This window comes from Amphiprion ocellaris, chromosome 11 (genome assembly GCF_022539595.1).
Source record: "Amphiprion ocellaris isolate individual 3 ecotype Okinawa chromosome 11, ASM2253959v1, whole genome shotgun sequence".
NCBI lineage: Eukaryota > Metazoa > Chordata > Actinopteri > Pomacentridae > Amphiprion > Amphiprion ocellaris.
Genome location: NC_072776.1, coordinates 5,982,705 through 6,098,218, shown reverse-complemented (window position 1 = coordinate 6,098,218; position 115,514 = coordinate 5,982,705). Strand labels below are relative to the sequence as shown.

General features: G+C 41.7%; 1 protein-coding gene across 5 annotated transcripts; it reads left to right on the top strand.

Moving 5' to 3' along the window:
* Positions 1 to 532: 532 nt before the first annotated feature.
* myo16 (myosin XVI) lies at positions 533 to 113,139 on the top strand. 5 transcript variants are annotated; one of them, XR_002746001.3, is made up of 36 exons: positions 23,217 to 23,699; positions 29,644 to 29,913; positions 41,160 to 41,230; positions 41,536 to 41,679; positions 47,649 to 47,757; positions 50,481 to 50,605; positions 50,736 to 50,861; positions 54,030 to 54,105; positions 56,746 to 56,896; positions 57,044 to 57,194; positions 57,739 to 57,849; positions 61,261 to 61,326; positions 63,585 to 63,712; positions 65,210 to 65,315; positions 66,480 to 66,597; positions 67,207 to 67,354; positions 68,154 to 68,271; positions 70,239 to 70,356; positions 71,127 to 71,198; positions 72,079 to 72,220; positions 72,909 to 72,981; positions 78,806 to 78,958; positions 79,233 to 79,433; positions 80,307 to 80,382; positions 81,674 to 81,870; positions 82,848 to 82,928; positions 84,650 to 84,855; positions 93,571 to 93,673; positions 94,365 to 94,461; positions 94,544 to 94,817; positions 96,882 to 97,261; positions 97,388 to 98,650; positions 100,914 to 101,066; positions 102,776 to 102,861; positions 105,407 to 105,509; positions 109,786 to 109,926. XR_002746001.3 is itself a non-coding variant. In XM_023267289.3 (35 exons), exons 2-35 carry the CDS (start codon positions 29,679 to 29,681, stop codon positions 109,954 to 109,956), a joined length of 5,829 nt encoding a protein of 1,942 aa, XP_023123057.2. In that variant the 5' UTR covers positions 533 to 719; positions 29,644 to 29,678; the 3' UTR covers positions 109,957 to 113,139. The 5 variants fall into 5 exon arrangements, 4 of the variants coding, with proteins under 4 accessions (XP_023123057.2, XP_023123058.2, XP_023123056.2 ...); XM_023267289.3 differs by lacking the exons at positions 23,217 to 23,699; positions 105,407 to 105,509 and adding an exon at positions 533 to 719 and having other exon boundaries at positions 109,786 to 113,139; XM_023267290.3 differs by lacking the exons at positions 23,217 to 23,699; positions 105,407 to 105,509 and adding an exon at positions 9,495 to 9,684 and having other exon boundaries at positions 109,786 to 113,139.
* Positions 113,140 to 115,514: the final 2,375 nt, after the last annotated feature.

Here is a 115,514-nt window from a genome sequence, read left to right as displayed (position 1 = left end):
CTGATGTGGAAGAGCCCCAACAGGGAAGGATAAACTGAGATAGGTAGGGCAAAGAAAAAAGCCGGGAAGATGAAAGTGACAGAGAAGGCTCGTAGTAGGAGCTGCACTCCTGTTTGCCACATCTGCTCCATATGCTGCTGCCTTTTGTCCTCCTGTTTTTACTATATGGTTTCACTTTCACTCCATTGTTTGAGTGTTTGGTTCTCCTCCTCTACTACGCTGAAACACACAGCACGCACACACACACACACACACACACACACACGCAGGCATAGAGTATAGTGTGTATAAAGTCCTGTGTCACACATTCCCACCATCTGCTTATGGGCTTGTGACAAGCAGTAGTAATTAGAGATTTAAACTCCTGTCTCCATCGCTTTCTGTTTATCTCACACACACTCTCACAGACTCCTCCATCTCTCACTCTCTCACTGACTCTTGCTCTCTCTCCCTTTCAACTACTCCCCTTTATTCACCCAACTGGCACACTCCCTCCTCTCTCTCTCTCTCTGCCTTTAACTCTCTCTCTGATGGGATGTCAGTGGAGGGTTTTAGGCTATTGGTGTAGATGTAGAGGGAAGCTGGGAGTTGATTTCTCTCTGGCTTTCTCCTCTCTCAGTGTTTCAGATCTCTGCAGCTGAGACCAGATTGTCTCTGGATTTTTTATTTCCCAGCTGGAAAGGAAGCACCAAGAACAGCGGGGGGAATGCAACAGTGAGGTATGGTGCTAATTGTCTCCTGCTTGTTTGTGTGTGTTGTTCAGCTGCGTGTAAATGTGTGAGAGTTTCTGTTGGTCACACAAGGCCTGATGCCTCACTGTTGGACCACTGGCAAAGGCTTTGGATGAAGCATTCAAAGCTATGATTTTGAATGATTTATCCTTTGCATGAATGTGTTTCCATAACTGAACAAACACCTCGCGAAGAGTCAAGATGTCAGCATCCGTCTGCATAAATTCAGGTTGATATGTTTTCCCATTTCTTCTGCCTACGTTGTGTTTGCTCACTGTCTGCAGACTGGCCTTTGTTTCTGTTCAGTTTTTTTTCATTCTTGTGCGTCGTCGTTTGCCCTGAGATGTTCCATGTGTGCTGACTGGCAGCGCAGAAAAAGGGAAACAGGTTTGTTGGCTTGATCACTGCGCACACAAACACACACCCCTCTAACAAAAACCTTTGGGGTGCTGAACGTCAGTTGGGAATCGTCCCAGTTTCAGAGGACCTTGGGCAACTTTCACTTAAACACCGTGTGGTTGTGTAGAATGTGTGTCTGTGTGTAGACAAAGTGAGGGAAAAAAAATGTGGGCAAGAAAAAACAAGAGGGAAATAGAGACATGAAAGCTAACCGTAGTAGTGGGCAGACGGAGAAAAAACTGTGAAGACGCGGAGTGGAGAAGAGATTTTTACGGTCTGTAGCTTTTTCTTGGTGTGACAGAACATAGCTGAGTATCAGACATAACTCTGGCTGTGTCTCACCCCCCCAAAAAAACTCTGCTTTTGTTTCACAGGAGCTCACAGATGGCCTCATTCAGACTGAGAGTCTACACAAGCCAGCGTATGTGTGTGTGAGTGAGAGAGAGTGTGCACATGGTTTGAACTTGTTGGTGTTAAACCCTCGGGATGATATGATACAGAGTCTGTTAAACACTGTGTAAAAATCAATCATGGTGTACAAGGAGGATCAGCCATTTCAGTCACAGCATTTTATTTGAGACGGTGTGCACGTGTGTGTGTGCGTGTGTGTGTGTTGTGTTTGTGTGCAACTGCTACACCCATCTGTCCTCTTGTTTAGCCAGATTGTGGGCCTCCATGTCTCGCGGCATTATATGGAGGTATCATTCTCTTTTTAAACTGAAAGGATTATCTCCACCACACCACTTCAACAGCACCATTGTCCAACAGCTGCATCCCAAGTCTTTTTCTCTTAGCTTTTCTTTTCTGGAGTATGACTCTTTGGGTGTAGCTGGCGAGAAGCTCATGTCTGAACTCTATAGTCTGCTGGGCTGTCAGGAGGCACAGTCCCCTGCACTGTAGTCAGCTGTTGAGCCACATGGCCTCAAGACTTAGTCACCACACTCCCTCATAATTATGGGTTGATTTATGAGCCTGATAGGACGGTGACGAGAAGAAGGACGAGGAGGGGAGAATGGGAGGCCGTGCGAAGACTTTAACTTGCAAGAGAGGTTTTTTGATGGATCTTCTGCTGTCAGAACTCCAGAGGTATCCAAAGAAATTACAGGCACCCAACTGTTTCACTCATGTAAAGCAGCCCACCGGCTGTGTGGCGACGCTGAAGCCCCGTGGCTTTGACAGGATTTAAATGACACCTTTCTTGCATGATTAAGAAGGGGAGATGCTTATTCGCAGAGGTCCGTGAGACACTGCTGAGGAGTTGCGAAAGTCAAGTCAAGGCATAAAACTGAGAAAGGTAAAACAAGAAGCTAATGCCACCACCTGTTACCTTGAATATTTTGCTCTGCTGTTTGATCAGTTAACTGGACAGAAATTCCTGGTTTGTAACACCTCAAACTCAGGGGCCTCCAGTCGGCGAAAGCCTTTGTCTACATTTTTCTGTGTCTAACCTTTGGTCTCTTCACCAGCTGATCTATTTTTAGGTGGGACTGGATGGTTACCACGCTTACTGGATTTCCTTTGCAGCTCCTCTAACACACAGCCTCCCAATAAGCCCTTCAGAAAAAGAGGCACACGCACACACACACACACACACACACACACACACACACACACACACACACACACACACACACACACACACACACACACTCTGAGTAGATAGATGCATTTCATGTGCCTGACGTCAGACGACAGACAGCTGACTGAGCAGACAAAAGAGGGGGTAGGATTGGATTAAGGGGGTTACTGTTCATCTGGGGAAGCCACAGATTTATCTCACCCTCAAATCTGATTAGTGCAAACTGTAATCCACACCAATATGTGCTATTTATTATTCTTGAACTGTGACTTGAGACAGATGTCTATGATTTTTTTTAGTGGAATCCTGTGTTTTAATTGGAGCCAAGAGTGTTGTGTTTAAGACTGTAGGTGATTATTCCTAATATTCACTGACCCCATGAATTATTTTATAGACTGAAGTGTTAATATTCCTGAGACACAGGAGGTACTTTTCTCTTTTAAAAAAAAAAAAAAAAAAAAAAATATATATATATATATATATATATATATATATATATATAAACAGTTCAATAAATTTTTAATTTAATTAACTGATTTAGTATTGCATTGCCTCAGAAACAGAGATATTGTCATTTTTTATTCCACACAGTCTTCTTCTTTGTCAAAACCTTGTGCCTACATTACCCACAATGCAACACTGACAGTTTTGGAGATTTGGGTGTAGCAGCTAATGCGGCCTCAGGCTTTTAGGCCCAAGGAGAAATGAGGCGCTAGCTGCAGAGGCCTGGTAAGCTCATTTCTTTCAACTCCACATCCCTGATTTTTCTTCATTTCCAGTCCTCAGCCCCCACCAAAGCTGAATCAACTGAAATCACTTGCAGTTTATCAAATTTTTTGCAGCTTCCTCTGGAGTCACAAAAGGCTTTATACAACTTTCTTCACATATCCAGTAGTGCTACCCTTCCTTTGCACAGAAACTAAGAAGAAATTGTTTGGTTTGTATTAAATCACTTAAATAATAATATTAAAGCATCACTGTGTAGGTTAATCCTCTGTTGATGGATTTATTTTACTATTGGCTTTAATAGTTACAGTTCAGTGATCATGTCCAATGCTGCAAATTACAGATAAGCCTTAAAGGACTCCTAAAAATGTGATAAGTGGACTTTACATAAACAGGGGATGTCAGCCATAACCTTTCTACATTTTTCCCTCTCCATATATATCTCAAGTGTGTGCACAAGTAGACAACAGATCTGTAGAATGGGATGAAATCCCAGACTGTTCTTGTGTGTTAGGCCCATGGGATTGGACAGTTTGTTGACTCAAACAGCAGCTAAAGCTAATGACAGGTGGTGGGAAGCACTGCTGGCAGCAGCAGCAACAACATGTTATTTGCGAGTGCAACACTTCCAGCAGGTTAAGATTAAATCCAAACCTTTGGTCTGAGATTTTCCTCCCCGTCTGATGAAACAATATCATCAAAGCGGGGCTGCATGCATCTTAAACAGGTGGAGCAGCTGACACAAAGGTTGACCGAGCCTTATATGATACTCATCTTTGTCAGAGGAGAGGGAGGCTATTCCTCGTGTGGCCTCATTTTTTTTTTTTTTTTTATAGAAGACTTCCTCTCATTAAAGCAAGCATGCCGCTGCTGGCATGTGGCAGGCGGCCTTGCAGACTTTGTTTCCCTTCCAAGGCTATCATTGGACACTGTGTCAGTAAGAGACATGGGTGTCAGGGTCAATGTCTGGGCTTGCCAGAACTTGCATTTCCTATATTTGTGTGTGTGAGAGCATGTATAGCCTATCCCTTGTTTACCCTGAGGAACAATGCCAGAGCTGTATTTCCTGTGAAAACTGAGTGAACCGTGCTGCTTGTGAAGAGCCCTCTGTAAGTACAGGTACTTGATGTTATGAAGGTAATTCAGTGTGTAGGAGTGGGAGCTGGAATCACTGGATGCTGCGACATGGAGAGGATGGTGCAAAGGGAGGAGGGGAATTGCATTTCTCAGCAAGAAGAAAGAGGCTGGACTGATAGAGAGCTAGAAAACAGCAGCTGGTTCTCTCCCCTTTCTGGAATGCGTACGAGGGCAGGTGCATGAAATGTAGCCGCTTCACTGCTCCCATCACTGTTCGGGCTCCAACACACACAAACACACATGCACATCCACACATGGACCCTCCCCCTTGCACACCACACACTTGTCCACCTACCAGGTTCTTTTGCCCATAACCAGACAGCAAACACGAGTGCAGAGTGTGAGCTCAGGTGCAGGGCCGTGCTAATGATTGGAACAGGATCGGTTAAGCATTCCCTTTAAAACAAAAAAACACACACTAGCTTTGATCTATTCCAGAAGCCGCAGGGGGAGTTAATGTTGAGATGAAAGATAACGTCTGGCTGTGATGTTTGTATGCCTGATTTCAAACATGTCATCTCTCACATCTAACCCTAATCAAATTAGACTAATACTCAATGGGCTGTGACACCCGCTGTGACAATGCTGCGATGCACGCCCACCTTACTATCATTATTATCTAATCCTCGTCAAAACCGGCGTCCGCAGAGAGAGATATGTGGGTGAAACAGTGAGGCAAGAGTGTGTGAGTCAGATTTTTTAAGAAACTGACATTATAGCTGGATTGATGGTGGGACATGAGGTGAAGGATAATGTGAGTGGGGAGGTGAGGGGGTGATGAAGGACTGAAATGTTGGGCTTGTTGTGTTCTCTGTTCCTTCCTGTGAGAGCAGATAAGAGTTCTGAAGTGAAGGATAATGTCTAGGTAAAGCAGAATCTGAGGCCATACTGTGGAGGGAATTGCTTCAGCTTTGGATTACTGGGTCCCTCTTCTGGTGTGTGTGTGTGTGTGTGTGCGTGCGTGCGTGCGTGCGTGCGTGCGTGCGTGCGTGCGTGCGTGCGTGCGTGCGTGTGCATTCGACTAGTGTGGTAATTTCATGCCCCTGATGGACCTCAATTCCAAGATTTAATACACACTCACCCCTGAACCTTTCCCACCTTCCCTCTGTGTTCTTACCTCCATCTTTTCCCTCCATTCATCCCTCTTAGATTTGCCAATTGACCTTATAGCAGAGTGGAAGGAATTTAGCTCACCTGGAGCTGTGAACACACACACACACACACACACACACTCACACACTTGTGACAGAAGGCAGTAAGTGCAATTAAAAGTTGTTAGGTCAAAGTGAGGTTAGTTCTGAGTGTGTATTCGCTGTTAGAGATTAACATTATGACACTGGAATATTAGCAGTGACATCATCTCAGACTGACAGATGAGAGGAACATTTTGCTGCTAGTAAAATTAACCAGTTCTAACAGTGTGTGTCCAACAGTGGACGATGCAAAAACAGTGGTGGGATCAAATCCCTGCAAGTAAGAACACAATCTATCACACATAGTGTGTGCATTCAAATGCGTTTAGTTTTAAATAATAGGCAATTAAAACAAAAACTATGCAAATTATTGAAAATTCTGCATTTCTCTTTGACCCTCTGAGTCATAATCCGCTCACATGCCAACTTCACAGTGAGCTTAAGTCCACCAGGAGACGGGCGCCATAGTAGCAAGGACAAGAAGCAGCGACGGAGGAAAGTCTGGCCCTGAGGGATCAACCCACTGCAATTTAAGAAAACACCAACGCAAACATTTTCAGCAATTTGACAACAAACATACCAGTGTTTAGGCAAAAATCTGGACGTTGAGATAACACTACCAAACACTGAAAAAAACTGCAAATCCAGAAAGCAAAACCAAATCCATAAATTCTGCAAGCAGAACAAACTGCAAGGTTTCCTGAGGACGCTAAAAAGCAGCGAATACTGTGCAGCATTCATTACTGCTATGGTGACCCATGCAGATAATGGGGTTCTCTGTGAGTGGTGTTTGAAAATGAGCTAAAATATAAAAACACTGTTTTGTTTGTTGTTTAAACCATCTGATTGCACTGTTTAGATAATATCCAGTCATGTGCTGTTATCATTGCAGCTGGAATCTTTATTTAATTGTTTTTTTTTTGTATTTGTAACATGTTTCAGCATGTGCTTTAAATGAGTTTTGGTCAGTCTTGCTTCTTTTCTATGTTGAAATAGAATGATATATGTAATGTATGATGGTTTTCTTACTGATCTGATAGAAGTGGAAAGTTTCTCTGAGTTCTCCTGGAAAGCGTGTAGCTGGGATCAGGATTTGTGATATTCCAGTTGGTCCAGTAGGTAACTGACACATGCTGGATGTGGAAACTTAAAGGTGCATTTTGACCAGTTATAGCAGGAAAAGCACTGATTCAGCTGATCAAATTCCAGCCTTCCAGTATCGTGTGCTGGTTCACTGCTGTGGCATACTGGGACACTTGATGGCAAAATTTGCTATGCCAAGTCAAAATGTCCACTGTGAAAAAAAAGCTCAAACACTAAGAATAAAGTTTTTCACACTGTAGTCAAACTTTTCAGTTAAAAATATTTGAACATTTATATGCATTCAGGAACTTTCAACTGGGTTCTTTAAGTAGTATTGTTTTCTTTATTTTATTATTCATCATTAATTAGGTTTTCAAAGCAGAGGATATTTATATATATCCCCAACGGGAGGCCATTTTTAATTTGCAGATCTGCAGTGCCTTGAGCTTTCAGAGCCACCGTATAATTGCATGCAATAACTGGAAGAAGTTAGCAGGTGTGGTCAGTCACAACAAAGTTTCACTTTTCAACAAATTAAGACAACTGCACCACTTAAGAGAGACCACGATAATGCAAACACTAAAGCCAGCCAGACTCAAGTTCATTTACAAAAAGGCTTTTTACAATAAAAGGCTGAATTAGAAGGAAACCACAGGACAATAACAAGGGTAGACAACAATTTTACTTTGTATTTGTTTTTTAAAAAAAAATACTTTTATTGATACTGCATTGGCTTATTTTTCCAACCTGAGCAGCTGTTCCTCCGGTATTCCAAAGCAGTGTATAAAAATACTGAATTTCATCGTTGGTTTCATCATAGTGGGCAAATTTTTCCAGATGATCAACAGCTAATGACAGCTGGATAACTGTGGTGTTGCGTGGCGTGTTTGGGTCATAATTAGGGTGTAGAAATTATCAGCTTCATCAGAGAGTGAAGCCTCTCATTGCCAACTGTGGAGGGAGAAAGATGGTATGTGTATGTAATCCATTGCAAAATGGTTTTCTTATCCCGAATGTGATTTTTTTTCATAATGTAGAAACATTGCAAACTTTCAACTATCTTTCGACAGTCACTCCCTGTAATCATAGGGGTAGATTTCAGGGGAATGCAGTCGATTTGTCTCCCACAATATTATTACATGAGCGTTTGTTCCCCTCAGTAAAACCATAAAAGAAGCAGAAGGCTTTTGTTCTATTACTCATAGACACAACAATGCCAACGCATGCAGAGGAGGCACAAATTGGTGCATCAAAATTCACGTTTGAACTAAAAATTTTCAGGAGAAGGATCGCCCAAATCTTGACGCCTGTAATGTTGTCAGAACACAACAACTGACAACGTTATTAAATTGTGACTATACTTGCTGCATATAGAAATGAAGCCTGAGAAGTGAAAACTTTTTTTTTGGTGTTCGGGTGAGAACTCCCATTAATTATGTGAGAAGCAGCCGAGAGATTAAGAGTGACAGGCTGGGACTGATACAGACAGATGGAGAGATTTTCCAGGAGGAAAGCACAGGAAACTAATTAAAAAACAGATGATGTCTTTAGATATGCAACAAAGAGGAGATCCCTTTTTCTCGGAGGTCCCCATATTTCTCTCTGTCCCCGTTTAGCACTCTTTCCTTTCTTTATTACTTCCCTCTCTCTCCGTGCCTTTTGTCTCACTCAGTCTATAGTTTCTTCAGTGACTCTATAAAATGTAGATAGAGATGTGATCATTTTATTACCTCATGTCTTCCTGTCCTAAATTTGTTTATCTGTTCCTCTTCATATATGCTGTTGAATACCATTCAATGACTCTTTCATTCCTGCAAGTGAAGATGAAAGAAGATAGGAGAGGAGATGCAAAAGAGAGATTTAAAATTTCAAAACAGCAGGGTGGGAAATGGAAGGAGTAAAGAGTGAGATCGTTGAAGTAGGTCAGTGGAGTTTGTGCAGAGAGTGAAATGTGGACCAGGCATGAAATTGGCTTGTAATTAAATAAAGGTGGTGATTATGTGTGTAAGTATGCATCTTTATTTGATTGAACAGGTTTCCCTCCTGCGTTCCCAAGGTCAATATGGAGATTATTAGCAGTGAAGCACTGTAGTAATGATGGCGGTTGTCATTAACTATTTATCACCTCACTCTGCACTACAGAGCCAAGTGTTTGGGCTTATGTGTGTGAGTGCATTAAGGAGTTACATTGAAATCCACCTGTATATGAGCATTTAACCTCCATTACAGGCTCAGTTTTTCTATAAGCAGGCGTGCAGCTTATGTCTAAACAAGACATTTCCAGGTGAACTTACTCAGGCTCTCTCTTGTCTACTCTTTGTCTACCATTTCTGTCTTCATGTGACAAACTATCCCTGTTTGACCTGGAACTCATCGGGGCATGTACACAACATGAGGTGAACCCGGGCACCTCCCCTCTTGTTCCCTCCTACTCATCTTTTTGCAGAAGCTTTTCGCCGTGATAGTGGAAGAGGAGGAAGAAGAAGTGGGGGTGGATGCTTATGAGGCAAGGGGCTGTAACTGCACCCCTCAGATGGAGTAAGTGGGCCGGGCTCGCTGGGGTCTGGAGAGGGGGGGAGGGACGCAAAGACAGAGCGAGAGAGAGAGAGAGAGAGAATAAGACAGATGTAAAAGAATAAACAGCTCCAAGCGGCAGAGTTGCCATGGCTACGAGGAAGGGGATGAATGAATGACATCACAGTGGCGGGGAGGTGAGGGAGTGTGAAATTGATTTGGTGGCGGCGCACGGGGAGGCGTCTCTCGTTGGGTTTTCGTCAGGCAGACACATTTCTCTCTCCTCCGTACCCTGGTGTCTCCTGTGGACGGGCTCTCACCGGTAAGGCTCTGCTTTCTCTCTTTTCCACCCTCAGTGAAGGTTGAGTGTAAGTGTGACTATTATTTTTTGCTCTCACGACTGTCCTCAGGTCTTTCCAGCCTGTGAGACGAACACACAGACAGGACATGTGCACGCTAATGTGCACGAATGTCATGTGCTGCTCCCGGTGTGTCACTGGCAATGAAAGGAAAGGCAGATGTGCCGTGCAGTTGTCACGGGGGCTAAATATACCACGAGATGCTTAGCATAGAGGAATGTGTGTGTTTCTGTCTGGGAATGAACAGCTGATTGTGCAAGAAAGATGTCAGTGTACCCTAAGATATCTACGCTGTGTAGACTGGCACACTTTGGAGCTGTAGTTTAACAAAGATGTACTGTGATTGTGTCCTAAAGAGAGGAATGTTATCCTGTTGAGGTGTGTTTTCAATTCTCAAGCAATCTTTTTCTTTTTTGATTCCTGAGGGAAATTGTGACTTTTTCACAGGCAGATCAGATCAGCTACGGAACAGCACCCTTGCAGCTGATAACGTCTTGCTAAAAAAAGCACTCAACTAGAGGAGCTGATTCTCAAGCACTGGAGTGTGAACTTGGCTCTTCTGATTTAAGCATGGTCTTCCCTTCCCTATACAGCGAGTTCATTGGCAACGCTAGTGCCGTTCAGTTGGCTCTGTGATTAATGAGGAAGTTGACCCTCATTGACCCCTGAGGAGACAAACAGCCAGAGTTGAAGGGCATTGCAGCAAAGTCAATCAAAAATCCTCAGTTTCTCATCCAGACTGGAGACAGGGGATGTAACAGATTACCTTAGCGATCAAAGGATCATTATTTAGGCGATTTGGCAGAATCCATCACTAGAATTATCAGTTGGTTTACAGATCTGTTGATATACACCCTGTTCCTGCTGTAGGGGTGAAGCCGGTTTGTTTCACATCCTTTCACTGGTTTCATATATGATCTGCTCTTTCTATTTTTGTCCTGGGGCTGAATATGCAAAGAGATACCTTTACCAGTAAATTTGCATGAAGAAACTTAGCTGCGATACGAACCAGATTATCCTGTTTTGCTCAGAACCTGAGCACAGATTGCAAGAGCGGCAATAACAGAAAGTGCAAAAAGAGGAATGTTTAGTTAAAAATACAGCAGTAGAAATATTAATCCCAGAATGCTCATCGTGTCCAGCATCAGCAGCATTGGTAGGCTCAGGACATCAATTATGAATGGGGAGGGAATGAATATACATGAGGCTATTTTAGACAGTTTAATTTGAAACTGAAGAAAAATGTCACTGGCAGTTGCAGGAAATTGTACTGCAGGTGTGGGTCACTGAATGTGTTGGTGTGTATACATTCAGATCAGGAGAAACCTCTTGGCTCGTTGTATGTATTGTGAGGAGAAACCAGTGTGGATATAAAGGGGCTCCAGTGCAGACAATATAAACCCGTGCTGGCATGTCTTTTGAGTCAGTTTATGAGCTCAGCTGAGTGAATGAATGTGAGTGTGCCAGCTTTTTGGGCAGCATGGTTGGGGGCACAAGTAGGTCAGGAGCGAAAAGCCACACAAGATCTACAATACCTCCATCTCTTTACTCTGAGAACAAAACTGCCCTGCAGCCAAACAAAACCCAACATACTGTTTTTTTTTAAAAGTAAATATTCTCAAGTTACATCTAGGCCATTCCACTTTGGACCTCGCATGCTGCATCCTTTCTTGTGTGCCTCAGTTACACAGCGAGTGAGTTTTATTCTATATCTTGCGCTTCACTTTGTGCCTCTCGTTATGTGTCCATGACCACTGGAGAGGAGAAAGCATTTCAAGGAGGTTGCTTAGCGACATGATGAGTTTTGCCTCTGCTGAAGTCAGCTTGCGAGTGTGCACGCTTTTGTGTGTAATCACTCCCACCTCCTTTTGGTGCAGGATTAGTTTTGTGACCCAAGTTCATTTTTAGCTTTAGTCTTTTGACAAAAAAGTATTAGTGTTATTTTTGTTCAGATTTTCATTTTTCTTAGCCTAGTTTTCATCGACAAAAACTAAGGAGATTTTAGTCTATTTTTCATCAGTGACACTTTAGGTGTCAATAATTTTTATGCCTTCTAAGCATTTTGAGGCAGAGCCCACATTACTGCAGTATCCTGTCATCTCCACCGCAGAGAAAGGAGGAATTAAGATACACATGCATTGTGGGTTTAACTTAATCTTTTTTTTAATCTAGATGAGTGATTGCTGACATTAATCCGAGGACTTACTCACTCCTTTTAATAGCAACATGAAAGTGAACTGAGTAACTTTACATCTTCAGCCCGGTATCACTGTTACTTTAGCTTACATTACATTAGCTCTTTATAAATGGAAACATGCTACCTGTATGTCTTCATAGGTTATGTCCTTTTCAGATAGCATTATTGACTTACTGGATAAAAGATGCTTCTTTTCTTCATTTTAATGATCACACAGAAAAGAAGGTGGAATCAGATTCTGGTACCGTTTACTTGTGGACAAGGTCAAGTGGTTGAATTATCTTCAGAACTACTGAAGCTCCAACGATTTTATTCTGGGCCGTAAAGGAGACTGTTTAACTCATCAGGAGTTGTGTGTGTGTGTGACAAGAACTATGGCAATTTGTCATTCAAATGTTACTTTTTGTTTAGTTTTAGTCATTTGATCATTAAAACATATATACCAATTTGTTTCACACTCTTTTGGATGGGATATATTAGGCAGTAAATAAGCAGTCCGTTCTTGACGTTGATGTGTTGGAAGCAGGAAAAATTGGCAAGTGTGAGGATCTGAGTGATTTTAACATGTGCTAAACTGCGATATCTAAATAACTGGGTCAGAGCATCTCCAAAAAAGCAGCTCTTGGAGGGTGTTCCCAGTATGTAGTGGTTAGTACCAACCGTAAGTGGTCCAAATAAGAACAACCAGTAAACCAGCAACAGGGTCACCTCTAGGAGTGAATGCCAGTCTTACAGAAGCTACTGTAATACAGTTTTTGTGAACCTTAATGCAAGCTATGATAGAAAGGTGTTTGAACACACAGTGGATCACATTTTGCTGCGTATGACTTGGCTACAGACCCATCAGAGTGCCAGTGCTGACCCCTTTATACTGCCGAAAGCACCTACAGTGTGCATGTTAACCTGGGGAAGAGTTGGCAGCAGGATGCACTATGGGTAGAAGGCAAGTTGTTGGAGACTGTGTGATGGGCTGAACACTGTTCTGCTGGGACACCTTGAATTCTAGCATTGATGTGGATGTTGTCTAACGTTGTTGCACACCATGTATACATCTTCATGGCAACAGTTTTCCTGATGGCAGTGGACTTTTAGCAAGATGAGGCACCTTGCCAAACTGCAAATGCTGTTCAGGATTTGTTGAGGAACGTGACACAAGATGATGCCTGCTAATTCCCCCCGATCTTAGTCCAATCGAGCATCTGCAGGATGTGCCTTAAAAACAACTGTGATCCATGGATACCTTTAGAGATCTTGTGGAGTCCATGCCTCAGTGAGTCAGAGCTGTTCTGTTGGCACACGGGGGATCTGCACAATAGTAATGCTATTATTTTAATGTTGTGGTTGTTTTAATGCAGAAAAAATGCTAAACAGCCTTCTGTGGCCTTTCTATCTTGTTTAATCTGTCTTTTTATTTCTGCTCACTAGCTGACTAACATTAGTTCAGACATCATGCAGTCATGCAACATTAAATTATGAAGAAATGACTCAAACTGGAATGCGGAACACTTTGCTTTCGACAGTTGTTCTGTTGCTGTGCCTGCCTTAAGATCTGTTTATTTAGCCAAAGCCAGATGGGAGAACTTAGAAATTGTCGGGATTACATTAAGTTAGGTTTTTTTTTGTTTTGCAGATGGATCTTGTCACATTTGCAGCAAATCTAGCTACAAACTAGACCATTTTACTAGAGGAAACATGATAGTAATGTCTAATCCTTCTTCAGCACTCGTAGCTGATCAGTGTCTGCGTATAGCTCAACATTAATATAATGTAGAATCTCCTCAGTGCTTCAAAATACACATTTTGCACTTGAAGTCTTCAAATCATTCTGACTTATGTTATTTAATTCTCTTCCTTCTCTCTCTTTTATCCCCATCTACCAGTTTGTGCCACTCCATATCGTTGCTTTGGCAAGTATCTCAGCCTTGCCAAAAACAGCTGGTTGGGTGTAATCATACATCTTTAGGAGCATGTGCCCAGTACAGCATGTGTGTGTCTGTGCACAGCAGGCGTCTTAGGGAACACTGGTACTTGAATTTGAGCTCTTCCGAGTTTAGCATAATAACAAACACTAAGCCGAATGTTGATGTGGGTTTGCGGTAGGAGCCAACTGTGCATGAGTCTGTTAGCTTACTGTGAGTCACTAATGCAGTGTGTGTCGGCTGGTGGTCACTGGATTCAGTCACAATCAGCCGGGAACAGAACAAGGTAAGAGCAGGTCTGTTTACTGAGTGCTGTTTGACTTAGAGCTGTTCTCATGCTGGCTTGTGCTCTTCTTCTATTTGTCTGGTTATTTGCCTGTCACTGAAGCTTGCATGCGTCCCTTGTGTTCCTGCGTTGTCCGTTGTGCCAGCTGTTTGGAGCTGAGCGAGAGGGAAGTAAGGGATAGACAAAGGCGGAGTGAGAGCCGGACTCTTCCAGTTTGAAGGATTGTGAAGTGGATGAGAGGAGGGGACGGGAGGTGATTTGGAGAGGGATTTCTAATTATACACAGAAAGTGAGGCACAGGAGGAGAGAAACTGGCTCCTAAGTTATTAGTCGTTAGAGCTCTCCTTTGTCTCTCCTGCCTTTGCTATATACTAATTCACTTCATTTGTGTCTCCAATTCCCCTGACTCTGACAGCTTTTCTCCTCTCTCTCATGATTCCTTCTTGTCCTGTGTTTCTTCTCCTGGCCAGCAGTAATAATGAGTTGAATCAGTTGGCCAGTCCTCCAGTAATCTAAGGGCTGGATGCTGCTGCAGATGTCAAATCTCAGTCCTTCCCTCACCCTCTTCTTAACAGCTGTTGACTCTTGAATTGAACTGTGGAATTAAAGAAATTCATGTTCATCTTGCTGCTGCAAAGTGTAGCCAGTTGATGCCACAATCTAGCTGGTGTGTTTCCTTACTAGTCTGTCATTTTGATTAACCAGTCAAAATGAGTCTGCTTTTCATCTTAAAAGTCAGTTTGAATGACTTCTAAGGTGAGAGAATTAAATTTAAAGATGAGGAGCTTCTTTGAATGTGTATTGGGTTGACTGATCTGTCCAAAAGCAAGTGTTTGTTGTTCCTCTACTGTAAGTGCATACATTTATGACATGACTATAGCTGAACAGCAGACTAATGGGCTGGGCATACATGATGATCAGTAGCTCCATAACAGATTGCCTGTCCTGTCACAGCTGGTGGATGACTGTTTCCCCCGAAACAAAGAAATCCTCATTCGAAGGGAAGGGATATTACAGAGATTTTATTTTAATGGTCCCTCTCATTTCACTCAAGCAGGCTGTCCTGGTTCCAAAAATGTGTCAGAGAAAGGTGTAATTGTTAATATAAAAACAAATTTCTATACTTTGCTTTTAGAAAAATGCTTCAAAATAGCTTTTTGTTCCAAATATATGTAAAACGTTGTCTACACTCAAACACCCATTAAATAGCTTCATGGAAAATAGATGGTCAAAGAAAGAGTGAAAAAGAGTAAAAATCTGAAAAGCTTTGATCAGATATTTCAAACCAGATTTTTGTATTCAAAAGTTTTGATCTTCACGCATTTTCTACGACATCAAAAAAGCACAAAAGCTTGCAACTCAGCCCTTGAAACTATTGGATATTGATGTTTTATCCATGCTTTGTTTTGGTTGGCAATGACTCAGTAGTGAGCTGTTTCTCCAATTAACCATCAATATAAAAGCTGCTGATGAGTCATTCTGAGGCGAATGTTTGTTGTTTTCCATTGTATGCCTCTGTATTCATGGAAAATGTACCAGCACAAAATCCCACGAATACAACGCATATTGTGGGCTCATATTCAACAACTGAACTCATGGCTAATATTTGTTGTGAAGCTGTAAGAGAATGGGGCAAAGGTGACGCCGCCTGCCATGTGACAAGCCCGTAAATCAGAGTTATAAGAGAGAAAGCTGTAATTCTGCAGTCATGACTGTTGAGTCAGTGACTGTGAGCTGCTGAAACCAACACTGGCCTTGTGAACACCTGTCAGTCTGAGTCACACTGGCAGAACTACAGCCTGTGCAGATGGACAGTGTGGACTGGTCTTTGTATGGATGGTGCTCTTAACTTTATCTTTGTAACTGTTGTCCACTATCATGTGTCTCCACTAGTATATTCAATGTGTTTTCCATGAATAGCAGTGATTCTACACTGTGGCGAGCTGAGCTGTGTATCTGGTATTGCCACAGACTGTATATAAAAGATGGACAGACTGTTGCATGATACACCAATTCTAAAAAGGAACTGCACTTCCCTCTTGTTGAAAATGATACTATACTCACTTCTATTAGTACAGACACTTTAAGAATGACAGTGCTTCAATAGAAGCTGTATCGAGTTGCCTCTACGTGTGACAGCAGGTCAGTGTGTGTTTGCAGCGCTCTGCTTCAACTCCCTGCAGGCAGGTTTTCATGGTGACAAAATGAGAAGCACGGCTGCAAATACAAGCACTATTGCCAACTATCCACTGACATCACAAAGCCTCTCTGTAAAAGATGTTTTACCTACACAGACCAGAGTCAATGCATCCAACTTGGCAGAGCATCTCCCCGACAGACACAGTGACGAGATGGCACATATCCTACCTTCAAAGTGTGATTTATTTTGTGACGAGTGAACTTTTAAAGAATTTCATGAGGCTATTCAAGGGGAGTGATATCTGTTTATGTTTGACTTCATCTTTCTTGTTAATAATATGATGAACATCTCTGTACGCAAACTCAGCTTTTGTACAATAATCTTTCCATAGCTTGCAAGATGCTAAACAGAGAATGCAGATGAAGCAATCAACTGATTAAAATGTTCGCTGAAGTACGGCCTGCTCTCATCTCCACAAGGATTTAACCTTTTATAAGCAGCAGCAGGACATGTGGAGGTGGAGAGACATGAAGTTCTGGTTGGATATTACACTGTGTGAACACACTATGGTACAAATAATATAATTTACTGCTGTTGTTTTATGGCTTCTTTTCACATCCTCTACTGCCTTGCATTGACTGTTGTTTGAAATTGTTGCTGTGAAATTGTGCTCCATACGGTAGTGCCTGGTCAAATACAAGGTGGCCCTGTCCTTAAAACATGCCCTACTTTGCACTATGCTTTATACTTGAAACTTGAAGCTACCAGTAAAGACTAGGACTGTCATAATGTAAGATTTTCATGACAAAATTATTGTGGACAAAAGAATTTATGATAAGGATATTATTTTGATATCTATGGATTTTTTTTAAAAACTGGGGTGTAGGTTATATTAGTTTTCAACATTGTATATTTTTTCTCTTTTTTGGCAAATGAATTACACTCAAAAATGAGTGTAGGGAAGTGGAGAGAAAGTCTGTTACAAGAGCAGTACTGTATGTTGTTCCACTGTATGTTGGAGACAACCAGATAGATTCAAGAGGTTTATTGTCATATGCACAGAAAACTAGACAGTAACACTATACAGTGGAATTCTTTCTTTGCTGATCCTTAACCAAATGTACAGAATGTAGAAAAAAATAAAGCAATTCCAAATAAATAAGCACATTTAAACTGACAACGGCAATGGTCGTAAAGTGCACTGTGCATTTGTAAACTCTGGTTTAAATAAAGGGACTATGGCAGTGGTAAAGGGCTTATAAAGAGCATTACTGGACTGAGGTAAACAGTTATACAGTATATGTGTGTATAGATAATAAATGATGCTGGATTATTTACAATAATTATCATATATGTATTATTTGTTATGTCCTAACATGATATCAGTATTTAATTATTTTAAATATCAAGCTTATCAACAGTACCAACATATTGTGAAACCCCTAAGTGAAACCGTACACTCATGAGGAAAATGTTTTCAGAGGTAATCAATCAAATGAGAGCTAGTTATTTTCTCATAGACTTTCACACAATCTTCTTTGTGCAACAGACTTGTTTTTTCAACCGGAGGAGTCGCCCCCTCCTGGCCATTAGAAAGAATGCATGTTTTAAAGCATCTTCTCATTTGCTTCGCTTTTCAGACCAGAAAGCTCTGTCCATCTTGAACTATACATAAATGCCATTGAAAGCTAATCCTCTCACATGTTCCTAGTGCAACAGAAAAATCTGTGGCCATCATTTTGAAAAGTGAGAAGTACAAAGAAGAGCTGCATTCAGTGATATTGTGGGCATACGTCTTACATTTGAAAGGTTTGCTTTTGTTGCAGTACTATTACTCAGAATTAACAACCCACTCTGCAATTTTTCAGCTTTCAGGTACTTTGATTAATACTTGCTTATCTTTTTCTGCATTTATAAACAGTCAGTTTCTCTGCGCTGTGCAGAGAAATGCTTAAATCCTCCCCTAGCAGGCCATGATCTACTCTGGAACTGACCGATATTGCTGCTGGGCTATTAACTAGCATTAAGAATATTAGATACTAATGCCTGCTGCTCAGCTTAAACCTTGACTGAGCTGCTAATTTGGCATAAGAAATGATTGGATTACACCATAATTCAGTCCACAGAGTGATAAAAACAGATTCCACACCCGCTGTCTGTAGACAGCAAACTGTATCTGTAGTTATTTTTATGTAATTCATCAATCATTCATTAATTTGGTCTAAAAATGTTTGACAAACATCCAAGTGAATTCAGGCATTGCAAATTCCTCTCTGCTGTTTACAGTCTTTGCAAGAAAAACAGGCGAGAATATTAATTGGAAAAGTATCATTTAATTGCAACAGATAAGTCTTACACAGATGTCTTCTTCATGGCTAATCTTTGTTCTCTCTGGGCTTTGTTTTTTAATATTCTTGCACACTCTGGACCTTGTAAGATGCTGTCTGAGAGCAGAAGGGGAAACGAGCACTAAACTGACCTTCTAATCTTGTGTAACAACCAGGTGTGACAACAGCAGGTGTAAATTACATCACTACATGACTCCCATAACCTCAATAGCATGTGAAGAATACCAGCATCTACACTGTACAGCAGTCACAGGGCCAATTTGTTGTAACCACAGAGACATTAGATGAAATACTCTTGAACAGTTAAATGGGACACATGTAAATGAACCATCTAGATGTTGTTTGTGTCTCCAAAGAATATTTATTCAGTATATTCAACTACTATTTAGTTCAATTTAGTCACAAATTTTACCTCACTACTATTCATTGGCGCAAACTTTATTGTACAGAGCATCAGCACCCTTATTATTGCATGGTTTTGTTGCTGTGAAACCTAGTTATTACATATTCTAACATTTGTTTTAGCTAAACTACAAAAATATCAACAAACTGGCAAAAAAAAATTATGAAATACATGTAGACAGTACTGTGTGGGTAAGTTAACAAAAGTCTCAAATTAGGCACCTCAGATGACATGATTTGCAAAATCCACTTTGACTTGATGAATTATGGCAGTTTTATAATCAATACATGATTAAATATACTGCCATTAAACTGTATTCCAATCTATTAAAACCTAACACACTGTATATAGGAATTATTAATGAAATCTCACCTTTTCACATCAAAAAGTAAACAATTTCACTATTTTTAATGAACATGACAATGAAAACAAGAGCAGTGATCAGAAACAAAACAATAAAACACAATGTAGTGACACAGAGCTGTGGTTGTTAAACTGGAAAGCCACTTTTACTTCAGTTTAACAGTGACAGCACTGTATTGCCACACAATTTATACAGTACACATAGTAGATTACAGATTCTGTGTGTTTAATTGACAACCTTATGTGGAACAACTTGATACAATATACTATATTATTGTAAGTTTCATTGCAGCTGGAACTTCCCTGCTATGCAGGAATAGAAGAGAAGGGTTAAGATGTAGACAGAAGGAGGCGATATCATAATCAATAAAAGAGCAGTGGATTATCCTCACTGGTTTTGTGTTTGTGGCTGTACTTGTCCAGCTATCTTTGTGAGGACCAGTTTGACTTTCAGAGAGACGACATGTTCCAAAAGGAAGGCCTTTTTACTGATCTTCACTTTTTCACACCTCTTCAAAGGGCTTTTTGAGGGTTAAGGCTTGGTATTAGGGTTAAGATAAGAATTGGTTGGATTAAGGATAGTCGACCTCTGGAGTTTAAAAATCCCAACAGATTTTGAAATTGGGTTGCATCACATGCATAAGTAGAAACTTGACATATATCCTTCTCCCTAATCTTAGGCATGCGCTGCACTGCAAGATTCGAAGATAATTTCAGATCACATACTACAGGATATTGTTATGATGCCATAGAGAGCAGTCAGGGGGCAGTGTACCATCTCATGGGGAAGCAGATGCAAACAAAATGGAGAATAATGATACACTGCAGTGACAAAATAACACAAGCAGAAGGCTAAACAAGTCTAGATGGCAAAATGTGGTCAGCATGGGTTGTTTATTCTTTAGCAGGAACTGGAGGTGAGATTTTAATTATTAGTTTTAATATTTAATGCTAACGTTAGCCTCAAGGGTTAAAATGTTTGGCAGGGACTGGCAAAAGCGTCCGCTGCTCTGGGTGTCGATAGTAACTGTATACTGTAATCGTAATCATCCTGACTTTAACATGTAAATATTAAACATGTTTGCTCTTTAGATCTCCCCAAAATGTCAGGAGAAGTGAAATGTGGATAAATCAGCCCAAACATCCTTTAATGTCAGCGCAGTTCAAGGGATGTTGTTAAACAAATTGTTTAAGGTTAGGATAAGGAGTAAGGAATGCATTATACCAATGACATTTCCTCACAAAAATAGCCATGCAGATGTGTGTGTGGATGTGTGTAAGAGACTGTAATCACAAAGTCCAGACAGTAAACAAACTCTTTATCTGCGTCACAACATTAAACAATCCATAATTCATTCAAATAATATTAAAAATTTAAAATTTGCCAGCTAAAAACATAAATAAATATTTATTTGTGTAAACATATCACACTTGATGAATAATTAATTCAGAGAGGTCTCCTTTCATATATAATGCATCATGCCCAAACACTCCAAGTGCCTTTGGCTTTGCCGTAATTGGGAACATTTTCTTTCATCGGGCATCCTGCACCGTAAAGCGAATCGCATGCAAGCACGCACATGCATACACACCAGGGTGTCAACCGCAGGAATCGTGCTGGTAACACGGTCGCAGTATTGACGGACACCTGAGGGTGATGATGACAGAGTGACAGCTACGTCCAAGAGAATGAAATTTGTCATCTCCTCTGGGTCAAAAGCTGCAATAGTGAGAATCTGTCACTGCTGTAGGGAAGCAGAGAGGAACAATCTCAGCCTGGTACTACATGTGTGGTGATTTGAGCTATCATTCATTACATTTACTCTGACAGAGATGACACATCTAGACAATGAAAAGAACCCACTGAGGATGGCTGTTAATTCTTTGTACAAAGACTCTCTCTCCCCATGTACAGTACTATCATAAAAACTGTTTCCCCATTTATTGCTGCAGTTTTTTTTTCTTTCAGCAGAGAATTAAATAACTTGCGTGTATGTTCTTCACCCTCTACTGTCTTTATTGTCTTCATTCCATCCCTGCTCTCTGTCTAACTCACTGCTTAGGTGCTTGACCTAGTTGTAGCTGTAGAGGAGGAAATTGTTAGACGCCAAACCCATTATCCTGTCGCCGTTCTACCACAGCTGAGTTGGCGTGCCTTCTAGTGGCATGTCTCACACTGAGACCTTATATTACCTTGTGTCCCAATGTTCCAGCAGCTCACCGCTTCCAGAAACAGCATCTTAAATATCTTTCACTGCGGGCACGGATAACAAAATGTCCCATTAGTCATTAAATTTAATGACATTTAGAGAGATAAACATGTCTTTTTCTTGTCAGATTTGCTGCTTTTACGTCTGGATATCACAAGTAGAGTATTAATAGTGTAGTCTTGTATAATCCTTGACCAAAACCACTACACAATGTAAATGTATTTAGCAGAATAAATTATTAAGCACTAGTTTTTGCACGATCTTTGCAAACACTCGGACACATGCATACATTGATGCACACACGCATGAACCTGTCAGCCTGGTGGATGTTGGAGTAGTTGTCCTTAGCAGTGTTTTGCAGAAGATGCAGTGAGTAGTTTCTTTGACCTGATTTCCTATGACAGGAATTACTCGAGCATCCACACACACACACACACACACACACACACAATCCATCTCCCAGTCTGCTTTTCCCTCGTTCTCTTTCAAGCTCGCTCTGTTGCTCCTCTGCCTTCACTACCATCTCAGAGTGAACCTCACCTGCTTCTCCTGTTTCTTTTATCTCATCTCCACATTCCCACGTTTTGACAGCCACGGTGAAATAATAGCTCCCAATCTCCCACAGAAGATTCTTGCGTGCTATATTACCCGTGGATGTGCGAACACCCTGGCACAGATTTCCAAAATGTCTGTAACAATCTTTGCCTCAGTCTCACACTGCACACCCTGTTAAACTCTTGTATAGTCATCCATTTCTTTTTAATCTTGTTTTTTCCCTCCTTCTCTCTCTCACATCTCCATCCTTTTTCATCCGCTCACTCTTTCTCCTTCACCCTCACATTCTCTCCCTTCTTGTGCAAATCCGCTTGTTAATGCAAAGCATAGTTATTCATATATGCAAATCAGCCTTAAAGCACAAAGTCATAGAGATTGCCCTACAGACACACTAACACTGCAAGCACATAGTTCATATTGCATCACGCTGTATGTGTGTGTGTGTGTTGCCATGATAAGTGCATCCTGGAGTGTGTGTGTGCTAATGTAATGGTCTCAAGCCTTGCCATTGTAGTAAACTATAATTATCTGCTGTAAATTTGCAGCCAGTTTAAACCCGCTGATGAACACTTAACCTGTCACAGCACCAAAAGCCGCACTGCAGCAGCTTCGCCTCTCTTTCTTTTTTCTCTCTCTCCCTCTTTAGCAGTCCTTCTATCAAATTTAACACTCCCCCTCTCTCCCTGTCTCCAGCTATCTCTTGCTTATTTCTCTTTCTCTTGCTCCCCCTGCTGCTGTATCTGCATTCACATTTTCCTTTTTTTATTTATCTCCATCCCTCAGTTTTCTCAAGTGACACCCCCCCCTCTGTTAAAATACAGGGAAGCACGATGAACCTCCACCCACCACCTCTTTTCTTTTTTTTTATTTCCCCCTGAGAAGACAGAGGATAGTCCAAAGAAATGTGCATGTGTATGAGTCACTGCGTATGCGTGTGCATTTGTGGTGAAAGGAGTCTGGGAGGGGTGTGTGGAAGGAGGCGAAGAGCATTGCGTCATTGGGGGTGTGTTGAGCTGGGGGCGGGCTGATCCAGCTGTCAGTCAGTGACGCCAGTGGAGCACGTGCGTCGACTATGGCTTGGAAGACGTTGTGCAGCGGTTATCTGACTGTAGGCGAGAAGAGCTAGAAACAGCCGCAGCTCCCCGTTGCTGACGGGTTGACTGAGGGAGTGCATGTCTATGTGTGTCTGTGTGTGTGTGTGTGTGTGTGTGAGAGGGAGTGTGTGTGTGAGTGAGAGAGAGAGTCTGGGACTGAGTGCATGTGCTGCATGGGCTGCAACCGGAGCTGCTGCTGCTGGTGAATAATGCAGACAGAGGGAACGGAGTTTGGATGGCATGCAGGGAGACAGATTAATAATGCATCGTGCCGGTTACAAGCTCCGCATTAGTTAGTTTTTCTGGAACCTGTAGCTGCCTACTATTTGCCTGCCTGCCTGCCTGACTAACTGACTCCCCACCTACCCTTCCTTCCTTCCTGCCTGCCTGCCAGACTTTCTACCTGACTGGCGGACTGTCTGATTTACTCAGAAAATGTCTCACTACCATTTCATCAAATGTTGTAAGTAGCCGTTTCAGCAGCTCTTTATTTGTGCATGCAAGTGTGTGTGCCTCAGTCATGGGTGTGTGCCTGTTGTATTAGCACTTACTGTATATATATTGATATACATGCAGGTTGTCTTACTGTATGAGTCCACATGCTTAAGAATTCTGCTCATTTGCTGCAGACATAGCAGCAGAGTGTAAACTTCAAATGGGAATTTGTGTCCCCCTGTGCATGTGTGTGTGTGTGTGTGTGTGTGTGCAGTAAGTGGGTGTGTGAGCTTGCTGCAGAGAGCTGCTGCTGCAGATGTGTGAAGTTGACCGGTGAATGCGGCAGGTAGCCGCAAAAGGGAAAGAAAGATGAAACGGAGCCACAAAGATGCAGATCCCACGGTGGCGTTTGGCGTTGTTCATATAACACAGTGACAGACTGACAGGGAGAGAAAGTCACTGCAGAGAGACGAGGACAGATGGAGGGAAACTGAGGGTGATTTAGAGGAGCATTGGAGAGAAGGAGGGAATGGCAGGATGGAAAAATGGAAAGGAGGTGAGGATGGGATGAGTGACATATCAAGAATGCGGCCAAGTGTTGCAAAGAGTGACGAGCAGACTCGGAGAGGAATGCTGGAGAGAAAGATGTTGATATTGGAGTGGTAGTTGCACGGAAGAAGGGAAAGAGGGAGGATAAAAGAGGACAGATAAGTGAGGTCTATGGTATAGAGGATGCAGGCTGTCAGTCTCTCCTTGACTCTCCCCATCTTACCCCTTAATCCATCCCCATCCCTCTCATTGTGTATCCTGCATATTTATAGTGTCTGCGGTTTCCATCCTGTGTGTGCGTGTGTGTGTGTGTTTGTGTACAGGTGTGTGTGTGTGTGTGTGTGTGTGTGCGCTATTTTCTAATTCACAAGCTCCTGCAGTGCTGTCAGTGTTATTAGCTGGAGCCTGCATGGGATGTTCTACGTTCAATCAATAACTGATTGCCTGGAGATGGCATGGCAGCAGAGGAAAGCTCCTGCTTTCTATCCTTGTCTCTCCCTCTTTCTCTCTCCCTCCCTCTCCACTCACTCCATCTCTCTCAGATTCATTCAGCCCTGTTTCCCATCAGACCTGCTGTCCTTTCCCACTCTCATTCACATTCCATCAATTTGTTCACAGCCATTCATCATACAGTAGCAATTGCCAGTGTTATTCTTGTATGGCATTTTAGTGCAGACATTAGGCCTTCTTGTAATTTTTCCATCCAAGCCTTGAGTAAATTGTGTGCAAACATTTGAATGATTGAAGGATTTTCATCAACCAGTCTGATGTGAATTTGCATCGTATATGTGTGTGAATTATTGAATTTGTTGTGTCAAGGTTATTTGTAATTCTTACTTATTGATCGTTAGTGTTTCTATTCAAAACACAAGACAAAGGAGAACAGGCTTCTGGGAATGTTCTGATAAAGCAATCGATATTTTGTTATCAGCACGTCATGCAGTCAAAATGCAATGAGCAGGTTACGACAAATCATGACAGATGGATCTTTTTAGTCACAACATCTAAAGCCACATGTAAATTACTGTGCAGTTACTTACAGATATGGATTTATATGACTTTATGTAAATATCTTTACTGTAGGTTCCCTTGATATAGCCTACCACATACTGTATGCACTTCTTGTGTGTGAGTAACGTCTGCACCAGTACGTCATCTTACATGATGTCTTCCATGTGCTGGGCGTTTATGGGTTTACGTGACTGTAACCTTGAATGTATGTTTGATAGATGATGTATGAGGGTGACAAAGGGTGTGAAGGATATAAAGGGACAAACCGAGGAGCAGATAATAGCCACAGTGAGGGCAGAGTTGGAGACGGCGCTCATCACACTGTCATGTGAGTGACAGAGCTGCCGTGCTTCATCGCTGCTACTTACAGTTTCTTAGTCTGGCAAATTTGTCACTCATCTTCACACTCTCACAGTTTACCGCTACACCTTCAGTGAAGACAAACAACACGTCAGTTTCTTGTCCTCTTGCTTGCATCCCTGTCAGTGCCGGTTTTAGCCCTGTGAAGGTTCTTTTGAAAATAATTAGTCGGGCGAAATAAAAATGAGAAAATCAACAGCTATTTTCATCTATTAAAAGCTTGAGTTATTTAACAGAAATCAAAGTATGACTGGTTTCAAATCATCATTTCTGACCAATTGCTGCATTTCTTTGTCCCATGTAGAGGAGGATGATTGATAGTTTAATCAAGAAAATAGCTCTTCTGAAATATTGACTATATATCACCAGAGAGCTCTGTACTCACAGTCGTCTGAGGTGTGTGCACGTGCGTGTGCACGCAGATACATTTTACTTGATGCACCAAAACTGGTAATAAATTCTGCCCTTGATGCACTGATTTAGCCTTGCAGTAATCTGTATGTCAGTGTGCAGTGGATCAGGCCAACTTCTATCAGCACCCACTTCAGATACTGACGGAACACACAGCAGAACTGCTACTGTAACTAACATTGTAACTAACATATCAGAGAGGACCGAAGAGAAGGTGGGAGGTAGAAATATGGGAGTTGAAGCAAAAGTGAGGGAGACTCAGGATGCAGGACAGCGGAGAAACAGAGGGGGTATGAAATTAGAAAACGCAGCAGTTTGAGTGTGTTTTTGTATTTACATGTGTGTGTCTGCTCAAGCGACAGCCAAGTTCCTAAAATAAAATACAGTTGAAGCACCTGGCACGAACAGGTGCTTCGTGCCGCCCCCACCCTCTCTTCTCTGGAACCCGAATACAAAAGAACATTTTTTTTTTTAACGTCTAACCAGAGCAGATGGCACCGATGTATTGTGCAGGAGGTGTGTGTGTGTGTGTGTGGCAAACCGGGGTGGAGGGGGCAGGTGTTTGAATGAATGTGTAAATGTACTGTATATCAAACAGTAAAAAAAAAACAACACATTGAAACACAGCCGCACCTTTTGTGTGCCTGGATGTCTTTGTCTCTGTCTGATAAAAATCTAGTCCAAACACACCTAAGCCCCTACAGATGGGAAACTGCTGTATAAAGTAGCATCAGTACACTTCTGTGCGTTGAGGAACTGTTGAGGACATCTTTTGTTGTTTTGTTGCATCTCACTCTTGAATGTTAACATTGTTCAAAGCTAAAATTTCACACTAGCGCCAGCAAGTCTCTCAGACGTGAGCACCAGCGCCAGACTTGGCAGCACTGCTTCTATTATGTAGACAAAAGAGAGGGTATTGTCCTAGAGATGTCTTTGATTCCTTTACCATCGGATAAATCTATGATAAATTTAAGGGAGAGAGAAACTTATGTGAGATAAAGTGCGGAGAATTGTGCAAAACTGAGATCATAGACAGATGGCCAAGAACGGACAGGAAAAGGCAAATTTAAAAAGTAACAGTTTATCAGTTGCCGACCTTCCAGAGAATATTTTGTGATTTGAATTCAGTAAAAGGCATCCCTTCTTTTAAGATGTGGTATGCCTCAGCTTTCTCACTCGCCAGGCTAGTTCCTTAACATTGACAGCTTGTGGGAAGAGAAGCTGCTTTTCATGCAATGCAATAGTGCAGCGTGCAGTTTTAAAGTTTGTCAGGGCTTTTCCAAACCCTCCTGTGAGTCTCGCGCTTTCTCTGCATCGCCTTGTGGCTCACCAGAGTTAGGTACGAAACATTTAGATGTGCCAGACTCAGTCGTATGTTTCATCACAGACCATGTTACCAAATGTTACCAGTAGTCTTACAATACTAGCTGCTATTACTAATGTGTGCTGCTATTAGAGTGTTACAGAGATGCAGATGGTTGATTAAACATTTGATGCATAAGTGGGTCAAAAAAGTGAGGTTGTTTTCTTGCAATACCTTTTGTAATGAGCTATTCCTCTAAAAACATGTTTTTGATACCATCCATTTAAAATTTTAAGCTACCTTTTATACTTTTAAAGAAATTGTAATACTAGTATTAATACCCCAACCTCTTTATCACTAATGTTATCATACAAGAGGTGATGAAGTGCACAAATAAAAGGGACAGAGAGCAGCAACAGTTAGAGGAAATGAGCGTAAAAATGTCAACAAAATGGAGGTTGACAATCTTCTATTGCTGTTCTGTGTAATATTCTTCTTATTCGATTGTCAAAATGTTCAAAATCGAAGTGAAAAACAAACATATTTCAAACATGAAATCATTCTTGTATGGACAAAAATGCAATACAAACAATAATATAAACTATTATTCTTAACCAAAATGACAAAAATGGCTTAAAAGCACATTGTTTCTTATGTGGATCATTTTTGCATCTAAGGGTTAAAGGAAAAACCTGAACCATTGACTTCTACAGTGAGGGGATCCAGTTTTTGAGTCCACTTTTATCTTTAAAGAGACTTACAGAATGGTTTGATGAAAATAAAAATAATGTGAGTCATATATTGTTGCCTTCACGGTCACCTGATCCTAACCCAGTTGAGCACCGATGGTAGATTCTGTATTGGACTGTCCACCACCATCACCAAAACAAATAAGGGATAATAATGCTCCAACCTGTCCAGTAGAGCTCCAGAGAATTGTAGCATCAATGCTAAGGTCCACTGTTGGAACATGTAGGTTTTTCCTTTAATCTGTCACCCATCTGCAGTTTGCACATAATTCACCCATATTGTTATAACTCTGTGCCTATGTCTCTGACTACCATCTCCTCAGTGAAAAGTCAGTCCACGGATGTGATGTTCTTTTCTGAACACCTGTTTATTCTCACACAAAAACGCACTTTAACTGAATTGGTGGCTAAACCTGATCAATCAGTCACCGTCTGGAGCGCTGCGATAACAACTGCATATAAGGTTTATTTTAAGATACGATGAAGTAATGAGAAAGAGACAGACAACACGTAGTGCTTCAAAGGCATCCCTCTGACAATACCTCTCACCTGATGAGCAGACTGATGTGTGCTTATTCACACTAAAAAAGAAAGAAAGAGATGCTGAGATAAAGAGTACAACATTCAAGCAGATCATTGAGCAGAAAAAGAATGCTCCAAGCAGGGGAGAATAAAAACTAAATGGGCACAAAAGGGACAAGAGCAACAAAAGAAACAGCAGAAGTTGAGTTTGATAAAAGAAGGAATGAGATATAGAGACAGCAGGTCTAAAGAGACAGGACTTGGTAAGAGAAACACAACATGCACTGCGTCTGCAAAGGCATCCTCGTCTTCGTATTTTGCTTGTCCTCTGGGCTGGCGATGACCTGAATTTGTCAGATTATCAGTGCTATCAATGCCAGATTCAGAGTCCCTCCTTCCTACAGTACTTCATGCCATATTTCTTCTCAATAGTGTGCATCTCTCTTGCTTTCTGCATGAGCTGGCTTCTCATTGGAGGCCCACCTGCTGCACAATCACTGTACACCCTAATCATCCAAGCAGACCCTAATAGGTTCAGCAGCTGCCTTGTGATGAGATCTGTTTGGCTACGTTCCACCGAGAGGCAGAGAGATTATGCACAGTCAGGAGGATTGCTGCACTCTGTCGGGACAGGAGAAACAACACATAAAATGCTGTGAAGCTGCACTCAACACACCCCAGGGCTAAACAGACAGCAGATATCCTTTACAGTAAATATGCTAAACGGTTGCCCACACGGAACTGGGCAAACTGCTGACAGAGACATGCTCCGCATACATGCGCAAAACAATAGCAAAAACACACAGTTGTGCCTGGAGATTAACCTGACAGTGTTTTATCCTATAATCCGTGTCTCATTAGCTCAGTATTACACTATAGAGTAAAAATTAGGTACATTTGCCCTGATTGGCCAGATTGTCTTCCTCACTCCTAGTACGGACAGCTCGCCATCAGAGCTTGAATGAAAACAAATAATGTGTATGTACATTAAATTTGCATTCAGCGTTACGCAGCTCTGCCACTTTTTCTGCCACTAAATATCATTATCTCTCTCTCTTTCTCACTAGGTTGTTTCCAGCTATGTAACGTCTTTCGTCAGAACATGGAGATAGACCAGTGTCTGCTGGAGTCGCTTCCCATTGGCCAGCGTCAGCGGCTGGTCAGGAGGATGCGCTGCGACCAAATTAGGGCGTACTACGAGAGGGAAAAGGCCCTTCAGCGGCAGCAAGGTGGAATCAAGGTTCGAGCCCCGCCCAGCCACCGCAAGAAGCACCGGGTCCGCTTCGGCCTCGCCGATGTTATGCAAGATGCCATCATTCACCATGACGACAAAGAAGGTGTGTACGTGGGCGTGACTGTTTATGTGGTGTAATGAAGAGGTTGTAGTGTATGTGAATGTACATACAGTATGATACAGTGTTTAACCAATTTATTAGATCGCCACCCAGTGTGAAGTGTTAGGAACTGCTGCCTGAAATTGACAGTATTACTGGTTACCAAAATATTTCTTTGTGTTTTCTGTAATGGTTAATCCACTAGTATGTGCAAGCTCCTAATCAAAATGATATCGTAAAATATAATTATTTTTGTTATCCATGAGTTTTCAAATTTACTGTGCTTTACTGTTAAAAACAGTAAAGCACATTATTATTTTTTTGATTGATATGCCAAATTACAGTTATTTGCTTACATTCCTGAACAGAAAAATTTGTTTTAGTGGTTATATTATTCTTGATTAAATTCTGACTTCTCAGAGAACTCAATTGTGCTGGCTCAAATTTGGGTATAAAAATGTGAATTCAGTTTGAAATTCCTCACTCCTGTTCAAAATGGTGAAGCGTAGGGAACTCACAAAGAAAGACAGAGTCCGAATTAAAGCACTTCATGATGCTGGATGGTCTTTGAGACAAATAGGACAAGACAAAGTGTTCTCACTGTGTGGCCAAGTAAACCTTGGACTCGATTGCAGAGACTGGTAGTTAATAAATCGGCATGGGCAAATCAGTTAAAATCATTGGTATCATGAACAAGAAGGTCTAGCACAACATCTTGGTGCATCATGGAATCCCTTCTGGATTTAACCTGATTGGTCATGGGTTCTTATACCAAGAAGACAATGACTCCAAGCAGACTTCAAAGCTGTGCAGAGACTACCTGACCAAGAAAAGGGAATCTGGAGTACTGAAACTGATGGACTGGACAAGTCAATTTCCAGACTTGAATCCTATTGAACAGATCTGGAATTTTTTTTAATTCAAAAATAGATTGCACAAAAGTTTCATCCAAAGCAAATCTCTACGAACGGCTAGAAACTATTTGGAAGTCAATAGCCAAAGAGACTGCTGGAAGGTACATGGCAACAATGCCAGGTAGAATACAAGCTGTTATCAGGGCCAAGGGAGGTTGTAGGAAAATATTATGATTTTTGGTTAATACATGTGAATAACTACTATTTAGTTTGCCAAATAAATAACAATGCAATTTTTAGTTAGAAACCATTTTTTTTTAACAGATTTTTAAAATATTTGTGTTTTCTTGTTTTTATGACAAGTGGTCTAATAAATTGTTCAGAACTGTATATGTGGACGGCAACTGGTTACTAGGTTTGCGGCATTTTCCCACTTATATTGAAGGGTCACACACTTGCAGCAGCAGTGGACTAAATCAGTGCTGCTCACTGCAGGTCACACAATTTGTTCTGCTGGAAGCTGCCCACTTGACTGAGAGGAACACACTGAGGCTTTTATCCTCATACAAACACTTTTCAAGGACAAAAAATACCTCAGCAGAGATAATAATTTCTGTTGCTGAGAGGAGAGCAAACCGCAATTCCACCAGACTGGAAATCACTTTTTCTCGAACTCGAGGGGAAAAAACAAGCCCATTTGCTTTTGTTTTCTGCCACCTTTCTGCGTTCAGTGGCATTGACAGGGCGGCTCGAAATGTTCTTCAAAGCGAAACGAATGCTAAAAATAGCGAGACAATATATGATCCGGCAGCTTGTTTGGCTTGCTAGACCTGGCTGACACATCCGTGAATAGTTGCGGGTTTTGTAGGATTAATATTGCATTGTTTACGGTTTCATGTGTGCTCATATTTGCAACACAAACACAAGTGATGCAAAAAAACATGAATACTGGGCATTGTTTCAGCCTTTCAATCTTTTGTTTCAAACAGCTGGTAGCTCGCCAACGCTAAATGTACTCCAATGATCTGTGTTGTCGATAAATACGGACGACCTTGAGGATGATGAGCAGTCATAATAGACGCAGCAAAGTGTTAAAAAATGGTTTAAAGAAGCCCTTTCTTCCTGCTTCAGTTTGTGTGTGTTTTTCTGTGTTTGTGTTTTAAAACGCTTCTTTGTTCCTGGCACTGTCTGTGTGAAGTGCACATTTGTTAATTTTTTTCCTCTGTCAGTCAGAGTTAGAGGACTTCGCAAGCTTTCCTCTGCCCTCAGGCCTTGGGTTTAAGCAGGATCTCACCCTGTGAAAACACTCTCAGATACTCAGCTTGTGTGATATCATTTAGTCAATAAACTCATGAGATTTAGAGGGACTTCACGCCTGACACTAAAAGGCATTGATTTTCATCCAACCTCACTGTCTTTCTGTTTGTTCATGACACTCATTTGCCAGTCATTTACCCAGCTGCCCGGACGAGTCTGTGCCAGTCCCTACCAGCAGCCTTTGCAGGTCAGTGTGTTAATCTGTGCTCCCTGGCTGCGAGCGAGATTCATCTGGGGTCTGTGGGAGCAGCTGGTGCACCATTGCAACAGCCAGACTAAAAACAGGGCTCCTTGGCTATGCATGAATCAGACGCTTCCCTGCCTAATCACTCCACCGTGGCACCGACCTGGTACCAGGCTACCACTTGTTTTGCTATGTGAAGGCCTTTCCGACCTTTTGGTGGCGTGCAAGGCAAGAACTGGATGTAGATTAAACAAAGTCGAGGCTCGTGCGCAGAAGTCACGGCATGAGCGGCAGATTTACTTCTAACAGACCCTGCCAGTCAAAGGACTGCTGGAGAGCTTTAGTGTCTATTCATGACAGACTTACTCCTGCATCTGTTTCTTTGTGAAGACTTGTGGGTCTGTTCAAACCACTTGGAGGTAATACCAGGTTTGGCTGGATCAGCACTACAACTTGACAATGGTTCTTAAGTAGTTCTCAGTGGTGCTGGTACTCTGGGTGATAACAGGTTTTTTCTCAACTTTGCTGCCACTACAGAAGCATTTTAAGAGAAAAAAGAACATGTCCCAACATATGTTGCATTGAGAGCTTTTAGAGATGAAACTAGTGGATGGGGGTAATTCATGGATACCTAGTTTTGCCTAGAAAGCGTTCTGCTGCTGAAATGTTAAGCAAGAATGCAGTCTGTGATGGCTGATTTCCTGATGATTGGATGCTTTTTTGATTCAAGCAATTTCATCATATCTAATTAAACACGAGGATCAGAAGAATGTGTCAGTTCCTTGATTATTTTATGCTTCCGCTATTACCATTAAAGCTTCATCTTCTCATAGAACCCTTCAAGGGTGAAGTGTGAGATGTAACTGATAGACTGTGTCTAAACAGCTTAGGCTAACAGAAATAAACACCTTGTAGCTGATTAGTAGATCAATTAGATCTGCAACATTGCTGTTATCTTGAACAAACTGTGCAAGGCTACAGAAATACAGTCATATAGATATATATGTATACATCCACACATACACAAACAAGCACAGCTACAAAAGGATTTCTTTTCTTATCATTTGTCTTGTACAGGATGTAAGATGAAGGAAAATGAGATAAAGAGCTAGCAGGGAAGAGTGAACACTGAGAAAATGAAAAATTGGAAAGCGAAAGAAATTGAATAGCAGCAGGAGAGAGGCATCGGGTTAGGGAGGATATTGTAGGGTTACGGTAAAAAAAATACCAATAACACACAGTCCTATGGTTAGATAGGAGCATATACTACGCCTCATCTCCCTTCTCCATTCCTGTCTGTCGTATGCAAACATCTGGCTTGGTTGCATTTTGACATTTGGGGAAATTGCTTTTTCCCCAAACAATCTCTTAACTTCATCAAAGTGAGGCACATGTGGAAGAGTAGCAGCTGTAACCATGAAACATACAATCATTTTTTTTTTATTTTGTCTTCCTTTTTCGATAGGTTATACATAAAATTGTATTTTGTATCTGTGGCTCTAACTTAGACTGCTGACAAAACACAATGTGAAACATTCTGAGCGACATAACTAGTTCTGGAGTTTTAAGAAAGGTTTGCGTCAGTTCAGGTACATTAGTAGAACAGGATTTCTGAGTCATCTAGTGTTGATGTAACATCTGCTAACCACAGTCTCAACTCAGTGCTTACTGAATTACTCTGTTTCAAAAAGACATCTTGTAACAGCTCCAGCTCTTGTGTTATAGTTTTAGTTTGCACTGTGTTTTCTCTGGTGCTATCCCATGTAGATGAACATAATTATTTAGTTTCAGTATTATAAAGGCTTTCGTGCTTGTATGTGGTTTGCATGTTTGCTTTTTGTTGTTGACAAACCCATGCTTGCAGCTCCAGAATGGTCTATCAGTCCAACACTTGGGCCCAGAGGAAAAAAAGAAAAATCTCAACAACCATTGGATGAGTCTCCATGAAAAACATTAATGATCCCCAGAGAATGAACCTCATATCTGTGTTGCTTCACTGACTTCTTTTCATCTCACACAGTCCTCTAGTCAAACCTCAAAGTTTTCCCCATTGGCAGCACTACTACACAACCATAAGTATTGGTATTCTCTTCAGTGGGGACACAAGTATTATTGGTGGTCTGTGCTCGTGGTGTGTGTCTGTTCAGTGTGCACTTTATGGAAGTGTAATTACTGTTTGAAGTGTGTCTGAAAAGCCACCCTTCATTATTGATCAGTGTGTATAGATCCATCCTGCAGGCGCAGCACAGGGACTCATACTCCAATCACTTTACCACAGTGTGGAAATGAAGCAAGTTAGAGGCAATAGTCATGGCATTCAGTCTGTTGTGGTGTTTTGGAGCATTGCTTTAGAAACATAAGAACACCATGAACTCAGTGATGTGCAGTGTTATATTTTGTAATGTGTGTTGAGCCAGATGAGTGCAGCAGCAAAGCCTCTATACAAAGTTTGAACAGTGCTGTTGACTCTGAACCCTAAATACCTGTGAAAGGTGGAACTGCTGCAGTCAGCAGTGAAACCAGATAAATATTTTAATGCTCATTCAGTAAATTAGTATATAGTGTGAAGCAACATTAAAGAATATGCTCAGAAATACCAAGAAACTGTATCTTCCTTGTGATGTTACACGCTGTGTGCTTTTGAATTTCTCTGAAGCCAAAAGTCCGGATTGATGCTGTGTACTTTAGTGTAAACCTCTGTTCTTGAAGTTTTCGGTTAGCCTTCCATCCAAGTGTAATCTCCCGAGATGATAAAACTCAAACCAGAGAGGGAAGAAGGAAGAGAGAGGAATAAGTGAATATGGATGTTAGGGGAATACATTGATATTTCTCTGCAAGACAGCATGCTGGGATTAAAGGCATGTCAGACTCTTGTCATGTTCCTGACAGAACAGGGCCTAGACCCACAGAGGTGCGAAAGAATGATATCTCAATCTTTATGCATTTATTTATTTATTTAGATTGTCTTATTTCTTTTTTTGGCATCAGGTTGGTTTTCCTCTATCTAAATAGTGCAGTGTAGAGAAAGAGAGCAGAGAAATGACATGCAGTAAATGTTTTACCGTTTGTCAGTCAAACCGGGGACTCACTGCTGGCGGCATTTGCACCCATGTGCCCTAACCACTTGACTTTTGGGTCGCATGGATGTCATAATATCCTCTACTTCAACTGCATTTAAAAGCTTATGAGTCTCCCTAAATGTCAACTTCGTCACCCAGCAGTGCACTGAAACTTTTCTGCAGCTCTGGTGTTTATCTGAGCTTCTAATATTAAACTTTGGGTTCATTTGATGACTCATCGCTGTTCCTTTAGAGGTTTGGCCGCACAGGTTAATATGAGAGGGAACAAAAGGGATGAAAGAGAGTGGAAAAATAAAAGTGCTTTGTGAACTCATTTTCTCGCATAGGTCTGCAGTGTTCAGTTTGAAGTTGAAATTCAATTTAGATGTTTCCTTCTATGTTTGAGCATTTTAATTAACGAAGAAGGAGAAGTATATAATAACACTTTTCCCCCAAATACAGCTGGCCCTGAAAACTGATTAAAACACGTTCACTTTGCAGTCCTAGTTTCTTTTTACTGCTCACAAATAAGCAATTACATTTTCTGGTTATGGACTGCAGGGTTTTATGAGGAGACTTAAAGTACATAATAGAAAAACAGACAGAGCAATAAAATATCCACCAACTTAGTACTTGCTGGTCTGAAAGGAACACTGCAGCTACAGTACTGCAATATCATGTACACTATGCAACATACCGGACAGGCCAGAATAATATGTAATAAGTTTTTTTTTTTTTTTTTTTTTTTTTAGAGAGAATTGTTTCCCTCATCCAGGAGGCTGTATTTACAAAGTTGTGATTTTACATGTATTGACTTGTTTTTTTTCCTTCAAAGACTTTGCCCATGCACTTTGTCACATACATGGGCAAAAATGCATTACCATGCTGTGGTTGGAATGTGTTGGAATGCACGACATGCTGCAGAGACTGAAATCCATAAAATCACCTACCAAGACGAGAGCTCAGGAGAAGCCTGTTTCATCTTACCAAACTCATTATTGAGATAATCTGCATTCAGACTTAAGCACTATTGGAAAACTGTACTGTACATTATTTTTTCTTCAGGATTGAAACAAAAGAATAATGGTCAAAGCTCATTTCAGAAACATGGGCCAGTGAGGTGAGACAATCTCTCTTGTGACTATGACTGTGTGATAAGGACCGAAGAGACATAAGCATTTATAAGGGCCAGGGATTTGAGCAGAACCTCATATGGGGGTTACCAGAGGATGATGGAGAGAATATGTGTGGCCGCTATATGAAAAAAATTGGCAATACTGCTGTAAGAGGCATATTACGAGGCAAGCATTATTGGTATTTGATCAAATTCATAGAATATCATGGTCCAGTAAGATAAGGAAGGGCCGAGGAATTGAAAAGAGGGGTGTAAGAAAAGTATGTTTAATCCTGTGCTGTGTCTGCTTCGGCATGTGCACCATATCTGCTCCCAGAAGTTCAAGGAAGAATAATATTATCACTTCCATGGCTCGCTGTAGAGGTCAGTCATAGTATTTAACATTAGCACATCTAAATGGACTTCCTCCTGAGGAGAGATGTGCTGTTTATTTAACTGGAAAGTGCACTTATTGTGTAATTTTCTGTGCAGGCGAGCAAGAGATGCTAAAGAGCTTCATTCAGGTGTTAAACACAAATACAGATTAATGGCAGCATAGATTTCTAGGTGAGCAGGTAAATCTGAAAGCAGCAAATTAAGTTTTTGTACATGGTTGTAGCTGTGGTTTGGCTGTAGGGTCAGGCTATTTGGGATATTTTATTAAGCAGTGTAGATGTGATGAGCTCATTTCATTAGACAGGAGGCCTGATTAGGTCGTAAAAGTTGTACTTTTAAGAATCTGGATGTAGGGCATCGAGACAGTAATTCCCGATTCACGTCCTTCTGTCAATCTTTACCTAATTTAGGTTTCCCTCTCATCCTCACTTGGTCTTTCTCCCTTTTCCACTCTACCAGTTCCTATCTGGTTGCCATGGAAACTCCATATATGTCTCGAACAGCTGTTTTGCAATTTGCCACAAAATGACAGCCGACTTCACTTTGTGCCCACTCTCCATTTCCCTGTCAACACTCTCCTGATGGAGGAGTAACACACACTCTGAAGAGCAGAGCCTGAGATCAGCATGTAATCAAGCAGCGACTGATATATGTAAAGGTTTAACACAGGGAGAAAATGACTGCTGCTGCTGTGGGACGAGCATCCAGCTGTTTTACTGTACCTGCGCAAATCATTCAGTGGATATAAATCGCTAGGATTTACACCCAAGGTTCCTTTTTCCCTTTCGCTTCCATTACATCAGAGATAAACACTGTCATTCATCACTATAAACCTGCATCACCTTGTAACATCCGATAGTGTTACTTTTTTTGTTCAGCATTGAAGAAAATGAAACCTTACAACATAATAACGTATGTTTTAACTGTAGAAATGTCTAGTATTTATCAGCACTGCTCAAATTCACCTTAAGCTTATCAGACTGGTAGACATTTCCAAGAGCGTTAGAGATTTAAGACAAGAAAGGCATTTTATCCATTCTGGTATTGACCTGGCTTTCTCTCTTTGTGGTTAAAACCTGCTTGCTGGAATTATGGAATTATTGAGAACTAAGTTGTGCTGCCAAGCCAGGCTTTCAAAGATAAGCTCTTGTTGTTTCATCTTCCATCAGTCATGTTTGCTTGCTGCAATCATACAGACCCTTGCTAAGGTGCTTCCATTGGGAGAGGTGAAGGACAAAATCGGCAGTCCTCGCTTTGTGAAAAATTACATTGTATTTCAAGGTTTTTCTGTGAGGTTATGAAATACCCACTTTGTGTTAGTGGCATTGGAAGGGAATGTCTCACTGAAAACACTAACCATGGAGGACATCTGCTTGATTTGTCCTTGTCAGACTGCTGAAGTTTTATTCAGGATTTGTTTAAACTTGAGAATGCATTGATGTACAGATCAAGGTCAATGGATGCTGTCCCTCATCATTGGAAGCACATTAGGAAGGGATCTTTTAATGGCCAATATGAACAAGAGTAATGACCACACCATCAAAACCTGCATCAGTGTTCACATAGACATCTGACACTTTAAAGTCACTGCATGGCCTTTAAGTTAAATTAAACATATAGCTTATACAGCTGGGACCTTCACTACTAATGCAAATACTAAACACACCTGGTCGTTGGTCCAACAAATCTGCCAATGGTACAACTGTACTATTGATTCCTAATGGCGATATTGCCCCACAAACAGTTTGCTGTTCTTCCTTTACTGCCTGAGGGTCAATATCTACCTCTTGACCCTCGACCTCTCTTTAGACAGATTCAATAATGTGCCATAAAACTCAGACAGGTTCCTCTATCAAAGCCTCACACTAAATAACTCTGACAGATGGTATATTTTACACAGCAGAGATTCCCCCGACCAAGGGAAGTGCGGCAAACTTCAGATCATAGCGTATCTGTATTTGGATGCAAGTCAGATACCTTGCATATTTAAAAATTGCAGCTCGATGTTCACAAATGAGCTGCGATGTACAGTACTGTTTGATAGACAGGAAAGCAAGAGCAGTATCTATTCCCCAGTAACTACTTTAGCAGTAAATGAGCCTTAATTGGTCCTTTACAGTCCTGAGCCTCGACAGTATGCTGAGAAATGACGAGATAATTATTCTGATTGGCTCCAAGGTTGGTCAGTTTGTTTCTCATCAACCATTTAAAGGCCATTAAGCACTGAAAGCCATTAGAGGATGGGAGTAATGTATTTGTGTTGTATGTGCTTGGCTTGTGTGCATGTGCAAAGCTTCTAAAATGACATGTCAATTAAGCGATTAGTAAACCGACAGAAGATAAACCATAATATTAATGTTTAATAAATGTCAAAATAATTAGTAATTAAAACCAACATTTGCTAGCTTTAGCTTCTTGTATGTGGAATCTGATGCTTTCTTATATTCAGCTATGTTTTTAATTTAATACTTTCAATTAATTGGTTGAAGATGATAGCGGCAGCAAATTAATTACTATAAGTTTAGTCCAAAAAAAATTTCCCCACAAATTCCCAGAGCTGATGAAACTGCAATTGCTTTTCACAAATATTTAAGTATTTTTCTAATCAGGTATTTTTAAATGTATAATTAATGAGTAAAATAGTTAAAGATTTTTTTCCCCCATCAGTAATTTGTAATAAATATTTTAGCTCTAAACATAAACTTACGGTAGGCCATAACATGCAGTGCCTATAAAATGTATTCATGCCCTTGATCAATTTTACACTTTTATTGCTTTTCAACATTGAATCATGATCAATTTAGACTGGCTTTTTTGACAAGAATGTAGACAAAAAAACTTTTTCATGTCAAAATGAAAACAGATTTCGACCAAATATTGTCAATTCACAAAAAAAATAGAATATGGAAAATGAGTGAAGTCATAGGTGTCTTGGTGGCCTCTCTCACTACTCTCTTTCTTGCATAGTCACTCAGTTTTTGAAAATAGCCTGCAGATATGAGGCCATTTTTAGACAGATTTACATGTGCAATATTCTTTGTTTTTCAAATGATGGATTCAACTGTACTCCACAGTATATCTGGTGACCTGCAACGTTTCTTATATTCATCCCCTGGCTTCTACCCCTATCTGGGGTTCAAAATATATACACGTTGTGCAAGTGAACCTATACTTGTATGCACACACATGCAAGTATAGTATGTACATGGTATGTAGCTATACTGTCGTCAAACAGTACTATGTTCTTGTGTTTGTCTTTGCAACAGTAATTAATCATTTTGAGGGATCAGTCACAAGCAAAGTTTGACATTTGATCTGTGGTAGCAGTGAAACAGCTGTTGCTTGTTAATCAAAGTTAATGAGTCACAAATAGAGAGGCACGTTCACTTGTTATTGTTACTGTGTTGAGTGTTGATTTAATAATATGCCCGCTTAGTCATAGTGTGATTGTTTTCTTTATTTTTATTGCATTGCGTACTATTATAATGTGCTGTAATTTCTGTACTGTCTCCTATACAGAATACTGGATGGTTTTCCAGTTTATGTTCTTATCAGTAATTGTAGTATGCTTTGTAAAGTGGCTATATGAGGTTATTTCAGCATTTCTCTCTAAGTGAAATGACCTCATGAGGGTCATCAGCAGGGCTCATTATGTAGAATTGATGTGGTCGCTGTCTTCAGAGCCATTGGTTTTGCTTAAAGACTCGTGTGTGTGTGTGTGTGTGCGTGCGTGCGTGCGTGCGTGCGTGCGTGCGTGCGTGCGTGCGTGCGTGCGTGCGTGCGTGCGTGCGTGCAGCTGGATTCGGTGACAGCTGTGGCTTTTCCAGACCGCACTTCTCCACATTCACTCTCTCCTTTTTTGTCCATCTCTCTCTATTTATCTGTCACACAATCCAGTACGCTGTCCCTCTCAATGCTGTATTCGATTTAAAAAAAAAAAAAGTATCAACCGTATAGTAAAATCTGTGACCTTGTTTAGCCTGTTACTGTCTGCTCATCTGTCTATGGCTGACGGCGTGAACTTGCTTGCGTTTCCTTCAGTAGATCTGTGTCAGTGTGTTAGTGTGTTGTGCGTCTCGCTGGAGCTTATAGCATGTGATGGGAGTGCGTGGAAGCTTTCTGACCTGCAGCTGGAGGAGGCAGACACCAGGCACGCACAAACAGACCTAATGCTGATCCACGCTGACGCATCAAGGACAGTCAGAGGACACTTATTGGTGTTGATAGTGAGTGGCGCAGATCGGTGTGTCTGCTGTAGATGCCTGGAGCGCTGCCTGTCCACACATACAGCAGGTGCTAACGTATGTGTGTCTACTGTGTTGCAGTGTTGCGACTCCTGAAGGAGGGAGCAGACCCCAACACTCCCATTTCCTCCGGAGGATCCCTGCTGCACCTGGTAAGAAATACCCAAATGTTTTGTTTTTAAACAGTAATCCAACTTTAATTCTATCATTCAGAATTCAACCTTAACTCACAGCATGGTGTTTCTTTGCAGTGGTGCTGCCCTAGTAACCGTTCTCTATCCCTTTATCATTAGCATTTTGCAAACTCCCCTGTGGCAATTCGAGAATATAATTAATACCTTAATTATTATACCATGTGCGCTAAACCACTTCCTGTTTATAGTTAGCAAGGCTTCTGGAAATATGCTTTATTCTGCAAAATGACAAGAAGTTAATTCAGTGTCTCTGCATTCTGCAGTGTGCTCGCCATGACAATGTGTTCGCCGCAGAGCTTCTGATTGAGCGAGGCCTGAACGTCAACCTTCAGGACGAGGACCTGTGGACAGCCCTGCATGTAGCGTGTGTGTGTGACCATGCAGACGTGGTGCTGCTGCTGCTGGTGGTGAGGAAAATACACCCAAACATAAACATGCAGTAGTGTTGGAAGGGATGGATATTGCAGCAGCACACATGGACATGAAAGGACACACCTGCAAGAGGGGGGTAGTTCTAATTTTCTATTGATCCTTGCAATTCCAAGTGTGCCAGCTACAAATTAGATCATTGTTTCGGAATTGGGAGGCGTCCAAGCTCCATTTTGAATTCACTTTAAACTACCGGCTCTATTCACATTAGTCATCAAGAATTTTCCGTCCAAGTGGAGCATTTTCTCCATTGATGAGGTGCTTTTGTATTACTGACGGCCTGAAACGCAGCTTTCCATTGTTTCACAAACCCAGCTGAATCTCTGAAAAGGAGAATATTTTGAAGTTCTGCATTAGCATGATATCAAAGAGAGGGGCCTGTTCTGTGGAGGATGTCTTGACAAGAGCTGTGGTTGTACTGATTAGGTCCATAATGAAAGGCGCGCCAGCTGCAGGGGGAGGGCATGCACATCCAGCCCAGTCACTCCGGGCCCGGTCTGCTCTGATTAGACCCAGGGAGGCCCGGCTGAGCTTAGCAGAATCCTGCACAGCCTGGTTCTGCTGATTGGGTCCTGAGTGATTGCTGTTGCCTGTCTGTGGGGCAGGACAGACATGTTCCTGTGAGGAATGGATACGTTTGAAGAGCTCCCAGGCAAAGCGGGTGCAGAATAAATATGTCAGCCAGCGCATGACTGCTGGGTTCATGTATGTGTTGGGTGTTTGTGTATTTGCATGCATCTATTTTTCCCTCCAAGCAAAAATTCACACTGACTGCTTAGTCTGCAGAGGGGGGTGGGATGTAGATATGCCAAATGCAATTTAATGCAGTGAGTTATGTTTTCATGATGGGCAGCACCATGAGAAGCAGGGAGAGATTTAATACCACACCCCTGGGAGACAGTAACTAAATGTCTCCCATTTACTACCAAGACAGAGCTATTTCCTAATAAATTAGGCCTTATTGACACAGAACTGAACTCTGCAGGAGGAGTGCAAGGGGTGAAGAAATAAAGAGGAAGAACATTTCTAAGAAGTTCAAAAATCTGCTTCAACACTGTCAAAAGATCAAACATGTTTTTACAACTTACTCTACCAACAAACACCAAGACACTTTGAGCTTTCACATCTTGAGTGTTCTTTGGTACTAAAGGTTTATTTACTTGATTCTGCTTCTGCTTATATGTGAGCGTGCCCCGGTGCATGCTTGTGCGATTGTGGCAGCATTTGCATGAGGGGAGACAAGCCAAGTAAGGCAACATTTCAAATGCTCCGGATTCCAAAGTAGTGCAAATTTGCTTTGGGTGCATTTTTTTTTCTCTTTAGGCTAAGTTAAACGTTTGAGTTTCTTGTCCTGGTAGAATCAGCAAGGGAAGATGATTTCTAAAACATTAGCCCAAGGCGCTCTTCCTGTCTAGCGTGGTAAAAATAGCTTCTGTCAAGCCATATTTCCGATAGAGATGTAATATCCCTTTTCTTCTATTTATTCATTTTGACACATATCTCCTTCACCACAGACCCTGCCAATAACCACGTCTTTCTGCTCCGTTTTCCAGCTACTGCCTCATCAGTGCTATAAGTGGGAGATCTTTCCTCAGAATGGTTTGAATTTTAATGGGAAAATGGAACAATGGTCTTGATAACGGAGCTTGACTGGCGTCCTTATCTTTGTTTGGCACAGGAAGGAATCGTGCCGCTAATATGTACTAATCTATTGTGTCCTACTCCACCATCTCTTTCTGCATTTCCCCTCCCCTTGTCCTCTGCTTCTCCGTCCTTGATTTCCTCTCTCTGTTTTCTACGGAGGAACAGAGTGGTTTTTGCTGACAGAGATGTTACCAAGCTTGTCTTGTGGGAGAAACAGGGGGGAGGGAGGGAGGGAGGATGGGCAGTGCTGAGAAGTCTGAGTGAATTGTTGCTCTGCATCCGGATTGGCGCTAATGTTAATTCTCTTATCTCGTGCCTCCAAACAGCAGGAGAGTTAGCCATTTCTAAACTCTATCATTCCCAACCCATTTCCAAACCCATTCCTAACCTATATAGCTTCAGCTCTGGTTAATGTTTGTTATTGAGACCCTGGTGGGATTAACTAGCAGTTCATGGGTGCAGTGGATTCCTACTTAGCAAATGAAAAACATGACAGGGTGTGTAGTCTTTATAAAAGCTTCCACCAAAACATCCGTCTATTAGTGGAATATATCTGGTGAAAACAGTCCGATTATCAAACAAAACCGGACCAAGCTTTCTGCCTTGACGTACTGATTTCAATGTCCAGGTCTTTATTACACTCTGCTCATGTACATCCAGTGCATCAGGATGAATTAGCACAGGTTCTTGATCTCCCTGTGTTACATCTTGGCTGACCTTCTCATAAAAACCGCAAGATACAAATCAAATTTCTTCTAGTGGCTTAATTATGACTTTCTTATTTCATCTCTTATAAAACCTCAGAAAAAAAGATGTGGGAAGTGATAAATGTTAATTGCAGGCTTGTCTAACTCTGCTTTGGAGCCTGTCTCCATTTTGGACTACATGGACTACTGGAGAATATGTAAAGAGAATTCTGCTGTCTTAAACCACCAACACACTTCTGTTTTCTTCCTTTTCTTTACCTTTTCTTTTCTGTCAAGTCATAGTTCTGATGATTAACTGGCTTTTAATCATTAAAACTGTGCACAAACAGATTGTAATTATGCGATCCCCAGGAAACAGGTTCTTTTCCAAAATGTTTTTCCCCTTTCTTACAGTTAAAAACCCAGCGGGGGTACAGTTGTGGAACTGACCCACTTTCCATGCTTGTCAACGATGAATTTAAAACTCCTGAACTCTGAAGTGCTTTGAAGTCAAATGATTTGCTGCAAGCCTCTGGCTGCACTGAACTCAACTTCACATTAGTTGAAATGTTTTCTGGTTTTCCTGTTAATAATGTAGTCGTCCCTCCTCCAAACATGACAGTGGCGCATCAAGCAATCATTGCAACTCCTGTAGCGTTTGACCTGCTTTTGGTTTTCTGGAGAAAAGTGTTGAAATAATATCTGGGGATGTAATTTCATAAGTTGATGAACAAACTTGATCATCCATATGTGAATATATATGTGTTTTGCGGCTTGTTTGTGACTCTGCATTCTAATCTTTGTGTCAGTATCTGTCTGTGGTTCATGTGCAACAACAACAGCAGCGTAAGACAGGAGAAAACTGTTTTATGTTGATTTAGGAATTGCGTCATCCAGAATAAATTACCCGTCGGGCTATGTTGTTGACATTACATTACAACACGATGATTACAACAGTGCAATCACTTGAGAGTAATATGTGTGTTTCTCTTTCTAAAACATGCTGCCTCCAGTACATTTCTTTGTTGCTTAATAAACCTGTAGTTGAGCAATGCACTTTTTCATGTGTATATAACTCCCATTACAGGCCAGCCGGATGTATAGACAGCTGCATTGATCTGATTGTTCCATCAGATGTGCGACTCGGTGTATATGGTTGGTTAGATTTCTGCTGTGAAGGTGTCCAGCTCAGCAGCGACTGCCCCAGGGACAGCTTTCAGTGCATATCTACTAGTTTTTTATTGATTTTCTAGCAGTCACTGTGTTTAACAGCTGCCATTAGTATGAAGCACAGGGAGCAGGGTATTAACAGATTTCCATCACCGGAGCGTCCTGGGTGGATCCATCATACTGCGGCTGTGTCGCGCCGGGTTCAGAAGTCAAGTTGTTAACCCCTTGTAGCGTGCGTTAATGCTAAAGGCACCAAGCTCATTTATATCTGTCGGCACTTATCATGCGAACCGAGACATTTGATTTATGTCTGTGAAAGAATGGCCCACACATCATTCTTTCTTCACTTTAATCTGTGTCTGGTGGCTTTGTGCGCCATAATAGAACTTAAGAGTCATTATTTCTTTAGTGACAGTTTTCTGTTGTTGTCAGATTGTGTACGACTAAGCTCAAAGTGTTTGCAGTAGATTTTTCTATGTGTGACTGTTACTGAGAAAAGCTCCAGAATAAGAGCCATCTTACAACACTGTCTGTTGCAGGGCTGTGTTCCACTGCAGAATGTAAAACTTGTCTATGAATATTTCACATTCGTAGCAAGCACCAGATACACTTCAAGGACTATCTGACTGATTTTTGTGCAGCTGTAAGCGAAGGATGTCAGCGGTGAGTGTGGCCTCATGACCAGAGTAAGATATATTTGTCTGTCAGCTGATTACTTCATCCAGCCAGACTCCTATTGACTTTTACCGGACCTTGAAGTGAATGGTCCAGGTTAAAACAGCCCTTCAGAACCCACAATGCAATACACACATGCGTGCATGCACACGTACGTTATAACGGAGGCACGCTGAGAGGAGCTGTCAGGTTTATGAGGAAGTTCTGCAGATTACTGCTTGGAGGCAAAGCACACATCTAAAGGAGTATAGATGGAGCAGTCCAAATATGACATCGGAAGGGTAAGAGGAGGGATGTGGAGGTGGGATGTGTTTGTGCCTGTATGTGTGGTGCTAGGGGTGGGCAGAGAGGGCATAATAATATTGCTCACATAATATGCTCTCCCTCCGACGCACTCATCGTCTCATCTCTTGCTCTTCAAACCGAGCTTCACGGTGTCATAAGGTTTCTTGTTTTTTTTTTCCTTCTATGAATAGTCATGAAGCAGCAGCTGATAGTTGTTAATGTTAATTAATTCCCTTTGTTTAACCCCTAACTAACCCTCATAAGTGAGCAAAAATAGCTCCCACTAGATAACACAGATGGGCGCACAATGAAACTGTAAATCTCGCTGGAACAGATTATCGAACCGAAAGCATTGTTCTCACTTTATCGCACTGTAATTTCTTCATTTTCTGACTGGAAAATGCTTCCTCCGTGCAGCTGCAAAACAGATTTAGAAGCTGGGAAAAAAATAACAAAATCAGTTGCTTAAATAATAAATCAGTAGACGAGCTGTAGGTTGCTTTGCGGTTTTAGGGCTTCTTGGTTTTGCTGATTGCTTTCCAGAGCAGTAAGGTTAACGGTTTTTCGTGTTGCTCTGTCAGCTGGCTCTCTCCTTGCATTTTTAGCCCTTTTATTCCCATTTTTTTTAACTTTCCCCACCCCTTCCCTCTCTGTCTGCCTAAGAACTCGGTCATAAATCTCTTTGCCGCACTGCAACTGGGTCGTTAGAATTCTATTAGCTGTAAATATTAAACAGGGGCCCTCACTTAGAGTCCCCCATCCCTGTTATCAGGCCTCATCCAGCTATGGTCGTTACACTGGCTTGTCCTTATGGTTTAGTCAAACACAGGAAACCATTTATGGCTGGCTGCTGACAATTGCCACTTGTATGTTACTTGTAGTACCTAAACCCAAAGAGGGAATTATAAAAATGGAGAAAAAAAACAGCAAGAAATCCCTGTCAGTGTAGCTAGTTGTACATATTGCATAGCTTGCACACCTTTCTAGCTTTACTGCATCATTTTTACAAATAATGAGCACAGTGGAGTTCCCCCAAAGAGAAACAATCTATCATAACCGTATTGTGATCAACGACTGTGCTGTCGTCAGAGTAACAGTCGTTAAAGGAGCCCGAGGGAAGGCCTCTTGTGTTATCTCATGCTGTGACAGAACACTGCTCTGGCAGGGTCCTTGTTGAGTAAATACACATTAATCTTGTCACACACACTAACCCTGGCAATCCCAGGTAACGGTAACCAATGCCCTCACTCTTCATGGCCCCACCCCCCAGGCGGTTATTTAATGAGTTCTTTAAGTCGCTGTATTGTCTGTTAACATCTCCATGGTTCTCTTCAGGTATACGCCTCTGGGAAGTCAAGATAATTAGTCCCACTTTATCATCGATTCAAGTCTGATGAATGGCCCAAGCTAAAATACAGTTTGTTTGTGTCTCCTCTGCCGTTTTTTTTTTTTTTTTGTTTTTGTTTTTTGTGCCCTGTGTCTGGAAGGCGGGAGTGAACATTCTGCTGCAGGACATCAATGGAAACATTCCGCTGGACTACGCCTTCGAGGGAACAGAGACCAGTTATATCCTCCGAAAATACCTGGAGGAAAATGGTAAAGCTCTGCACACCTCTTGTTTATTCTGTGTCACACAATGAGAGAAAGACAGGAAGGTAACTTTATAATTTAATATTTAATCCACTGAACCCCATGCATCATTTTTCACTTTTATGTATAGTCCTGCACCTCTGTGGAAACAGCACAACCATAGAACCACACAAGGTTTTCTGTGCAGTACAACAAAGTACTGATGCCATAAATCTAAAAAAACAAAACAAATGTTACATTTATTTAATTAGAATTTTGCACAAAAAAATTTAATTAAAATTGTTCGACATTTTTCCAAATACCCACATGTTCAAATGCTGGAGAAATTTGTACTGACTGACTACTTACATTTAAATTTGTTTCTCTTCTCTACACTCTGCACAGCCTGCAGTTCATCCCAGTTAAGCCAAAAAGACACTGAATTTTTATGAAATGATTGTTGGTTGCAGCTGAATCAATAAAGGCTTCTTGGTTGTGCCAAGCTGCACAGTATTTTTTGTTTTTTTACAGAATCTGGTTTAAGCAAAGGAATTATTTCTGGTAAATTTTTGAATGAGACATGTAGAGTGAAATGATTGTGGCGAATGTCATGATTTTAAGTTTAAATTTGGTTAAGTTTCCAGACTGAGCAGCAAGTAAAAGAAGAGTAGTTCAAGGACCATTGGAAAATTTCTTGATTCTGTCTGTTTTTACAGTTTGTGTCTCGACAGCATGCCTTTCAAACCTGCTCACAGAAGGTTTCAGGCATCCAGGTCATGGTAATTCTCTGTAAAAGGTAGAAGGAGCATTTTTTCTATGAAGTTCCTCTGAGGTTTGAAGGGTAATTTCCACATTAGCCCTTCTCAATCAAATTGGGTAGCTCCCTTTCATGTTACCACAGCCCTTTCAGGAAAAAAAAGATGAATTCAGCATAATTAGTAAATATTTCATTCTGTAAGAGTTAGAATGATGTAAATGGCTAATATGCATTACCTGCAGTTAAACATGAGATGCTCTGTGTGTGTGTGTGCATGAAGGTGAAGTACACCCACAGGCCTAATGATGGCAAATTGTGATTGGGGCATTTGCCTCCCACAGAGACGAGAGAAGGTCAACAGTGGAGCTGGGAATAGAAGCGATAAAGGCACAGGGAGAGGAAAGTGGTAGAGGCAGAGACATTAGAGTGACAGAGGGAGAAGCTGGGAAAAGTGCCAAAGAAATACAGAGAGACATGCAGTGAAAGAGGAACGGGAGTCATGCTGACAAAGCTAGACAGAAACAGATACAGACAATGATGGAGGGTTTTCCCTCATCCATCTGCCATTGGCCACACATGAGCATCACATGACAAATGCAAGCTTCAGACTGCAGACGGCCAACTCATCAAAGCTCAGACCACCCGACACACACACACACACACACACACACACACACACACACACACACACAGATAAAGACTAATTCAGTAACTCCCCAGGGGCTGAATTTTTTTGAATCTGCTTCTATCTGTCAGCCCCGGTGGTGATCTTTTCCCTCCTGCCTACCTGCTGCTCCTCTGGGTGGGTGGGTGGGTGGGGTATCAGATGGCTTTGCCACCATGAGACATACTCTTACTCACACAGGCTCTCTGTTGCTATAGCAACTTGGCTGGAAGTTCTCTATCCCCCTGAAGTTTATGTGGTTATGGGAAAGCACAGCTTGTCCATGTGTCTCTAGATTAGGAAGAAAATGGGTAAAAATTAAAAAGGTGTTTGTTTTTATTTTCAATTATGCCACAACATAAAATTCTTGCAGATTCTACTGTAATTCTACGATCCTGAGTGGCTTGTGTTTTATGTTTCCTACAAGTTCTGGCATTGTGGAGACAATAAATTCTCTTCTGTTGCCGTAATGCTTCTAAGAGAATGTGTCACATACCTTAAAAACCCTGAGGCTGCCATTTGTTTTGCGAAGACAAACTTATTGATTAACCGATTCAACTAGTCTATTTGGAAAAGTCCCATTAGTTTGTGCCCTGGAGCTTATCTGAGTGAAATATAGATTGATTGATAATCAATCTACGCTATTACAGCAACCAAAGTTGGTCACACTGTGTGTGTTTGTGTGTGCGGTGCATTGATCTTAATAGCTTGCGATACATGCCCTTGTAGACCTCTGTTTGTCTGTGTCGACCAAGTAACAATGGCCTTGAATCGTTCAGGTTGGTGTTTCAGTGTCATTGTTAGACATACGGCCAGCATCCTCCGAAAAATCATATGTTGTAGCTGTGCTGTGAATCAAAACTGTGACACTATACACCCAGTCGCAATCACATAACACCATGAAGAACTCTAAGAAAATATAGTTAAGCAGTTTTAACTCTTTTAACAAAAACCGGTCCCAGCTGGGCAAAACATGCCCTTGAATGTCAGGTATAAATATTTAAAAGCTTGTTTGACATTTAGGAATGTATACATTTTTGATTGATAACTAGGAAGTCACTGCTCCTGGCCAGTAAACAGTCATAACCTTTCATTTAAAATGCAATTTTTACATTTAGGTTGTCTAAAAATGAAATCACAGAGGTATAGTGTGCTGTTTTTTCTTTCCTTTGGACAGGCTACCTGTTAAATCCATTTCTAGTCGTAGTCCAACCCTCTGCTAATCATCATCTGGTCCCAGCTTTGTTTTAACTCACAGAAAATACTATTTGTTTTAGCATGACAACTGATTACTTACATTAACAGAAATCTTTGACTTGTGTTTTTAAGGTGTGGATGTGTCATCTATGCATGCCATGAAGACACAGAGGCCCAGCACCATGTTATCTGATGTCAGGCAGCTTGTAGCCACAGGGGGAAGCCTCAACCAGCCCAACGATGAGGGGGTTACTCTGGTAAGTAAGGTCACACGTGTGTCACTATCTGGGATTTGACATTTATAACCTTCCTTCAGTTGTCTTAACCAAACTTTGCAGTCTTACAACTCACCTTACAATTTCTTTTCCTCTCTCTCTGTCTCTGAAGCTCCACATTGCATGTGCCAGTGGTTACAGAGAGGTGGTGTCAGTGCTGCTGGACAATGGAGCAGACCCTCATCCTGCTGACAACAACTTCTGGACCCCTCTCCACCTGGCTGCTAAATACGGACAGGTAACTGACAGCTGCACAGACATGTCAGGATGTTTTCTATGTTAATTAAGCAGAAACACCAATTTCAACTCATCTAGCTGCATCGATTCCAGTGTGATTGCAGCCGTTAATGAAATAATGAGGAAATTATTGATGTATTGTTCCTCAGTGAAACTTGCCTCTAGTTACATTGTACACATCCTGATAAACTGCTCTTTTTGGGGCTTATTGATCAGAAAGAGTCAAACTGCTGGCACAGAGGAGAACTGTATATGCATTTGTTTCAGCCTTTTAGATTAGCAGTTTAATGATCTCTCTTAGAGGGGAGGAGATTGATTTCCAGATGGGCTCTTGGAACAGGATATGAATAGGATCTGGTGGTTTGGTGAGGGTCCAGCTATGAAGAGGGGGAAATGATCGCATTCAGATCCTGCTGACCCAAGTAGATATTTAATTATGTTTTGGGCTGTGTTCTTGGCTGCTGACAAAGAGAATTTTTTCATTTGGTATTTGGAGTCACTCGCTTTGGTTCATCTGTCCTCAAGCCATGTTTTTTCCTCACTAGAGTGGGTTTTTAAAAATGACTTCCTTCCTCTGGATTACCTCGCAGCCTGTTTCATTTATACAGATCTTCTCTTTTCATCTTCTCCTCTTACACAATCCCTTTCTGCAGTTCTTAGATGATCAGATGATAATTAATTAGCAGATCTCAATGCACACAGCCAGACTGCAATTTTATAGAATTGAATATTAACCTTTCATGTGGTCCTTTTTGTTTTTAGACTTTCTGCGTGCACAATTACACTATGTGTGTACGCGTGTGTGAGTGTGGAGTGTGATATGTAAGTGTATCTGACTTCAGAGTGGCAGTCCAGAGGATTGGAGAATCGATTAGGTTTCCCTTGCAGTGTTAAATCACCTCAGCCATCGGCTCCTCTATGGTGCCTTTGCTTTTCCTCCTGCATACAAACTACTTCCTGAGCCTTCTTAACATTTACCTTCTGTGACCTTCTTCTTATAGCTCCTCTGACAGTGACACAGGAGTAACACAGGACTATGTGAGGATTATGAGTCCCAGATATGTGTGTCTATCCAGCCAACTGAATCCCTAGTTCAACTAACAGGAAGGTCTCTGGTATGAAGCAGACACAAACTGTTGCTTGGAAACGCTCGCCGGCAACCGTAACACTAGCTGGTACATTAAACCCAAAGACCCCTGCTGCAGTGTGGCATGCGTTCTAGACTGACCCTTTAAGAAGATGTATGACCCTATTACTGCAGCTAATTAAGCTTCCCTCTCTTGGTCTTGTGATAAGTTAGACCTTGGCTCTCGGCTTCCCTGGTTTGAGTCAGGCCTTTTCAAGTTACGCTCTCTTGAGGAAGGAATTTTTAAATAGTTTTGGTTGGAATTTATAACAAAAAAATGACAGGGAGTGAAAATACAGCACTGCTGGGATTGGATTAACTGTTTCATAATGCCGGTACATGTGAAAGCTGTGGTAATATAGCAACGGCAAAAATTTATATGACAGTTTCATTTTCAGAGGCTTTTTATTCTTAATCTCATGATTATTTTTTATGTCAAATATCATCAGGACATCTGGGCCCTTTACCCAAAACTACCCTGCTGTCTGTATGAATCTACGTCCACATTGAGGCTTCTTTGTCCCCGTTGAACCCGATGTACTGATAACCTTTTCCCTGGTCCTCCTTTAAACTCTGGCCCACTGACGAGTTCAGATCTTGTGGTGCCACTGACGTGTTGTCAGTATTTATAGAGTGTGAGTGCTGCTGACAGGGTTTGTGGGCAGCAGAGACGCTGTGGACTTGGAGCTGAACAGCTGCTGGCATGGGTCGCTCTGCTGAATGTGCTGAGTCATTTTCCCCTGTACTTCCAAGATGTCTTATTACTCTGCTGCATTACAAAGAATGTCTGCTACTTGCAGAGCAGTTTGAACTGTGTCTTGCATAAAAGTACGTTGGTATGTTTAGTGTGAAACTTAAATAAAGTCTGGGGACTTGCAGAACTTGTATTAAATAAAGCCAAGATATCCTGAACTCTAGTCCCTAACAAAATTATATTACAATGTGTTAGACCCTCCGTGATTAATAAACCGTTTCTTTCTTGTGACTACCATATTTAAAATATTTGAAATCTTGGAAGCGAAGATTTCATCCATCCTCCAGGAACTTTATTAAGCTAGAAGTGCAACTCCTGATGATGACTAAAATAAGCTTGATGTGTAGAATCAGTAGAGTGGCCTTTTATTGATTTTTATTGATATAATTTAGATTTTACTCAAGTGTCTGGAATGCCCTTTGAGTGAGTAAACAATAATACATTGTACATGTCATTTATTGGTTTTTAAGGACACTTTTATGTTTACTTGGTAGTTTGTCCTACATGGTGGCTGCCTAACTAAAGCATAATTATTAGATTTATTGTTTAATACTCTCTATACAACCAGGAACTGCAAAAATGTTTAATATATACATGATTGACCTACAGTATTAAGCTCACCTTTTAAACAATGTTTGCCTTGACACATCTATTTCTGCACTGAGAAATAATAAAAATGCTTTTCTGTTCTTAGTAGTTTGAGTTGCACTAATCATTAATAGGTATTCAGATTACACAGTGCATCGTGTGTTTGATGCGACTGATGTTCTATGTAGGCAAAGGTGGTGTTAAAAGGGAGAGTGCAGAAGATAAAGGAGCAGTGAGAGGGAAAGACAGGGAGACTAGATGGAACAATAGAGGACAGAGGTGTCAGCTGTCACATGTCAGTGTGTGTGGAAACGAGCAGAGACAACTGTGGGCTTCTTCCACTGCGGCATGTGATGGAAGATAGGCTCATTATTAAAGGATCTCCTCAGTCGGAGGCACCACTTGTATGGACCTGTCATGTGTGACACTCGCTGTCTGCATGTTGTGCTTAGTGCTTAAATTCCAGGTCAGTGTCACAGCATACCATCATACATTTACATATCTACGCTTGTCTGCACTATAGCTGTAAATGTGGGTGTAACCTCCACATCTCTCTTGACCCTGATCTTCAAAAGCAACTGAGAATCTACAATGATTTTTTTTCTTGTTTTTCTTTATTTTATTCATTTTTTTTGTTCTTGTACTGAGCTTTGCTAGGACGTAATGAAAATGGATGTGCGTGTTTCTCCCCTCTCTTCCAGACAAGCATTGTTAGCCAGCTCCTAAGGCATGGAGCGAACCCCACTCTGTTGAACTGCAACCAAGACAAGCCCTCCGGTAACGCATTTACACATTCGCACAAATATACAGACACACAAAAATATGGCAGCTGGAAGAGGCAAACACATTGAAGCAAGTGGGAGGTAATGAAGCAAAGGAAAAACTAGCAGAGAAATGAATTTTGTCTTATTCCACTGAGCCTGTTCAGATACATTAATAATCAGTGTGATGATATAAAACACAGACTCATGCACACACAGCCACGTATGCAGTGTATTCAGTAAATGAGGTCTCTTGTGAGTCTTTTTGCGCATATCTGAGTGTGTCTGCAAGCGAGACCTCACTTCTTAATGACTGAAAACATTAACACCTTTCGTACGCACATAAACACATGTCTGCACTAATTTAATCTGGGTGTTAGCAGTAATTATAAGAGGGTGGTGTGAATAATTTCCTAATGGGCATGAAGGTAACATATCATCATCAAAAAGCATATATTGTTATTTTCAGTAATAGAAAAACACAAAAATTGACATTAGAGGTCTAAATTAAGGCAATTTGCACCACTTATTTTTTCCGGTTTTGACTAGATCTCAGCAAAACCGTCATTAGTTGCAATTCAATACACTGATCATCGGAAAATGATGCCCACTCCTGATGTGTACTATGATTCTCGATCTCTTTAAAAGTGGCCACCAATATACACTGCCCAGCCAAAAAAACAAGTCCCACACTAATATTTTGTTGGGCTGCCTTTAGCTTTGAGTACGGCATTAATTAACGGTGGCATCGTTTCAACACGCTTCTGCAATGTCACAGCATTTATTTCTGTCCAGAGATGCATTCATTTTTCACCAACATTGTACATTGATAATGGGAGAGTCTGACTGCTGCGCAAAGTCTTCTCCAGAACATCCCAAAGGTTCTCAATGGGGCTGAGGTCTGGATTCTGTGGAGGACAATCCATCTCATGCTCCCTGAACCACTCATTCTCAATGTGAGCCCCATGAATCCTGGCATCTTCATCTTGGAACATGTCCATGCCATCAGGGAAGATAAACTCCACTGATGGAAAGACCTGGTCATTCAGTATCTTCAGGTAGTCAGCTGACCTCATTCTTTGGGAACATAATGTTGCTGAACCTGACCAACCCCAGATCATAACTCTAACCCCCACAGGCTGGTAGACACTAGACATGATGAGTTCATCACTTCATCCACCTCTCTTCTTACCCTGATGCCCCCATCACTCTGGAACAGGGTAAATCTGGACTCATCAGACCACATGACTGACCACATTTGTTCCTGGAAGATGATGGTTCACCACTATCCTTCAGGTTTTAATAATGCGTTGGACAGTTCTTAACCTGATTTTAGTAGTTTCAGAAATGTCCTTAGTTGTTTTCTCTCCTTGATGCAGGCAACGTGTTTTCAACTCTAAAGAAGGCAAACAGACAAATAACTGACAAAACCCTCGCAGTTGCACGCTAAACCTGCATGTTAAACCGCTCAATATGATGATGGCAGAGGCTGACATTTACTTCAAAGACTGACCACAACTACCGTGATATTGCTCGATTTCAAGCTATTCTATAGGGCAACAGCTGAAGAAGATAACACTCCAAGAGACATACCACTATGCCAGCAAAAAGCTAGGAAGAAGATGGCAACATGTAAACTTTGCATGTGTCAGATTTTCCAAGAAAAACTGCTTTGGCACTGTTTTGACATGATAAATGTATAAATGTAGACACATTTGTTCCTATAACATGGAGAATATCTCATACTTGTGTAATTTTACCCAGAATAACTTGCTTAGTGTCTCTCTGGGTGTGATAGTGAAGTGTCCATTTACATATTTATATGCACATTTATTCATGTTAAAGTTGTATTGAATTTCATTCCCACACATAAACACACAAACTTTAAAGGAACTATTATAAAACCAGCCTTTGAACGAGTCTGCTCACTGTAGTATAGTCACTGTAAATGTTAGTGGTGTTTCCTGTTTAGTTGTGATGGATGGTGTCATATGCAGAGGGCTTTGGATTTACCTCGTAGCCTCTCTATTGTTGGATAAAATGTCAAAGCTGCCTCCAACCATTTACTCCCACAGTTTAATCGCGCCTCTGGCTGCCTCACTCGGCTCCTAATCAATAGCTCGTTCTAGCATGTGGACCTAGAAAAGATGTGAGACTGACACAACCCCCCCCCTTCCACTCGGAGCCCCGTGCTCCTTCTTTAGCAGCCACATGATGCGAGGAAGACAGCGCAGGAGATGGGCATCTAGGGGACTGTCTGTCACGCAGAAATAAAAAGACAGGATGAAGCCATTTCCCTCCCTAGTGCCCTCTTAGACCTCATTACGGACAAGAGGGGGATCTTAACTGGATTGATCCACGGTGGGGTTCACGTTCTGCACCAGTGAAGGATCATCCACATGAATTGGGAAGGCGAGGGCGGGGTAGCTTGATAAATGAACAGAAAGGTGAACCTGTGGAGCGTTGTAGTCTTTAGATAACAACATTAACACAACCTCTGTGTCTTCTCACAAATGTCTTTACTAGAAGGTGCAGAAAGCGGAGAAGATCTGTTTTGGCGCTTACAGTTCTGACAACTTTGTCAAATTAAACTTATCTCTGTGAATTTCACAACAAATCCCTCCACTGACAAACCCATCTTGTATCATGTCGTTAGATATTGCCGTGTCAGAGCCCATCGCAGACATGCTGCTGAATGCAGAGGAGAGCTGGCTGCAGAGACTGAAGGATCCTTCTGCTCCTCTACCCTCCACTGACCAGCGATACGATGGCGGCTCCCACGATCTCAACACTCCCGTCAAGAACTTGTAGGTTAACAGTTAATAAATGTTGTCTTATGTCACTTCCACATAATGTATATCATGATTTTTTTTCCTGTCTTATGCTTCACTTTGCCCCAAATCTTCTTCTACTTTGTCTCTTTCCCACTCCTTGACTATCCATCTATCATACAGAAACCCCCTGGGTCTATCTATTTCAAAGCGGGACAGTCTGCTGGAGAAGTGTGCCATGTTCAGAGAGGCAGGTGGAGCACTCAGCCGACAGCCCTCTCAGGATAATGGCCTAGATGGGCCTTTCAGCTCTGGAGCCAGCAAACTGGAGCAGGTACCTTGTCCTCTTACTGCTCTTATACTACAAAAAACCCCAGTAAGTGCACACGTAAAATCAAATATCCACAGGGGATACACAAGAAGAAGGATTTTCCCATGTTACATTTGTTTCTTTAGCTTGTTTTTATGATTAAAGAAAGAAGTGAAATGGTAAAGAAACTCAGCTCCAGACCATCTTAAAATGAAGCTTTTTTACATTATTATCTATTTCAAATGGAAATATTCACTGCACATTTTAAATAGAGTTAATGTACTGAGTAGTACATCCTGTTTACCAGATATATATTTAAGCATTTTAGCAAAGAGCACATTTTGTCTCTGCTTCACAGATGACATTCAGAAAGCTCTCCAAAGATGTGCTTTTGTACATCCTTGAAATAATTTCACAAGGCCGTTCCCTGTCTCCAATGGAAGGATAAATAGGGGCTAATATTAAAAAAAATCTGTCGGTGAAGAGTTTGATTGGAACTAATATCTGCAACGTGTGGAGTACAACTAGAAATCGCTCTCAGAGATAAAATCTGATGTATTTTCTTCAGGTTAAGCTGATGCCTCCAGCCCCCAATGACGACCTGGCATCCCTCAGCGAGCTGACTGACAGCAGCCTCCTCTATGAGATGCAGAAACGCTTTGGCAACGATCAAATCTACGTAAGACTTCTCTGTCCTTCACGAGGAATCCCACTCATATTGCTTTAAACACACAGCAGAACCCAGAGCGCACACAGAACACAGCGAAACACAGTCTCTCGTGTGCATAACTGGGGCACTCTGGCTGTTTATTTGTAGCAAAGTGTGGCTTATGGTCTGGGAATTTCAGGGTGTGATGTTTGGATCACATCACGCAATCTTTATACCCATGAGCTCAACAGTGGCTTTCCCTCTAGCAGATATACAAGTGTAGTGAAGTGTAAACATCACACGGCGCATTACAAATACCGTACCTGTTCTCCTGAAGGCTGGGATGTAGATTATATGATCTTTATCACGTCTAATAGTAAGAATTTTTCTGAATGTAGCTAGAGGATGATATTCTATGTGGCATTTTATAGAAAGAGCAGAACAAAACTATGAAATATTGCCTATGTAGTCAAGCTCATGACTTATTTCTGTGTGCCATTGACTTCCATTGTCTAGAGTCATAAACAGGCTGCTTAAAACATGTCAGTTTGCACATTGTTTGACAGGGCTTCATGTATCTTCACTCCAAGGTGCACATGGACACGTTATTTTATTCAATTCTCTGGACTTCAAGCAGTTTTTGGGTGTTTACTGACTGTGGGCTCCTTTTTCACTGTATCTCTATGGAAACAGCACAACCATGGCTAGAAGCAGAGAGAAGGAAAAAGTGTGTTTTGTGCAGTATAACAAATGCCATAAATCATTTTTAAAAAAGTAAAATTTCTTTGCTTTTTTTTACATTATAAATATTATATATAAAAAAAATGAAATTAAACACGTACAACATTTTGCCAGCCGTCCCCCAGAATTACCAATATTGGGGTAAAATTATGGCTCTTCATACTATAGATAATTTACTGTTTACATTTTGACAACCTCTGCACAGCTCTAGAAGGATATTTCACCTTGCTCAACAACTTTCTCCACTATCTACTGTTTTTGATTTATTTTATTGCTCAGCTATGTTTTATTTTTGCTCTCAGTCTCTCTGATTTGTTTCAGTACTTGTCTCCTTTCTGCTCTGTGTAAACACAGCCTTGAATTTTTGTCTATGACAGTCGAGTCACTAATGGCTTCTCAGCTTTTACGGAATCAGGTGCAGTTTATTTTTGGTGAATTTTTAAATGAGACATGCGGTGTAACATGATTTTGATTAAATATCACGATTTTAAATTTAGATTTGATTAATTTTCCCAATGTAACCGAACAGCATGACTTCTAACATGATTAGTTTAAGGATTGTCGGAAAATTTAAAGTCCAATGATTCTTTCATTTATTTTTTTATTTTATTTTGTTTTTACTGGATCTGATAAATCATGTTATTTCAGCAAATTTGTAAAGGAATTTTTAATAGAAAATATACCTTTCGACAGTTTTGAGGTTCACATGAGTAAGATAATCCCATGTATATTGTCCTGATGCTGTAAAAAGTCACTAGAGGATGACATTCATTTGATTAGGAAACTGAAACTACTACCCAACAACATACTGTTTGCTCCTGTTGGAGCAACTTTTGCTTAAGGAAGAAAAGTTTTAAAAAAACAATTACAGATTTGGTCCTTGATTAACAAAGCACAAAAAAAATACCAAACAGCACTATTTTTAACCTGTACATTTTAAATAGTCACAGTTGTTTGTAGTTTGTGAGCTAATTAGTTCCCTTTTTCAGTTCCAGCCAGCTGACTTCTTGTGTAAGAGTGGTACCTGATTCACACACAGACACACACACACACACACACACACACTCTCACACACGTACTTACACTGGTGACAATTGCAAAATCAATATCATTTAGATCGATTGGAAAGAAAAATCCATAACTATATTTGAGAGTAAAATGCCTTCATCTCCAACAATGGGTCCATTTTATATCCCCGTTTTTTTTTTTTTTCTTCCTCTCCTTTAAAACTATAGTCTGGCTCCAATGGGGATGGAGCTCTATAAAGACTGGAACCAGATCAATGTGGAGCTATCGGTGCACTCTCTTCTCCGTGAAGAGGCAGTAATAGTCGGTTATTACAGAAGCCCAGATGGGCGGCAGACAGTAGGGTTGGTCGCAGCAGGACACGAAGATAAGGGGACGGCAATGAAAGGAAGTACAAGTGGTGGATGAAGAAAAGAGAAACTATTAGAATTCAGAATAATGAGGGCAGGAGGCAGGAGGTGGAGTCCATTTGGAAGAAATGGTGAAAAGAAAGGGCATTGAGTTAACAAAGATGGAGATATCTGATCTGTATAACACATAGGAGCTGGACGCAGTCATGCGTTGTGCATCTTACTGTTTGCACCAAAGGTATTTTGAAACAGAACCAGGTGAGCAAATATGGGCTTGATTCATCAAAAGTAGCAAAAACAGAGGTTGTTTGACTCCTCCCAGTTTTGTCTTTCTTCGTTCTGTCGCTAATGTGCTTGACCTTATGTGCAGAATGGAGTGAATAGTAAGAAATAGGTGAACAGAGATATGGTGAAGGACAGAAACGGGGGGAGAACAAAGACAGTGAGTGCTCCATATGTTCCCAGCAGGGTGGTCAGAGCTGGGCTTTGATGAGTGGTCGCTGCCTTCTGCCAGGATAGAAGCACCGGTCCACCGCTAAACCCCCGAGGAGAGCGGCAAGGAACTGGGGGAAGATGCAACAGAAGACGCTGATGAAGGCTGGATTACTGACAAGCGCGTCATGAGATTAAACTACAGAGTTGCAGGGTGAAAGTGGCTCAACTTGTCACCAGACAAGTTGTACTTTGTTAAAAAAGAAACAACAGCAATAGGACAGTAATGTGAATTTGCTGTGTGTCTTCAGGCAGTGGGAATTTGTTCGTCATTAACCTTGAGCCAGGGCCTAAGGACAGAGCAGCGTGTTACAGAATGTTAGCAATGCCTGCGCTCTCCCAGGGGACACGGCGCTACCTTTCAAACTGCCTCCGGGGTTTCTTTGTGAGAAACAGGGAGGTTAGCAGTTTAGTAGAAAAGGGTCAGAAATTAGGAGTTGGTTATTTTTATCTAAGTGGCCTTGGGGTTTGTGTGTGGGAGGACAGATTTGTTGTCTTTATTAGAAAAAGGTCATTACTGAGGTTATCATTGGAAGGGCCTCCTTGACCTTTCCCTTCCACGACATTAGCATATCCGTATAGCAGTGGAAACACCATGAATATTGCCATTAAGGAGGACAGAGCAGGACAGCAGTTCTGATTCCAGGTCGGTGTTCGCTTCAGGCGGCCTGTGAGTAATTTTAACCCAGCTTCAGCCCTGTTCATGTCAACATGGTCCGTCAAAGCAGAACTCTGCCACGTCACACACAAACGATTTTATGATATTAGATGTAACTCCTAGTTTTCAGCTGATTTTTTGTTTATTAAAGTGTGTTTTTCTGCTCCTTTTTAGACTTACATCGGACACATCCTTCTGCTGGTGAATCCAAACAAAGAGCTGCCCATCTATTCCACTTTGGTAAGACCACATTTCACCTGAACTTACAAGATATGCTACACTTATCTATCCTCGTGTTGAATTTACACATGACAAAAACATTCGATAAGCTACAAACATGCAAAGTTATATCATGAAGGAGGCATATTTGAGTGTATAATAAGCAAGGCATGCACAGATGAAATGGACCCTGTGGTTGATAAATAATGCATTCTTCCTGTTAGTGATACACAGCATAAGGCTGACTCTGCATCAGCCAGGAAAAAGAAGGATCCACTTTAGGTAACACAAACACTACTCCTTGTCAGACTATTTCACTATTTCCCACCAGAAAGAATTCTTTTTAAAACTGTATCACAGCATATTTATGCAACAAGAAGCCTGTCAACAAATGAGGAAGGGGCTCTAATTCTGTATGATCATTTGTTAAATGCTGTACTATCAATCAGCAACGGTGTGTGTGTCAGCTTATTTTAAATTGGAGATAATTCATTTTGAAACAACTGAATTAGTGCCAGTCAGAGGCTGTGGACCCAGAAGGGGGTTGTATGGAGGAGGAGGAGGAGGTGGCATCTTCTTTTGCCTTGACAGAATGAAGCCAAGCCCCCCTCTGGCTGTCCCATTCCTGCCTCTGCCTGGATTCACTCCAGGCATCTCTACCCAGCAGAGAGGATGTGTGGAGGATCAGAGAGGAGCCAGTGTGAGAAGGACATATGTCACAACATGTGTGATCTGCTGGCCGTCTGTCGCCCCTCTGGACTGCTGGTCCACAACACGTCCTCCTTCCCTGTTCCACGGCCACAGATACAGCACTGGCACACATGCTGGGGTTACAGTTCAGTGTGATAGACAACAGATGGTTCACTGTCTCATGCTGTACTCTTAGAATGTGTTAAACAAAATCAGAGCCTTGTGTATATATATATATCTATTTCCTCTTGGGCTTAAATCACACAACAAATGTGTTTTCAGAAGCTTTTTCTGAATATTTTAATGGATTCTAGTGTAAAATGCAAATTCTTAAATGGCTTAAATGTGAAAATAAACTATTTGTAGAGGCAGATCTTTATTTACATATAACTAAACCGAGGAATAAAAAGGTCCACATTAGAATTTCCTAGAATTTGATTGTTGTGACATTCTCCCAACAGCATAGTTCGTCATGAATCCCAAAATAAACATCTTCACAACTACTTTTGATCAAACGCTTGTCAGTGTTTTCATACAGCAGTTGAGATCTGACAGCTCAGTGTTAACAGATGATTTTTAATTTCACCTCCTGGTAGTAATAATAATAATAATAATAATAATAATAATAATAAATGAGACTTGGGCCCTGATAAACACATTTAATTAACCCTCTAAATCCCAAGCAGTTTCTGTCACATTTTAACTCAGTGTGGGTAAATTTTTTTCTGCAATATAAATTCCTACACCTTTTTGAAATCGCACAACTATGGTTAGAAGTAGCGAGAACTCAGATGTATCTTTTGTGCAGTATGACACCATTATAAGGTCGTAAATCATTTTTAAAAATTTGGAATTTATTTTGTTTATTTTACAAAAGTTAGGAATAACTTAAATCAGCATATACAACATTTTTCCCAGTGCCTGCAGATATTACAAATACTGGAAGAAAAATTGGGACTCTACATACTATAAATATTTTACTACTTACATTTTTAATTTGTTTCCATGTTTGTCTTCTTTTCATGTTCCTGTCTGTGTAAACACTGCCTGCAGTTCAGCCTAGTTCAGTCAAAGAGTCCCTGCATTTTACGTGACTGTTAGTCACAGCTGAGTCACTTAAAGCTGCTTTGTTGTGGCAAAGAACTCCAGAGCTTTGTGGTTTGTTTGTTTTTTTACTGAATCTGGTTAGTACAAAAAGTTCATTTTTGGCAAATTTTTAAATGAGACTTTGAATAAAGTGATTTTGGCAAAATACTACAGTATTAAGTTTAGATTTAGTCCAAGAAAATCACATGATTATTTCTGTTTTCACAGTTGATTTGGAAAATTGCATCAACAAAACATACCATTGAAGTGTTAAGGTGTTCAAAAGGTTCAACTGATGCCAGTTTTAAGCCTTCTTAGGTTGAATGTCATGATTATAATAAGGTGTAAATAACACCTTTTTTGGGAACTTTTCAAACACCTTCTCACACTCGCAAAGAAAGTGATACCCACGATGGTTTCGGTGTTTTGCTGCAACTTCATCCTCTGTCTTGCTCAGCCTGGGTGTGTATCCACGTTACATAAGGTCTGCTTCTCTTTGTCAGGTGAGTCAGCTGTACCTGAGCTCTACAGGTCGTCTGTGCTCCTCTCTGCCTCCTCACATCTTCTCCTCGGCAGAGAGAGCTTACCACATGATGCATCAGGAGAGACGCCCACAGTGTTTCATCTTGAGGTACAGCCACCAGCTCCAGCTCCTCATACATCACTGAGCTGCGTGCCGTATAGTTATGAGACAAAAACGTCAGCAGAGTGGTGGGAATAATCGAGGCTAATAGCCGGCCACCTGCTTTGTCCACACCCCTTTCGCCACACACCTGTTAAACGCACCCTGAGAGATTAATGGCTCCCAGCCTGAGCTGAGCTGGAGGCCCGTTCAGCGTTCACGCAGAGATGGATGTTTGCTGGGAGCTTTGCCGCGTCTTGCTTTTTTGTCCTCGGCTGGACTGGGGCGGCTCTCTGATTGCAATTAAATCCCGTTCCGGCTCTCCAGTGACATTCCCGCTGAGTCGTAACCAGTCTGGCAGAGAGTTAATGCACCCTGGCTATAGGCTATCCATCTCACTCACACACACAAACACACATGTACACAGCAACATTGTTGTGTGTGCTCACATGTACACACGTTTCCTCCGTTGCTCTCCTTAATGCGCTTTATCGTCGCTTTTCTTGTTTCTCTTTTGGTAAAGCTTTCTCTCGCGTGGTGTAGCTTTTCACTTTATTGACACACATGCCCAGAAGTAGACACACACATACACTCTTACACTTTTACAGGCAATCAGTGTCCAACATCCCCTGAGGCAAGTGCTCTAACAAAATGCCCTTGAAATCTAATAAAAACTGGTAAATGAAAAGACAGTGAAAAGACCCTTGGACTTCACACTCAGCAGGGCTGTTAGTGGGAAATATAGCTGCACACAGACAAACAGCGCATCACGGCATAGCGCGGCCATTAGTAAAGGCTTCTGACCTTCTGAAGCCATCTGCTTGGTGTTACTATGCAGGTCTCAACTCTCTGCATGTCGGTGAGTGTCAGTGCATGTACTGTAGAGGTACCTTATGTCAGACTTCATATCCACTCGATAGAAAATTAAAAAACAAGGGCCTCCGGTGCCAAATAAGTTGTGGCATTAACAGTGTGCTAAAAGTGGCTGTGAATGTAGCAATGTTAATGGCATTAGAAGGAGTAGATTTCAGGGGAGGAGGGGGTCCTTTAAGGGATGATGTCATGTGGGTGGAGATGCTAGACTGAAGTGACACCTCGATGACTAACATCTCACACCTATTCTTCTGAGACACATACACAACAGTGCAACACAAAGATGCTTGACTTTTGTTTGGATTTTTACTCTTTTATCCTGCATGTATTCATTTGTTTTTTTTAGTTCTCAGTAAGTTTAAAAAAAATTAATAAAAACATGGTTATGTGAGAAAATAGTGAACCAATGCAGAAAAATATGCATACACATTGAACACTATAACAAATTGGCGACATCTGCATATTGCCATGTTAGTTAATATTACATTGTATTGATGAACTAGTGAAATTACTACCTTCACAGAACACTATGATGCAACTTTATTGTTCATCATACTGGAAATTTTGTGACTACACCTCAGCAGTATAAAACAGAGACAGTGAAAGGACTGATTGTTGTTTGTGTGTCTGCAGTGGTGAGAGTGGTTCTGGGAAAACAGAGGCATGTAAACACATAGTGAGACACCTGACCGCCCGCTCCAGCCCCAAAGGCTTTATGCTGGAGCCCAGAATGAAGCACGTAAGTCTGGACATATCTTATCTGCAAGACACTCTCTTGTGTTTTACCCTTGGAGCAGTCAGTGGAACATGTGATGACTGTACATCCAGGGTGTACGTCATAAATCCTTTGTTGCTCTCAAAGCCAGAATGCGAAAAAATTATCTTGCAATACACATTATTAGTTTATTTCAAGATTGTTTAATATTTGAGTGTTTCTCCTGTTCTCTCACTCTTCTGATTATTTCTTTCCCCTTCAATCTCTACGGTCAAGAAAAAATCAGATAGCGTGCAGTGTAGTGTATTAACATATCCTGCTGTTCTTTTATTGCAGTGACAGAAGAGATAATAGATATATGGATTAGCACACCACAGTATGGGATGCTTACTTGTAGTCTATTCTTCACTTCTTGATAGCTGTTCATTTGTCACATACACCATAGGAGCAGTCAAGCCTTGTGTTTGATTGTGTCAGCATTTACAACCTTAAAAGGAAGTATTGAGTTTTAAAAAATTATTGTAGTGTACAGAAAATCAAAATATACCCATATCCCCTTTGTGGCATATTTTCTTGTGAATCAGTAGGTTATAATCCGAAAGCATTTCCTCGAACAAACAGAACAGAGAAGCATTTTCTAGAAGAAAAAGGGAAAAAAAACAGTCAGAAATAAATACCCTCCCGCTCTTTAAATATGAAAATGCAAAATCATATTAATGTGTGGAAAAAGCAAACAACTTTTTAGGTCACCACACAGTGCGTTACTGCTTCTGGTGTTTCCAGTGGTGGTTTTAGGTTTGATCCTGCTGCTAACACATGGTTCACCTGCTCTGCACTCAGTCTAGCTATCAGTTAGTCTATCAGTCTGCCAGTTGTGTAACAAAGCAGTGTGTAGCCTGGAAGGGCTGCGCTCTGATGAAGTCATCGTTATGTAGTCGATATCTGGGTCAGCTCACTCTCTTATCATTCTGGGACACAGAAAATGCTGAGTGTCCAGATAATGGATGTATATTGACATCTAGTGGTAAAGGGTAGAATAGAAGCAGGGCTGCTTTTTGTCTGGAAAACAGATGCTATGTGTAAATTAAATGGAGGTTTTACGGAAAAGAAAGTACTCTACAATGAAAATCCTTCTTACAAACACTGTAAAACAGTGGTAACATGTAATTTGGTTGATGGAATATGCAGGTGAACTGTATTCTGGAAGCCTTCGGTCATGCAAAGACCCAGAGGAACAGCAACTCGAGTCGCTTTGTCAAGCTGCTGACCATCCAGTACTGTGAGAAGAGGAGGACACTGCTCAGAGGTAACCTGAACTTCTGTCACCATAGCATTATCAGTATGGTTTACTTTCAGTTTAATTCAGATTTGATCCACAATACAATACTTGAATCTTCAAAATGTCTACATTCTTGTTCAGTTTTGCTATAAATATAATAAAATATACATTTATTAAGAATTTTCTTCCACAAAAAATGATCTTAGTGATTTTAATGAATGTAAGTATTACCAGAATAACCAAGGAAGTATTTTTCACAGTCTAGATTGTTATTTTTTATAATAATGGCGTGTGATAATGGCTAATCATTATGATAATAGTGCATTGACCATAGGCATGAAGTACTCAAGATTTGCAATACATCTAACACAGTCCCATAATAGTTCAGTAATGTATAGATCAGGTGCACAGTAGTAAAGCACCAGCAGGGGGCAGTAAAAGCTCATATGTTCACAGTTGAATTTTTTTTTTTTTAAGCTCCATTTTGTCACCTTACTCCAGTTCATTTAATTTAATTTAATTTTAATCAATGATCACTGGCAACTTAGTAGCGTTTACTATTACTATAATCAGTACTGTTGAAATGTGCTTTACATTCTTTTGTTAATTAAGTATAAACCATGTTTGATTGTTAAGCCCGTCTGTACACCTACATGCTGGAGAAGTCCCGTCTGGTCCACCTGCCTCCTCAGCAACACAACTTCAGAATCTTCTACCTGATGGCTGAAGGTCTTTCAGCTGAGGAGAAGAGTGCACTTTATCTCAACAATGTCCTGGCTCACAGGTACGTGGCTGTGGGGTGACAATATATGTGTATACAGCATATATGTATATGTGTGTGCGTGGCGGGTAATCGGGTCGATAAAAGTTGTCCAGTTTTGTGGTTGGGTGCTCTCTCACAACCTGCACTTGAGACCAACCCTAACAGTATAATACATTCATATTTGATATCTTCAAGGACAGTGAGTAAGTGTGTGTATGTATACATATGTGAGTTTTTAAACAATTCAGCAGTGGTGTGTATGTGTACAGCCATGTGTGCAATTCTTTCCTTTTGTCAGATTTTTATTTGAATCTGTGTTGTTCATCCCAACTCGTGCATCTTCTTATTTGTAGAAGTAACGTGCAACTGAGTTACCGTCACTATACTAAGAATCCACTGCTGCACGTCTATTGTGATAACCACTGATCTCAGGCGGTCTGTTTTGGAGTCTGAGAAGCACGCCGGCTCTTCTGGCATGACACCAACCCATAGTATCTCAATTTGTCTCTGCTTGATGTGCGTGATAAAGTTCTGCAGATTTAAAACCCTGTTCGCCCGTTTTCCTCTTGCTCACTACAAACAGTGGCTGGAACTGAATGTAACTGTACACAGAACTGCCTCATAAATCTGTTGGATCTAGGTCTCTCTCATCCATAAGATATTCACATAAATTCCTGCCGAGCACATGGGTACATATTTGGATCCAGTGCACCTGTCATTTTAGACTCAGCCTCGCTTTGTTCTTTGTATTTATTTTTGTTTTTGTGCTTGTCTGAAATATTTGTCGAAGTTGCTCCTATCTTTATGTCCTTGCTTCCAGGTATCTCAGTGGAGGACTTGCAGGAGCGAACCCTCCGGTGGCTACAGCTTCTACCCAGAGCAGGGAACACGTTGCGGCAGTCAAGCAATCCCTGCGAGCGCTGGGCTTCAACAAGCAGGTATTGATTTGCGCAGCCTTCTGTTGAGCCGAACGTTACTGACAGCTGGGAGATGTGAAAGTGTTGATGTCACAGACCCTGAAGCAACATGCCAATTATTAGGCCGTTGATGAGATTTTTCACCAGATTTTGGTTTCTTAGCCCCGAGTCTAGGGTTGGATCCTCTATAGGATGGAAACTTGTCCAAACTCTAGAATCACAGAGTAAAAGTAAAAACTAAACTAGTTTGGAGCCTTTGAGAAACCTATGAAGTTAAATATTTTACATTTTTTGACCAGAATGTTGTCCCAGGAATACTACACATTCACATGATGAGGACTGCCCAAACATTATTCAATTATCAGCCACTGAATAACAGATTTGATCCTGAGGGAAGTCAAGGACCCTGTTCCCAATTCGAGCACAAGAATCATTTGATCAAGCATCTGTTTAATGGCCACATTAAATGTGTGACCAAATGCAGGTGACAGGGCGTTGATTTATGCCCACAGCGAGCATGTAGTTTGCATTGGTACAGTCCGTCCTGTGCACCACCAGCTGTGCTCCCAGCCCCATTATCAGCTTCTATTCTTAGATTCCCAGTCAGCCTCTATCAGCAGTGAGTGACCATCATCTCACCTTTTAATCCAGCAGCAGTCAATACACACAGACAAGGCATCCAGGACAGAGGAACAGAGCAATAGATAGCAGTATTATCAGAGGGCACTACTGTCCACTGGATAAGAGAGTGAGGCAGAGAACCAGGGGCGGGGGAGTCGGAGCGATAGACCACCCATTGGTCTCTGTCTAAGCTCTCATCAGGGGATGACTCCCAGTCCAGACCCAAAGGTCAGTCGTCATTAACGCTCCCTATCGCTCCTTTTTCTCTCCCTCGGCCCCCTTTCTTCTCCCCCCTGAAGTGGAGTGGGGGGGGTATCTATGTGTATAGAGTGTCAGACAGAGACTAATGCTAGTGTTTATCTCTGAGGTATCAGCTCCAATATCCTGTCTTGAGAGAGTTCACACGCAGACATATTCACACGCAGACATATTCACACGCGCACACACACGAGCACGCACACACACGAGCACACACACGAGCACACGTCTTCAAACTCAAACATCCCCCCTCTCAGAGATTCAGAGCAGCGGGTAATGGGGTATTCCATGGAGTGTCCTCTACTCAAGGGCACGAGGGAGAGCGTGGCAGAGGAAGGGAGGAAGTGTGTGAATGGAGAGAGGAGGGCTGACGCATCACAAGTGTTGGATTTTCTGATATTCAAGCATTCGTTTGGCATTTTGCAATACAATTCTAGCTATTCTATATTTGTCTTGTTATCTTGAAAATCCAGAAATGCGTAGGTCATTCTCTCAATGCTGTCCAACTTTTCTACCCTGTCTGTTGCACTCAGCCCATTTGTTCCCTCTAAAAATGGAAATCTTTGAACATGGGTATTGAACAGCTTTTTTTAAAAATCAAAGTCGTTCGCCAAGACAGTTAAACAGTGTATTTTTAAGCAATTTTTTAAACAGTTGTTGCTAGTGTACTTGTTTGGCACTATATTCAGTACCAGGATGCGTGTAGGACTTGTATAAAATAAACTCCAGGGGTCATTGTAATGAAAGAACCCAGCCACTAGTGTGAAATTGTGGTAAATTTATGTGTTTTGGACAATGATACAAGTCTACGACAAGTTGACTAAACCTAATATTGTAGTTTTCACTCTTTATTCTTGCCAGAAGGACCATTCTATCATTTTTTCAGGTCTTTTTTTGTATTTGTTGACATGATGACAAGTGTAGAATAGGCTATTTGTGTCCTTCAAAGTTGGACTTAGCAACAACAACCTTTTATGTTGTGCAAGTTTTTATTGAGCAGTGAAAAATGTTTCCAGTCTTTCAAAATTGCACATCTCCAGCTTGTAGTAGTTATTACATTCTGTCTAACTCCCCCCTTTTTCCTCTTTCTTGTTTCAACTTTCTGCTAGGAGGTTGACTCGGTGTTTACGCTGCTATCTGCTGTGCTCCATATTGGGGATGTACGTTTTACTGCGCTGACAGATGCCGATACGGCCTTCCCGTCTGACCTGCAGCTGCTGGAGAGAGGTCAGTGCTCCCCCGGGACCCAACGGAGTCCACATTTCCACCCTGTGTTTAGGTGGGACAGAGCGAGGGAGGAGGGTTTCATCGCTTTAACTCGTGTTGTTTACCTCATCATCATAGCTCCTCCCTCTCTCTTTCTCTGCCTCGGTGTCCTGCTCGGCAACTGGCCAGCAATAGATAAAGGCCAGACGGTCACCTGTTTGGTAAGCCACGTTTTCTGCCAAAACGTAGCCATGGTGAGGAGAGATCGCCGCTACACACACCGTCTCCCACTAATGGTCTCAGCCTTTTCTCTTTGTCTTTCCTCCCGTTCCCTCATTATGCAACCGCTACATGTGCTCCTGTGACCTCTGACCTTTTTGTTAGATGGTAAACAAATGACATCAGCGCCTGATTGGGGAACAAGCCACTCGTTGTCAGGGGAGATGTGATGTCATGACTGGTGATGTCAGCAAAGGGGTTTCTGGGTTGCTGTCACCTGTTTTTTTTTTTTCCAGCTTGTTTATGAGTTCCCTTCCGAAATCCAATGATGACTAATTGCTGCCAGCTCCACCAATCGGTTGAATCAACTGTCGCAGGGTTCAGGATGTTGTGCTGTCAGCGTGATATCATCATCAGAGCGGTGCCACAGCAGACTGGGTTCTGGGATGTTATCAGCGCAACCTCTCTGATGCTCAGTTAATGTTTAATGCTGTTATTTTGATGTTTTTCCATCCTGTTGTCACTTCAGCTGCCTTCGTTTTTTTCTTTTTTGTCTGTTTTCCTCGTCATAGTTGCTGGATTATTGCAGGTCTCCTCCAATGACCTGAGCGCTGCCCTCACCTCTGATGTTCAATACTTCAAAGGTATCAACATACCTGTTTTTGCCTATGTTTGACCCTCCTTGTTACTTTGACCAGATGAAAAACCTCCAGTTATATATTCTGCTTTTAATAAGGTGCAGAAACTTTGCCTACACGCTGATATGTAGGGTCACTATGACATGTTTCTACCTGGTAGGAAACCATAGGATAGACCCAGAACACACTGGCGAGATTATATATCTCATCTGGCCTGGGAATGGCAGATGAGTCGCTAGACGGAGCTTGAAAACTTCCCTGGAGAGAGAAATATCCAAACTAGGATGCTTTAATTCATATAAGCAGCAGATAATAAATGGATGAACAGATGTATAGGTTTTTGTTTAGAAACAAAATAGTCACCTATTGGATACACAAGGACAAATCCCAACAAGGGCTGCACAGTGGCTTGGTGGTTAGCACTTTCGCCTTGCAGCTAGAAGATCCCTGGTTTGTGCCCCGGCCTTCCCGGGATCTTTCTGCATGGAGTTTGCATGTTCTCCCTGTGCATGTGTGGGTTTTCTCCAGGTTCTCCAGCTTCCTCCCACAGTCCAAAAACATACTCAGGTGAATTGGTAACCCTAAATTGTCCATAGGTGTAAATGAAAGTGTGTATATGTAGCGATAGATTGGTGACCTGTCCAGGGTGTCCTCTGCTTTCGCCTTAGGTCAGCTGGGATAGGGTCCAGCCCCACCGTGACCCTAATGAGAATTAAGTGGTATATAGATGATGGATGGATGGAAATCCCAGCAAGATTTTTTCCTTTCAAAGATACATGAATATTCTCCTGTGAAACCTTTACCATGACGCCTATTGTCATGTGCTATCATCTGAGCTGTCAAGTGCCAGAAAGTGTGTCCTCACGTCCCCCTTTTTTTTTGTCAGGTGATGTGATCACACGGCGCCACACGGTAGAGATGTCAGAGCAGTACAGGGACCAACTCGCCAAAGCCATCTATGGACGCCTCTTCAGCTATCTGGTCAACGGCATCAACGACTACCTTCAGGGACAAGATGACAGCATTGGGTATAGCTGTGTGTGTGTATGTGTGTGTGTGTTTTGGGGGGCTGGTTTGTGTTTATTCACATGTGTACTGAGGGTTGTGTTTACTATAGATCATGAGAAAAAATTCCTTGGAAGTCCAGACCGTTGATGTCTGTTGTCACAAAAGCTACCAATGAAGCGTCTCTGTCACTCACTCAGAGCTTCGTGGAGAGACAACACTAATGTTGTAACATGACACATAGTTTAGAGTGGAGCTTTGTAATAGTTTACATTGCGTGGCATGCAGGTTTAGGCATGTGCACGGAAATGGGAATACTGAGCAGAGATGAAGGACACACCCAAGGATTACACAGAGGTCACAAACACACAAGAACTTAAATACACACACACATACTCCCAGGTGAAGGTCATCGGATCCTTGCTCTTGTTGATGTTGTGAAGTCTTATCACACTTTGACAGATAACCCAGGCTACATCTTCTGGAATGTGTTTGTGCTTTGCCTTGTTTACACACCGACCACAGAATGTAATAAATTTGTCAACCACGCACTCATGGCACACCCCTTTCAGATGTTATTGCACACACACACTTCACATGAGCATGATAGTTCTTGTCAAAGTCACACAAGCAGAAAAGTTCTCACGTTGGTCCTGGAAAATAAAAGTGGTCATATAATAATAAGCCTTTCATCTGTTTATTTTTTTCCAGTGATCCTGCTTTGGAAATTGGGATCTTGGACATATTTGGGTTTGAAGAATTCCAGAGGAATGGATTTGAGCAGGTGGGAAAGTGTTTTATTTTTTCCATGTCAGTCATTTCCAAAAAGAAAAATAAAAGTAAAGATCGATGTTATGTTCCTCCTCCCGCCTTCGAAATGACAGATTATTCCTCCTAATCAAGCCGAATACATTCCCTGCGGCTGTACTGAGCTACAAAAAAAAAAACTCTCTCTAAATAGCAACTTGTAGTTTCAAACAGATCCTAATCAAATTGTGAAAATATTTGGAGCTCTTATCTTATTGTGGCTGGACCTTTTTGCCAGTAATTGTAATGAATGGGGTGAGGTCTGTGGCTGACTGTGGCGTGATTTCCAGCTGTCCTCAGATGAACCGTTGACACAATGACTGACTGTGTGCAACATGTTAGCGTAATAGGCAGCTTCAAAGCAGCGTGTGTTTGTGTGTGTATTACAGATGGGAATCCTCTTTATGCAGCAGTGCGAGTTCAGATTTTTGGGGTCACTGTATAAATCACTAACGATTGGAGTTTCAAAATCAAATCTTAGTTCAGTGAAGTTGCTTCAGTTTTCCTTATTTTCTAAAGAAATGGGTTTTTTTTGTCTTAGGGCGTACTGCTTATATGATTATGCACCACCAGAAACAAAGGCAGTTACTCCAAATTAAATAAACTGTGGATGCCACTTTTTTTTCAGGAAGTTTGTTTAATCGACAATTATGTGTGGCTAAAAACACAAATAAATCAATCTTACTTTATTGCATAGTGGCAATCTGAAAATAGCACACCAACAGTTTCCTCCTCCGTAATTAGGTACAATGAGGATCATACTGGTTGACATGTTTTGGCTTCTCCACGGCATTCAAAATCTACATGTGACAGCAATTTGATTTAATTCGATTGTATTTATAGTACACCAGTTAGCAACATATGTCATCTCAGGACACTTTTCATTGCAAGGTCAGGAACCTAATGGAGGAAAACTCAGTGATTTTACTTGAGCAACATTGGAAAAACTCCCTTTTAACAGGAAGAAAACTTCAGCAGAACCAGACTCAAGGAGGGCAGACATCTGTCTTGACCAGCTGGGGTGAAGGGAGAGAGAAAAGATGAGCAATTCGAAATAGACAACTAACAAGAGAACAATAAACACTGGACAGGATGGCCAGTAATCACAGTCAGAATCATGCAGCTCCAAACACAAACTACAAGGGAGAGAAGATGTGATGGAGCTTCGTCATGAGCATCTTTATATGTGAGGACAAGGATGTAAAATCTGTCTTTCTAGTTTCTGTAAGGACAAATGTTGCAGTGTTTTGGATCATCTAGAGGTATTGCAGAGTTATTGGGACATCCTGATAATAAAGAGTTACAATAGTTCAGCCTATAAGCAACAAATTGATGGACTAATTCTTAAGCATTAATCTGTTATGGGATGTCCCTCATTTTGACAGTGTTGCACAGGTGTAAGAAGGCCATCCTTGAGGCTTGTTTTATGTGTAGCGGCATGTCCTAGTCAAAAATAACTTTGAGGTGTTCCTCCTAGTAGGGCCAAGACAATGCCATCCACAGCAACTACATTTTATTGTTATTGTCTTTCTGAGGTGTTCAGGGCCAAATACAATAACTTCAGTTCTGTCCAAATTCAAAAGAAGAAAAGTCGTCCAGGCTCAAATACGCATTAGACATGCAACCAATTTGTTTTGTTTGGCTTTATAGATAGATTTATGTACACTGCTGTTCAAAAGTTTATGGTCATTTAGAAATGTCCATATTTTTGAAAGTAAAGCTTTTTTTTTTCAATGAGGATAACATTAAATTAATCTGAAATCCAATCTAGACATTGTTAATGTGGTAAATGACTATTCTAGCTGGAAACAGCTGATTTTTAATGGAATATCTCGATAGGGATACAGAGGAACATTTCCAGCAACCATCACTCCTGTGTTCTAATGCTACATTGTGTTAGCTAATGGTGTTGAAAGGCTCATTGATGATTAGAAAACTCTTGTGGAATTATGTTATCACATGAATAAAAGTGTGAATTTTCATGGAAAACATGAAATCGTCTGGGTGACCCCAAACTTTTGAGCAGTAGTGTATATGTATGAGGTGAGAAGCATTGGTCCTAGCATAGAAACCTACTGAATAACATCTCTAATTGAGGTTACTTTACCCAAAAACATGTCCTCTGTAATATAATGTTGTGATCATGAATGAGTCCATTGTCTGACAGCTATGAGTAGGTCTTTGATGATCTAAATCCTGACTGAAACATAAAAGCATTTCTGTGCAGATGGTCACATAACTGACTTGCAATAATTTTCAAAATAGCAGTGAGGTTGGGTATCAGTCTGTAGAGTCTTAATGGTTTAATTGCAGCAACCCTAGAAGAATAGATTGGCCAAATTTAATGTTTAAGAGTTACTTAAGTGAAAGAAAACATCCATCTGCAGTCTAGCCGAGATGGAATCTAATAGTCATGTTGATGGTTTAGATGAAACAACATTCAACGTTAGCTCAGAGAGGACTGTACGAGAGAATCAGTCCAAATATAAATCAGGTCCCACAGACGCCTCCAAAGCCACTACACTTGACTACAAATCCGTAACAACTGTGGGAGGAATGCAATGGATTTTTCTTTTCGGTAATACATAAAAGTAAATTTGTAAAGAAGCTCATGAAGTCAGTACTACTGAGAGCTAAAGGAACACAATGTTTTATAAAGCTGTGACTTAGTCAGCCTGACTACAGCAATAAAAAGGAAAGTGGGTTTTCCGTGTTTGCCTTTATGAATGACAAATAATATGCAGTTCTGACATAATGGAGGGTTTTTATGTTTCTAGACTGTTCTTACAGGCTAAATTCATTTTTTTCTTTTAAGTGCACAGTTGTGAATTGCATGAAGGAGCTAGCCTCCTCTTGATTCAGTGTTGAGCTTCCTGCACAGTGAGGGTGAATACTATTTATGAGAAAATCGACTTTTATGAGTGCAATTTTAATGTGGCAGCCCTCCATTGTATTGCCACATGGTATTGAAGTAAATCAGAATGGAATAATTTCCTTAAATTTTCATTATTCAATAGGCATCTACTATAATGAAATTATCTCTCAAATGCAGTGTTGTCCGTTGGTCTAAATTTAAGCATTATTGGTTTTGGTAACTGGTTTTTGTGTGCATTGTGTATTCAGCGAGAAGGGGAAATTACATTGTACTCAATGGGATTTTTTTTTTTTTTTTTAAATTTTGGAATTTAGTTTGATTCATACAGAACAGGAATGTTGATTTTTTTTTTCTTTATTTTATTTTTAGTTTTTGTCTGTTTTCCTGACACTGTGTGCTGTTACATATACAGGGATGCTTAGCTTGTCTGCGATATTTGGTTGTTTTGCCCGTGTGTGGGTGACTATATTGTAAATGCACAGAGTACAACATGTGCTGCTCTATACAGCTCACCTGTTATGGGCTGTAAATCTGTCATGTGCTCATCAAGCATGCACTGTTAATAGACTACTCCTTTGTAAGACCAGCAGGGATCAGGCAGACAAATCTGTGTGTGTGTGTGTGTGTGTGTGTGTGTGTGTGTGTGTGTGTGTGTGTGTGTGTGTGTGTGTGTGTGTGTGTGTGTGTGTGTGTGTGTGTGTGTGTGTGTGTGTGTGTGTGTGTGTGTGTGTGTGTGTGTGTGTGTATGTGTGTGTGTGTGTGTGTGTGTGCGCGTGTGTGTGTGTGTGTGTGTGTGTGTGTGTGTGTGTGTGTGTGTGTGTGTGTGTGTGTGTGTGTGTGTGTGTGTGTGTGTGTGTGTGTGTGTGTGTGTGTGTGTGTGTGTGTGTGTGTGTGTGTGTGTGTGTGTGTGTGTGTGCGTGTGTGTGCATGTGTGTCAGAGTGTAATTCATGGTGCTCAAGAGGCTAAGTGCTTATTCCTGCTACTCAGAGCTTACACTTCCTCCCTGTGGAGCTACTGGTTTCTCCCAGCTTTTATTAAGTGCAGGATGTGTTCGTCTTTGTTTTTGTGTGTGACTTTGGTGTTTGTGTGTGTCAGTAAGGTGACGGTGGTCTTACTCATCTGGATGTTCTCTAATCCAAATGGAACTTAGAGACTGCGTAACCTTTCCTCTTCAGGTCACTGAGAGTGCCAAAAGAGAAAATCAAGGGTAGCGGGGCAACAAAACCAGAAAAAAAAGAGAAACCATCTCAGATAGTTCATGCCTCCTTACTTCAGATGTGTTCTCCACTGAGATCTGCCTATTAATAAGTGCCTCCTCAAAACACACACATTACACACCACCCACAGAGGATAGAAGAGGAGGAGCCAGCTCTGAATAAACAAACACGATGATCTCTTACAGTAGACACGACACATGGCTGGCAAACAAGCTCTGACATGTTTGTACACTCTTGTGCACATATGCAGAAACCTACACGAGCGCGCTGCACATGCCCAGCATGATCGGGGTCATTAGAGCTTGTTAATTAGAGCTGTGTTTGTCAGGGATGTGTTGTACCTGCTCAGCACTTTGCTAATGAGCTAACTCAATCAACCACCTGCTGGGACTAAGCCTTTAATGGACTAGACTAGGTCAGAGACAAAGAATAGACGAACAGTGATGAAAGGGAAACAGGACTGTAGCCGTCTGCACCGTCAAACAGCTCCTGGATCAGCACTTTTCAGTCAAGGGAGATGGGACCCAAAATGTGGGTCATGGCACTGTTCTGACACCATCACATGACGGTGCTGAAAGAAGAAAAAAACTCTTATTTGCTGGTTGTTGCTTATCACACATTCAGCAAATAAGTCTTTATAGGGTCACGGTGGTGTGTTTCTGATCCCATCTACTTTGTGTTCTCTTATAATAAGTTCTGCATTCACCTCAACTATTGGAACAGTTACTGTTGCTGTAATAATATGCTGCCAGTTTAGAGCAACTACAGAAAGGAGAGATGATGTGACACTTTACATGATGCATTTATTGCTCATTACTCCTTTAAAGAGGCCAGGCTGTGACAGTATGTTGCCGCTGGCTGTGAGTGCAGCTTCTCAGCCTGCTCCACTGTGCTTATTGAAACTGTAGTTGCTGCTTGGACTTCATTTCTGATTAAATCTATGGGGCCGTGGATTTATCTGCAGTAACTGTACTGTCACTACTCCTGTTAATAGCCATAATGGCATCATCAGTTCACATGGGATTTGAATTAGCATCGCTTCTGTCACATACGGCAGATGTATATTTCAGGAGTTCAGAAATATAGTAACGAGAAAACAATGTTCAGGCAGCACATCTGTGTCAGATCACCACACGCACATCCCCTGCATGTAGTTAGTGTTGCATCCATTTTTAAACAAATTTCTAACCACCATTATGGGAAAACAGCACAGCCAATGCTACAACCACAATCAAATCAAATGGAAACAGACACACTTTACTGCGATGTTACAACTTTTTTGTGTCTGGCTCCAAGTTCAGAAGAAGTTTAAAAGGGACTGCTGTTGCTCAGTCATTTTTCTTTACCTGTTCCACTTCTTCTCATATGTTGTTTCTCATCATATCAACTTTACAAGTCACATTTGTGTCTCCCTGCCGAACCCTAACCCATCTGATTGACTCCTTCATGTTCTGTGGTTGACTCCTCCCAATAAACAGTTCTCATAATTTCATAGTCAGCAGTGTTACACCAGTAGTGAGTTCATTTATGCCCCACTAACTGACCTTGTTGGTGCCACAATCTGCTCGAGATTGTATTTCTGCATTGTTTGCTTGAAAACCAAACATTCAGCAGCACGTCTCTGAGGAACTGCACCATGTGTCCTGAAGTGTGTGTTTACAGCGTGGTCTGTGTGTGTGTGTGTGTGTGTGTGCTGTGTGCATTCCAGCTGTGCGTGAACATGACCAACGAGCGGCTGAGGCAGTACGTCTCTGAGGTGCTATTCCAGCAGGAGCACGCTGAGTGTCTGCAGGAGGGCATCACCATGGAGACCCCTCGCTCCCCCAGCAACCACACAGGCGTTCTGGACTTCTTTCTTCAGGTACTCTATGTTTCTGGTTTGAACTAGTCCAGTCCAGTTTGGTCTCTCCCCCTTTACCTCACTTTTTTCTATCTATACCATCTCTAATTTCTCGGCTAAACCACCAAAACAAATGAATATGACTGAATTCTCTTGACATCAGAGGGGCAACTCTACTCTACGTGGACCAATAGGAATGTCACAAGGACATAAAGAATGCCTATTATTATCAATTGTGCTTTGTAAATATGGACAACATAAATAACATATGAGCATCTGTTTATTCCTCCTCCAGAGGCCTCAGGGACTGCTGTGTGTGTTAGATGAGGAGAGCCAGAGCCTGCGGCCGGTCGAGCAGACCCTGTACAAGAGGCTGTCTGCCCAGCTGGACTCCAACCCGACTCACGCCCTCTCTCTAACCACCAAGGATGGCAACGGGAACCCCCCACCCAAAGACCAGGGCCCAGCCTTCACTGTCAGCCACTATGCAGGACAGGTCTGTAACATAGAGCAAAATATCAGTGTATATAATGTGGTAAGGTTGCACATCAGAGAATGAAATCTGTATCGGTGTGTTTAATTTTTATTGCTGCACACTTTAGGCTTTTATTTCAAACTGTCAAATGTTAGATCAAGATCACCTATTAACATCTATTTTTGCATAATCCACGTGTGTTTTCTATTTGCTTGTTTGCCTGTGAATCTGTGATTTGAATCACAGATTTGTATACAGTTAATGAGGGAAAAAAAGACAACAGTTGGTCAGTAAGTTACGATAATAATGCTGGACATGGACACTATATTATTCAGACCTTTAAATTTACCTTTGAAACTGAAAAAGATACCATTTAACAGTTCACCTCATTATCTGTCCTTGGTAGCGTATTTACAGTTCAGCAGAGTCATGTTTGGCCTGTATTTTGGTGGTGATTCACTGACACATACAAGGTATAAAAAATAAGAATTGTATTTGACTCTGTGTTGCATAAAGACCTCTTTTAACTCCCTCATTTACTGTTTCTAAACCTGAACATTTAATAAATGCGATTTTTAACGCATATGAAAGCACGTGCTATTGTGTTTGGACCAGGCGTTATGAAGACGGTAATAGTAATGAATTTCAAAATGGCAATGAATAATAGAATATAATAGCAAAGTGATGCACTATCTTTGGAATAGCAGGTGTCCGAATTAAGAGTGTAACATGCTTCATTGCAGTAAAAGGAACAAAAATCTTTTATTGCATTTGTGAATGTAAACTCACCAATGTAAACTGGTATATTGATAAGTAGTTTATGTCATATGTAAGATTAAATGTGCTATTTAGGCATGTACATGAATGCCCATGTATGGTGTGTTTTTCTCCCAGATTTCATATGACCTCACAGGATCGCTCACGAAAAACAAGGACTCCCTTCCTCAGAATCTGCTGTTTACGATGAAGAGTAAGTGCCCAGTGAATAACACACATATGAGCACATTGTGGCGTCAGAGCGCACTCCATCACAAAGATGTACTCTTGTATAAACAAACAGAGCACAAAACCGCCCCTTGTCTAAGTGTGGCTGCGTTTGCGTGTGTGTGTGTGCGTTTCATCCCATATGCAGCAGACAGCACCGTCTGTGTGTAGATTGTCTATAGAAGGTGCCAGATGTGGGGTGTTGTGGTTAGCGGGACACAGGCAGCCGTTGTGTGACTGCCAGGCTGGCGTTGCGTCCAGCAGCCTAATTGCTATAATTTCCATGATGAGGCTAATCGTCTAAAGGCTAGCCCTTCACTCACACTTGGCTGTTATCCCTCCGGCTGATGAGTCGATGCATCGCTGCCTTTCATCCGCACACAGACATATACAAAGTGTTTAGGCCTTAAGTGTAACCTAAGAGGAGGACAGAAGGACACAGTTGTGGGCGCTAAAAGTAGGCGAGGGTGCCTTTAAAAATGATGCCGTCAATATTTTTCATCAATTACATTCATAAACAGTGCAGTAACAGTTGTTCTCCTTGTTACTGCAGATAGATTTATGATCCTAGCTGTATGTATGCCACATAATGCCATTGGCACCAATCAGAAGCCTCCCTGATGGTACTGCTCGATGAATAAGACTGTAAAAGTGCCTAAAACTGTTGCACCAGTCGATATTCAGTCAGTGGCAATAACTGCTTTAAATGAAAAGACAATTACCCCTGGAGCCATGAGTAATTATGTGCTTATATGAGTTCTGGACCCATGTTTGTTTTTCTTCGCTTACTACGCCTACCTGCCGCCATCCTTTACCCTCTCTCTCTCTCTCTCTCTTTTTCTTTCTCCCTCTGTTTCTTCTCTCTCAGCCTTTCAGATGAGAGCTACACACCCACGTTCACACACATGTTGTTTGGCTTTCTGAATGAGCTCATTGTTGTTGTGGACCGCTCCACGTGTTGTGGAGTGACATGGTCCACCCCCTCTTGTTGCCTGACTTGATTGTTTACATGCAGCCTAACTTTTTGCCTTCCTCCCCTGATCCCTCTTTCCTTCCTTATTTACATCCTGCTTTCTTTCTTTGGTTCTGTCTTTCTTTCTTTCTTTCTTCCTTGCCTTTTCTTGCTCTCTCTCTTTCTTGTCTTTTCTTGCTCTCTTTCTTTGTCTTTTCATCCCACCTCTCCTCATTCTCCTCCACCCCCTTTTTCCACCAATGCTGTTGCTTCTTTTACCCTCATTTTCCTCCCTCTCTGCGTGTGTGTGCTTTGTGCCCGGCAGCCAGTGAGAGTGTGTTACTGCAGCAGCTCTTCCAGTCCAAGCTGACTCAGACTGGTTCTCTGGTGCCAGCAGCCCAGGGCCGCATAGGGCTGAGGGGGCCTAAAGCCGCCTTGTTGCTCCACAGGATGCCATCAGCCTCCCTGGTCAATGCCAGCTCTATCCCCCAACAGCCCCGGAGGTACCATGATCTGACCAAGGTACAGTAGATTGTTCCCAGGGGGACGAGTCCAGTGTTGCAGACCCAGCTTCTACACAAACTAGATTTAAAATGTATTTTCAGCATTTGACTAAAAAGTAGATTTCTCACACTACCACTTGAAACTCTGGTGACCTGAAGTAACACAGTCACTCACAAAGTCGCACAATCAATCAGGTGTTTTTCTTTTTTTTTTTTTTCTTCCAACTGCCAACTGACTGTCATTCCAATCAATGGAAACACAAGGAAAGTATTTTTGGAGGAAAAAAAACAAGTCTAATTTAAGCTACTTCCCACCACACTGCTATATATACACCTCTGGGAATTAGATTTGTTTGTACATCCGTGCAAGAGATAAAAACTCCACAGGCTTGCGTGCACATGCACATAAAGCCAGGGAAAAAGTTTGCTTATGTGCTTTACTCATAACATAGAATCATTAAAACACAAATGACACACATGATAACCATATTCTTTATGAGCAGTGTCCCCCTTGTTCAGTCCATTCTCCCCTTCTCCGTGTCTTCCTCTCTATTTTATCTACCTTAGTGTTTTGGAAAGTGATGCACATGTGTGAGTAAAAGCGCTCGCTGGTTGTGTAACCTCCAGGAGGTCCTGTCTGCTGTCTCTGTGGCTCATTAGCCATCTAGAGCAGTGGCTTACATAAGGCCCCGTTCACCTCCCTGATCTGTCCCAGCAGCCTTATACGGTAACATTAGGTAATATTGCTGCATTGCACAGGGTGTAAGACAGTAAACACAACAGTACAAAACAGTAGATGCCATAAGAAGAATCATAGTTGGGTGATTGCAAACACCCTACAGAGTATCAAAGACATCCTCATTATGTTTTGATCACCTGTCACATTTGATGATATTATATTTTGATAATATTCCATACTCATCAGTGACCATTTGATATAAGATGCTTAGCTATGTAATATTACTTTATTTCTCTGTTATCTCGTCCTGTTGCTAGATCTTGAAGAAAAAAGGCTCAAGCTCCTTCCTCCAACGACTAGAGCGCTGTGGGCCCATCACAGTGGCTGTCCAGCTGAGGGTACGAACTGTTCTCATTGCATAATTATGACAAATGTCAAAATCTGCCGGCTGCAGGTTTCTTGCTGTGCGGCGTTTGTATGTCTTCTGCATAAAATCAGCATAAACGTTTAGTTTGCTGTTTGTTTGTGACAATCAGACAAACCACTTTGTTCATTTTGCCTTTCTGAGTATCTGTTTCCTGCATATGCAACTGCAAGAATCTGGGTCAAATCATGCATTATTCCAAATATAGTGCATGTTGAAACTCCAGGGTTTGTGTGAATTCAAGCAATAACTGCAGTGATGCATCCATAGCTATCACAGCCTTTGCAACAATGCAACCCTATTCACAGAAGGCTAGTGTGATTTTATGACTATATAAAGTAACAATAATGTTCAGTTTGATGAGCGAGAGCAATTCAGTGTCTACTGATGACGCAAGAAAGCTGAAATGTGGTTCAGAAAAGCAGTACCTTTGGTCTGAATGAAACCAGTGTGTTGCACAATCAGAGTTGTGGACTTGTGGTGGACGAGTCCCTTAGGGAATGGCAGGGAATGAGAGAGTGGGCTGAAGAATGATGCTGTACCAAGCCAAACATGAACCCCTCCACATGAATGAATGAACAATGAACAACAACCACTGTGTGCGCATTTGTGTGTGTGCGAGTGTGTGTGTGTGCAGCGTGCGTAAGTTTGGAGGCAGGACGGCAATGCTGGTGTTGGTGTGAGGTATTGAGCATTGTACCTAAGGGTATGCAGTGCACAGATTGACGTCAGTTCGAGGAGGGGCAAGAACGCAGATGTAAGTGTTTACGTGTATGCGTCTGTGCGACCTTGGATGCGGCATCTTTGAATTCAGGGGTTTGAAGAAAAAGCTCTCGCACACCCTCAGAAGGAGAAAAGAGTTCTTTGTGTTTTTCACTTCCTCTAGAGGCAAAGCGCACACCCAGAAAATCAGACCACTTTGTCACAACATGATGTAGTCTCACTTCAGTCGCTGTAGCTCACAAATCAAGTTAGAACATCAAAAGAAGCCAGAGGGCTTCACTCACACTTGGCTGCTATCCCTCAGTTTGATGAGTTGACGCAACGCTGCCTTTCATCCATACACAGTTACGTAGAATGTGTTTTTTTCTGGGTGTCATCGCCTCTTTATTTTAAGTTGAAGCCCTAAAGCTAAACGGAGGACAGAAGGGTTTATACACATCACAGCATGAGAATTGCAGGCATTAAAAGTTAAGGTGTGAATGCTTTAAAAATGATGCCATGACAGTTTGTCACTGTTGATGTTGCTCTGTGAATTTGGCTCTGTAAGTTTGGGTTGTTGTCATGCTGCAGAATGACTTCAGGACACCTTCCTAATGATACGGCTTGAAAGTGCTTAAAACTTTCTCACCATCAATTTTTAGGTATAGGGGATAATTGCTTCAAATGAAAAGATAATTATGCTTGGAACTGTGAGTAATTAAGTCCTTAAGTGAGTTTCTTAGCTTTGTACCTGCCATCATCTTTAATTGCCTCTATTTCTTCTTTCTTTCTTCCTCTCTCAACCGTACAGGTAAGAGCCACACACCCATGTTTACACACATATCGTTCTACATTTACCATGCACAAACAGCCACAGGGCTCCTCTGACCCAACCAAACGAATGTTAATTTGAGTAAAACGCGTTGCCCATTCGGTTGTAAAATTACCAGAGACTGCCTTGGACTGTTTCCTCTCTCCTTCCCCCTCTTCCAGAACTCGCTGTCAGAGATGATCAGTAAGCTACAGGCTTGTACTCCCCATTTCGTGGAGTGTGTGCGGCCCAACTCCACCGGTCAGCCGGACAGTTTTGACAGCTTCCATGTGTCTACCCAGCTGCAGTACATCGGCGTGCTGGAGATGGTGCGCATGATCCGTTATGGATACCCCGTCCGCCTGTCCTTCCCGGCCTTCCTCAGCAGGTCAGTGCAGCAGTTATATAATTAATATGCTGTGTGCTGATTCATTAACTTCTCCTCTCTCACTTCTTGTTTAACAGAAAGGTCTTAAAGATGATGCATTGCTCTGCTTCTTCTCTTTGTCTTGTCTCGCTGATCTCAGTTATTCAGATGCATTACGCTCCCAGCAGGTCACTGTGATCTCCATCTCTTTATATATGACAGGCCCAGCGGGTCAAAGTAAGCTGAAAGTTGGACAGCATGCACCTCCACTACATTTACAAATGAATGCATGGGCATATACGATACAGGCTCACGCACTTAAAAGCGGGCAGACACGTTAGCATTTAAAAGTCACAGCAACCTTTATTGTTAGAAGTGCAATTTGACCTTGAATGTCTTTCTTTTGATTGCGATGGGAGACCGTTGCTGCTGATGACTGCCACTATCACATTTCCCATGTCAGCCTGACACACAGGCATTAACCAGTCAGTTGTGTGTAAGGTCACTTTGTCCTGCACTTAAGTTTTTGACATTGTTACTCCCCATCACCTGCTTTCTTGATTCTTTCACTGTGTTCCCGGCTTTCCCGCAAAGAGGCACATCGCTTTTACCCTCCTTAAATTCACTCCTCCTCGCTATCCTTATAGCCTTTATTTGTGTGTGTGTCACTGGTTTCCCCTTTTTTGTTGGGAAGCAGAGAAAATGATGGGATTCTGCTGTGCCACCTCTTCTCCATTCCTCCATCTCACTTCCTGTCCTTACTAGTTTTCCTATTTGTCTCAGTCTTCCTCTCCTTGTTCCTCTGATTCTGAGAACCACCAGAATACTGAGAGGATTTAGCTCTAAGTCTCTCTCTCTCTCTTTCTCCCATCCTCAGTCTGTCTCTCAGCCTCTCACTCCCTCTCTTTTTGAGGATAAAGGGATTAACATGAACATTCCTGCCAGATAATAAGAAACGACAAAGCTGGTCACATGATCCCCCCCAAAAGTTTCCACTACTCTGCTGTAAACATCATCACATCACCACACACACACACACACACACACACACACACACACACACACACACACACACACACACACACACTACACAGTAAAAAAAATCTTCTCCTCGTGTCCCAAACTTTAAGAAAAGGTAAAATAAATCAAGATCCTTTTTATTACTCTTATTAATACATAAGCAGAAAGACTTCTCTTAATTGTTCAAATTAAATCAAATGGGATGAAGCATTTTAATGCTAAGGAAAATCCAAGGCTTTGGCTCACAGTATAATTTGGTTAGAATTTCCGGTCAGACATTGGTCCCAAATTAATTTTCAACTGGACTGGGAAGCAATACTTAGCAAAGGGAAAGAGCAGCTACACAAACACTTATATAGGTACTACGTTTTGCTGAAACATCCACACAAGCGTGTTTGAGCTCTGATAAGAGGCCTTCGTGATTGAAAACCTGAACAGTGAATTGAATCTGGAGAAGCAGACTTATGTCAAATGATAAAATGAATTTATTATAGATTGTCGTGTCGTCAATCCATAAGCCTCCTTTGTGTGTTTTTTCGTCATTCCTCTAGAGCCCACACTGTCATTGTTCAAGCTGTAATTGAAAGATTCCTGGCGAGGCTGTGTTTGTTAAGCCGTTTGTGTGAGCGTGTCTTTGTGCGAGTCGAGTCTGTGAGATAGTTTTAGACAGCCATATGTTGTATGATAATCTCCATGTTAGCGGTAGGTGTGACCAGCAGATAACTGAGCACCACGAGGGCCAACTGGTTGCCAGAAAGGGGAAACCGTTGCTGGGCTGGGCATGACAGGAGTGACCAGAGGATGACACCCATGAGAAAAAGTGCAGCAATAATGTGTGTGTGTGTTTTCTGTTCAACTGGTCAGACAAAGGTTGAGGTGATTGTGACTGTAAAATTGTTAGTCAGTGACAAAAATGAGAATTGTTGTCGTGTTTTATGTGGTTCCCCACCATTCCTAAAATGTGGTTAGAGTGCTTTTCTTCTGCAAAAGTGTCCTATTAGAGATGATTTTACTGGCTTTCTTTATCCCTGCCGTACAGTTAGAACAAACTTTCAGATGAGATGTAGAATGTGCGGTTGTGTTAACCAAACTTGCTGGTTTGGGAAGATTAAGTGAAAGGAGAGAGAGAAGAAAGATGTGAAACCACCTAAAGAAGTTGAGGCTTTATTTAATCAGTGGTTAAAAAGGGTCTGGAGGAATACAACCCATATGAAAGAGAAGCATCACTTCTTTCTGGGATTATTTTTTGAATTTTCTCCAGTATAAAGGTATACATGACAGAATCTAAGAAGTTAGGGGATATGACGTTTTAAAAAAAGGTTTGCTTTATTGATGTACATTCAGTTAGGTACATTTCCAAGTCACTGCACATTCTTTTGAGCACAGTTAAATCCAGACCGTTGTCAAAAACCGAATCACTGTGTAAAAAAAGAGACTAGTGAGAGAGGCCACCATGACACCTACGACTCCTCTGAAGGAGTTACAAATGGGTTAATGCTTGTGCAGTCACTTATTTTACATTTAATTTTTAATTAACTGACATTACTTTGACTTTGAAAGAGTCTTTTTTTGGAAGTTCTTGTTAAAAAAAAAAAAAGAAGCCAAGTTTCACTAGGCACTGTGCTATGTGCTTTAATGATTGGGCCATCAAGACAATATACTTAGAATATACTTAGAATTTTGTGAAGAACATAATTCCCCCAGGCCCAGACAGCTGGGACATTAACCAATCTGAAATCTTAAGCATTGTCTTCCACTTTTTCTCCCTCCTGATGCTGCAGAGGTTGATTTTAAATAACCAAAATGTTATCACCCCACAGATGTTCAAATCTGGAGCCAAGATATAGGGTGCCCAAGCAGTTCATTGATATTCTATAGAGGACGATATTTAGTATATGGGTGGAGAGAACCATAATTTACATAAAGAAAGAGGAAACCTGCACCAGCTGGTGAAGTGGGTGGATGCATAAACCCCACCTCCAGAACCTCCTTGATGTATTCCTCCATGGCAGCTGTCTCTGGAGGAGAGAGGGACTGGAGGTGACCCAAAAGTGGACAAATAATGTACCAGAGTGGAGCTCTATTGTCAAACAGACAGTGTGATGGTGTGGTGATTGCTAGTTTTTTGCGGTACGCCTCCTCCGCACTGAAACCTAAATCACCCTCTTGACTTGCAGAGGCCTTAAGTCCCCCTATATGGTCCATTCCCAAAGTCCACCCTCACGACTCAGAGACTTAGAGGTGTGTCCCATTGAATTCATGATGGCTGTCAGTGTCCCACTGTCAGATCACCAGGTGCATGAAGCATTTCTGCAGACTTTGCTTGAAGGAATTACCCATAGTTCATAGTGTTATAATGTTAAACACTAGGTTACCAGGGGAAGCCCCAAAGCATAAAAAACTATAGACTCACTGATAATTCATAGCTGGAACTCTACGTAGTTTACATCTAAGATGGCATGATAATGAACCCCAAGGCTGTGAAGAAAAACAAAACAAAAAAGTGTCCCATGGTAATATGAAACATACTTTGATGTTGTCATGGTAATGTGATATGTCACAAACTACTATTCCTATTTGTACCATTTCGAGCCCTCTCAGCCTCTCACGCTTTTACCAGGTGTTGTCACTGAGGTCTGTGACAGTTCAGTGCTCAGGATTTAGGGTGAAGATTGGGAATTGGGCCTAATTAACTAGTAGAAATGACCCAGGACGGCTTTGATACCAGCACTCTGGCCACTGGGGAGCAAAGCGGTTCTGTTTCATATGACAGGCTGCTGTTATAAGCGGCCCTGTTCTGTCACTGAACGACATTCAAAATTCATCCATCCATCCATTTTCTTATCTGGAGTCGTGTCACGGTAGCAGCAAACGAAGCGGATCTTTCTAGACGTCTCTCTCCCCATCTTTGCTTTCCAGTTCCTCCAGGGGAATCCAAGGTTAGATGAAATATGAAATTCCTCCAGCGATTTCGGGGTCTCCTCCCACTTGAGACAGCAAAAACCTCCAGAGGAATGCATCCAAGAGGCATCCTAATCAGACGCCCAAACCGTCTCGACTAGCTCATTTCGATGTGAAGATGCAGCGACTCTACTCTGAGAAACTCATTTTGGCCTCTTGTGTCCATGTCATTCATACTGTTGCTGTCCAACCTCTCTGGTCCATGAATACCTCAAACTGGATCGGACACAACATGCAAACCTGGCCAACAACAACCGCAAACATGTTTGACCTTGTGCAGAGAATTCATACTCTCCACATTCATGATAAGCAAATCAAACAAAAAAAAAAACATACACTACCGTTCAAAAATTTCGGGTCACTTAGAAATGTCCTTATATTTGAACGAAAAGCATTTTTTTTTTCAATGAAGATGACATTGTATTAATCAGAAATACATAAATGACTATTTTGGCTGTAAACGGCTGATTTTTAATGGAATATCTCCATAGGGGTACAGAGGAACATTTCCAGCAACCATCACTCCTGTGTTCTAATGCTACATTGTGTTAACTAATGGTGTTGAAAGGCTAATTGATGAATAGAAAACTCTTGTGGAATTATGTTAGCACATGAATAAAAGTGTGAGTTTTCATGGAAAGCATGAAATTGCCTGGGTGACCCCAAACTTTTGAGCGGTAGTGTACCTTTAGTTTTGTAGAACTCCCACTTTTAAATGTTTAATCAGAGAGTAGTGAATAGTAAATACTTTTTTTGTATTAAAAAGGCGCAGCAGAAAGCAATACAATACAGAAACTGTCAGTGTATGGCAAATTACTTGATTTACTGACATACGTTACAAACTAATGAATTTACGATGCTGATTAATCAATAGTGAAAATCATTAGTTAAATTACCTACTACTTTCTGTAACCAACTCTGTTGAAAGATCCCTTACAGCAGCTGTATGAAAGCCTCTGAATTTAACGTGCAGAAACATTTCAGCCCCAGTTACTGCACACAGACAAGAAGTCCCATTTTAACTGTCTATAAAGCCTTGGTTAGCTCTGCTTGTAGGCTGTAGTTAAGATGACACAGCATGAATTTAAGACCACTTTTAATTTCATTGAAGCATTCCCTCCAGCCCCTGCACCAAGCCGACGTGACCCAAACCAGTCTATTCAGCAAACACCCAGAGATGGAACTGTTATCAACCCTCCCCATCGATTTCCTGATAAAAACAAGCAGAATCTTAGAAACTACACAGTGCGTTGCTGAGCAAATATGATTTAATTGTTGGATTTCAAATTATAATCCTACCCCCTACTGAAAAAGGAATCAAATTGCTGTTGTGCTCCCATCAGAATTGCATTACTGCCCAGCAATGATCAGCGTGTTTGTTGTGTTTTGTGTTCATACAAGTGGATCTTTTTGTGCGTGCCTTTTGTCAGATGTGCATCTCTGTTCTGCTGTTTATACATAAAGCGTGCTTAATTGAAGTGGCTGCCACAGATACCCATCAGCCCAGCCCAAGTGCCATTCATCTCCCTCTCTCTCCTCCACTGGGCTCAACACAGACATGACCAGTGAATGAACATAGCTTTGGCTGCAGAGCGGGGGTGGACTTACACTGCTGTCTTCACGGAGCTCTTTCTCACTTGATTTCATTCTTTCCTCACATGCTCTCTCTTCTGAACCACCATCGGTATTTTTCTTCTCTCATCTTTCTCCCTTTATTCCAAGTATTTTCTATTTCTTTCTGCCTTTCAATCCTTTCAGTCCAGTCAATCTTTCTTTCTCTCCATTTCTCTCGTGCACACGGGCTAATCTCAGTTTTGTTTCGTATTCTTTGTTTTTCTCTTTCCATTTGTCACTCACTCAAAACGGGCTCTGGCCCTTGATTAATCGAAAAGACAGGGCAATAAATCAGCCATTAATCTTGACGTTGCCATATTCTCCTGAACACAGACAGACCAGTGTGTATACGCTGATACACACTTGCACACTGGAGCCACACAGGCCTCTTCACCAAGTCGTAGTGGCTGCCTGAAGCAAATTACATTAGTGTCCTGGTAACCAGAGTGATTTATGAGGAAATCTATTTTACTGTTGCTTTTATTTGTCTTTTATGATACACTATGTGTTTTGTGGCTGGGTTTATTTTCTGCCAATGTGTAAGGTCAAATACAACCACTTGAACCTTATTTGTTCAAATCCCAGCTCTCCGTGTGTGTTGCTCTTTTTAGTTCTTAACTCTTAGAAAGCGGATGGAGAAGATGCATCAGTATTTACAGAGCAGGTCAGAAATGCAGTTTACGAGCACATAGGACATATTTTTATATTACAAAGTGTGTTTTCAAAACCTTCCACTGACATTTCTAGGTTTTTTAATTACCAGCAGGACAATATTCATCATTTAGTCTGACCAGCGTGGGTAAATATCCAAGACTGAGCAATGTCAATAGACTTAGAGGTTTGAGAAAATGATAGTTTGTCTGAGGAGCAGCTTCAGAGAGGAAGTGAGAGTTTAAGTTAAAGATGCGTCACCATTACCAACTTCAGCTCTGAATCACAGGGGTCAGTGATGGCCTTTTGGTCACACTGAATCATGTAGCCCTCCATTTAAACTCTTATCAAAGGGGTTATTTCACTTCTTTGACTCCACATGAAGCCCCCATGGGTCTTGTAAAGGCAGGGACCATCGATGGTTTTCATATCCTCATAGGAGAGGTCATGGGTTTACAGAGTTCCTTTGTGTTTTATGAGCCCGGGGGGACAGTGTGTGCTGTCTGCAGGACTGGTATTACCATACAGAGAGGGTTAGGGAGAGTTCAGACAGACCCCACTTCTGCAAATCAAACATCCCACATTCACGTGCACTCACTTACTCACTATTGACAACACAAGTGGTTTATGTTTCCAGCCATCTGCTTGTTATATTTGCCTCATGTGACGTGTAACATCATCAGAGTGTCCTGCCTCTCACTGACAGCTGAAGACTGACTGAGAAAATAAGCTGAACAACAGATATCATTTATACATTTTGTTTTTAACAGATATTCTTTTTTATTTTGGAAAATATCAGAATTGCTGATTGATATCTGCACATATGGCATACTCTCTTAAATATCCCCAAATAAATTCCAGAATCGATGCCTGAAAGATTATGCAAAAGGAGCTCCAGCCACAAAGCGGCGTGGCAAAGACGCTGAAACATACTGACCTGCGTGGGTTGCCTCTGTAGCAGCCCAGTCAACCACTGATCACATAAACCTCTCTGCAATATAACATAGGTGTACTTCAGACTAGTCAAATTTAGTAGAGCAATATGAGTCACACAAAACAAACTAATCAAACATACATGAATAAAACCTCACATGAATAGAAAATAAAAGCAAATGTTCATTTTTTATCAAATGTTCCCATTGTTTTATTCTTATTTTGCCATGTGATGCTTTATAATATATTCCTTGACTCCTGGAATGTATGACAATGTATATAATATAATTTTGTATGATTTAATAGTTGAAAATATGTATCAACAGTGTGTTGCTGTATTTATTTTGGCAATCATTGTTGTAAAAGCCGTTTTCAGAAATACAAAACATTTCAACTTGTCAGAGTAGTAATATTGAATAGAGTGGTGGCAGAATTTCATTTAGCTGCTTCAGTTTCACTGGACAGAGAGCCATTATTAATGCTATTAGTCATGTCTGAGCTACTATGGAAATTCAACATGTGCTCTCGTTTATACAGTATATATCTTGGCAATAAAAACAAAGCAAAAAAATCATATTTTAATGTTCCATGAAGTCAGACAACTTCAACCTTAAAACCTTCGGTGCACACATACTACATATTTCTTGTATTTTTTTAAAAATGCAAATATAAATTGGCAGTGAAAGTTTAGAAGGGTGATTTATCAGTGAAGCCACAGAATTAAGCAATGCAATACAATACAATTCACCTATTTGCTGTATATTTTGCAGCTCCACCTTCATGTCATTTTAGAGGAATAAATTTATTGTCCAGTTATAATTCAAGTAGTTTATAGTAACATACTTTCTGTTGTATTTTTTCTAATAAGTATAATATTATTAGTGACATATATAACCTGTTCCAGGAGATTTATCAGCCAGTTGTCTGTTACAGGTGGTGATGCTCTGAGCTGTCAGAGCTGCACAGCGCAGATAGAATATTTACAACACGCCTCCATGACTATCGCCACACCCAGTATGACAGAGTGGAGCAATGCAAATGAATGATATCATGACTACTACAGGAAATACACATCACTGTTGGCTTCCAGTTACACCATTTTGTCAGGCATTTTAACATTGTTTAATTAGACACCAGCAATATGTTTTAATGTAGATTTTTTTTTTACCTTATCTGAAAAATTCAGATCAAGCAAATCCTCATTTATTCACACATTCAGAATTGCCACCATATGTAAAAACATCAACAGTTAAACAACTATATGGTGTTTTCTGTCTGTGAAATCAGCCTAGCTCTCTGTCTGTTTTCTCCCCCACCATGCGAGGCACAAACAAACCACTGACTCAATCCAGCTGACCATTCATAGCAACGGTTGCCCAGGACAACACCAATAGGAACAGATGCTGTTTGGTTGGTCTGCCGTATGACCTCGCTGACCTTTGAACCCATTGTTTCCAAAAGAGGCCGACACTCTCGCCCGTCGAAATTTTTTTTAGGTTCAACACGTTCGTCCCCACAGCTCTAACATTTTCTTGCTTTTTTTTTTTTTCTCACCAGATACAAAGACCTCGTGGTCCCAACTCTGGGAGACAAGAAGAAATTGTCGCCGGAGGAGAGGTGTCGCTCGGTCCTGCAGCAGTCGAAGCTGCAAGGATGGCAGGTGTGTTTGTGTCCTGCATCTTTTTCTGTCTCCATCGATAACAAAAGATTCGCCAAATGACTTAATCCCTGACCCCTCCGTTTGAAAGACCCCATGGAATCTTGACAACTCGTTCCAGCTGTCCCACCTCATCATAATTCTGCTCACATACAACACGCACACAAGGCAGCATGGACCTCTCGCCCCCCCACCCCCCACCCCCATCGCTGGCCTGTCTGCCAGACTGCTGTTGTGTCTGAGTGTGTGACCTGCGGGGTCATACAACATACGCACTCCTCCACAATGCCCTGCAGACACTTTTCATGCAGCCCTGCTTCACACACACACACACACACACACACACATTACTCCTACAAGTAGCATGTGTTGGAATGAATGGTGCTATCTTGTGGAAGTATGTCCCCCCGCCTCCCTCGTAGCTCCATGCACCTTGTATAGAGTGACCTCTGCCGCCCCCCGAATGCCCCCTAAATCCAGGAAGTGAATGCACTATCAACATGCAAACCCACACCCTATCCACACTCCACACCCACCTATTATCGTAAATCACTGCTGCATCACTGATCTCCCAACTCTCAACTAGCAAGTCACACTCATCTGAGATTTCCAGCAGCCTCACAGGTTCTGCTGGCTGCTCTTTGAAGCTGATGGTAGTGGACTGAATAACCATGTGTACTTGTTTTGTGTATAGATGGGCAGCAGTAAAGTGTTCCTGAGGTACTGGCAGGCAGACCAGCTCAATGACCGCTGCTACCAGTTTCACAAAAAGATCATCACCTGCCAGAAAGGTAATGTCAAAGCCACAAACCAGCATGTTCTTTTAGAGTGTGTCTGTCAGTCTTTCACACCTCTGATGTCTTCATCTGTCAGTGGTTCGAGGCTGGCTGGCCCGACAGCGGGTCCATCGCAGGCTGTCGTTGCAGCACAAAGAGGAGTGCAGTGTGCAGCGTTTCCTGCAGGGGGCCGAAGACATGGGGCTGCGAACCTACGACCAGCTGGTCATCCAAAATGCGTCCGATATTGCGCGAGAGAGCGACCGACTGCGCTGCCATGGCAATAGCCTCCTCAACAACTTGGGAAACAGCCCACCACTTGGCGAGAGGCCCGAGCCGGTGGGCAAGGAGGAGGATCAGCCGGTCAGGAGGTAAATTAGTCAGCACGTCCACAAACACCTTGATTTAGGTCAGACTACAAACAAGTAGACGTACTGTAGATGTGCAGCTGTTTATTTTGTCTGCATTCCAACCTAGTTTTCGTTTGATCTAGGATGTCCACCGTGATCCACTACAATGTGTTAGAATTCAGCAAAATTTAGTTTTCAATTAATAATTTGATTCCACTGCTGTTCTTTATGTCTGATTGTAATCTGAATATTTTTGAATCTGGACTGTTGAGAAAGTGAGGCAGTTTGAATACATCATCATACTGGGCTTTAGGAAATTCCCGTGGGCACCTCTCATTATTTTCTGACATTTTATAGACAAAGCAATTAATTGTCTCATCAAGAAAATAATTGGAAAATCGAATCTATTATCATAATATAACAATAATAATGAAAATAATCATTAGTTTCAGCCTAGTTTACTTCAAGCTAATGCAATCAACCAGGAGCCCACTGAAGTAGGGCTTTCATTACTCACTACAAAATAATTGATAATGCTAAATGCGATAACCTGTAGAATTATTTCGTCTGGAGAATAACAAACAATCCACAGTTATTGCCGTTCACAGGATTTATGACTGTGTGAAGGCATCATTTGGGTTTATGAACATATATGTGTGTGCGTGTGTGTATTCATGTGTATGTGTGTTTCTGCACGTGTGCGCCTGCGTCTGCACAGCATGTGTTTTGTGATTAATGATGTCATCGTATACCTGTGCGCCGCAGACTTTTAATTGTAAGTTTCATGATGGATAGTCAGATAATGAGCTGCGTTATCAGATTGTATCCGTTGCACCCATGAAACACTATCCTCCTCTGCACCTCACCTCATTGTAATTTGGCACATATGGAATAACCCTGGAGGGCTCAGTTGGGAAGTGTAAAAATGGTAATAAGAAGCACTTTATATGTGGTGCTAAATGAATGATCTTCATTTTAAAAAGCCACCTCCCTATGGGTTGAAAAATGATGGCTTTACTTATGGTAATATGTGACTTGTGCATTTCAGCACCAATAAACCCTTAAATGTGTATGTGTGCTATGTTTTAGTGCTTTCTATGGTATGCTGCATAATAAATGCATTTATCATTGCAATATAATCTTTCTCTGCAGACGAGCTTCATTTTTGTTGATTATTGCTGTCATTACGGAATATTGTCTTTCATTCCAGGTTGACAGTGATTGGTGACTCATATGCTAACATCGCAAAACTTTTAGACAAAATGACAAAATAGTTCTGCAGTCAGTAAATTACTGAATTCAAGACAGTCACAGGTGTTTTGCTTGAAAGAATCCTAAAGGAGCTTCAAAGTGCCTGAAAAAGTCAAATTAAAGTTGATACAGTGGGAAAATGTATTTTAATGACGTTAACTGCAACTGAAAAACAAAAATGTGAAAAGTAATCACGCAGCTTTGACTGCAACAGCAACATTCAAAACATGATTTCTGCATCCCCTACGTGTCCTTGTACATGTAACATCTGCTGCTGGGATGGCAGACTGAGCGCAGGGGGGCCTCTAACAAGAGAATGGTGGTCAGTGGGCAGACTGGGAAACAAGTCTCGCTTGCTGTATTGTAGAAAGGATTAAAAAGCACTTATATGCTCACATTTAGCCAAACTCCAAACTCTCCTAATTTGTGCAGGTTTTTTTTAAATGCCTTCCCTGATCCACAAATGCTCTGTGACTCCCCCTCCTCCCCCTCCGCCTGCAATGGGGGAACTAACAGATGGCTCACCCAGATTAGCCAAGGAAATATCAAACTGGATGTTATCAAATTACCACAAGGAGATTATATTTAAACCATAATCTCTTCTGTCGGTTTTATCCAATTGCCCCTTTAGCTCATCTTTGTGCTGTGACAGTTGAAGAAAGCATATATTTGAGTAATTATGTAACTAATTCAGCCTGAATCAGGAAATGCTTAGATGGAAAAAATAAGTTATTCCTGTGGCGAAAGTTTTAATGCCAATTTTATTAAATGAAGAATGTATCAAGCACAAATGATGAATGTCATATAAATGTCATTCTTTATATGCATTTCTAGGGTGGTGGAGAAAAGTGGGAAAGTCCACGAAGGCCCTGTCAACGGGGGAGGTCGAGTTATTCGCCACTTTCGTTCCAGCTCAGTACCCATCCCCCTCGCCATGGATATCGTCCATTCCTCTGCCAGTCCACCAATTAAACCAGCCTTGCAGCAGGTGACCCATTCCAACGAGGAAGGAGCAGGTGGAGGAGGTCTCTCCTCTCCACGGAAGCAACCTCCTCCCAAACCAAAGAGGGACCCCAACACCCGCCTGAGTGCGTCTTATGAGGCAGTTAGTGCAGGGTTGACGATGGCTGCCAAAGAGAGCTCCACTCCAGAGGGCTATGGTTCTCCAGCTGGAAGCCCCCCTAAATCCCAACTGTCCCCCACAGACCCTGCAGGTACATCACTTCTACTGGTCTTTCGCTGTTACAACAGATGGTGCCTTTTTTTTCTCCTTTGATTCCTCATTGCTGTTGCACATTGCTTTGACTTGTGCTTAATTGCTTATTCTATGATTTCCTTAGCCTTGGCGAAACCCCGTCCCCACAGTGATGACTACACAACTATGAGGAAGGTTCCTCCCCCGAAACCTAAGCGCAGTCCCAACACTAAGCTCACGGGCTCATATGAGGAGATTAACGCCGTAGCACCCCATCTCCACCAACTGCGCCCCGCTGATGTAAAGCTGGCCTTGCTTTCCCGTGGTGGGGGATTTGGAGGCTTTGGAGGTTTGATGCAGAGAGCCGCCTCGATAGATACTCCGCACGGTGTAGCGCTGAGCCTGTACAAGGGCCAAGATGAAGAGGATGTGTACATAGAGATGTTGGGATCTCAGCCACGGGCTCGAAGCCTCCAGGAGCCGCCTGATAGCCCTGAGCTGGCTGACTCAGAAGCTGTCTACGAGGAGATGAAGTATTTCCCTCATGAAGACGGTGGAACATCTGTCACTGTGGTCAGCAAAGCAGCCAAACTGGAGGCTCTGGGCTTGGGCCTGGTGGGTTTGGGAACATCTCCTCCTCCTCCACAAAGTGGAGAGCCCAAACGATTGGCACTCGGGCTGACTGCTGCTATGGACATCGCTCTCTCACAGAGCACATCGTCCAACAGCGGAGCCCCCAAAACTCAGTTTGGTAAAGACGGCAGCTGTGACATCCCTGCTCCCTTCCCCAACTTGCTCCCCCACCGCCCACCTCTCCTGGTGTTTCCGCCCTCCCCCGTCACCTGTTCCCCCGCTTCAGATGAGTCACCCCTCACCCCCCTGGAGGTAAAGAAGCTGCCGGTGTTCGAGACAAACCTGAATTATGCTACTGGCCCAGACAGCCCCCTGTCCCCGCAGTATTCCCGCCAGAGGGCCGACTCGTCCCCCAGCCTCACCGTCCTCATGCCAGAGAAGAAGTCTACACCTCCGCTCACCCCTCCACCTCCACCCCCTCCCCCCAGCGCCCCACCTCCTCCCTACAGACCTCCTTCGCACTTTCCCTTCCCACCTGAGGCCAGCTTCCTGGCTCTGACACGAGCAGCATCTGTCACTGGGAGCTCGGATTCCCCCAAAACATCCTCACAGAGGGCTGGTGGGGAACCGCTAGGGAAGCCGCCCCCCTACTCCCCCGTGAAGATGACCCGTCCTGAGCCTCGGCGGGCCCACTCATGCTCCTCCTCTCCCCTGCTGTTTAACCCAGCCAATGGAAGACCGCTGACCAGCCCCCTGGATGAGCTCAACACTCTGTTCAGTTCTGGCCGCAGCCTGCTGAGAAAGTCGACATCTGGCCGCAAGATGAGAGATGGAGGTTTGTTAGTAATACACACATTTATACACACATATTCCCAGTTACATGTGTGTGTAAAACCCTAACAAAGAGAACATCACAGCATATGTAACATAGAAAAACAGCTTGTCCCTCCTCTTAGCTTTTTCCCGTTGGTCATTATATTTATTTGTATCCACATTCATGCTTTATTTGTCTCCTTGCAGTTTATATGTGTGTGCGCACATTTCTGCAGGTGTGCATGCGTCCATTATATGTTCTATCCACCATGATGAGTTTATGATCAAAGTCTCAGCCTGGTCTTTGCCAGATGATTTATTGGATACTGGGTGATTACCTTCTGTACAGCAATCATAGTATAGGGCTGCAGGTAAGTAATAACCCCCGTTTCTTGTGGAGGTGTATGACACACATGTTCTGTATGTGAGCAGTGAGAGAGGTGAGATGGACCAATATTCAACTCTACTGCTACCCTCTTTGGCCTACTTGAGGCAGCCCATTTGTTACAGTTTCCAGTGCAGTGCCCTTTGGCTGCTGCAGCTGCTTCTAATATGTTAGCTAATGAGCTACCTTGTGTAGCCTACTTAGCATCACACTGCACTGTAAGTATGTTCCTGCTGTCTTGCTGTGTTCTGCAGCTCAACGCGTTGCATGCAGAGCACATACAGATGGTGACACTGATGCAAAGGTTAACCTTTGCGAAAGCAGGACAAATATATTTGTCATACATATTCAATGAAATGGGTGTATCCTCGGGTCAAAGGTTTCAACCCCACAAAGAGATTACTTTGCAGCGCTCCTATGAAAGTAAATTTTTCATTGATACCCCATCTTGAGAAAACACCGGCCCGTCAGACAAGATAGCAACTGTGTTATCCCACTGTGTTTTTATCCGAGTCTCCGCTTCCTCGAAGTGTATTAGTTGTGGCTGGGTTAATAATGCATGAGCAGTAGAATGATGAGGATGGGTATCAAATATTTAGCAACTCACTCATGTTCTACTGAAGGGAGTGTGACTGCTCAGCAGCAGTGAACAGGACATCCTGGACAATTATCTAGGGGACAAAAATTACAATCAAGTGAAAGTATGAAGGTGCTGATGTCAATAGTCATCTTTCTGGAGGCGTATTGTGGAGCTGGTTGGTTTGTGTAAGAAACTGTTGCATCATACTTCCATAACTGTACCAAGTTCAAGGGGCAGGAAGCCAAACTCCTTATAAGAGACGGTATGAGAGCAAGTGCTTACGCATTTGTCTCACGTGACACCTTGCACTTGACTCTTCATCAGCACCTGGACCTGCACAGGAAAAGCGCTGGCATCATGGAAACAGTGTGTGTGACAGGGGAACCGGGCACTGGGGTATTTTGAGTGGGCAAAGCATGGCGGCTCTCTAAGATCCAAGAGCAGAGGGATGCCGATGGGCTTAACAGGACGGCCTACTTCCGTTCCCTCTTGGCTGTTAAATAACTGAATGTGATACCTGACGCTGTGGGAGTGGCCAGGGGTTACAGTTGCTATCCCAGACATCTCTGTGAAGAGCAGCTGACTTGCCCCCCTCCTCTTACCCTTCCTCATTTTCAGGGAATGAGAAAACCACAGGAATGCCCGGGAAAGAAGGCAGGTGGTTCTGGCAGGCTTCAGGAAATCAGTGTCATAAGACACTTCACACCTCAAGAGCCACATAAGACAATGTATAAGTCCAATTTTCTTTTATTATTGTCTTCACTGTACAAATCCAAATACTCACTGTCACTCATCAGCATGAAACCCTGACTTGGACTCTCTTACCTTTTGTCCCTCATGACTAAACACCTATCCCATGGGACCTGTAGTAGAGTTTGCTGCGTTTATATTTAGGCATCTTGTGACCATGGGAGGACGAGGAGTCACACATTCTCAGTGTGGAACAGCAGCTGATAAATTCCCATTCACAGTGCCTCGCACATTTGTACCTCACAGCCTCTTACCCAGTGCAGTGTGGGAGAGCATGTGAGCCCCAAGGAGCAGCAGCAGTGGCAAAGTCGAGCCATGTGAAGTCACCTTCTTACCACACAAAGCTAAATAAATACTTTAATAGACAAGGAGATACTGGAATTTAGAACATGATTAGCTACATTATAAAACTGTTTAAAAAATTAAATATGTTTTCCAGTTTGTTGTGACCCAGAAGTGCTGTGAAGATGCTGTGCTTCATGGAATATAAATAGTTACTGTATGTGATGCCTGTGGTATATGACAAATACTGACGTGTAATGTGTTTTCCTCTGGCTATATTCCTTCTAGGATTCAATTCTAATATCAATCTGCCAGGGAGGGAAGACTGCGGCTCTGCCCCCACCTCACCATCTCTGCAGCTACAAGACAAGAACGCCAACAACCACTCTCCCCACTCCCCGAGCCCCGCTGCTATAGAGAACGGCAACCAGATCTCCAATGGTAACAGCCCACTGTTGTGTATTATAGTCAGAATTCAACTTAGTGTCCAATAGCGACGTCTTGCTGTATTATTCAGGTCAATCAAGGTCAATGTTGAAGTGGATAATACTGAATAGAGACTCTTCTTTAATATAAAAGTGTCAACATCACAAATATAGATATCCAAGGATGCACATATATACAGTTGCGCAAAGAATATAATGTCCAAGTTCACAAGATTTTAACCCACTAAACGCAAGGCAGTTTCTATGTTTTTTGCTCCTTGCACAGCAATATAAAACCCTGCACCACTGTGGAAACAGAATAATCATGGCTAGAAGAGAGAACTGTCCTTTGTGCAGTATGAAAAAGTTATAGTCCCATGAATCATTTGAAAAGAAGAAATGTTGATTTTTTGTGATAATTTGTTATGCAGAAATTAAAAAAAACATGCAATCAACATACTTACATTTTTAATTTTATTTTTTACTTGTACTTCTCTCATATCAGCTGTGTTTAGGCACATCCTGCAGTTCAGTCGAAAACTCCCTAAATTTTTGTTCCATGACTGTTGCATGCAGCTGACATAGTTGTGCCAAGGAGTACAGACGTTTTTGTTTTTTACAGAATCTATTATGTGCAAACAATTTATCTTTGGAAAATGTTTAAATGAGACACATAGAATAGTTAACAGAATTTATTTTGTTTAAATATTACTATTTTAAGCTTAGATTTTTTTGGTTAATGTACCCAAAGGAGCTACACGTCACAGATGAGGACCACTGGAAATCTGGTGGTTCTCTGTTAGTGCAGTGTTTGTTTCAGATAAATGGTGTAACTGTGCCAATTATTTAAAAGATAACACACCTTTAAAACCCACCAGAGGGTTAAAAAGGATTAGCCCAGTTTGTACACTGCATGTGTGTGCGAAGAGATGAAGTAACCTCGTGTTTTGGCAAATGTGTAGTGGCGCAATAAGCAAAGTTCAGGTAACCCTAACTGTACCTGGCCGTAGAGGTGCCACTTCACAGTTCAGTATGACACATGATACAGGGTTCCCTTCATGAACTGAGGCCACAGCCAAGTTTTCAGGTGCTAGAGACCTTTAAACTACAGCTCCCTGTGTTGTTCACATGCTGTGCAGGAGACTGTTGATGACTGGATTCATCTCTGTTGGCTCAATCATGTAAAATATTATGGAATAGTGTATAAACTGCAGTGCAAAATATTGTGGGGGGTTATGCAACAGCTAAAAGGATATGTGATTCTACTTAAAGAATACAGTTCTACTGACTGGGAAGTAATTTGCCAGGCCAAGCTAAACTGCAAACTCGCATTGTACTCTGTCACAGCAGTCTCAGTGACTTTAAACTAAACTTAGAGATGCCTGAAATAAAAGCACTGTGCAGGCGGAGATGATAGGCAAGGAGAGTCGCAAAGCATGAGAGGGAAATTACATGACATATACAAGTGGCCTAAGAAATAAATAAAGAAAACTCACAGATACCATAAAAGAGGATTTAAATGTATCATCACTTGCAGACAAAGAATTATTGCAGTAGTTCAGTAAATATACAAAACGATTCACATCTCAAAAAGTTTAAAACTCCCTCCGATTGCTTGTGTTTGATTAGTGAGGCGTCCTTCAGCCTGTACATGTCTGTGTGGGAGGACTTCCAGTCAGATGCTGGTGATGTGTTGTAAATACACTTGTGATGTTGTGTGTTCAGGGTCGCAGGAGGATGAGAGTCACGGCAAGTCAATCTCCTCCAGCAGCACCTCTCTGCACAGACACATGGACAGCCATCATACTCAGGTAAACACACGAGAAACGGCATCTGAATACACACAAAAATACTAATTATGCGTGTTATAAAATGCACACGTGAGAATGCATTGTGTATGTCCTTATAATGCTGCCCAATTTTCATTTCAGCTGAATACAAGGTGTAATTTCTGGATGCTTTGTGGCAACAGGTGTCATTTTAATTTGTTGCAATTTTACTTCCTAACACCTTATGTAACACACAATCCTTCAACCTGGGACGCGCATGTTTACACACACAACACACACACAATTACAGCACAAGTATATGAGGTTTCCATTGTGTTTGTTGACATTCTGAATGGACAGGAAAGTGGCCTCCTTTGAACAGCATGTATCACTCATGACATGTGAGCTTTTTCTGGCTCTGCAGACAGGTGTATGGTTACAGGATTGAATTTATTGTCCTGTACACTTGCACCCAAGCTCACACAAATGCTTATATGCATGCACACAGACAGACACACACACACACACACACACACACACACACACACACACACGGCCTCCTCGTATGGAACTGATAAAACTCCGATGACCAAGTGGAAACCGTCTTGAGCGAAGGAGGAGCTTTTTGAAAACCGAGACATACAACTAACTGATAAACTTGTATGTTGGAAAGCTTTAATAATTTAAAGATATAACAATACATTGGGGGGGGGGCTTACCAGCAAGATCACACTCACATGATCGACCCAGCACACAAGATGTCCACGGGGAGGGATGGTCACAACCGAGAGATAGATGCTTTTATGATGATTATCATGTGCTGTACCTTCACCTCAGTCAAAACACTTCGAACAGTAGAATTAATCTTTTATCTGTTAAAAAAAAAACACACTTTCTTTTATCTTAATTGTCAATCATCAAACCTAAGAAATTCTCAGAAAGTTTAGCTTTTAGCTGAAATAACTGAAGAGCCTCAACATTCTGAGGATGCGCTTCATCCACTCCGTATTCGACTTACAGTATGTGCCTTATATTCTTCAGATTTCCTCTTTAAATAGTTGCATTCATTGGAGTTGAAGTGCCACAGTCTAGTAAGTATTCTCTGGAACAGAAAAGAGAAGATGTAATTACAAATAATACATTCACGACTCCCTAATTGCCAGTGTACACGGCATTTGGCTACATAATTTTCTGGCTGCCATTCTAGCCACTGTATGTGTCTAATGTGTCCAGGCTCTGTGACCAATGTGCAGCTTTTATCCTCGCTCGACTATCTCTACATGATGGATGTGTTTTGCAAGATCAACTCGCATCTCTGAAGCATGAAATCTACTCGTGAACGTCTTTAAATGTCTGTGTACATTGGCAGTTCACTTGAATGTGTTTTTAATGATGTATATCATTCGCACGTGCACGTTGAATTTGTTAGCGCGAGATAAAAGGGAGAAAAGTGAGGGAGGTTGAAGGCCAGTGACCATCTGTTGTTCTCAAGAGGGTTTTCATGTTTCTGTGATGTGATAATGGGACAGATGTGAAATTTGATCATGGCTCATAAATACTATGCTGACCAGTGATCATTACCAAGCTACTGAGCTGCAGATATAAGTCGTTATTTTCTTATTACAGCAGCTCTGAGATCAGCTCTAGTAACATTTAAGTTAAACCTAACAAAAATTGCTGCAAATCAGCAAATATAGCTTAAAAAAAACTTTACAAAAAACTTTTTTAAACACTTCAAAACTATATTGAGCACGTGGCAGCATAAGAACAATGCTAAGTGCATCATATTTAGCATCAACAAAATCTAATCTGCAGGCCCAGCGGTAAATCCATAAACTGCAACAACAGGAATTTGTATCTGTTTAGAACATGAGCTTCAAAACAATAATTGATCTACACATGTTTCCATTGTAGCTTGAATGCACAGTTGTACATTGCTTTCATCTGCAAGCCATTTTAGAATAATGCAGGTTTCATGGTTAATAGGGTGCACGCTGTAAACGCTCTCCTCAGTACTTTCTGTGCCACTGCGTCACATGTTCCAGAATGAAGTTGTTTCGCTCAAAACAAAGTTTAATCACGTGGAAGCTAATTGAGATTCATCACGGACTGTATCAGTGAGTGACTGAGTGTCACTGTCAGTGTTGCATGAAGCACAAGAACGAGAAGAGGACATAGTGTCCCACTTCCCGAGGATCTCAAGACACGCTATTCATAAAGCAGCTCCACTAGAGATGTGAAGGCACGCTGTGTACCCACTTCACAATCCTCAGGCTAATGAAATGTTGTTCCTTTGCATTCACAGTTGACTTTACCTATGCATCTTTTTGAGGCTTGTCTGTGTAAGTGGAATAAAATACTGAGCTCAAGGCTGCTTTCATTCAGTGTCTTTAAAAAGTCTGAAGCACGTTCCAGCTTTTAATGTAACAGTTTACTGTATCGAAAGGTGAAGGTTCACAGTGAAACATTGAAACTGTTGGGCTGTTCTCTTGTATCTGAATGACTCCTTTCCCCTCTCTCTCTCTCTTTTCTGTCTTTGATTCTAATGAGCCCGGCTGTTGCTCTCACACCTTACTTTATTTTCCAGAGGGGTCATCTGAACTTTTCTCCGTTCGGTGCGGGGGCTGCCCTCTAAAACAGCGAGGGGGGCAGGGGGCTCACTGCAAGCCCCGTCCACATGTAGGGATGTGGTGAGTGTATGTCATGCCACTCTGCTCCCCACCCTTAATAGCAGTGTTTTTCATCGACCCAGTGTGCAATCATGACAGTAATGATCGTCATTTTGCAATAAAGGCTTCAGAAGTCAAAATTTAAAACCACACAAAAGTCTCTTTTTTGGAGTATGAAAGCCGTACCTCATGGAGAGAATGGCTTTAAAGATTTTTTTAGTTTGGTGTTTTATGGAGATCAAAGACTGTGGTCAGTAGTTCCAAGTATTTATAGATAAAAACTTAAAAGATGAAGTGTTCTGTTTTGATGCAAAGATTAAAATGATCTGAAAACATGGATCGTAAGAGCAGAATTGTTGAAAACCACTGCTTTTGTAGGACATTATCTCAGATGTACTTGCTGCCTTTCTTTATTTTTCTTTTTGAAGCAAAAAGTCTGATTCTAGAATCAGTGTCTTTGCTGTATTCACCCCCCTTTTTTTATCCTTCATTTCTGGAAACTGCAGCTCTTGGATTTAGCGATCAGTGTACCAGCATATATGGACGAATCATTTGGCAATTACAGGTCTTCTCTTTGGCGATGTGCTTGGTTCAAAATGCCAAAATAGGAATGCATACCAACATTGATACATATGGATTTTACTGCAAAGTAGAGCTGCAACGATTAATCAAATAATCAATTAGTTGTCAACAAATGCATTAATTGCCAGCTATTTTTATCATTTTATTAATCAGTTTGAGTAGTTTTTAAAAGAAAAAGTCTGAATTCACAGATTCCAGCCTCCTAAATGTGAATACTTTCAGGTTTTCTTTACGCCTCTATGACATTTCTGACCATTTTGAAATCAACTAATCAAGAAAACAATCTACAGATTAACTGTCAAAGAAAGCAATCGCAACCCTACTGCTAAGAGACACACAAACTGGAGCTGCAGTTTTTGTCGTTGCTCATCCATCTGCTGGAATTTTATGTTGCTGAATTCATCACTTGGTTCCTGTTTTAACCCTCTCTCGGCCTCCTGTTCGATCATCATTGTTGTCACTGATGTTGTGTATAAAAATTGTGGTACTTTAGTAGTTGTTCCACAGCTTCATCCTAATGTGTGTGATATTATCACTGTGAGCGTCACAGACAATGCATCCTATGTACACGTCCGCTGTTTAACAGACAGCCTCTTTTATCTTGGCTTCTTACTTATCGAACAGATTCATTACCGTGAGTTTATTGATGACCGTGACATGAAAACAATTCTGTGAACCAGTGTGCCTTTCAATTAGCTGCATTCCGCACTGTGTTTATGTAGGATTCATAGAATTAATGGGATAAATGAAAATGAAAGGAAGATGAAGGGGGGGGGTCAACTCATTTAGGGAATGAATGGACCGGTTTGTTTTGGCCCCTGTAGTGAGTATAGACAACAGAAGTCTAGACTAATTATATAAAAAATTTATGTACTGTTAAATCACTGAATGGTTCAAAGATTAATGTGTTTGTTTATCGCTTTTGGCAATGTAGAGGCAGAAGTGATGGCATTCAGAGGAGGACTGGTCACATGTTTGATAAAGAGCTGTAATGTCTAACGTATCCAGAGAAATTTCCAGGAAGGAGCTCACTCATACTGTAGGTCATCAGTGACTGCCGGCATCTCTTCCTGTTTGCAGTTCCTCTCTTTCTGTGCCAACTGCGCTTCCCGCTCTCCTCCATCAGTCTGGGCGAAATGATTGAAGGAATACAAGCTTTTTCATGACCTCTACATATAAAAAAACATATAGAACAGGCTTTGATTATCTGTGTCTTGTGTTAGTGTTTGTTCAAATGATGAAAAACCAAATGTATTGAAATTTATTTATATTCTGTGCCGCTGTGCATGCACACAGCTATGGATGGGATCAATCATAAAATATTTTAGCCTTTAGCCCTTTGTCAGTGTGTATACATGCATATGTGGGTTTACTCAATTGCACGCACGCTAGTTTGAATGCCGAAATGTGTGTGTTTTTCTGTGGAGAAGCTCAGCGATTGCTTTCACACTCGGTGGCCTCAGGACATAATGTCTGTGACAGTCCAGAGTGACCACTAGTCATCCTACATTATCATACGATTACCATAACATTACCCATCCGTTAACATGTTGGTATGGATATTGGTACCATCCCCCACAAATTCAAAGGGTGTGGTCAATATTTCAGAGGAGTGTGTGTGCTTCAAGTCAGTTTCTTCAATCAGAGTATGTTTTATTTAGGCTAATGTATGAAGATGGGTGCAGCAGTTTAATGTTTTTTTGATACCACTCGTATCAGTTGTGGCAAATCTTGCAAGGGAATAAATCATTGCAGGTCAGTAGACTGCTTTACATTGAGAAAAATGCATAGATGCCCAGTTCAGATAATAGATCGAAGAATTTGAAATCAGACTTACAATACCAACTGCTGCACAGTGATTTATTTTATTCTGATATTACAGTGTCAGAAGCCCAACTAATTTGTCTTGCTGAAATTTCAGAATGCGACATTTACCATCTTAACTCGATGTCAGGCTGACATTTTCAGGATGCATATTAAAGTGTTTTACATTTTCGAGAATCAAGGCCACCAAAGTATGAATCCCCTCAGAATTATTAATAGTCAAACTGTATCTGATGTTCGTTGCATTGAGTGTGTGTAAGTGTGTGTGTGTCCATGTACAGTCATGCATTGCAGAAGGACACGGTGTTCCTACTGTTCAAGTAGCTGGTGTTCCTGCCTGGCGCCAGAGCAGAGAACAGCCTGGCAGGGAGGTGTAAATTATGGATTAGGCTGCTGAGTATTGTGCTTGTGCAGGCAATCAATCTGTATGTGTGTTTATGTCTATATGCACATATGGATATTTACAGGTACGTGGTTCCCGAGATATGTGCATTTATGTATGTGAAAGTATTTAATGGGTGCAGTGAGCATTTATTGGTGCGTATGTGCCTGTGGCTATGCAGTGATGTCTGTTGTGGAATGCGTCACTAAGTGTACTGTATGCTTGGTGATATACTGGAAAATGTTGCAGTTGTAAGTACTGCTGTACTTGATTTAGATCACTGATCCAACTCCAGCAGAGCGGAAAAAGGAGCCAAAGTGAAGGGAAACATGTAAAAAAAGCTGAACACGTAGTTTATTCCTCTATTTTATAGATATCTATGAGTGTCCAAAACCTATTTAAAGCACATCAGTGAGCCACACTGTTAGACTGGGTGTCATGTTCCTCCATTATGATTGGCGCTGTAGTTTATTTTCAGTCAATCCTGCATACTGTGTTCTGGTGCTTTAAAGTCTCATTGCACCACGAGGTGTTTTATTCTGCAGCTGAAATTAGTTGCCAACAAATGCACAATTTACTTCTTGTTAGTAATGCTTGCTGAAACCAGCCAGGGAGCCTGAATAAAATGTGTTCTTTTGGTGGTGACAGAACACTATACAGTTGAGTAACGCCTGACTTAGCCTTTGGATCTCACCTCTGAGCAAGAAAGGGACTGTTTTTCGCCCTTTAACAGCCCATCAACCACCACCACCACCACCCCCCAGTTCCTAATCTGGTGTGGATCATCAGGGCTTGGTCTTGTTGCTGGTATTACTGACTGAGGGAGATTGGAATTCCTGTCTGATTGATTTACCTGGATATTGACTCGCAGATGACTGATGATGTGCTCTATAAAGACTGTGGTGTGTGTCTGTGTGTGTGTGCGTTTGCACACTTTCAGGTTTCTGACCTGAATGTCTGTGAGAAAATAGAGTAGCCACTTTGAGCTCCAGAAGGGTCTCTACTGTGATTCACACGATCTTCTTGGAAGTGATGTATGTGAGCTCTGGAGACAGACTTTGGAAATGGATGGCTGTTAAAGCTGTCATTCAAAGGAAGGGATTCCCCCCCTTCATGTTCCCTGCTCCATCAACTCCTATGAGATGGCTTTGTGCCAGGTCCAGATTCATGTCTGTGTTTACAATGATTCATGAGGAAGAGTGACCCAGTTGAAGAAACTTCAGAATCAGACAAAGCAGTGTCATATTTTCCTTGCTCTGTAGGTGGTAATCTCTAATAGATAATGATTAGATGACATTGTTGATGCTTATGTAGTGAATGGTAAGACTGAAGGTGGTTTCTTTTGATAATATTGCTGTTTGTCATTCTCACTCCTCCAATCATAGCTTGGTCATGTCCGCTTCCTTCCATCAGTCTAGCTGAATGTGATAATTCAGTGTGTGATCTGAATGTGGAGATGCTCTTCTTATTCCTCAGCTAAGCCCGGCCTGCTCCTTTCTTCTGCCCCAGGTGTTCCAGCGGTTACGTCTGTCCAACGGGGATGAGAGCGCCGCCCTGGCGGAGCTCCTGCGATGGCGGCGAATGCAGTGTGAGGGGCGGAGTGAGTGGAAGCACCGTCCACCTCAGTCCCCACCCCTGCCCCCCACGCTGCTCTGGACCAACAGGAAGGCCTCACCATGACAGAGGTGGTGTGATACAGTCACGTGTATTGGCTGTGAAGTTCCTCCCTCTTTCTTCAGCCACACTCACACATGCTTGTAATTTTGTTTAGTTTTTTTTTGTTTTTTTTCAATCTGGGCCAATAATCTCAATGCCCACGGACTACGCTGAAGCTCCCAGTCCTAAAGCCTGAGCCTAGTCCCTGGGCTGAAGGTCCTGCTTCCCCACTTCGTACTTGATTGTGGAGGATGCCCCAACCTCTATAGTAGAAACTCAGCATTATGTGACACTGACAAGTGTTATCCATGAAAATGAGTGGAAAGCAGACACAGTAGATGTTCATGTGGAGGTGGGGGTTATTTTCAAATTATCTTCTGAGATATCATGCATGATGTCCATCCATGAGAGGCTGAATTTAAGAGCAAGGTAGCAGTGTTTTCATGGTGGTCACGATACTGAATGGTTCTTGCATTCTGTCTGTATCCAAGCCTATCATGATGTGCTGCTGCACACAAAGGAGCTCCGCCCCAAAACATGGTGCTGATTATACTTGACATGCTGTCCTGTGATGCTCCCATGAGTTCTTATGTGTGCACCCACCCGAGACTCTGACCTCTAAAGTTTACACGTCAACCAACGCCTTTGGAAACCTCCGGTTCTTAGCATCAGTGTACGGGCTTAGACCTGGGACCTTTTTCAGGTACACAGCTCTCACTTAGCCTCTCATGTTGGGGCTCTTAAGTGCTACTGCAGCCCTGGTAACAAGCGACCAGGGGTCAGGGTGACCTCAGTATTATCCCAAGGTGCACTTCTCTTCCTCTTTGTTACCACCAGCCTTTGAGGAATGAAACCCTCTGGCCAAATCTCAAACTACTGCACTTACCTTTACTGTGAGAAGGGGATATAACAAAAGAACCTGCTTTGGTTTAAGGTGTAATGCTGAAAAATACAAAGCTTTAGCTGACAGGTATGTGGTTCATGTTGTGAACATGAAACTCTGTGCCAAAGTGATACATTGTGTGAAAGATATCTAAACCTACAGTTAAAAACTGATGTGTACAGTAGTACCTGTAGACTCATATATACAGACTGACATAAATGACCAAATCATAGCTGTTACTGCGGTTCAGTGGTGATTTTGTGGACTGTTCCTTAATGGATCAAAAGTACATGTTGGAAAATACAGTCTACGCTTCTAAAGTAGCAACTTGACTCTCATCGACACCTGAAGCGGCTCGTGTGTTTGGTGTTTTGTGGGAGACTTCGCACACAGACGAACTTTATTGTACAGATTCCTGTTAGCCACCTCCTGTTTCCTCCCGTCATCTCCTTTCTCGTCATTTGACCACAAACAAACAGGCCTGTTTCCTCACTTGACCCCACCGAGCCCCACCCCTCTCCCCCTCCCTGATGGATCAAACCGGCTTTACGGGTGTTTCCATGGTAACCACATTGTAAATAGTGACCAGTGTCGTATGTTCTAGCTTTTAATATAGCAGAGGAGCCAGAAGTTGAATGAAAAGACAAGGGACATGGTGGAGGTGAGATAATACTGTCTGTGATGGTGAAACTGAGATCGAAGAATGTCTTGGGTTAGATGCAATGATGGAGGTAAAGAGAAGAGGTTTATTTTAAAATGTGAATATCCTTTTTTTTCAAAATGACTGTCTATGGCTATGAAATTCTTTATACTCTATTTAATATTATTAGTTTATTCCCCTCTCGACCCTGTTGTTCTGTTCCTCCGATGCAAGGCAGGTGTTTTTAAGCGTATATGGATGTTTTATTGCACAATGTTTCTGTGGTGTTGTGTTGACTTCTGTAATGGGCTGGGTGTGTCCTGACAAGCTGTCTGATCTTCGCAGATCAGTCCGAATTGTTAGAGCCGCAAAGTATCAATAGCTCTAATTGATTTCTCATTCCCACTGATCACCCACAATGTGTCTGATTGATTCAGCCTTACAAATTAGCAGCACCATCAAAGGATCGATCTCGGCTGCTGTCGGTGCGTGGAGGTGCACAAATATTCAAGAGGAATTAAAGGATGCCGCTGATATTCGCAAAAGAGATGGCAAACTAGCTGAGCTGCATTTTCGATTGACTGGCTGGATGTATAAATGCAAAATTTTTATTCCAATACCTGTGCACATCACGGAATCCCTTTGTATCTTATTATTGGAACATGCGCCTGTAACTAAAGAGTGTATCTAACTGCTTAATGTGATTATTGTCTTCAGAAGTTATGTATGCAGTTCATTTTTAAGGCAAGTTAATAACAATAAGATATTGATTTGCTCCATGATTCACACCTAGCGTGCTGTGATTGGGGCTGCATGAGTACTTGCAACAGAGAACTATGTAAAAAAACATTTTCACACGAGGATTTGAACTCATCTGTCATCAAATGCAGGAATCAACATCAAGCTGCTCAACCTCGCCAACGGCAGTGAAAGAAAGTCTTCTTGCCTCGGTATTTGCCCTTCATTATGATCCGAGCTCTGGTTAGCCATGTGCAGTTTTGTGTCTACCCATGTTTACAGAAGTCATGAAACGAGGACATTGTTTTTATCGTAATTTAAAGCATATCAGTGCTTTCTACCTTGCATGACCACATGTTGGGCCTCGCCCCCTATAACATGCTCGTGCTGAAAAGATAAAGGCTGTCTAATGCGAAGAACTGCTTCCCGCTGCACTGTGAATCACCACTCTGTCCCCTGTGTCTCATCGAAACACTTTAATCCACCTTCAGCTGGATCGGCCCGCAAACACGTCGCCTCCATCCCATTCAAAACCTTGGAGAATTAGCTCAGTCTGTCGTAAGCATACCGAACTCTGGCAGCCAGATTACTGCCAGTCATCGTTGTTAGTCAGGAACCTATAAATCATCTGCTCTGAGATCAGCTCTCTGGTGCTGCTGCCAGTGCAAGGTGGTCATCCTATTGTCCCCAGTCCATATATAGTTGTCCCGAGCAACACAATGTTTCAGCACCTAAAAAGGGTTATCTCACTGCCTTTCATAGTGTTGTTGTTTTTTTTTGTTTTTTTTATTTGTAATATTTCTTTTGTACATGACATACAGTATATTTTAATCTGCATACATATGTGTTTGTGGAAAGAAAAAAAGATTGTGATATTTCATAATTATGTTCCCAATGTTTTATATAAGTACTGTACCTGTACAGCAATAAAGCACAATTGTGTCAACGCCAGTCTTTCTGTGTGTGTGTGTGTGTGTGTGTGCGTGCGTGCGTGCGTGCGTGCGTGCGTGCGTGCGCGTGCGTGCGAGAGAGAAAGAGAGTGAGTAGTATGTGCTTTAGCTTAATTTCTAACCTAAATAGCAAATCGCACCATTTTTTCCCATCCAGTTGTTAAAACTGCACATGTAAAAGAAGTTTTTTTTTCCTTTAACAGGACATCAGGGCTTGGTCCTGCTGCTCGTATTACTGACTAAGGAAGATTGGAATTCTTGTCTGATTGATTGATTTACCTGAGTATTGACTCACAGATGACTGATGATGGTCTCCATACAGACTGTTGTGCATTTGTGTGTGCACTTTTGTGTTTCTGAGCTGAGTGGGTTAGTGTACCAGACCTCTGTTTCCCACTTTGCTTTCTCTTGTTGATTCTAGATTGATTTATGCAGTAATGTCGTTTTGCAATGGAGGAAGAATGCATGGAATAAAACTGTCTCTACTTCTGCTGTGGATACTCAAAAAAAGTACTGAGTTACATGATTGCAATGCTGATAAGTAACTAGCAATGTTGCCATATGAATGTAGTAAAAAGTAAATGTACTGAGTGAATGTACTTGGATATATTTCATTGATAGCTTGTTTTTTGTGTGTACGTTTCTCTGTATTTGCATGAAGCAACAAAGCATACAAGGGATGAGCAATATTTAACATGACACCTGTGCAAAGCGACATTTCTCAGCATGAGAGCCTGCGCTTCCAGGCATTTGCTATCCTGCGGTGGTTTCTGTTAACAATCAGGTCAAGACAAGCACACGTCAGTTGCCTATTTGTCTTCCAACATATATAATTCGCTGAAGTAATTTGGAGGAATGTTTCCCCCGAGCAGGAGTCACTTAAAGGCCTCACCGCAGAGTGTGGGAGTCTGCGTTTGAAGTTTATGTGTTGGTGTGTGTCACAGCAAACCGCTTCCACCCAAGGGTGCTGACTCATACACTGCCAGGTAGATGTGCTTTGAAATCTAGAAGTTATAAAAGCTGAAAAGAAAGAGACTGATTTAAAGAATGTGTTTATGTTGCCATGTTAGGCAACGTTATCATTTGGGCATGGTAGTGGTGTCATCATCTTGCCGCTCAGTTCAGCTGACAACACATTTCCAAAGGCACTATTTCACGTGTTAAATCTGATGTAGCAGTCTCACTATCAACATAAGGACACAAAATCAGCACAGCACGCAAATAGTAATTGTTAGATATTAGTAAAACCAAGTAAACGTGGCTTTAGGTACAAACAACCAAACACAGTGCAGCTCTGCTTGCTTGTCTCTTTAAACCCCTTGTGATTTGCTATTGCACACACATATATGTATCATCAAAAGCCACTAAATTGTGAACCATCTGGAGCTCTTTTCTGCAAGCAAACATAAATTTAAAAGTGTTTGCTTATTTATATGCATGCCAGGCACTAGAGTAGCCCAGCAACTGTGAATATTTATACTGCTAATTTGTATATCATAATAACATCTGGGCTATTATGTCTCTCTTTAAATACCATTTTACAAAATGTTGCTCACAGACTGAATAGAAAATCCTGCTTCGTTGTTTGAGGTGACATGTCTGCCAAGTCTACTTTGCATTCTAGTCAGTTTGAAGGACGGTGCACGTTTCACCATCAATAAGTAGTTGGCCTACTGAGTCACTGCTGGTTCCAATTTATTAATACACACATTGCATGTGTTAATGTGTGCAAACAGCTTTTCTCCAAGGCAGTGAGTCAGAAATATGCCACTTATATACAGCGATTAACAAATTATTAGACCACCTGTCATAAAAACGAGAAAACGTGAATATTTTAGAAGTCTGTCAAAAACTTGTTTCAAACTAAAAATGTTATTATTTATTAGGCAAATAACAAACTGGAATAACTAAATAGTCCTTATTCACTTATATTAACCAAACATTAATATTTTGTATAACCTCCTTTGGCCCTGATAACAGTTTGGATTCTTGCTGGCATTGTTTTTATGGGCTTTTCGACAGTCTCTTTTGTTATTGAGTTCCAAATAGTTTCTAGCTCTTCCCAGAGACTTGCTTTGGATGAAATATATTGTTGAATATCATAAATCCCAGATCTGTTCAATAGGATTCAAGTCTGGAAATTGACTTGTCCAGTCCATCAGTTTCAGTACTCCAGATTCCTTTTTCTTGGTCAGGTAGTCTCTGCACAGCTTTGAAGTCTGCTTGGAGTCATTGTCTTCTTGGTATAAGAACCCATGACCAATCAGGTTAAATCCAGAAGGGATTCCATGATGCACCAAGATGTTGTGGTAGACCTTCTTGGCCACGATACTATTGATTTTTACTAATTTGTCCATGCCGTTTCCACAAA

What these genes read in the sequence shown, in the direction of transcription:
- myo16 (XM_023267288.3), top strand. Translation starts at nt 23,672, where the DNA reads ATGTCTCACTACCATTTCATCAAATGTT. An exon ending in GAGCCAGCAAACTGGAGCAG is followed by an intron (nt 57,195 to 57,738) that starts GTACCTTGTCCT and finishes TATTTTCTTCAG; the next exon opens with GTTAAGCTGATGCCTCCAGC. An exon ending in CCACAGTGTTTCATCTTGAG is followed by an intron (nt 63,713 to 65,209) that starts GTACAGCCACCA and finishes GTGTGTCTGCAG; the next exon opens with TGGTGAGAGTGGTTCTGGGA.